The 142,894-nt window shown below is 36.5% G+C and overlaps 5 protein-coding genes and 1 non-coding gene across 7 annotated transcripts in view; 3 read left to right on the top strand and 3 right to left on the bottom strand.

Annotated features, from left to right (window-relative positions):
- Window positions 1-3,643, top strand: part of LOC140150165 (muscarinic acetylcholine receptor M2-like) — a 13,355-nt gene extending 9,712 nt beyond the window's left edge. The window contains exon 2 of the mRNA XM_072172168.1: window positions 3,461-3,643. Coding sequence (XP_072028269.1) covers window positions 3,461-3,643 — 183 coding nt within the window. The remainder of the gene's footprint in view (window positions 1-3,460) is intronic.
- Window positions 3,644-11,124: 7,481 nt separating this feature from the next.
- On the top strand, window positions 11,125-11,198 carry Trnat-ggu (transfer RNA threonine (anticodon GGU)). The gene has a single exon. It is a non-coding gene; the product is annotated as a tRNA-Thr (tRNA).
- Window positions 11,199-23,549: 12,351 nt separating this feature from the next.
- On the bottom strand, window positions 23,550-46,857 carry LOC140150837 (uncharacterized oxidoreductase YccK-like). Of its 2 annotated transcripts, none has more exons than XM_072172980.1 (10): window positions 46,779-46,857; window positions 43,313-43,436; window positions 40,781-40,909; window positions 40,170-40,232; window positions 36,434-36,571; window positions 34,516-34,569; window positions 27,590-27,748; window positions 26,225-26,455; window positions 24,931-25,092; window positions 23,550-24,161 (listed from the first exon to the last, which is right to left on the bottom strand). In XM_072172980.1, the coding sequence occupies exons 3-10, from the start codon at window positions 40,895-40,897 to the stop codon at window positions 24,066-24,068; spliced, it is 1,020 nt and encodes a 339-aa protein (XP_072029081.1). In that variant the 5' UTR covers window positions 40,898-40,909; window positions 43,313-43,436; window positions 46,779-46,857; the 3' UTR covers window positions 23,550-24,065. The 2 variants fall into 2 exon arrangements, with proteins under 2 accessions (XP_072029081.1, XP_072029080.1); XM_072172979.1 differs by lacking the exon at window positions 36,434-36,571 and adding an exon at window positions 36,624-36,761 and having other exon boundaries at window positions 23,560-24,161.
- Window positions 46,858-46,993: 136 nt separating this feature from the next.
- LOC140150836 (RNA-binding protein 45-like) lies at window positions 46,994-86,350 on the top strand. The gene is made up of 12 exons (XM_072172978.1): window positions 46,994-47,146; window positions 68,898-69,070; window positions 70,214-70,336; window positions 71,470-71,596; window positions 72,336-72,461; window positions 73,010-73,324; window positions 73,452-73,607; window positions 74,218-74,350; window positions 75,051-75,149; window positions 76,180-76,322; window positions 79,000-79,121; window positions 84,002-86,350. Exons 1-11 carry the CDS (start codon window positions 47,125-47,127, stop codon window positions 79,119-79,121), a joined length of 1,539 nt encoding a protein of 512 aa, XP_072029079.1. The 5' UTR covers window positions 46,994-47,124; the 3' UTR covers window positions 84,002-86,350.
- On the bottom strand, window positions 60,083-64,151 carry LOC140150835 (uncharacterized). The gene is made up of 3 exons (XM_072172977.1): window positions 63,860-64,151; window positions 62,426-62,616; window positions 60,083-61,987 (listed from the first exon to the last, which is right to left on the bottom strand). Exons 1-3 carry the CDS (start codon window positions 64,011-64,013, stop codon window positions 60,812-60,814), a joined length of 1,521 nt encoding a protein of 506 aa, XP_072029078.1. The 5' UTR covers window positions 64,014-64,151; the 3' UTR covers window positions 60,083-60,811.
- Window positions 86,351-100,144: 13,794 nt separating the features above from the next.
- LOC140150838 (histone deacetylase 4-like) overlaps window positions 100,145-142,894 on the bottom strand; it is a 130,898-nt gene continuing 88,148 nt past the window's right edge. Inside the window, 19 exon segments of the mRNA XM_072172981.1 lie at window positions 100,145-100,282; window positions 100,979-101,132; window positions 101,442-101,660; window positions 102,607-102,725; window positions 103,680-103,777; window positions 104,147-104,464; window positions 104,715-104,818; window positions 105,496-105,613; window positions 106,131-106,381; window positions 107,834-107,891; window positions 113,297-113,464; window positions 116,591-116,768; window positions 121,997-122,105; window positions 122,556-122,658; window positions 126,140-126,274; window positions 133,271-133,386; window positions 133,844-134,094; window positions 135,243-135,336; window positions 135,339-135,362. Of these exon segments, the coding sequence (XP_072029082.1) occupies window positions 100,237-100,282; window positions 100,979-101,132; window positions 101,442-101,660; window positions 102,607-102,725; window positions 103,680-103,777; window positions 104,147-104,464; window positions 104,715-104,818; window positions 105,496-105,613; window positions 106,131-106,381; window positions 107,834-107,891; window positions 113,297-113,464; window positions 116,591-116,768; window positions 121,997-122,105; window positions 122,556-122,658; window positions 126,140-126,274; window positions 133,271-133,386; window positions 133,844-134,094; window positions 135,243-135,336; window positions 135,339-135,362 (2,663 nt within the window). The 3' untranslated portion in view covers window positions 100,145-100,236.

Below are 142,894 nucleotides of genomic sequence, written 5' to 3'. Positions count from 1 at the left end.
CTGATGTAAAGCGCTGTGTAAAGATATTGCAGGAAAGCGATATCACATGCCACTGTGTAAATATGGAGAGAGTAAAATGGGTCGGAAGGGGGGGGGGGGGTTCCTAAATTTACAAAAACTCGGCGTCAATAAAATTGCGGCCCTCACTATTTCGGCATCAAAATGTTATGACCCCCGACTCCCACCACCGATACACCTTACCCCCTAGACAGGCTAAAATTGTATTGAAATCAGTCTTTTTGAATACAATAAACACACTATCTGTAGTCATCTTGTGACTCCCTACAGTTTGTCATTATCAATTTATGACCCCCTCCCCTTATTTTTCTTTCCAAAAAGTATGACCCCCTATATTTGGGATCCCCTTCCGAAGAAAATGATAGCCACCTAAATATAGAACAATCATCATTCTGTTCAGATATTACTTTAATAGCACCTATACCATTTTTTGCTGATATACTACAGATATTTTCATTTACAAAATTAACAACGTAATATTTTGTGAGAGAGGATGTTTACATCAGCTCCACGTGTTTAAAACCGCGAATCTGATTGGTTAATAAGCTGCACGTAACGAGAAAGAAGCTGCGCGTAGCTAGTCCCACGTTCTGAGCCGCTTAGCTTGCCATAGACGTGTGTACACATAAGCTGACATCCACGGGACATGTTAGCAAGCAGTCGATCGATAAACTCTGAATAAAACCGGGTCGACCCGGTTTTAATATAAAAAGTTAAATTTTACTGTTATTAAAGTACTTCAGGCTTTGTCTTTTACGTGGTATTTTAGTACACCACTGGGCATTATAATTATGCAAAAAGTAAAAATCCGAGTAAAATTGAAGGCGTCGCTGTGAAGCAAATCGCACATTATGGCTTTAAAATAACCGAACAAAGCTGCTTATCTAACATTACCTTAATATATAGGTTGCCACATGATGCAAAACTGGATAAACACAACAGTATGTTATAGCAAGATGATGAATTCACGAACTTTGTAACTCATTGGTGTTTTTCTTTGTCTCTCATTTGTTGTACGTGGCAGTGTCTTGAGATGCTGAGCCCTGAATTATGGTGTTTTTCTCCTATAAAGGCAAGTGGAAGGGTACAGGTAGAGCTTTTGCTGAAAGACCTTTCTGAAAATTGTTGGAAGAATAATTTCCTCGTTCACTGATTAGACTGGTATATATGGTGTTTATAAATACTATCCAATGTATTTGTGCCCCTTACCGAATCAATAATAATATAGATTGTTTCAATTCAAGAGAAATTTATATTATTGGTGTGCCTTTTGTCCCATCCAAATTGTCCAAACTGAATCAATATTATCTGATATGGGACATGCTCGTGCCTCATAGAGTGCAATGGTCACCAATATTAACATAATGATGTAATAATGGGTATTGTGATATGTTTCAGGTCTTCACAATAATTAAGTTTTCTCAAGTTTCCTAGATAGCGGATTATTGTGATACACAAAGCCCATTCATTTTGTCTCATTCATTTTGCTCATGTCTTTTCTTTTTGTTTTGCCTGCAGTTATACTTTGTTTCACTTTTAACAGCACTATCCCAGCAAAGATACACGTTTTACAGAAAACGTTTAAATGTCAGGCTATATAGGCTAAATGGTATCTTGCCGCAGCGTATTTCCGATGACAATTTTTTATGAGACATCTTTCGAATCAATGCCTCCACAGGTGGTTCGCCATTAAGACAAATACAAATTGTGGCAAGTACATTCGTACACTTATTGTTTTAAGCAATGATAACAACAATAGTGTCAAAATGGTCCACGAAATGGCTTCAAGTGGGCTTTTATTTCCAGATTTTTCAGGGGGCACACCTCAGACATCCCCTGTACTGCGTATGGATAAAGAAGTATCCGTTTTGGACATCCGTACACTTTTTGTTTTAAGCAATGATAACAACTATAGTGTCAAAATGGTCCACGAAATGTCTTCAGTTGGACCTTTATTTTAAAATTTTATCAAATACCTGAGGTGGCACATCCTCCTCAGACATCTTCCTGCGTATGGATAAAGAAGTGTCCGTTTTGGCTTCTGTTTTGGACATCCGTACACTTCTTGTTTTAAGCAATGATAACAACTATAGTGTCAAAATGGTCACACGAAATGGCTTCAGTTGGACTTTTATTTTGAAATTTTACCAAATATCCAGGGGGCACATCCCCCTCATACATCTCCCTGCGTATGGATAAAGAAGTGTCCCTTTTGGCTTCTGTTTTGGACATCCGTACACTTTTTGTTTTAAGCAATGATAACAAATAGTGTCAAAATGGTCACACGAAATGGCTTCAGTTGGACTTTTATTTTGAAATTTTACCAAATACCCAGGGGGCACATCCCCTCTCAGATATCTCCCTGTGTATGGATAAAGAAGTGTCCGTTTTAGCTTCTTCTTAGGCCATCCGTACACTTTTTGTTTAAGCAATGACAACAGCCATAGTGTCAAAATGGTCCACGAAATGGCTTCAGTTGGGACTTTATTTTGAAATTTTTCCAAATACTCAGGGTGGCACATTCCCTCTCAGATACCTCCGGATCCCTCCGTATGCATAAAGAAATGTCCGTTTTGGCTTATTCTTAGGACACTCGTAGACTTTTTGTTTAAAGCAATACTAAAAACAAGGCTCCCCGAAATGGCTTTAATTCAGTGGCGTAGCTGCCGGGGGCAGGGGGAGCAATTGCCCCCCCTGGCAAAATTGCCTATTTGGGCCCCTGCCCCTACCCCCCCTAGTGCAAGAAAAAAAAGAGGCAAAAGGAGGGAGAAAGAGGAAAAAAGAGAGGAGAGAGAGGGAGAGGAGGGGCAGAGAGATGGGGAATCCATACGATATGCAATACCATACGATTATTATCAATAAGCCTGGCAAAATTGTCTATTTGGGCCCCCGCCCTCTACCCCCCCCAAGTGCAGCAAAATTTGGTGGATTTGGGCCCCCGCCCCATACAGGCTTGCCCCCCCTGGAAAAAATCCCAGCTACGCCGCTGCTTTAATTACGTCTCTACCAGTTTTCTATTCGGAGGGGCACATCCCCCTCATATACTCCGTGACGCATACTGATACAATACAAAACAATGTCTAAAAGTTCCCACTCCTGCCTGCCCCCTTAACGAACAACCAAGAATCGCGTCTGTACCAAACGGAAAACGGAGTATTTGTCACAATATCTGGACCCATATCCGATACTATTGTTTTTCAAAAACTTATTGACCTGTGCCCCATCGGTAGTCGGTACATTCGCTATTCTGCCCCTCGACTTCAAATGTTGGTTACACGTGTAAGTTATGCTAAATTAATATTATAATTCAAGCCATATTTTGACCCTACGTCTACTCTTTTGCGCATAATAAATCGCTCATGCATGGCGCTTGAACTATAAACTAATGAAGATGGAATTTTATCTTAAGTTAACGTTCTGTTTGTTTTAAATTTTGTTACAGGCAAGCGTGTACCTGGCGCACGTCAACAGTACATTGGATCCGTTTTGCTATGCAGTAGCCAACCCTCTTTTCAAGGAGGCTTTCCTTCGTATCCTGCGCTGCGGACGCCGGAAGCCAAAAACCAACACGTTCAGCTCCAGAACCTCCAGTGCGGCACGTACGGGAACAATCAATACCAAATAATCAAATGAAGTCCAAACACCACCGATGTTATAATAAAAGTCGATCAATTACAAAGTACAAACTTGGGCAAAAATTACAAAAGTTACAAAATTGTGCAATGCAACATACTAAGGGAGTGTAAAAATAAATACTTTGGTGAGGGTTTGAGAAGTTGGAACCTCCTACATCAAAAATTTTTAGATCCCCTAAAAAAGCGTGTTTTTAGCCCTTTTTATGGTGTAGATTTTATGATCCCCTTCATGTCCTAAAAAGGAAACCAAAAATATATGTTATTGACTCCATTTGGAGTTAAAAATACTCTTTGGTGTTATAGTGAATTACATCCAAATTGTTAAGTGCGCTAATTTTGTTATTAGAAGCTCGAGAGTGCACAATATGTGCGTGCGCATTTTACCTCGTATTTTTACCCTCAATTTGTTTTAGCCCCCCCCCCCTATTTTCCAGTATTTATGTACACTCCCTAAGAGTTGTAGTTGACACTACTTTAAGCATAAAGTTTCTGCATTTTGATGCAAGTTTGTGTAACTTTGGTTATTTTAGCCGTGTATAACCACTTAGGACGTTTTGTTAAGTGACACGTGGCCTGCTTAGGCGCTCGGAGAAGGTCGTATTCATAGGTACCTCAAGTTGGTGCTATGTGTATCTCATTTTTGCCAGTACTACCAGTCAAACACCTTTTAAACCATTCATGTTAAACCTATTGTTGGAGAGGATAATATTAACTTCTACCTATGTATTCGACGTAGAAGTGATGTAATAATAGGATTAACTACCATAGCAATAGAGGAAAACAATTTTGAATAGATCGCCCTGCACTACAACGTTCACGCGGTACCTATGCATTTAACCATAGATGTCAAAGAAATGCTGATCACTCGCACCAGGGATTCTATTATGTAAGATAAGTATCTTTGAAAAGAGCGGTATTGTATTCAATCTATGATTACAGACATACACAGGTATTGAGTGCAACCTGCTTGTAGTGGAGGGCGATCTATTCAACATTGTTTTCCTCTATTGCTATGGTAGTTAATCCAATTATGTACGTCAATTCTACGGCGAATAGAATTCTTAAATACATGTAGCTCTAGTCTTTGTTTGCTTTGGTCAAATCCTGTGCAAGTGGTAGCTTACAAAGCATTGCATTTGTCTAAGTATGTAATAGCCAGCAATTAACAATGAGAGGACATTCCTGAATCTCGTTGACTTGAGGATGATTTGAAATGACCGTCAATTATGACTGTTTGATATTTATTACCAGCAATGTGGAAAAAGAGATATATGTAGCATCTTTTGCTGAAGGAGCAAATTTCAACAAACCATAACTCCGCTTCTGGATATCGTTTGAAGTCAAATATTCTTTGATATATCATTTTAAAACCTATGGTATCAATTTTCGAAACTTTACTTAAGCCTGAAATGTAGAATGTGTTGCTATTTAATGGGCCAATGCGCACAAGCGGGCAACATTTTGCGATTTTACCTTATTTGGGCCAAAAACGTGGTGTTTTTCCTGCTAAAAAGGAAGATGCAAAGGGCAATAATTGTTTTATTTCTTCTTCTATTACGATTTATGCGGGTTGTACCCCCGCCCAAATTTTTTAATTGCAAGTACGGGTGAAATAATGTAATAAATTAAAATCCATAAAAAAATGCAATTGCTACAAATCTGTATTTTCTTTGCTTGAATTTATTTTAAAAAAAACATCATTAGAGACCGTTCACAAACTTTTGTAGGGGGGGGCCTGATGCAAAAAGGGGGCCGTCAAAATTTTTGACCCTCCTAAGGGGGCCTGAAAAAAATGACCAGGGTTTATATGCTTTTCTATGGGTTGACCCATAATTTTCATGTCAAAAAGGGGGGCCCTGAAATTTTTGAGGTCTGTAAAGGGGGGGGGGGGCGAAAAATTTCCGCGATGAAATTTTTTTGCATCAGGCCCCCCTTACAAGTGTTTGTGAACGGTCCCTTACATACATATCAGAGAAACTCAATTCCTCAACTCCTCGAAAGAAACCATGTTTATAGTACACAATCGCATTACTGATACAGTTTATCTCAGCAGAGTAATCCATTGATTGATATTACGAGGAAATGAGTCAAGGAAGCCACAGGTCTCATTCATATTAAAAACTTCGGTCGAAGTTTTGCCACAAGTTAAAAAAAATAACGGTTAGTTCATGAAAAAGAAGAAGTGAAATTTAGCAAAACGCGACGAGGTTTATTTGCCCGTAAGAGAGCTCTATTGTTCCGCTATTGTATCCGCTATTGTATCCACTATTGTATTCTATTCATAAAAGCTACTGCAAGAATCGCGGCAATCCCTGATATTGCTGATGTCTACCGCCGGCGTTTCGCATTTATTAACAATCAAAATTATCCCATACTCTTACATTTATAGTCTTATTCTCACCTTTTATATAATATTCAGAAATTGCAATTCGGAAAACTACTAACTTTTCAAGTGAAAATATATATTCCATCGAAAATATATCAGACTTAATTGTATACATAGAAATCTATTATACCCAACCCATAAATGCCCAATGCACCCAAATATCCCCGCAAATATCTCATACACGATTTTATTCATTCATTTTGGGCTTTAAACACTCAGAAGTCGTCCAAAATGGCAACATCATCAGCATGATCAAACCCTCTATGACTTGTTCACAAGTTGATGCTTTACAAATTACCCTCACTTGACCAAACACGCATAATACATGATCGAAACACCCAGCAGAGTTTTACATAAGATTATGTGGCTTGTCTTAACGATTCAAAAGATGCCACTTTCTTACCCACTGACACTAGCTAATTTGCATGGCAGAAATCTATAGTGCGGACACTCTTCAGTCGCAAACCAACAAAATTCGTGCTATTTTGGCGTTCTTGCAAAAGAAATCTCGTGAATCGAGTGCCCTCTCAACAATATCCCTAGATGTTTGCCAATAATGACACACTCTAGAAACGCCAACATAAATCACCCAACAGCTTCATTTTAAGAATTATTTCAGTATCCAAATCAATAGGAACAGAAAGAGTATGGTCTACACATTCCAGGAAAATGTTTTATTTGTTTCTTCCGCCATTCTATATTTCCCTAAAATTATCACATTTTTCTCCAAAATCCTATGTAAATGATTCTCCACGCTACGCAGAAATTATGTGCGATAAATCATACAAATTTGCCACAATTTTACATCACTTTAGACAGTATTGCAATATCTTGATGATTTTTAGGCATTTTGAACGGCAACTTGAGTATTTTCAGAAATCAAATATCGCGCCAAGGGGATGACACTCTTATTCACGCATTCATTTACAAAGCAAACTTGTATCGAATCCCGGTGGTTTGCGACCAATGAAATGTCCGCACCCCTGGATTTATTAATCCCTGGTATGAATTATGTATTAGATTTGTCAAGGCAATAACCACGATCCGTTTTGTAATAATATAAAAGCACTTGCAATAGAACCCCGCTGAGTTCAATGAACTGCGCCCTGAAACCGATGGATAAGTGCCCCATAAAGAAGCTATCCCATTGACCTCTATTAACATGTCAGTGAGCTCTCCATACACAAATGAACAAGTACAATAGGACAAGGCCAGCACCTATTACCTGCTTAGTAACATGTTATTTTGAAGTCTTGAAGATTAGTAATCGTCTGTGCATATGAACTGCGCATTTATGATGCAAAATATTAGTTCTATATAATATAAAATTACAAATACTGGTATTATGATATACAAAACGACTAATAAAATCATGTCATCATGGCGTCATGTCAAAGGTTCATTATATCCCGTATGTTTGTCTAAATTCATATATATATTTGAAAACAATTTCTACACCAATTTAATATGTACTCAGGTGGAACCTTGCTTTTTTAATTTTCATTTCTTTTTTATGTAACAAATTCAGGTTTTTCCATTACGCGGGGCCGCCGGGCAATACAAATTTAATGCTAACATTGAATGAACGCAGAATCAAGAATGGGCGTTTCTAGTACATACAGCGTCTGACTCTACCTGAGGACCTAGCCAAGTCCCATGGGCTCCAAGAGTGGCTCTCCATACACACATGAACAAATACAATGACGGGTCGCCATTGCTCTCCATACACAAATGATCAAATACAATGGCGAGTCCGACTGCCACGCAAATGAGCCAAATGAGCAGACCCTCTCAAGGGTCTGCTCTGTGATACCACACTGATCATACTGATCTTTATGTTATTACAGCGAGGCCCACATACAATGTTCAACACAAAGTGAACGATGTTATAACTTCAGTCCAAGAGAACGCCAAATATGGATCAGGAGTATTACATAATAATACCCTGCTATGACAATAGCTGCACTAGGTTAATCGTATAATCTCCTTATGTGGTTAGCATAGCTGGGCCAGGAAATCCACAAGGTCAGCCAATGTATGTACATGTATTCGGTACATGTGCCATATCTTTTACAATGGGTGATAAATTTCTGATTTGTTTTATTTCAAAACGCAACAGTCGATATTCTAAAGCTTGGTCCAAATCCAAGAGAAGAACCAACTCTAGTAATTTATGTGGTTTCAAATTATATCGGCCGTTGCCTTTTGATAGAAATGGTGTTTGTTGATGTGCACAGTTTCCCATTAGATCATAACATGCTGTTGTACATCCAAGGTCAAAGGTCTTTTAATCCATATTTGGCGTTGTTCTGGGACTGAACTTGGGGGGCTAACAAACCAACACCGCCAAATTCGACTGACGTGTGTACAACGTGGGATGCTATGAGGAAATTGAATACTCGTTGTCTGATCATGCATGTGTGTTTATGGTTCGGATAGCGGTTACTTAGCAACTCTCGTTCCGCCTTGGGTTTATTGAATACACTCTATATAAAGTCATCAATATGTCGTTTCCAGTCCTTGGCTGAACTATTGGGTTCAGCTATTAATTTTTTTAATAATTCTGTTACCCCATAGCATTAAAAAACTAGTATTTTGATAATTAAAATAGCTGGATGCGGTATGCAGCTGACTGGGGTGGTTACGGGTCGTTAAAACCACTAGAACCACAAACCGCGAAATATGGATATCCAACTAGTTTGCCCCTGCAGGGTTACAAAGAACCGCTAACCGCGAAATATGGATATCCAACTAGTTTGCCCCGCAGGGTTACAAAGAACCGCTAACCGCGAAATATGGATATCCAACTAGTTTGCCCCTCGGAGCTTCAAAAAACCACTCACCGCGAAATATGGATATCCAACTAGTTTGCCCCGCAGGGCTACAAAGCACCATTAACCGCGAAATATGGATATCCAAATAGTTCACCTCGCATGGCTACAAAGAACCACTTAGCGCGCAATATTTTTTTACCTCAAAAAAAGATTTAATATCTACCAAAAAAACATTTCAAAACGTAAAAGCGGCCAAAGTTTAAAAATCTTTCCTGTGTGGCTTTTCACCCTTTTTTAAACTTGGTCCCATTTATGAAAGTTTTAAAGACCCATACGAAGTCATCTTTAGGCTACTTGTTGGTTTTCTTAGTTGTCAATGTTTATTTTGTAGAGCAAATGAATTAATGTTCGTGCGTAATTGAAGTTTTTTTCCGTATAGACGTTATAATGTATTTTGTAGCAAATACTCACTTTGTTAAATTCTTCATCGTCATGTGCGATTCTGCGCCTTATGTACAGATGTAGGGCCTATATGTAGCAGGTTGACACACAGTCAATTTGCTAAGTATATATAATACTCTACTACTCTTTATGATCACGCAATATAATAAAACATAAACCTTGAAATGTTTTGGATAATACATACGGTAGCCTACGTCATATTGCACCGCTTTCGAACAGTCTTAAACCTATAAGAGTACATTGTTGCATGTAAAAATTAGGACTCATTCTTCATGTTAATACTACTTTACTAAATGGGACCAAGTTTTAAAAAGGGTGAAAAGCCACACAGGAAAGATTTTTTAAACTTTGGCCGCTTTTTACGTTTTGAAACGTTTTTTGGTAGATTATATTTCCATATGTATTGCAGTTATTGAGTTAAGACAAATAATATGTCAAAACGAAAGTTTTTGCTATTTCTTCCTCCCAGTGAAAATCATGCACATAAACCCCATTACAATAAGCCTTGGTATCTCACATACCGTATCCATACCTCATCCTATATAGATTTTAGCACAAACACTGCTAGCTCAGGCACCGCTCTGACTTGCCGTAACAAGCTACAATTTGTTGAAAAGGCCATCACATGATGATTTCTGAGATATAAGGCTTTTAATGCTTTTCAAATAAAAAGTACAGAAATTGGAAACTTTTGGCTTTATCTCAGAAAACTATTTTACAGATGTCTGACTTTTTGATTGGTTGTGTCATAGATGGTCTCACATTTATGACAACTCGTAAGCTAATAAGTAAATCAGGTTAAGGTTAGCAACTATTTTAAACTGTTGCGATTTGGTAGTTCACAGCATCTTGCGAATGGTAGTGAGCTTTGGCAAAAATTCCATTGATCATTTCATAGCGAGTGTCTAAAAGAATTCAAATATCACAGATATGCTTAATTTTGTAAGTCCTGTGGTTCTTGGGTTATGTTGTAAAAGAGGGCTGAAACAACAACACTTTGGTAAAACGTACATAACCCATTAACAACAATAAATCAAGCAACTTTTCAAAGTATATGATTTGTAGAACGAACTTTTGCAAAGCATCAAAGTGTTATTTTGCAATAATATATTGTTTTAGATAATGAAAATCGATTTTTTTTTTGCTTCAACCAACAATACCGAGTCTACCCTTAAAGACCCATTCATTAATCCCAGCGCAAGTGTAAATTTTTTTTTTTTAATTAATTGCTTAAGTGAAGGATAAGTCATTCAAATTGTCATTTTGGTATTTTGGAAATAAAAAAATTGGTACAAAATGAAGAAAACAGCAGTATTGCCGAAATTGAAGCCCCATTCAAATTGATGTAGCTAATTTATATACCAGAGGATGATTTAAGAAAGCCCCATCATGCACTGCAAATGTGTTATCACCAGACGGAGAAATAAAGTTTAATCTATGTGGTAAATTAAATATGAGCAAAGTTTTTAAGTCAAGTCAACACATACATAAATGACAGCCAGTGAAAAATTTCACTGACTATATCAGTTGGTAGGATTTGAACCTGGGACCTTCGGATCAGGACCGATGCTCAAACTGAGCTAATAAGTCAGATGGAAATGATTTATTATCTATAGGCCTTCAGTTCAATACTGTCATTTATGTATCTTCTCATCTTGAAGAAGCTTTAAAAAAGGTTTGCTCAAATTTAATTATACCAGATAGAAATTAAAAGTTTATTTCTCCGTCTCGAATATAATTTCGAAGGATTTCCAAACCTCTTTCTTAAAGCTTCTTGGATGAGAAGATGATAGAGGGCGGGTATTGAACTGAAGGCCTATAGATAATAACATCACTGCTCTTCTCCATCTGACTTATTAGCTCAGTTGGTAGAGCATCGGTCCGGTGATCCGAAGGTCCCAGGTTCAAATCCTGGATAGTCAGTGAAATTTTTTCACTGGCTGTCATTTATGTATGTGTTGACTTGACTTAAAAACTTTGCTCATATGTTATCACCAGAGTTTCAACTGCCACTTTACTTTTCAAATCCCATTGAATTCTGTGCAAAAGATGTTGTTTAAGAATTGTGCGTGTGTCATTATTACTTGGTCGATTTCAGATCTAGAGTGATGTATGCATGAAGGATAATTCACACCTTCTGTAGGTAACATAAAATGTGAAATCGACCAGCATTGTGAATGCGTTTTTATTGTAAATATATCAGTCCAAATTCAAATTTAACCATGTCCGTCAATGCAATGTGCGAGCAGTGGTGTCATGTTCACTCACACAGCTGTGCTAACCGCAAGTCAACACAGTGGCGTGGTGGGAAGTGATGATTAAAAAATCATCCTCTGTTTATATACTGTCAGTATAAATAACAGATTCATGTAAAATGTCGTATTTTGTCTTAAATACGCGGCTTTCGGCTGAACCACTAGCAGGCGGCTATGTTAGCACATGACAATAACAAAGGTACCAAAATCTGAATTTGGATGATTTTTACGATCGTCCGGATGAGCAAATCACTGAATGGACCTTTCATTGGTACTATATCAAAGCAAGGTTATTCCATTTAACCTGTGGAATATTTTGAACATATCTTCCACAAGGAGAAAATTCAACATGAATTTTCCAGAGGGAGGGTGAGTGTTAACTATAACTGCCTAATGTGTTCATTAAAAAAAAGGAAGGTTTTATTTCAAACTCTAATGGTGACCCGCAGGTCAAATTGCTAGAATTGTACATTAAACACACCTAAACAGACACAATACAATTTTGCAGGCAGCAGCTTAATCAGCGCCAATATTGCAACATTGAAACAAACAACTATACAAACATCCAATCCAACCCAACCCCATCCCCCAGTAGGCAATGAGGATAAAGTGCCTTGCCCAAGGACACAACACGTTGGCACGAGCGGGGCTCGAACTCGCAACCTATGGATTACGAGTCGGGCGCCTTATCCACTCGGCCACACGTGTTGTCAATTACATTTGACATTTATGGATTTTTCATTTATGGATTTTAAATGGAATAGCCCAATATCCATATCATCAGGAAATCTGCTCATTTCGATTTTTTATACCAGTATCAATAATTCAAAAGAGGTTATAAGTTTTAACAAAAATATTTTTCAGTGATACAAATTCACTCAAGACACTTGTCTTTCTGCAAAAATATCAATTCCTATCCCTTACAATCATACTGCAAATTTTGGTAATAACTCACGACTTAGTGGAACCAATCAAATCGAACCAATCAAATCTTTATCATTTCAGGTTTAAAGATGCCAAAAAATATTGGTTCCAGTAAATGTAGGAATATAAAATCCCAAACCCATAGCACCATGTACTAAGTAGCCTTATTGTGATGTGGCGGGATTTATTTAAAGTCCGGGCCCTGAAGAATATATGATGCGCCGTGCGCGTGCATGAAGAATATATGATTCGCGTCGCTTTATCACAGTTGATAGTTGCCATCACCTTGTCCGATCACTGATTTTGTCACGTTCAGATTATGCTAATTTATCACTCTATGGCATCTCAGCGAAAGACATGAAGAAGTTGCAAACTTTTCAGATCCAACAGAAGGGAACCATCCGCGCCACTCCTCAGAGAGCTCCACTGGTTACCAGTAAATGCCCGGATTATATTCAAACTCGTGTTATTTGCTTTCAAAAGCTTCAACAAACATCTTCCAGCTTACTTGGACGACCTCTTACTCAGTACATCCAGCGCCTTGCGTAGTTTCCTGGTTTTCTCGTTATGTTTTTTTTAATAATGTATATAAACATCTCAAAAAAGTAACTAACCCCCTTAAATAATGGTCATTATTCATTATATTACAAATCTGTAAAATTCGTTAGAAGCATAATTTATTTCTGCGCATTTTGACACCTCATTTGATACGATAGCTCAGAAAACAATAAAACACCGGTCAATTTAATGTAGTGAGGTCCAGATTTGAAAGTTGCACTTGCATACAAATTTTTACAATACAAAAACACTCAGATATCATTACACAGATTTCCTTCCATTACACTGAATACAAAATCAATACAATTTACTGCAACTTTCAAATCTTGGGTTACATTGATTTAAATGTACGCTGTGACGTCAATATTTAGTCAATTGCTGCAAATGAGGTGTCAAAATGTGCAGCAATAAATTCTGCTTCCAACACATTTTACAGATTTGTAATACAATCACCCGTTTTTGAATAATGGTCATTATTTAAGGGGGGTTAGTTACTTTTTTTGAGATGTTTATATTTTGCTTCACTGTATGAGTGTTTTATGATTGTAATATAAGATGGTATCGTAAGAATTTAGAATAAGATTCATTTCTTGTAAAGAGCTTCAAAGGCTCCGGAAGATGTTAAATATTGGGGGGGGGGGCGGGCAATGGTGCCTGGCCAAAATTATTGGGGGGCAATGGTAATTTTCCACAGGCATCCAAATTATCGATGCTTCAATATTCAAAAACTAAATTTACATTAATGTGCAGTAATTTAGTGTTGTGCCCTCTTAGACATTTCTTGTTGCTTATTGCACCTCAAGTGATTAAATATTTTGTTGTGTTGCTTCACTGAGAACCTTTTCTTCTGCATGAGTCAATTCATGTCGCTTCTTGTGTACTAAATGAGTGAAATATTTGTTGCAGTAGCTGTATTTGTGAGGTTTTTCTCCTGTATGGATCAATTCATGTTGGTTCTTGTCTCCTAACTGAGTGAAATATTTGTTGCAGTAGCTGCATTTGTGAGGTTTTTCTCCTCTATGGATCAATTCATGTTGGTTCTTGTCTCCTAAACGAGTGAAAGTTTTGTTGCAGTAGTTGCATTTGTGAGGTTTTTCTCCTTTGTGGATCGATTCATGTTGATTCTTGTCTCCTAACTGAGTGAAATATTTGTTGCAGTAGCTGCATTTGTGAGGTTTTCTCCTGTATGGATCAATTCATGTTGCTTCTTGGTTCCTAACTGAGTGAAAGTTTTGTTGCAGTAGCTAGCTGCATTTAAGAGGTTTTTCTCCTGTATGGATCAATTCATGTCGCTTCTTGTCTCCTAACTGAGTGAAATACATGTTGCAGTAGGTGCATTTGTGAGGTTTTTCTCCTGTATGAATCAATTCATGCTGGTTCTTGTTTCCTAAATGAGTGAAAGTTTTGTTGCAATTGCTGCATTTGTGAGGTTTTTCTCCTGTATGGATCAATTCATGTTACTTCTGGCTTCTTATACCACTGAAAGTTTTGTTGCAGTAGCTGCATTTGTGAGGTTTTTCTCCTGTATGAGTCAATTCATGTCGATTCTTGTTTCCTAGTTGAGTGAAATGTATGTTGCAGTAGGTGCATTTGTGAGACTTTTCTCCCGTGTGAATCAATTCATGTTTCTTCTTGTTTCCTAAATCAGTAAAAGTTTTGTTACAGTAGCTACATTTGTGAGGTTTTTCTCCTGTATGGATCAAGTCATGTGGTTTCTTGTGTACTAAACGAGTGAAAGTTTTGTTGCAGTAGCTGCATTTGTGAGGTTTATCTCCTGTATGAATCAATTCATGTCGATTCTTGTTTCCTAGTGAGTGAAATGACTGTTGCAGTAGCTGCATTTGTGAGATTTTTCTTCTATATGGATCAATTCATGTCGTTTCTTGTGTCCTAAACGAGTGAAAGTTTTGTTGCAGTAGCTGCATTTGTGAGGTTTATCTCCTGTATGGATCAATTCATGTCGCTTCTTGTCTCCTGAGTGAACGTTTTTTTGGCTGCATTTGTGAGGTTTTTTTTCTTGTATGGACCAATTTATGTCGCTTCTTGTGTCCTAAACAAGTGAAAGGATTATTGCAGTGATTTAGTGTTGTGCCCTCTTAGACATTTCTTGTTGCTTATTGCACCTCTTTTGTTGTGTTGCTTCACTGAGAACCTTTTCTTCTGCATGAGTCAATTCATGTCGCTTCTTGTGTACTAAATGAGTGAACGTTTTGTTGCAGTAGCTGCATTTGTGAGCTTTTTCTCCTGTATGAATCAATTCATGTTGGTTATTGGCTCCTAAACGAGTGAAATATTTGTTGCAGTAGATGCATTTGTGAGGTTTTTCTCCTCTATGGATCAATTCATGTTGGTTCTTGTCTCCTAAACGAGTGAAAGTTTTGTTGCAGTAGTTGCATTTGTGAGGTTTTTCTCCTCTATCAGTAAACTTCGGTTGTATATATAAATGCGCATATATAAATGCGCACGTGACATCTACAAGTCGCCATACCGTATTAAACGATATAAGGTACCCGGATGTACATAAACTCCCCGTGCAAAAGTATATGGGAAAATGACAGGTCGCAAGGAAAATTGCTTTTGCAAAATAGTGGCATTGATTGCAAAGGCTAAAATAACTTGACCCGAAAGATAAACTCTTTATTAACGTTTTCCATCACGGAAAAAAAAATTAACGACGGAAAAGCTAGATATAGCTGATTTACAAACTTATATTTCATAATTTCCGTGCTAAATGGGCGTGCCAATTGGCCATATCTATGACGTAGTGCTGGTTTCATACTATCATGCTGCTTGCCGCCGAGCGGCGTGACACACGCGCATTGTAGACAAACAGACACAATCAAGACTTGTGAATGGCTGATAAGTCATGCCTCTTGTCGCAACGGCATGAAAGTATGAAAGGGGACATGATTGGCTTTAAGGTCAGAACTGTGCAGGCGGCGGATGACATGATCGAGCCGGCAACTTGTGAAACCGCCCGGCCGTATGGCATTTTCCAATATAGAGGGTATTCATTACTACGTCATTGGTGTGATTGCTCATGCATACAATTCCTCCACATAGGCTGTTTAGCTTATTCATGAAAGTGGCCTCTTGACATGATATAACAGTAACCTTTATGTCATTAGTGAGGGCCACTTACAATGTTCAACACAAAGTGAACAATGCTATAACTTGGAGGACAAACAAACGAACACCGCCAAATTCGATTGACGTGTGTACAACGTGGGAAGCTATGGGGAAATTGAAGACTCGCTCTCTGATCATGCATGTGTTTATGGTTCGGTTAGCGGTTACTTAGCAACTCTCGTTCCGCTTGGGTTTATTGCATACACTCTATAGTCGGTTAATTTTGTGGGGTTCATTATCGAACCCCAACGGTTTTAGCTTGTATTTATATTATTTATCAACATAGGCCTATTTGTTTGTGATATTTCAAGCGTTTTAAAATTTCAAAATAATCCCATTCAATTACACGGTTGACGATGAAAATTTACTGAACTTAGAGAATGCAATGCGGCCACCACCTGGAACTGTGGTCGCAATTTCAGTGATTGACAGTGAGGTAACACGAACATGGCACTGGCCATCTGGTCACGTGCGCATTTATATATGCGCATTTATATATACAACCGAAGTCCACTGTCTATGGATCAATTCATGTTGATTGTCTCCTGAGTGAAATATTTGTTGCAGTAGCTGCATTTGTGAGGTTTTTCTCCTGTATGGATCAATTCATGACGCTTCTTGTCATCTAACCTAGTGAAATATTTGTTGCAGTAGCTGCATTTATGAGGTTTTTCTCCTGTACGGATCAATTCATGTCGTTTCTTGTTCCTAACTGAGTGAAAGTTTTGTTGCAGTAGCTGCATTTGTGAGGTTTTTCTCCTGTATGAATCGATTCATGCTGCTTCTTGTTTCCTAACTGAGTGAAAGTTTTGTTGCAGTAGCTGCATTTATGAGGTTTTTCTCCTGTATGGAACAATTCATGTCGCTTCTTGTCTCCTAACTGAGTGAAATATTTGTTGCAGTAGCTGCATTTATGAGGTTTTTCTCCTGTACGGATCAATTCATGTCGTTTCTTGTTCCTAACTGAGTGAATGTTTTGTTGCAGTAGCTGCATTTGTGAGGTTTTTCTCCTGTATGAATCGATTCATGCTGCTTCTTGTTTCCTAACTGAGTGAAAGTTTTGTTGCAGTAGCTGCATTTGTGAGGTTTTTCTCCTGTATGGATCAATTCATGCTGGTTCTTGTTTCCTAAATAAGTGAAAGTTTTGTTGCAGTAGCTGCATTTGTGAGGTTTTTCTTCTGTATGGATCAATTCATGTTGCTTCTTGCTTCTTATACCAGTGAAAGTTTTGTTGCAGTAGCTGCATTTTTGAGGTTTTTCTCCTGTATGAGTCAATTCATGTCGATTCTGGTTTCCTAGTTGAGTGAAATGTATGTTGCAGTAGGTGCATTTGTGAGACTTTTCTCCCGTGTGAATCAATTCATGTTTCTTCTTGTTTCCTAAATCAGTAAAAGTTTTGTTGCAGTAGCTACATTTGTGAGGTTTTTCTCCTGTATGGATCAACTCATGTCGTTTCTTGTGTACTAAACGAGTGAAAGTTTTGTTGCAGTAGCTGCATTTGTGAGGTTTTTCTTCTGTATGAGTCAATTCATGTCGATTCTTGTTTCCTAGTTGAGTGAAATGTATGTTGCAGTAGCTGCATTTGTGGGATTTTTCTTCTATATGGATCAGTTCATGTCGTTTCTTGTGTCCTAAATGAGTGAAATATTTGTTGCAGTAGCTGCATTTATGAGGTTTTTCTCATGTATGGATCAATTCATGTTGCTTCTTGGTTCCTAACTGAGTGAACGTTTTGTTGCAGTAGCTGCATTTATGAGGTTTTTCTCCTGTATGGATCAATTTATGTCGCTTCTTGTGTCCTAAACAAGTGAAAGGATTAAATACATATTTTTATTTATTTTTATTTTTATTTATTATATTAAATTTAATTTAATTATATAAAATTGACTATGGCATAGTAGTCTAATGTGGCGGAGGGGGAATTAGAAAGTTGAGCTTTTGGTAAATCAAAGTAATAGGCTATTACATTTAAAATCCATACTGCCACTGTGGAAGATTTGGGAGATATCTTCCACAGGGGGAGTATGTATTTCAAATAGAATGAATACATCAGGCAGCCACACCCTCTGAGAAAGATTCAACCTGCATTTTCCAGAGACGGAGGGTGAGTTTTATATGTAGCTGCCTTATGTGTACATTCAATTTGAAATTCATACTCCCCCTGTCTCCACAGGGGTAGTGTGGATTTAAAACGGAATCACCCAACATATATATCATAAGGAGTAAATACACCAAACGTGGCACAAACCTGTAAATCTGTTATTCGTTCAGATTTTTTGAATCTATGGAAGTTTACAACTACAGCATTACCGTGGTTGATAATACAAAAGAAAGGATAAAGTTACATTTTGAGTACAACTGAGCTTGAAATTAGAAGTTTGAACCCTGTACAAAGTTCCATGAACTCTATCTACCCGAGTTGTTGCCAGGTTTACAAAACTAACTACTTGGTATGGTCTCATGACCTAATCAGTAACTGTGAAGAGTAATGAGGGGGCCAATCCATGCACACTGGATCTCCTTCTAGGAATGGGCTATGAGGGCTTCAGCAAATTTCATTTTTTGTCACATTAACTAATTTTAATCATGAATGCAAACAAACTCATATTATATGGATATAGCAATTTATTTCAACTTTAAAATGTTTTTTATCATTATATATGTAGTAAAATACTTTTTTTCTTTACATAAATAATTTTGGAAGTGAATGATTTGATTATTTATCTCAAAAGATGTTGACCTTGTTGTAAGTGAGCCATTGCACAATCCGACAGCCTCAACTGTCTTTTACAAAGTTGTGAAATAAAGATGTGAAATCTGCACTGATGAATTAGACTCTGAGAAGTCTGACTCTGCCATGTTTGAGTGTTAACTCATGGAGGAAAAAATAATAGGCTTCCATACACCCCCTATGAAAGACATGAGCTTAATCTCCTACAAAGGAAGTGTAGTCACCCATTCAGGTAACTCCATTTAAAATGTGTGGAAGATTAAGATCATGTCTTCCATAGGTGTATGAATTTCAAATGTAATAGTCCAATGCATCTCCCATAATTTCCATCCATGGCAGGGGCTATTTTAACGTGCCTCACCGTCACGTTCGTGCAATGAGATAAAAGTGTTGATGAAGTAGAGTGTGTTTCAAAAATAAAAAAATTGACATTTTTACCTGAATGTGACCGTAAGAAAGGCTCTACCATTGTCTACTATTAAAGCATATCTACACGGATGGTTAATTGTCACTGCACAAATATTTTATCTCGTCACGTACGTGACAGTGAGGCACATTAAAATAGCCCCTGATCCATGGGATTGGCAAATTTGTTTGCAATCTTCATGTACTTCCACATATATGTTCAATCCTTTGTAGCACTTAATGTTCTCAGAATCTTCCTTCTCATACTTCGTAAGAGTTTTAAGAGTCCAATTTTCAACACTTGGGCTCAAAATGCTTGTTATCTTATTTTTCGAAATCATTGTGTTCAAAAATATTTGTTTTCAAAACATTTTGGTTTTCAAACAAATTTTGTGCAAAAAAAAAATCAAAAACATTTTCAAACAATTGTGACTTTTTTTCAAAATTTTCAGTACATTTGAAAGTTTCAATTTCAATATAGAACATAATAATGATAAAATTGGATGGATTTTACTAGCCCTACTAGTATAGGGCCTTTTGAGTGTGGTGATCCAAAATCATGCTATATATCATAACACCTGGCTATATCCAGAGAACTGCTAAAACCCAGTGACTGTTAATTCCCCAGAAATTCGGGTGGAGCAGTTAGTGGGTTTTAGCAGTTCTCGGATATAGTTTGTTTAAAAGGCCCTATTAGTAGGGCTATATTTTACACCCATTACAAACATTTATTGGTCTCGCTATGAGTTTTTTAATCTTGGACTTGACTACATCTCGTTGAACATTCAAGTGCAATATTTTATCCTCGTTGCTCGACCAAAGAATATGTGTATTGATTCACACCATCCAATTTTATATCTAGATAGTGAAACACATTATCTTGATCACATGAATGTAAATCAAAATTGACAGACTTACATTATATTACATATATCTTTTAGTTATAATTATAAACAAGGAACAAAATTACATTGCAGTTTTACAGAACTGTTTCGAGGTCTTGTTTCAAGACCTCACTCTTCAGAAACCAAAATGTAGAGTGTCAAAAATGTTATTGCAAAGTAGTTTTGTTCCTTGTTTGTGATTATTATAACTAGCGGTCACCCGTCTTTCGCGGTCACTGTCTTTTGCGGTTACTGTCTTTTGCAGTACTGATATTTTATATTCTTTTTAATGTACTGGTCAGGTGCAAATACAGTGTTTGAGTTATTTTTTTACACCCCATTTTGAAAGTTATGGTGTACAAATGTAATTTCACCTGGTGCAGCGCAATTTAAAGTGCAGTCTCAGAATCAAAATAAATGTACAATTTTGTAGAACACTTACTTTCAACATGGGCCAAAGTATTTTGCACAGAGTCACAGACACTGGTAACCTGTGAGTTACGGTGAGCCTTACCAGATTTGTACCTGCATTGTTTAGAAGTCACCCATTTTTCTTAACCATCTGTCTCTATGGGAAAGGAAATTGTCAAGAGTTGCGGGGGAAAATCTTCAAAAGTCACCCATTTGGGCTACCAAATCGCAGTTTGGCAACCCTGATTAATTTGGGTGATTTGGAGACTTCAAAATAGTGAAATTGGATATTCTTTCAATGGTCCTTCAACACAAAAGCATCAAACACTTGACCTAATTCAATAAACAAACACTTTACTGTTGACAATAGGTTCTCCATAAAAAGCAGTCATCCTTTAAATTTGAACACTGACATGACAATGTTGACAAATTAGTTGAATAAATAATACATGTTAATTACTCAAGTGAGATTCTCCTGTGTAATGGTATCAGTCACCCAATATCAGACCAGACATAGGATTTGCGGGTGTTCATGTTAAACAGCATGACTGTATTGTAGTGTATTGTGACTGTTTACTCAGTGCTTAGCACGCAGGGAGCTTTCAGTGCTTTTGAAACTAATTAACTTAATTTGACCCCCTTAACATAAACAAAAACAAAATTTGACATTTTATTGATGTGCGTACAACCTTGTTCTTCGCATCGCAAAAGTCCGTTTTCCGAAATAATGTCAACCGTAAAAGTTTTTAGCCTCACCAATTTGCACGTTTCAGTAATTTATTATAGATGTTCCCAAATGGTTGAGCACTCTACCAATCATTGGTTTTACTATCGCTTGGAATTATTATATGTTTTGGTATACTTTATTTGTTAGAAATTTAACACATAATAGTACCTAATCCTATTATCATAGCTTCATTGTGGCTGGGTACTCTCAGAAACACATTTATTAAAAATGTTGTAACTTGTTAATTATTCATGCAATATAATATAAAAGTATACATTTTTGGAATGAAAATTAGTCAAGGAATCTAAAAAAAACCCAAAGATTTGGGGTAAAAATACCTGGAGAAAATCTCAAAAAAACACACTTTTTGCCTCACTTTTGGTAAACACACTGTACATGTAGAACAAGTAAAATACAAGTATACACTCCATTCCTGGAACAGTTTTAAATAATTTTGATACTGGCATTTTTAGCCAGAAATGGTACAAAGTCATATTTTTAGTAGTAGTTTTTGAAATTGATATACATGATTACTGAATCAATTTAAAATTGATATACACAGTTGTTAAAATCTTAAATCTGTGGAATGTTAACAAGATACTGCTTATTCATGTTTAGTATCCACATTTACTTAAAAATAGGATGAGTTGCATTTTACAATATATCTAATATCATCATGTTTTAATTATTATTTCTCTTTCATCGGCCTCCAACATGAAGGAGCTCATTTTATCTGGTATACATAGAAGTCATTGCTATACTCTTTTTCACCCTGATGTGACAGTGATGTCAACCCTTTGAAGCAGCTGTTTCGCTTGCACATCTATGCGGCATCTTTAAGCGCATGCGTGTGTGTACACCAGCACTTTGAACAAACGCTAGTGACTTGAAGTTATGCCTCATAAAATGTGCACTGATATCACTACTACATCAGGGTGAAAAAAGGTATAACAATGCTTTTATCTACCAATATTAATTGAGTGCTACACAATGGTAAACCCACATCACATTATAGCACACACTTAAGGGGGTACTACACCCCTGCCCAATTTTGTGCCTATTTTTGCATTTTTCTCAAAAATTATAGCACATTGGTGACAAGCACACCACTCCACGCCATACATAAATTCTCCCAGTCACATTTCCCCAATATGAAATTTTTAAAAAGTAAAATTTTAATTTTAATTCATTTAAAGTTTGGCAGAGGCGGGGTTCGAACTCACGGCTCACCGCTTTGGCTATTATCACGTATACCATACGTCCAGCGCCTTAGACCGCTCGACCACGAAGAACTTGATAGTGTCATCGTGAAAATTTATACATATAATATTAATAAATCGCAACTTCATTACTGCATCATATTTTGGAATTTTATCTGCTTAAAACATTAATGTGTATTATAAATAAAGCTACCATTATTTATATTGTTGAATTCTCAAGCGCATAGAGACAATTAATACGAGGGTCCTATGAATAGGCCTACATACACAATACGTAAAATCGATTTTGATATCGGCCATGTGCTCTGCTGTGCATGTGGTTTCCCGCAGTGGCGGAAGTTGTATTACGAAGTGCATCCGAACTCCATTTTGAAGCAAATGATTTTGACAAGGCATTGGATTGTTCCAGTTTGCATCCTAAATCCACATTAGACCCCTAATTTTATTTACAAAATCAAAAGATTAGATTATCATAACAACAAAATGGTAATCTTTTGTCGGGTCTAATGTGAAAATTACATTAAAAAAATACAGTTTTTACAGAATTAATTTTCACTTAATTCCAAAAAAAAAATGGCGTATATAAGATTGAAATAAATTATCTACCTTCTATACTAGATCAATTGTGACGCAAGTTGTTTCAAAAATTGTTGTGATAGATGTACAGTTAATATTCATATATTCCATTACCTATCTGATGGTACAGTTTTTACACAGAAAATATTTATTTGAAAAACCTGCCACTCGGCTTTTTCCGGAAAGGTCACAGGGTCGCCGTGACCTGTGCAATAATTACAATTAAAATTTTTCTTATTCTAACAGCAAGAGTTTCTAGAATATATTATGGCGAAATGTGGTGTAGGTGACAAGTAAGATATTTATATTATAGGGGCAAGGACTACAAATACTGCATTGAAAATTCAGCAACTCAAGGCAAGTAGTTATTGATTTATTGATCAAATATTGGTTTTCCTCATTTTTGACTGTAACTCCACAACTGTTGTCTGTGCTGAAATAAAATTTCCAGTGCAGTAGTTGTAGTCCTTGCCCCTTAAGGAGCATGGTCTCATTCCATTATATTTTGTTTGTACAAATGCCACAATTAAATGTTTTGAGATATAAAGTAGTTTTTCTGTCATTTTACCTCATCATTTTCAGTTTGAAATTAATAAAAACCTTCCTTACACTTATTACTAATATGTCACTCGATCTGGTCCATGGGGGCCAAAGGAGACATTTTTGAAAATTGAGTTACTGTAATTATTACATTATACATACAATAGACTATCATTTACTGAAAACACTAAAGGTCTAGCATGCTTGGTTCTTAAGTTATGAAGTTTTTTGATGTCTATTTTCTTATGTATTTTATTGTTTTTTAACTCCATATTTTTACCTTTATCTCAGTTTCAAATTTGCCGCCTTTGGCCCCATGGAACAGATCGTATCACATATATTATTTATCTTACTGTCAAAATGAAGGGACAAAATACAAATTTGATAAGAAATCCTATATTTATTATAGCTTTGATAGGATCAGTACTGTTTAATGCACTCTTGATGTTTCTGCCCACATGTCAGGGTTTGGTCCAAACATATTCTTCAGTTCTTCACTGCATTCACTGAGTTGCTTTTGGATATCCTAAATGACAACAAACAAGACAAAACATCATTACTTCATCAATGGCGGCATCCAGAGGTCAGATGTAAAAAAATGTTATATCCATTTTCCTCAATTTGAGATATTGGCAAATATAACTGGCCAAATATAAAGAAAATAAAAAAAAAACTACCTACAAAGTTTGGTCATATTTTCAACAATTAACTTTGGAACTTTTTTAAAGTAGGATTATGTTGGTTGGTGGCTTTATCTCAAAAAGTTTGAAAATGGCACAGCGTTTATCCTCCCTTTGGAACATCAGCTACAAAAATGTGAGTAACTAGATATATTTATGAACTTTCACTACTCAAACTCAATTGAACTTTCCCGATGAACCCCATACCACTTCCAGAATAATGTATTATAGTATAGTAGTTTGGCAAGACAGATGAATAAATTAATTAAAACACCTCAATTCTTGGCAATAAGTCAGGTTTTTGATAGAGAAACCAGGTTTTATCCAATCTCTCAATCAAAAACCCTGATTTATTGTCAAAAATCAACGATTTGCAATCAAAAAGTCTAGATTTTTTGGCACCAAAAAACATCTTTGTGTGATTGGAAAATCTGATTTCATTACCAAAAAATGGGTTAACCAAGATCAACAAACTTGGATTTTCAATGGAAAATCTTGGAATGACAAGGATACACCATCTTTTTTGATCCAATTACACATTTGGTTTGCCACAGTTCAGTGTTAAACATTATTGTATGAAGTTCAAGTTATTTCATTACAGGAATGATCACTTGCCTGAGAGAGCTGAATAAGTTTGCAGTTCTCTTGGAGTTGTTCTGGTGTCCGACATCCTACAATAACAGAAGCTACACCTTGCTGGGATAACACCCATGATAATGCTGCTGAAGACATAGGGATGTCAGCCTTGTTACATAGCTCACGGATAGCACTGATGGTCTGATGAAATATGGAAAAAGAAATGTATAATATGAGTATACTATGTGAACTCAGCCTGATCGAATGAGCGTTAATCGTATAGCGAATACCGAATACCTTATACTGTATACTTCGATGTGATCGCAGCCTTAGGAATGAATTTAATTTCAACTGGAAAAGCCCAATCTACATATACCGGGTGTCCCAAAAAAAAGGTTACATGTAGATTTTTGAAAATAATCTAAGTTAATGTTAACCAATATAAATATCCTTTTCATGGCATAATCTAAGTACCCTCTACTAGTACCACTGAGAATGTCAAGTTCACAACCTACGTACTTAGTCCGCATTCCACGCATTCCTGAGCAAGCTCTTTACGTGACATAATGCAACACGAGACTCAATATATGACCGTCATAGCCACCGTGCATTTGGCAGGGCACTTGAGTAGGCACAGTCATAGCATGACAGATGCAGTGTTTTAATCTGACATACAAAGAATAAAACTTGTTCAGTTTTATTTCAAGAGTTCAATCATAAATGTAAAAGCAAACAGCAGCGATTTCAAGTCAACAAAATCCAAGCAAGGCCTAAAGGCAAAAGATTGTTATTCATTGCACTGTGTTGATGACAGGAGATACAGCGTGTAGAACTGATTTCGCGAAAACGTGTTCTTCTCTAATGACCACCTTCCTGTATTTGTCACAACCAGTCCACCAAGAGTCAAAAAGCTCTAAAACTGATTTATTTTCAGTGTACAATATTAAATTTTTCAATGTGTTTCTTTTTTGCAATAAGTCCAATAATGAAAAATAAGAGAAATATAAAAAGTAATAAAGAAAAAATCTCAAAACAAAGATGTGCTTGTGTTCAACATGCGTTGTGCGTTATTGTCTTGTTTAGCTATTCTTGACACCCTGTCATCTTGCGCTCATAAGTTAAGTTGCTTTTAAGACACATAATTGAAACTTAGCAAACAGTTACAAGAAGGATTAAAAAATAATATCTGAAAAAATGACATTGTTTTGTTGTACCATCACAAAATGCTGTTCATTTTCTACATGTAACCTTTTTATGGGACACCTTGTATATGTGTAACTGAACTTCATTTTGTTCTCGTTCATAATAATTATTCAGAAAAATGTTGATTCACCTTAAATGTCTCTGTCTCTGCTCCAACTTGCCCATGCCTTGACATAGTTGTACTATCCTTGCTAAAATGCCTGGTGCGACGTCTTCCTTCAGGAACATCGGCTGCTTGGTGAAAGCGACCACTCAAGAGACCCTGCTGGAGTGGGGAGTATGCAAGTACTGAGATATTCCTTTCCTGACAAGCTGGCAGGATCTTAAACTCAATGGGCCTCCACAATAGGTTATATGGAAGCTAAAGTGATTATAAATAAGAAACAAGAACATTTATTGTTGTCTTCCCATGACTATAGAATGCATTGCAAACCACTGAGTACTAACATCATAAAAAGCATTTCGACATAATCAGCACATAGGTCTCCCCCCCCACTTCCAATGTTTTTTTATGATTTTCAAAACTATTCTTGTGACAGTTCTACATGAGATGAGTCTTTCAGGACCCACTTCACAATAATGACATTTTGCACATGAGATACCAAAATTAACTAAAATGTGATGTGATCGAGCAAAATCAGTCAGAAGTCAGATATATTGATTTTCAGATACAGCCAAACAAAGACAATAATTTCTTTTGTTGCATATTGTTTTGGAAACACTTCAACTGTTCATATCTTTGGAACTAAATGTTCAATTTCAATGGGGTTTTCTGCAAAATATAGCTTTGTAAATGCTTTATACAATCATGTAACAAAATGAAAATTGATCATACCACTGGCAGTTATGACTTTGTCAACAGACTATAAAAGAATAGCAGACCTTTCCAAAAATCTAAACTGAAAATTTGTTTCCAAACATAAAAATAAAGAGCAAGAAATACCCAATGCACCCTCTAAAGCTCTTGGAGCTACTAGTCTGAGCTACAGCGTCGTTTTGAACCACTAATCGGTGACTATTTCGTTAAATAATGTACAATAAAAAATACAGCAATAATTTTTTTAAGCCATTTGTTTACATGATTTCATCATCAGAAATATGTCCCAAAATATTGAACAACATTGTACATTGATATTGATGTTACCTCTCATGGACTGCATTATCTTTGTTCCATTGAGTTTCTAAGGGAACAAACCAAAAGATCGATGACGTCCTATAAACGTAATTAGTTTCGTTTCTCAGCCGACCTCCTCCCTCCCTGCCAGAAACGTAATAATGAAATGTTGAAAATTTTGACATAATAATAATAATGACACATTTTTCAGACCGATGTTTTTGTACAAACGTAATCGAGTATTTTACTCCCCCCAGCGAAACTAGTTTCGTTTATAGGACGTCATCGATCTTTTGGTTTGTTCCCTAAGGGTATCTCCTAGTATCAGTTCCCTAATTTCCATGCAGATGAGAAGCATTACGGACCTAAATTCTGGCATACCTGGTTAGAGCATGACACACCTCCTGCATCATAGAAGTCCTTGATGTCCTGTTCACCAAAGTTACAGAATCCATACTGCCTGATACGTCCTAGGGACTGTTGACGCTTCAATTCTGTGATGGTTTCTGTCACATCCTTCATGTTAACTGACCAGTGTACCTGTTCATAAATAAAAACAAATACATTTACAGTGGGAATTCCAATTGAATACCTCAGTGGAAGAAGGGCCCAACTCCAATTTTTTACAAAAATGAGTTAGACCCAGCAGACTGTTTTTCCTTGTGTGTGAAAGATGAGCCAAAATTCACTCTCTAAGTAGTCTTCCATGTACACTTAATCATGGTTTTCATGGAAGAAAGGCCCAACTCCATTGAGTTGGGCCCTTCTTCGACAAATATTGGGTTAAATAGGAATTTTGTTCATCCATGATATCTGCTTTTCACTACAATAAACTTTCTTTCTAACATATTACATGCTGAAACTTATGCAATTAATGGATAATTACCAAATTTCTGTAGCTATTTATAACACATCTGCTTACCGAACTGGCACTTGCAGTATATAAGTGGAAGAAGGGCCGAACTCCAGCTTGTATTAAGACCTGTACCGCTGCCATGGAAACATCATATATACTGCGTCAATAAAGTATCCTTACATTTGGAAAAATAATCACAATTTCCAAACTGGACAATATTGGGGTAAATTTGTTTTTTTGGGCGGGTGCGGCGTGCCGCACCCGCCCTATATTCTCTGACTATTGACCTACTTTTTCACATGCCGCAGTGTTGAGAAAATATTCGTGCGGTTATATCCCAAACACCCACAGAGGTGATAGTTTACTGGCGAGTTTTGTAATTATTACTTGATTTTGATATGTAAGTAATTCGGTAAAGTCGTCATAGGCAGTAATGTGTTCGTATTAAAAGAAATAACAAAAATAATTATTTAAGTAATAGAAATACTATTTGGAAATTGCAGCAAGATTTGCAGATGTTTTTATTTGAACAGTACCAGTTCACCAGTTTTGCTAGTTTTCCTAATCTTTGGGCTTAATTAATAGCATCGTGAAGGTCATATATATCATTTTATACTGTCAGCTTCGGTATGTACTTAAATACAGCTTGTATGTGCATTGTGTTCAGTGTGTACATAGGCTATTTACTTTCCAAATCTTGTGACAAATTGTGCTTGCTGATGCTTGTGTGAGGTATTATAGACAAATTATTAGAATGCATGTGCACCAGTAGAAATGGCCCAGGTTGAATAAAATAAATAAACATATGAATGAATAATTTATTCCCTGGATTATTTTTGTTGGGACAAAATAATGATATAGTTTGACGCTTTGAAATACAGTTATGTTAATCATAATAAAGTTACAAAGTTAAAAAATAATATCGAAATATTGTAAAATCAAACTTTTCCCCTCATAAGTTGTATCAAAACAACATATTGAGGAAATGTACATGACAGATTTTTAAACTTTGATATGGAAAGATACCCCAATGGGGGAATAACAAACAAATAAACGTATAAAGTTAAAAACTCTTTTAACTTTGTTTATACGTTTTGTGTTATTCCCCCATTGGAAATCGATGTTGTGTCATATTTTCCCTGTTTTTAATTGTGAAGACTTACTCATTCTTTCATTTCTCTTGACAATTTTTCATTTGCCCGCCCTATTCCTTTTAAAGGAATTTTTATTAATAGATGCAAGTGACAAACTGGCCTATTCAAAACTCCACAGACTAGACATCTGGTTTGAGAGTGTTGAATGGCTGATTTATGCGTTTGGTTTTAATTAAAAACAAAAGGAACAAAAGAAAACTGAAACAAAAGAACTGACAAATAAAATGAAAGTTATGAAAAGTACAGAGAAGTAAAAACTGAAACAAAAACTGCTTTAAATAACGCTTCATTGAAGAAACTGTGTTGTCTCTTTGTTGCGGCTTGTTGGAATCTTTTTGCGCCTTGTATAGGCCAGTTTGTCACTTTTAAAACTGGACCTTCATCTATTCAATTGCTTGTAACTTTACTTCTTGAGGTCACATTGGATTCAATGTGGTGTCGTAATGTGCAGGATTAGATAGTGCATCTATTAAAAAACAAATTTACCCCAATATTGTTTAGTTTTGAAATTGTGATTATTTTTCCCAGTGTAAGGATACTTTATTGGCGCAGTATATAATAATTTCGAATATATGTAATATTGTATGTTTGTGTATTAAAGGTCCCCTGGAGATGAAAACATTCTGTCTATAAAGCTTTTCCAAATATTAAGTTTTTTCTTAAAGGGAGTCTCCGGCAATCATAACATTATGCCTTATATTTTAGAAAAATAATTATCAAGCACGAATCACATGGTTTTATTTAAAACAAACTCATGTTGACCATAAAAACGAATAAAACCAGTCGGCTCTCAACACGCGATATTCAAAACTCCCGCACCGAAATTGTCTAAGTGCAATAACGTAATGGTTATTTTTGTTCAATTGTCGTCAGCCTTCATTGTATTACTGGGACGTCATTGCACTCGACAATTTCAGCGCCCCGGGAAATTTGAATATCGTGTGTTGAGAGACGGATGTTTTTATTCGTTTTATGGTCACTATGAGTTTATTTTAAATAAAACCATGTAATTCGTGCTTGATAATTGAAGTTGAAGTTGAAATGAAATACCTTTACTTGAAATTTAATAGCGTAAAAGAACTTTTGAATTATTGTATTATTGTAATAGAAGAGAATTAATTTAAGACAACAAAGGAAGCATGGGCTATTCAAATTGAAATCCATACGCCTCTGTAGAAGACATGACCTTATTCTCCCACACAGGGGTGTAGACTTCAAATGGGATTACCTGAATGGGTGCCTCGATTTGAATTTCACTCTCCATAGAGGGTGTATGGGCATCAATTGGAACTTGAGAAACTATCAATGAAATGTTCTTACTTCAAATAGCACAAAGAGTAGAACTTGCAAAGGATTGGGGATGGGGTAACCAAGATTTTGCAGATAACACATAATATTGGTTACTATTGTGCATTTTTTAAGTGTCTTGAAATTAAATAGATCAAACCTTCTAGCGTTGCTCACACTGTGTGTATAAATGATTGGTGCTATATCAATTTCCCTAGATGCATCAAGCATAGCTATTTGGACCAAGTGATTGATGTGGTTTTTGATGTGCCGGTACTCAGATGTAGCTAGGATGCACAATGTATATATATATAAGGACAGAACAAAGTACAATAATTGCAATCAAGAAACTTGAGATGTTTTTGAGAAATTTGAGAAATTGTTTTTTAAACCAAATCATGCCACATGTGTGTGTTAAAGATAGTTTATATAATTTTCAGCAAAATAGCATGACCTCAGTAGCATAGCTACCCAAAGATTGATTGAGTTTATTTAAATTAACAATATTGCACTTATTTTTATACATTGCGAAAATATGTTGCAAATATACATGGATCTTTAAAAAGAGTTTGCATAATAAATAATAATAATACTGTCAGTTCTAAATATAAATATTGTCAAGACAGGATCACCCATAAATATATAGGCCCTAATAACTGATTGAAAATGGGGTCCTTGACAAGGTGCAGAAATTGAAAAAGGGAAAGAGTGAACATAATTAAATGTAGTTCAGCTATGTTTATTACAATTTGCATTATAACTTGTATTGTAACAAACATCGTTGAACATTTAATTCTGTTCACACACTTTTATTCATTATTATGTGAGGCCAAAAAGAAAAGAAAGTATGTCTCAGACACATTTGGCAAAAAAGCTAATTGCTATGCGTTTTTTTATTTTTAAGAAAATGAGCTATGCGATATGCGATATATATATTTTTTTACAGTTAAGGCACAATATTTACGTACTTTTTGATATTCAAATACAGAAACATAGTAACATACATACACAATGAATAGTTTTGTTTGACTCTTACAATCATATCGAAATGTTTACAAAAAAACAACAACCAAACTGCCAAAAAAAGACAAAATTGGATCGCTATACGATACTGAAAAATATGTTTTTCAAAATGAACATTATGGGCAACAAAAAAAAGAGAGAGAAAAAAAGAATTTTACGACCAACGCGTAGCGCTAAATTGGAGTTCACATAGCAATGCGCGCGGGTGTCTGAGACATACTTTCTTTTTTTCTTGACCTGATGTGACATGGGATTCTTCACTTTTATCATCTGAAATTGAAGAAAAATAAAATATTAAATATCATAAAAACAAAATGAAATTATTCTACAACTGGTGAATTATGCATACTTATTATAGAAAATGACTGATGCAGTTTCCAAAAATCAATTTGTTTTTTAATTACATTTGGGAGTGAATTCCATTTATTGCACCGTAGTTATACAATTTATTCAAATTTAGTTCAAAACCAGGGTTAAAATACTTGTAAATGAAGCAATTAAAATGTTTCAACATTTGAACTGCTTCATTTATTTGCTGCACTGACAATAATTTTATTTAGGCATTTTGTACTGACAAAATTGATTCAGGCATTAAAATGCTAAAATAAATTTTTTTCAGTACAGCTGCAAAAGTGGAAACCTACTGGTATATTTTGTTACGGTCACTAACCCTAACACGGACCAGAAGGTAGAGAAGGAACAAAAAAAGAAAGAAGATGAACAGGGATTTGACCCTGGGACCACTCGGGTGCCATGCACACGATCACCAACCTCATGCCACCCTGGATTTGCTGGCCCGGCCAGCCATTCGTGTGTATACATGTAGCCTTTCAACAAGGCTTTGTTTGGAGCTCTGCAGTGGGAGCACCATCTATCTTTATATTGTACTAAATCATAATGTCTCAGCTAGCTGAGTAAATGTGGGCAATCACTAAAACAGGAAAAAATCACTGAACAGGTAACCTATTGTCTGTCCAATTAACTTAGACACCCAGTTTTTGATACTTATTTGAAAATATATCCACTTTCAAAGAAAGTCATGAAAGAAAAGTGTTAACATTCGCCGAGACCTAACGGGATTTTTGTGTTTCCAAAGCATTGAGTGAGAGTTTACCAGAAATTCTATTGAAATTGGAAGGTTTTTCTCAACACTTCAAAAATAATCCGGTAGAAGTTGGGTACCACTATTTTGGAAGGTGTCATTATACAGATTTGTAGGTAGGCCTATTGTGATTTTGGATAGTGAATGGATGAAAAGTAAATTAATTATACTCCTCACCAAAAACATTTTATAAAAATGAAAAATATAATTCAGCTCATAAAATGCAGACAGTGTTTCTAATTGGCATATTTATTCTTAGTGTATTAACTCAGTGATCGCAGCTGTCCCTCAACCAATTACAACAATTCGGCGCGGTATTTGAATCTTGTTCTGTGCATGCTTTTGGCTTGGCGCAATTCCAAGAAAATACAAATTGTATGCCCTATGAATGTTCTGATGTTATTGGTGAGGAGTACGAGGGGGTATCCAAAAGTTTTTGACATCATCCAGAAGTGAAAGAGCTATACCGATGAAACTTTGTCAGTGTAATCACCGGTCCTTATGTACATTATGGTCCAAAAATGGTCTCATAAGTATGTTTACTTTTTTTACAGGTGGCGCTAGATGGGCAGTAGGCGCATAACCTGCAAGATGGTGAAAATTGAGGCATGCAGCGTGATTAAGTTCCTGCATTTGAAGGGTTAGGCCTACAATGCTCATAAAATCTATGATGAAATGAAAGCAATCTACGGTGATGATTGCCCATCATATGGCACTATTGCTTTTTGAAAAAGGAATTTCCAAACTGGCCACATGTCCCTCACAGATGAACCAAGAAGTGGACGTCCATCACTTACGGATGATGCGGCCACAGTGAAAAAATTCAAGAAAGTGGAGGATCTTATCATGAAAAGGTTATGCGCCTACTTCCCATCTAGCGCTACCTGTGAAGAAAGTAAACATACTTATGAGACCATTTTTGGACCATAATGTACATAAGGACCAGTGATTACACTGTCAAAATTTCCTCGGTATAGCTCTTTCACTTCTGGGTGATGTCAAAAACTTTTGGATACCCCCTCGTATAATTCACAATACACTCCAGACGCATAGTAACTTGCCCTATCATTTGTTATAATGCACCAACTGAAATTATTGATTGGCTCCAAACAAAGGATTTGAACCAGTGTCCTTCACCAAAATCATGGCACAGCGCAGTCCATTCAATCAAATATTGTCATTAACCTATTTGATCGTAGTGTATTTGTTATGCGTGTGAGACGACCTCTCGCGGTAGATTGCAAACATGATTTTGTTGAATGCATTTGAGTAGACCGCCATTATTGTGAATTAGTAAAATGATCAAAGAAAAAAGGGTGGCATCACTGATCAATATGCATGATTACAATGTTCAAACACCCCTTACTGTACATAGATTATCCCATCAAAAGTTTCAAGTCATTAGGAATATTCGGCTGGACCCAGATATCTTGCTGTAAATCGGTCAAAATTGAATAAAAGTAGACAAGGAAGAATATTTTTTCATCGCTTTACTAATAATTTCTGTTAGGTCTGACCGTGTTTAGCAACTTTTCTTTCATGACTTTTTGCCAAAGTAAAAACTTTTCGAAATATATCTTAAAAACCGGGTGTCTAAGTTATTTGGACAGACAATAATACTCCCGGGCTAATACTATGGCGATTTATATTGTACAGTTTTTCCACTTCTTCCTCTTTTGTACCTGTGACCCGTCCATGTGTACCTTTTTGTCCTCCTTTCTCTTTTGGCTTGGCTCTGTGTCGAACACTCTCTATAATTAGTATTATGATATCTAAATTCTACTAGGACTAGGCAAACATTCAAGTGGTCCCCCATTTCAACAAACCAATATGGCAGATTGTGCCTTCTCCAATCTTATTTCTTTGGTCCCATTTCTTTACATACCTGGTATAGATCAATGTAGTCTGTTTGTAGTGCCTGCAGACTGTCAGTCAAAGCCTGTGATTGGTTAAAACACATGAGAAATAAAATTAACATGTTATTAACATAATAAATGTTACCGAAGTATAAGAGCATTTATAGTGTCATATACCAGACGGAGGAAGTCCTCATTTGGTCTATGCACTGGTGCTCGCCTTTTCACCACCAGGTCAATGATCGTGGGTTTGAGTCTCAGCAGGACTAAGTGACTGGATGTTAGTGCAGGATACTTGAATGAATTATGGCTGAGCAGGCTGTGAGTCCTGTGACAATAATTATGGCAGGGGTGGTCCCTGTGTTTAGCACCAGGTAGACTCACTCATTGAAAAGAGTTAATAAATAAAAATTCTCTTTAAAAGGGAAAGCCAGCCTCAATGTAGAAGAGGTCTTGTAATTAGTTTTGGTCAATGTGAAAGGCATTTTTAGGATCACGGCTTACATCCATGTTACATGACAGTCCACCAAACCATCAACGATGAGAACATGTACACTGAAACTGCAGAAAACATTAACTACTAATCTCCTGTCAACTCTTTACTTCATTATTGTTCATTATTATTAATTCATTAGTGTTCTCCAAATTGTTCTGTTCTGGGGTTTATGCCTTGTATCAAGGACCTGAAGGGGAGGAGGAGGGGGGAGCTTATTCACTGAGGTTTAAATGCATTAGTGTCATAGACCATATGGGAAAGTCCTCTTTTGGTCTATGCACTATAAGCACAGTCGCTTTTTACCACCAGGTTATCAATGATCGTAGGTTTGAGTCTCGGCAAGCCAGAATGACTGGCAGATTTTGAAGCTACATGTACTGGTAGGGAATTCCAAATGCTTGCAGAGTATGGGAGAAATGATCATCTGAGACCAAGTTGGACCTTTTACTTTTCACAGCAAGGTCATGTGATCTGATGGAGTCAATTGTGTGAAGCTCTGTGAGTAGCTGGCGCAAACTGCTAAAGTTTGTTCGGCTTATATAAGGCGGAACTTATTTGGCTTTTGTTACTGCGCTCATCAATAAAGTGCCAAATCACGCTCGCGTAAATTCACATAAGAGTGCGCCAGTCACGCATTGCGTGCACGCCATTCTATATCAATACACAATGTTATGAGTCTTATTTTTTCCGCCTTTTATAAGCTGAACAAACTTTAGCCCCCTTGATATGACAAAAATCCTTGCACCACTGCAAATGCCAAATTTTGGGGACTCAGTTTTTAAATTTGAAAAAATGCATGGTTTGAATATAATATGTCCCATACACATCCCAAAAAGTAATTATCCCCCTTCATTCAAACAAGGAATAACTCAAAATCTATGCTTCCAATTTAAAAACTGAAATACCAAAAAGAAGCCCAGTTTTATTTTGCAAACATTGATGCCTCCTTTGTCTTAAGTTGCCCCTAAACCCATTGAAAATGTTGCTTTTGTTGCATGAATGCCTGTTCGTCACTGGTCACAGTGGGTCACTGACTTATATCTTTTTAGCTATCCAGATAATGAGCTATCAAAATTCGCATACCTAAAATAGGATTCATTTTGCTATTTCAGTTTTAAAATTGGATGCATAGATTTTGAGTTATTGCCTCATAATAAGGGGGGGGGGGGGTAATAATTACTTTTTGGGATTTTGGTGTTTATATGATGAGAGTGCAACAAGCAGGAAATTATGTGAATTTGAACTCTCATACTGCGCATTTCTATACCATTTTAAATACATATCCTAAAACGGTGCGCCAATAATTATTTGCCCTTATAAATAATTGATTTAAACAGGAATAGAACTGAAGATAAGTCATGTAGATATAGAAACTATAGTGCAATGTGAAATAGATAGATTTGCTCATGATTTGCTCATGAATATTTATGAGGTGTAATCATACAACCTACAGTTTGTATATCCAGTGCATCATATGGGATGCTTCCACTTTTACTATTATACCCAAACTTGCTAGCAACCACAACATCTCTTCGTCTACCACTAAGACACTGCCCAAGAACTTGTTCAGATTTGTGACGTCCATAACCCTGTATAGAAGAACAGTAAACAAAGTCATCAATCGGGGTGTGTGATTCTTACTTTCTCAATATCTGTGGCTGAGTACTGTATTGCTTGTGCACCTTTATGTAGGCCATATTTGGATCCAATGATGACATCTTTACGTCGGCCTGCTAAACATCTGCTTAAAACTACTTCCGAACCATGGTTGCCATATGCCTGAATTGTCAGAAACAAAACACAACATTTATGAAATCACAGTTGAGCTGATAAACAACTGGATAACATAAATTACTACAGACAGATAGTTAGAAACACACATAATCAGGTTTGTAAGTAAAACAAATCATAGAATTTGCACAATAATTGCAAACTAAGTTCAAACCTAAGGGGTATGTTGTGCAGTAGATCACTAAAGTAACTGTGGCCTCAACAATAAATGTACCTATACCTCGTACATATTTCACTTACATATGCTGTCTTCCTGACCTGATGAGGGGGACACAGTGTTTTTCGGCAATTTTGCTATTGGATAATGGATATTCTATATTTTCAACCCCCAGCCTCTATGACGCTACTGGCATGACTCAGAAAAATTATTTTTCAGCAAAGTTTAAGGAAGAGTTTCAAACAGGCCTCAAAATTTTCGAAAACTATGCACTAAAGAATGCTTTGGAATTGAGCGGCATCAAGGCCAAGTCTAAGTAGAGTCCGAAGTTCTCCGTTTTGTAAATGTTAAATTCTGTGTTGTTTTCCGTTTTCTAAAGATAACCATTCATTCATTCATTCATTCATTCACATTAAATTTACCCACTTTAAGGAAATCCAATTTTTTTCATATTACAAACACTGAAGAAAAACGTAAACAGTATATTTCTATCTAGACACACTAATCCAAAATGGCCATTCACATGCAAAATCACCGGCATAGCCAAAGAAAAAGGTCATGAAACTGCAAATATATGAAGGCAAGTTATGATTAGTTTGAAGTAAATTTCAGTGAAATATTAAATATTTAATCAGTTTGTGTCTTTTGTTGAATGTACATTGGAAATTAGATCCGAATAAGCTGAAATTTTGCCTGTTGTTGCAAAATCCCATTTTCCGTTTTCTACTTCAAATTCCGTGAAATTTCTCTGTTTTCCATAAAATGGAAAACTTCGGGCTCTAGTCTAAGGGCATGGCCTTCATGGCCTCTGTGAATTTCAAGGCTTGATCTCTAAATTTAAGTTTCTAAGTGTCAAATACAAACAAAAAATGTCACTCTATCAAGCAACATGAGGAGAACTTGTCAAGCATCAATTGATATATCTTCCCTGACTTATTAACTTATATTTTTTGTCTGAAAATTATCAAAATATTTTATATCACTCATACATAAATTCTAGACAGTTCATTGGTTGATTACCATTTGCTACCATTTGCCATTTTTACTATCACCCACTCCGTGTGATAGTCTTTACCATCATGTGCTTTGCCGTAGTGCGCCTGCGTCAAGCCGTGCGCTGACTCTGGGCCTCGCCGATTTAGTTATGGGGTGGACCCCAAAATGTGAAGTATATCACCGCAAAACATGGTGTTATGTTGATGAATAAATGTATTTCCTACCTTAAATAGTATTTTAGTAATAGAATTTATGCATGAGTGATATAAAACAAATATTAACTGTCTTAAATTTGTGTAATGGTGAAATATAATCACTTTCGGTGAAAGATGCATTGTTCCATTCCACTCGCCGTTCGGCTCGTGGAATGGAACAATCCATCTTTCACCTCGTGATTATATTTTCTCACCATTACACTCATAGACAGTTAATATTTGTATAATATCAGATAGCAAAGATATACTCAAATATGCTGATGAGTGCTAAATGTATGACAAAACATTGAGGATTTTTATGAGTACATTTGTGACATGATCTGGTCCATTGGGGCCAAAGGAGGCATTTTTGACAATTGAGTTACTATAACAATTACCTTATACAAACATTAGGCTATCATATACTGAAAACACCAAAGGTCTAGCATACTTGGTTCTAAAGGTATGAAGTTTCATGATGCCTATTGTCTTATGTATTTTGTTGTTTTTTACTCCATATTTTTGCCTTAATCTCAGTTTCAAATTTGCCGCCTTTGGCCCCCATGGACCAGATTGTGTCACATATATACACACCCACCTGCAGCTTGCTAACTTCATACAAGTCCCCAATCCCAATGAAACACTTCCCAGTCTACTATTAGAGTCTCAGCAATTTTTAAGCAATAAGTAATATTAAGTAGGGGAGATTGGGGTTAGTTGGAACACTGGGTAAGTTGAAACATTGTATTTTTTTCTGACACAAAAATTAATTTGGTAAAATACTGGCACCTAGTAATAGGTATTAGTAAGGGTCATCCACCAAATTAGCAACAGCACTGATGCCCCACCAGTGTTGGCTTGGGAAAGGAATATCTGTTTTTGACTTGCTGACTAATTTTATACCCCTCAGAAAAGATCGTTATCTCCATGTTGTTTGAAGATTCAGGGATTATTTTTGAGTATCATAAGCACTAGTAGTAAGTCCCAGAATAATGTTAAATAAAAGTTTTATTGTATTTCTTATTTTGTGTAATGAACTTTGAAATGTAAAAATAGGCATCGGGGTTAGTTGAAACTTTTGAGGTGGGGTTAGTGAAAATCGCATAGAAAAATATGGTTAAAAATTTGACTTTTTAAAAATTTGTAACATGTTTACCATTTCTTCAATATTGCTTTAATATGGTTAAAAAGCAATAATACAAGCAAAAAGTGCACACAGAAAGTACCTTTTATAATATTTTAGGCTCTCATATTTTTGTCCATGGTGACACTCGTCACCTTGTGTCCAAAGTATTGACCCGCGCTCCCACATATTTATTTATTCATTTTTTCACACTGATTGTATGTTAAAGGGTGCCTTCAAGGGAAGTATAACCCTAACAACACAATAATAATTATTTTGAAATTTTTACAAGCCATGTTTCAACTAACTTACCCTATGTTTCAACTTACCCCAGGGGTGGGGTTAGTTAAACTACCCCTTTTCAAATTTTCAAATTGGATTATATGAATAATCATAAGCAGGTCCAATAAAATTTAAGGCTGTATTTGTAGCATGTATGTATATGTTTATACTGATATGGTTAGTGTTTCTTGAAAGTAATCGGTTTGCGTTAAAAAGACGATTTTGTGAAAAATGTTTCAACTAACCCCAATCTCCCCTACTCTGTTGACTCAACATTGAAATTTTGCAGAAAAAATATCATACCCATCATAATGGGCTATTCCATTTAAAATCCACACAACCCCTGTGGAATATTTTGGAAATATCTTCCGCAGGGGGAGTATGAATTCCAAATGGAATTAACACATTAGCAGCTCCATTTGAAAGTCACCCTCCCTCAGGGGAAGATTCAGATAGAATCTTTCTCAGAGAGTGTATGAAATTCAAATGAAGCTGCATGGAGCTGCCTAAATTGTGCTCATTCCATTTGAAATTCATACTCCCCCTGTGGCGGATATTTCCAAAATCTTACACAGGGGTAGTGTGGATTTTAAATGGAATAGCCCAATGTGCAGCTTAATATTATGATCACACTCTAAACTTACCTCAGCCGTGTCAAAGAAATTAACACCCAACTCGATAGCCTTGTCAACAATGGACTTGGATACCTAAAAATAAATTTAAGAAAAAATTTCACAGAACATGATACAAATATACTTATAATATTAAAATAATAATAGAATATTATCTGTTTGGACCACAATGTTGATTTTATTTTCAATTCAGGCTTGCAGGAGGAATTATTTTAAGCTTGTTTCACGAAAAAAACAAATTGGCCAACTAAAAATGGGCTATTCCACTTAAAGTCCACACTCCCTCGTGGAAGATTTTGGAAAAATCGCAATTCCATAGGGGGGTATGAATTTCAAACGGACCTAGCACATTATTAAACAAACTCCCTCTGAAATTCGATCACCATCCCTCTGTGGAAGATTCTCTTTGAAACTTTCTCAGAGGGTGTATGAAATTCAAATGGAGTTGCATAATGCATCAAATCCATTTTAAATACATACTCCCCGATATGGATTTGAATGGAATTGCCTAACAGGCTTATTGTTTGTGAATCAGAGAAATGCATCGTTTTCAGGAAACCTTTCTCTGCAGAATATCTATGTGAGCCTATCCTTTTAAAATTGAAAAAGAATTAACCTCGTACCTGTTCTTGTTGAGCTGGCCATGTCTCATCTGCTTTGCCACCATTAAACTGCCAACACCCAATGCAGATAGGAGACACTTGAAGGTCACTGCTACCAAGCTGAACTCTATTCATCATGCAATCAGTTTGCTGTGGGAAGATGATCAACATAAACTTATTATATTCCTAATATTCTGGATTCACTCTGATGGTCTTAAAAGAGCGCAGATTACTACGATACAGACCATGTATCAACAGTCATAGTCCCTGTGCATTGTATGCTGTGAATTCTTGCATATTCATGAGGGCCAATTGTTCCATTGTGCCGTGTCTAACAATCACGCCAGCGTTGCGTGCCTTCACATATGCAATAGAGCTTTGCGTGCCTTTGCGATCACACAATAGACCGTAAAAATATATGTGGTAAGTGCGTAGCAGTTTTGCCTCTCGCATTTCATGGAACAATCGGCCCTCATCTCAACAAAATGTAAGTTAAGATTTTGTTTTTATCTCCATTGGATTTTTTTTTCTTTTGATTGTATACAGTATAGGCCTACATCATCACTCAGTATGCCAGTGACCATCCTTTATTGTTATGCATAGTCGTGCTAAAAGTCGATCAATGCATGTTGAAATCAGCATAATTCAGATATACACCTTTTTGCTTTGAAATTAATTTTCTCGGTCAAATAAAAAACAATATTTTTTTTTTTTTTCAGTAATGTCAGATCAAAACATGCCACTTGGATATACCTTTTTTAAAACAAATCCTGGTGTTAAGGAGGCTGTGTACTCTCAGACATGCATGTAGTAAAAGTCAATAACTTTGTAATTATTCGCGCAAGACATATAAAAGTATACATTTTTATGAAGGCAATTGCAAGACATCAATAAATCTTAATATAAATACAGATTTGGGGTAAAAACAACAATATGAAGAAAATGACAAAAAAGCGAGTTTTTTGGCAATATTTGTTAGGTACATCATAACAAAAAACACTCTTTCCAAAATATTTTATTTTGTTTTTAGCTCAATCTTGAGGCTCCATTCCAAAAACGTTTTTTTAATTTTTTTGATATTGGCCTTATTTTTTGAGATATTGACCATATAAGGCATCAAAATGAACTTTTTAAAATTCACAAACGCCTATTTGTACAAAATGATGCCTAAAGTCGGAAATAGACCAAAATATAAAAAAATGAGAAAACCGTTTCTTGAGTTGATCATGCTTTTTATGATGATCATATTTGCTTACCTATAGATGCTGTATTTATTGAGTTATCGTGTACCTAAATCGTCATTTTACCAAGAAAATGAACATTGAAATAATGGCCGTTGAAGTTTAAAGTGGTCACATTTTGCACTTCCATCGAATCTTGCAGGAGAATGCGGCAGTTTTTATTTTTCTACCTTACATTACATAAACATCGGGTAAATCCACATCCCCTTAAGAAGTTTGAGCGAAATCCATTCATAACTTGATATTTAAATCGGGAGAAAGAACTTGAAAAACCCACATTTTATCAGCTAAAACGGAGCCATTTGACCACTAGGTTTTTGTGCTTCCGTGGTGTTTCCATAAGATGCACCGCGCATGCAGATAAGCGTCGGCGTATCGTAAGCGTAAGTGTCGTTAACAAATTGCGCGCGATCATAGCGCGATGCGTTGTTCTTGTGCGTGTACCCTGCTGGTACAACAAAGATTTTCTTTCCTTTTCAATTTCAAACACGAGTGGAATAGTGAAATAAGATCCTTAAAATATTGCAGTTGGAGTTTACAAATCTGGATTTTCATTCCTTGTATTGATAAAAAACATAACAAAGTACAAACATATCAAAAAAACTCAATTTTGCAAAAGAAACAATGTCTAGAGTACACAGCTGCCTTAAATGTAAGATCTTTGATTTTTATAGGCCTCAACTTTGCATGTGAGATTTTTTTGGAATTAACTTTTAAGCATTTCAAACTAATATGGTTCGTTATAAGAGTTTTCCCACCTATAAAAGGCACATTCTGTGGGTCTATATATTATAGTTATGTCAGAATATCCATTTTGATTTCACCTTTTTTCACTTGTGACTGCCAAAATGTCCAACTCTGTACTTCATTTCTAATATAACCAGCAGAAATAATTGATATTTCTATTGTGGTTTGCAAAATCATCCATCCATTGGTACATTTGCGAGATATCTCTTTCGGTCAATGCCACATGTAATAAATTTATATAGCGCCAAGTAAAATAAATAACATGTATTGTCCCCGCCCTCACCCATTTTTGGATATATTTTCAAATATTTTTGTTATTTTTCTTGTTTTCTCCCATTACTTTGTTTCTGAAATTGTTGTAATGAAAACTGTTTTCAGAAAACACATAAGAAGTTTTTGGTTATCAGTTATAAACACATTGCAAACACTTTCTTCAAGCTAGGGGTAGGGCTTTGATGGGCCTATATTATATTTATAATATATAACACCATACTTCTACCCACTAGGGTATTATCAGCAACACTTCAAAAATCAGCTATGAATGACATATTAAAACTTTACTTACCAATACCAGGGATACCAATACTCGATCTTCATTCACCTGTGGTTACAGTCTATGCAGTAACAATTCAGGCACAAAAGGTGGTTGGGCTCCAATATCTGTGTGCAGAGTTGATATAAGGCCGCATCTGGAATAAAGCGCATGTATACACACAATATACTATTATTAGTCTATTTACAGGACCTACTAATAAATAATTATTATCTCCAATCAATCTGACTATGAATGTATATAAACTAGGCTACTGCTTAACCCGGGGGGGGCACTCATATAAAAAGTTGTAAGCATGCGTGTGAACAAAAACGCGGAATAAGCTTTTTCTACTGCAACGCGGGCCCGTGTTAAGGGTCTCAAAATCATTGATTACAGCAAATAAAGGTGTCTTTTTGACACCATGTGTCCGTGCTAAGGGTAGTTAAATCCAATCACATTCTTACCCCCGTTCAAGTGAATAATGATAACTGAGCACCAAATCCAGTTAGGAAGTATCCAGTTGGAGTAATCTCAATAATAAAGGAAATAAGAAACCTTGAAAGTTGATATCTGTTACTTTTTTCTTCAAAATTGATCATGCATCATTGCTGGGTTGTATTTTAATCCACTTATAACTTTGTCCTTGTTAAGGGTATGGTTAGCAAACCATTATCCTTGTTAAGGGTCATTTTGAAGACACAATGGTTGTCCTTGTTTAAGGGTGCTTTTCTGAAAGTGCATTCACACACATGCTTACAACTTTTATATTTGAGTGCCCCCGGCTGCTTAAGTTTTAATTAGCACTCATTTATAACAAAACAAAGGCCTATGATTGACTTGGTGATAGTAATTTTTTTACAACAAGTTACTTACTCACCAATGTCTTTTATTGCTAAACTTGATAAGGAGAAGTCCTTCTGTAAGAATATCCCTTTAAAATAACAATTTGGTTGAAATTTGTTGCCAAAAATGATGTATAAATGTTTTAATTCCACCACATAAATTCTTCTGATCAAACTTGCCACCATTTTCATTTGGCAAACTGCAGCATGTAGGCCTTTATGTACAGCATGATTGTAGCCTAATAATCTGTATCAAGGCTTTATTTAAAAAACAATTTATGATGCACTTCACCGACCATGTGCTTTTCAATACACTGGTAACAGAGATTTCTATACTCACTGAAAGAGCTTGGCTTAGGTCTACCATGCAGGGGTACTGGGGTAACATTAACCCCCGATCAGGGGTGAATGACCCCCTAAATTTAAAAAATATTAATTTTCACCCTCCATATTGGGAATATGTGCAAGCTTCAGGGGTGAACTCTGACCCTCTACTTTTGGACCTTACTCCTACACCTGACTACACTGCAAAATATTTTTCACCCCCCAAGATTTAATTTTCACCCCATGTATTTGGATTTTCTGCATGCCATATGGAAACCTTTTTAGTGAAAAGGGCCCTATCAAAATTGGCCTGAACGCACAGGTCACGCATAGTGAACACAGATCGATACTGTCAACGAAGCACTGAAATCAATGATACTATCGGTCGAATTTTTTATTTTGACATACGACTCGTTTATCGCTATTTTAACCACTTTATATTGTGTTTTATTGCAAACAAATACACACCTTTATTCTGTATTACTTATTTTACAATACTGTGGTTACAGAATAATAAAAAAATTAAAAATTTATTTACAATTTGGCCACAAATACGATAGAATCTACACGAACTTTGCGACGAAGCTTGTCCATGTTATGCACAATATAGCTCACTTAACCTCTTCAGCGGGTTGTTTGTTTACTTTCTGATCGATTGGCTTTGCGCATTCAGTGCGTCGAAATGTTTAGGTCTGTGCAAAAGACTAGGATATGACGGCCTGATGACTAGATTTCAGTCGGACTTCGAATTCACGATGTTTTCTTTCTTGAACACACGCGAGTCTTAATCTGAAGCCACCAAAATTAATGTTACATCAATGGAAAGCGGTCACTTTGAAGAAATTTCCTCAAGAGATCCAAGTGATTAGATGGCGCTGTTTATTTTTCTGGTGAATAGAAGCTGACAAGAAGCTCCCGATTTGTCAAGAAACGCTTGAAACTCACACTGAAATTTTCATGATTTTTGACTAAAATAAAAAGTTTACCGGTACCCCTAGATACGCGAGTCTAAACAAGTTTCGTGCATGTTTTTTTTTTTTAAATCAAAAGATCACAGTATTAGCTCCATGTAACTAGCAGATCCAGGTTATATCACTACAAATTATGTTTCGGTGGCAAGAGATGTAAAAAAAGACCCGATTTTAGCCCGTGTTTCTATAGGAGTTCAAGCGTGGAATAGCTCGGAAAATCTTAGTTCCCCAAAGGTTTCGATATGTCGGGAGTGAAAAACACGGAAAAACAACCCCCGACTTCGGGCCTTAATGCTACCCCTGCTACTACATGTATGTGTATAAATGTTTGGTGTTGGCCAATCAAATTATGACATGCTGTCATCTAGACTCAAGGATATGGAAAAATGTTGCCTGGTCATGCAACACATAAACACATTATGGATGGGGAAGAACAGCCTAATCTATTATGTGTTTGGTCAAATTGACTTCTTGTAATATTATTTGCTCCACATGAGGGGTTTAGCACTGACACTTGGGTGCAATATATGGAAACATTTATCAGTCTACAAAATATAAACATTCTGAGACATGAATTTGACAAACTGGGAATTGGTTTTTGCTTGACAAAGTAAGTAAAACATTTGGGATCATATTTTTCAAAAATGGAATAAGGGGTTTCAATGTATTTTGAAAATGATGGTTTTGTGTGAATTTTCATAATGGGTGCAGTTATCTTTGTTTTGAAAGATGTGTATTTTTGACAGCTCCTCCAGGTTATCTGTGTACACTGTCTTTGTATAGATTAGCTGGACACATCACACATGAAGTGTGATGTGTCCAGACTGGATATAGACTAGTGCCGTACTATTACACTGACTTTCGTATTCGGCGAGGAGGACGATTTCGACCTCCTGGTTTGTTTACAAACAGAGAGGTAGACAAAAGACCGTTCTGCTTGTCCAAACACTCAAGTATCAGAAGGATGGTCCACAATTAGCGTGATTCACGTAACATGAATAGATTAAAAAGCTGTCACATAGAACCATGTGCTTCTATTGTCCAATTTGCCATCAAGATTTCATATGGAAACAGTTCAGACCCAGAACAGGATCATGTCAGACCGGGATGTCAGAAATGAATATTTTGTTCTCTGGTTCTGATTATTCGGACTAGATAGACAATGACTTTGGATTCATGGATTTGAGTTTAAACTCCCCCGGTTTGAAGTGTTATATATTTCTCTTTTCGTGAATCCGAGGAAGAGAAAACTGTACCTATATTTCCATATACATTAAGTGTCATATCCGACAGCAATTTAGGAACGTTAAAGACTAAAAAGAGACACAAAGATTAAAAAATATCCCGGAAAATACTCACCAAATAAATCTAGCAGCTGACACCCAAAGGTAAACACAGCTCTGCCCACAATGACACCGCAGCCTGTGTGTAGACTCTGTTACTAACACTCTAGCGTCTCAACCCTATATCCAATGCACAACAACGTTGAATTCGGAATGTGTTGTAGAGGTGGAAAACAAAGGACAAGTTCGAGGGTCAACGCACTTTTGGCGTCCATCTTCATTTCTTGCGAAAATTTTGCAGATTGACCTGTAGAACGCCGGCTCATCTTGCAACGATTTATCTTCTTCTCTAAGGTTATTTTAACTCATCTAGCAAGCTGAAGCGAGACGAAATTTCCCGCTCGTGTTCTAGCACGTTTAGAATGTCAAGGGATTACGGAGAATGTAAGTAAAATGATCATTTAGTACATCACTGACACTGTACAAATAAATAGATCTGTTTAGACTGCGGAACTCAGTCTTCATGATAGTCGTCATTTATCATTTGGTCGTTATATGACTATCAGGGAGAGACTGAGTGGTTATGCAATGTACACGGAGGTGCATCCTTTATTGTTGGTTACCGGTTTTTAATTCATCTTCGTTAGCAATTACGCACACTTACTATTGTACTGAAAATTGTCTCTAGTCGTATATGAGGTGATTACGGTTTCTTCTTGTTGATTCCATATTGTAGGTAACCTAGGCAAACCTTAGTTAACACATTTACTAGTCAGCGAATTACATGAGACCGGGCCCCAACACAATGCATATTTACATAGAAATTTGAATTTTTTTCGAGAATAGGTGGGTGAAGGAAACCTACATAAATATGTTTTCTATACTTCACTTGACCCAAATATATGATTTTTATGGTGATAATCAAGTCGCACATGGAATTTTAGAGGATTTTGATAGCAGTTCCATTAAAAAAGCTGCCATCGCCATGAGACTAAGATCTAGAAACACCCCGAAATGCCGTTTTGGGGAATTTTGCTAGCTGAATCTTTTTGATGAAAGTCAATCTTTGACAAGATGTAACTTTGCTACGGAAAGTGCTATGAAAAAAAAGGTTTTCAGTTTTGGCTTAGTTTACTCAAGGCCAAGGGCTTTAATTTGATATATAAAACGATGCAATTTGATGGCAAATTTGAATTCACCTAGGATACCTACATATTGAAATCAGATGATTATTTCTTACACATTTACCTGAAATCGGTGAGCACACCGAATTTTTCACTCGCAGCAGTCGTCCATGTTTATCGCAAGAATGCAATATGGGAAGGAGGGGAAGTTAGGACTAATTCCACTCGGCTATAGGGGAGGTAATTGACTTGATTGACAAATCACCCAGACGGTGAGGGTGATCCCGGGCGATCCCATCACCTCATTCATTTCAAAGTTTAGCATACCTATTAAGAAGTGGTAGAGTCCACAGAGACCCGGATTGAACATGACCCCTCAGTGTTGAATTATTTGGCAGCTTCGCCGAACACTGCGATCACGGCAAAAATATGAAACTACAAATTTGTGTTTGAACAGAAAGGATTCCGCAGATAAGGCCAAGTAAAAAAATATGTTAGTTTCTCGTCCTCGCGCGCATGCGTTTTGGCTGCCGCATCCAAAAAAGTTTTATTTTTTTTATTTTAATTTTTGTTAAAAAAACCAAAAAAACATCTTTTTTAAAGAGTATTCTTGTTTCATTTCACTTGTCTCCCGATCGCGATCTTTACCGACTTTCAAAGCGTAGTTTGCACGACACTACTTGTTACCAGTGTTGGAATTAGTATGTATCGCATCGCATTTTGCGACTCATTTCTGTAGTATTGCTATTCAATTTGTATACTGTATCGCTAAAAATGCTACACAAAAAAAACGGCATGTCATGATGTTGTAATTTTCTAGGTTCAAATTGCATTATAATGCACATCATTTTCAAAGCAACTGAACCCCTAAAATGCCAAATTATGGCCTAATTTACTTCAATATTTAATATAATGCAGTAATACTGCTTTGTGAAGTAAAATTTTAACAAGAAACAAGGCCGTGAGATCGGGAAATCCCGGCGGTGGCCACACCGCTGTTTGAGGGCGGCAGACAGGTTACGCGAAAACGCTGCACAGCGGTCGTTTTGTCGCAAAACATAAACCGCGTTTGAGCACAATTTTATCCTGTACCGGCTTACTAAAAATGCTCTGTCTCAAAATTGACGGGAATCAGAACATTAAAAATTGCACAATATGACTGATAAGCAATTATTTTAGCAGATAATCGAGAAATTTTAAGTAATTAAAAGTTAATTAAGACTTATTTGCGTGGTTCGTTTTGCCCCAATTTTCGTGATATTGCTCTGAAAACACAATGTTTTAAAGTACTTTTTGAAAATTTTTGAGATTTTCTGTGTTGAAGTGAAATATTGCAGTTTGATATTCACAGATGTCCTTTTCTAAAACCACAAACCGGATGTTGTTACTAGGTGTTTCCTTTTTGTTATACATTTTCTAAAAACACCCTTTTTTGTTTTTAAACTTTACGCTGCTTTTCAGCCCGATACGCGCGAGCCTATAATCGAATAGCACAAGTCAATGCGAGTATAATAGGCCTATGCTTATTTTTAATGGAAAACGCACAGGCCTAGGTTTTATTTTGTTATTAGAATAAATAGCTTTAATTAGTTCTACATTTATTGTTTGTTTGATGTGATAATAAATTAACACCAACATACTTTTGAACATCAATAGGCCTAGTACTAGGTGTTAGTTTTGTGTAATAAATCGTCTAAAAACGTTTTTTTGTTTTTGTTTTGTTTTTTGCACGAAAGCGCTTAGATGCCCGCCATGGGGATAGGGCTACAACACAGGAATCAAAGTAAATTTTAAGATTCTTTTATGTCTCTTTATACATACGTATACATGGTATAATAATAAACATGCATCACATTGGTTTTTTGTTTTTGTTTTTGACGTTATTTTATTTTAATATTAGCCTAAATTTGTATTTTTAATTATTTACTATCAAACAAGTGCAAAATGTTTAAGAAAAATTACTTAATTGAGTCATAATTATAAGGTCACAATAAAAAATACTTTGCAGGCATAGCCTATGAAAGTAACAGTTATTTCTTATTATTATTTCAATTTGAGACTTTTTGCATAAGTTCAACAATACTTCATGAGTTCTGGAAAGATGAAGAAAGTTTAAATCTCCAAAAGAGTACATTAATATTAAAAGATCATTTAAGGCCTATCAAGGCGCTGGGCCGCGCCGTACAGTCCCGGTAATTAATGCAGAATGTTAATTTGTCCCTGCTTAATATTTATAGCAGCTTTTTGGTTAGTTGTTTGTTTGTTGATGTTGGGTTACTTTTTAGCTGTAGGGCTATATAGGCCTAGGGGCCTACAGTTGTTTTCTTCCTCAGCATACCTATATTATTAATTAGGCCTACTTTCTCTTCTTTTCTTTTCTTTTTTATCATTTTCCTGTCTTTCTCTGCATTGCACCTTTATTTTACTTTATTTTTAATGCACCTTGCTTTTATATACTTTATTATAATGCTAAAATCCTGCCAGTCGTCTTGTATGATTTATTTTCATATTTCTTTTATCCTTCCATATAGGCCTATCTGCAGTGGCGTAGCCAGGATTTTAGAACCGAGGGGGCACAACTTGTAAATGTACCGACGGAAATATTTTTTTGCCAACGGAAGTTGTGATTTGTTGACCCAATTTTTTTTTCATGGTTTGAAAAAGTGAAGAGCAAAAAAAAAAAAAAAAAAAAGAAAAAGAATATTAGGCGGTATAACAGCATAAAAACCACGCAATTTTTATGTATAATTAACAATTTTTCTTAATTTTTTTTACAATTCTCCCCTTTTTCCGGTCACCCTGGGTAAAAAATTTGTGATATTTTACAGGCATCGGAGAATGATAATCCATGAAAAAACCTGAAATGTTTGAAGAAAAAGCGCGGGAAATTAAGCTAAAAGGCGAAAAACTGGTTGAAATTAAATGCGGTAAAACGGGGCAAAAAAACCTCCTAAATTCTGGTTTAAATTTGAAAATTTGAACATGGCTTAAGTTCCTATTTCTTTTTCATATAAAATATGATATAAAATAAAAAATTTATTTTTACTTCCGCTTTCCTGCATGCCATCTTAATTTCATCTTTCTCCTTTAACATGTTTAAAGACTAATAATTCATAAATCCAATGAAATTTTCTATTAATGTATAGGCCTACTCCCAAATATAGCACACGCTGGTTGGAATGAGATTCTTTTTGAGATTCTTTTTAGTGAATAGCCTATTATTGGTCGGCACAACATTGAAAAATCAATTTTTCGACTAAATATTCAATTGCAAAATTTAAAACACTTAGGCCTAGGCCTATACATGTTTTTAATCTTTCCCATTTTCATTTTCTTATTTTTTTTATCGGTACACATTTAAATTTTGTTGACAGAATTGCACAACGAGTTCATTTTAAAATGAACAGGTTGTTACAATGCAAGTAGGCCTACATGTATATTATTTTCTCCCGACATGGGGGCCAAAGTGTTTTGTTTGTAGGGCTAGCTAGAAGGAAATGGCAACTAAAATATGAATTTAAGACATTTCATGATCATATATACAGTAGGCCTACATCATGCTACAAAGAGCGTTTCAAACATTCACACGAAAGGAAAATGTTATAAATGTAAAACATCTATATTGCCCTATAGGTTAGCCAAACAATAATAATAATTTTAAAAAAACACAATCGTTCAAAACATTCACCGTGCGAAAAACCGTAAAAGCTAACCATACATCATGTATGGTAATAATTATCGGAAAAAGTTATCCAAACATGAAATAAAAGGCACGAATGTGCGTTTTAGACTAAATTTCCTGAATAAAATGTCTTGCATCAAAAGCATTCGCTATATAGGCCTACCTAAACCCGAAAATCGACATTTTTTACATCCGGTTTAGGCCTATATGGTCGATCAGAGAGATTGACATTTTTGACTTCGAGGTATTGGTATATACATTTGAAATTCGAAAACGTTTAAATCGTATTTAAAAAAAATAAAGTAAATGCTTTACATGTTCATGCTGTTAAAACATGTATGAGTATTTCGTGATTCTATTGCATAAAAATAGGGCCTATAGGCCTACTTTACATGTTTACTTATAAAACAAACAAAGGTTAAATTTGATGTTTTTTAAAGGATATGCATGCATGTGGGTCTAAGTATCCTCCAATCAGGGAGTTAAAAGGGGTCAGGCCCGTAACCATGATTCATTTGGGGGGCGGTTTTGAAAAAAGTGGATTTTTTTCTAATTTGGACCTTTCTGGACTAGGGGCAGATTTTGAAAAGGTGGACTTTTTTGCCCAAAAATTTGGACCTTTTTTGACCATGAAAGGCATAACCCCCCAATTTTGGGACTTTTGGGGCATTTCTGGATGGGGGCGTCCGCCTCCAGCTCCTCAGGTGCCTAGCTGAATAAAAAGAATTCAAGTCTATATTTACAACAAAGCTTAAAGACCTGAAAGTGTTTTCTTTTCTTGTAAACTAGAGCCTAAATTTAAATATTTCCCAAGCTCCTCGGATTCGGAAAAGTTTGAAAATAAGGGTTTAATTGATGCCCAATTTTGTACTTTTGGTCAACTTTTGGAAATAATAAGACCGAAGATTAGGCGTATACGCCTACGTATTATACCATAGAATAAACAAGGCCTAACATTTTGGCGTTCAAAAACAAATTTAAAATGAGGGCCTAAAAAGTATAGTATTTGTCATTCTGGGGGAGCCCGTTCCTCCTTTGATTCGGAAAAGTTTGAAAATAGACCTAAGGGGTTAAATGACGCCCATTTCAATGTTACTAAAACGAAATCTATAGGATATTAATATTATATTTTGAGCAATGGACTCGAAGTCGTTATTTTTTTGTGAATGAGGGCATAAACTCCTGATGATTATCTTAGTTGAAATACGCTGGGTAAATTTTGACTTTCATAGTTGGGTACAGGGCCGAGATGTAGTTGTAAAATCAGCCTATATTGTAAAATCAGGCCTATATTGCAAGTTTTTAAAGTTTTGTGTTTGTAGCTGGTAGCCTATATGCAATCAACTGAGTTGAAAATAACGTAGGTTACCGGTATTTTGTCAAAGGTGTGTATTTTTGTGCATTTTATAATGTAACATTTTTGATTAATAATCACGGTATATCAATCATTTATATGGCCTATTAGGCCTAGGCCTATAAATTCATAAGCCTAATAATAAAACCAAATGCATGCATGCATCATTGGCCGTTGCAGATCTTTTTAACAGGTATGTCGACAGGCCCGGTGAATTTAAAATGAGAAAACCTTTATTTTAGTCAGTGTAAGTGTAAATTACTTGAGAAATCAAATAAATAATGGATCAACTGTGTAGAGGGCAACTTTAGTACAATCTGAATGGATGTAAAGATTGGAATGTAAATGGGTCAATCGTTGAACATTTCGTCAATTCTCAAATGTTATTCAAAAGTAGGCTATGTTGGTGTTAATTTATTATCATATCCAACATAAAATAAATTCAGAAACTAATTAAAACAACAAAAATACAACCTATGCGTTTTCCATTAAAAAAAAAAGGACATGCCTAGTAGGCATACTTCGAATTTACTAGGCTCGCGCGTATCGGGCTTAAAAGCAGCGTAAAGTTTAAAAACAAAAAAGGGCGTTTTTTTTTTTTTTTTAACAAAAAGAAAACACCTAGTTTTAATATCCGGTTTGTGGTTTTAGAAAAGGACATCTATGAATATCAAACTGCAATATTTCACTTCAACACAGAAAATCTCAAAAATTTTCAAAATTACTTTGAAACATTGTGTTTTTAGGTCAAAATCACGTAAATTGATCCAAATTTAAATAGACAATAATTTCACCTGATTATTCTTATTTAATTAAAAACACAATTACCTCATAAAATGAACCCTTATCATTGTTATTACATGTTATTTTTAATTTCCTGATGCCGCACATTTTAAAATGTACCTTTTAATGAGCCGATATGGGGCAAAATTTTGCTCGATCGCAGTTTCAAAATTCGCGGCTAAACGGCCGTTGTCAAGCTCTTGCGCGTAACCTCGCTGCCGTTGGTGGCGGAAATGAACACCGGTGGCCATGTTTGTTTTGTCTGACAATAGAGGGCAGTATGTTATTATCATTGGCCAGCGGGGGCAGGTGGTAAATACCAGGCAATTTGATTGAAAAAAATTGTTAAAAATTAAAAAAAGAAAAAAAGAGAAAAAGAAAAGAAAAAAAACAGAAAAGAAAAAGAAAAGAAAAAAAAAAGAGAAAAGAAAAAGAAAGAGAAGAGGAGAGGAGAGGGAGGGAGGGAGAGGATAGGAGAAAAATGAAATAAACCAGCCCCCCACCCAAAAAATAAAATTTTATGGTCGCACACAAATAGATTGAATTTGCTCGACAATTATGAATAGTTGGGACCCACAAGAATTCTTTGGGACCCCCCCTATTTTTGCATTTTTGACCTAGCGTTAACCCCTGATTTTGCTTAAATCTAGGAGACGCATCTTTTTTCTTGGTTTGTTTTTATATCTGAATGAGTACCCTACCCTATTCAGGTTATTAGCTAGATTTAAAACAAGTGATGACCACTTTGTAGCAAAAAGTGTCCCCATGTTAAAATGAATCTCACGAACGCGATGGTAATTTTGAGTAAAAATGTCATCCGCCATTTTGGATCGGCCATTTTGTGAAAAAAAAAAAAAAAAAGTGCCCTCATCCTCCTTTTTTCAAAAAGTTAGGACGAGAAACTAATTTTTTTTTTTACTTGGCCTAATGGTAAATTTAGAATCATTGTAGACTATGAAGTCACTAGATAGTCGATCTTTATGTTTTGGTGTGTTACATGTTGTTACAAAATAGGAATTTCCTCAACAAAACTCACAAGCAATGTCAAGAACTTCCACATGGAGTAATTCGTGTTTGTTTATCAGGGTCATAGGTCATACGACACCAATTTGGTGTCTTTCCGCGCCTCGGAAAATGGCTTCTATAGTTTATGACTAAGATCTGTTGTGCATGTGCTGACATTGGCTGAGCAAGGCCCAATCATGGCGATCTTTTCCTTTAGACCACCCTCGCTATATCATGTATATAGGGACTAAATTGTTACTTTTGCATCAAGGTTTACTTTTGCATCAAGGTTAAACAGTTGCCGAACACTTTGAAGTCAAGGTTTATTGTATTGGAAGGAGGGCAGGGCTTTGATAAATGAGGGAAATTATGTGGTAAAAAACAAGGTTAAAACAACTTTTTGAAAACAAGTGAAAACGGCTATTCTGCTGAGAAGTTTTAGTCTCAAAAAACAATTAAAAAATTATCGGAAAAGCAAGAAACATACCTTTATAAAATCAGCATCACTTCCGACACATAAAAAGATGATCAGATGAGTGGAAAGTGGTCAAAGAATTTGTGAAATGGTTGAATTTTTTAAAGAAAAATACTTCGTGTTTTTCGAGAAATCCGCCATCTTGAATAAATGCAGAATTGCGTCAGGCAGTAAAAAACTGTCAAACGCGCTTGAAAATGCTTGATACGCGAGCGTAAATCACCGTCAAAACGAGCGCTCGTGCTACGCGAAAGTTTTGAAGTTTGCATCACTGGTTTTGCATTCAGCTCTTTACGTCAAAAATTGTGATAAAAACATGGATTTTGGAACAAAATGAAGCTTGTTCGACGAAGTAAAAGGTATGTTTGTTAGCTAAGAACATGTTTAACCTTGATGCGAAAGTTTAATTTGATAAATTCGTAATTTTAACCATATATAGTTCGGGTGGTCTAAAAGAAAAGATCACCCCAATCATGCAATAGTCCGTACTTGTGCTGACAGCCAGTTGTAGTATAGTAGTAACTACAAATTTCGAACGTTTGAGGACTTTTTCTCAAGTTGTAGAAGGTGCCATAGGGTGGCTAGAGTGTTAATTATTTTCATTAGGCCGTATAAAATTAATGTTTTGGTTCTCGTCCAGAGGATTTTCATGAATTGATGAGGGAGGGAGGTTTTTGGTTTTTTTTCCAATGTAAAATTAGCATTGTCAGTAGTTTTCGGTCTTTTCCAACAGTGCTCGAGGAAACGATGAGGCCCTTTTTTTTTTTCAAATGTGAGATTCTGAGGATAAACCCCTAGAGTACCACAAAAAGACTTGGAAGTGATGCTTGTTCTCTAATAAACTTATTTATATGTATGAAGATTTCATAAATCATTCCAAAGTCTAAAAAATTGAAAAATCTAAAAAAAAAAAAATCTGACAAATCCCAGAAATTGAGGAGGGAGGGGACGAGAACCAAAATATTAATTTTACACGGCCTTATAAATGTCGCAAAATATTAATATTGACAATAATTAATAACCTGTTTCACCTCTCCATATTCAGACATTCATTGTCATTGCTCACCTGTGTTTTCATATATCATATTTTGTGGTGAAAAATGATTACAAATGTGTAATTTGCAATCATTTTTGGAGCAACGATTTCTTCGAAAAGACGGCTAAGTGTGTATGTGAATGCACATTTAACACATACAAACACATACACAGCACCTGTTGGAACTCCCGGTCAGAGCCGGGAGTTTTGATTATTGGAACTGGCTGACAGCCGAGTTGGTCACTTCTAGCTCACTGTTCAAAATGTGACATGTACACCAATTACAGTCCCCGAAATGGTCTACTTTTTAGCTGACCTCAATTCCAAAACATTTAGTGATAGTTAAAAATGCGATCCCCAACCCTTTGGTTACCTTCGGACGAATTTGTAGAAGTCTCGGAGTCCTTGTTAGGCATGATCACAAAATTTTCAAGTAGGTTTTTTCACATGTAAATTATTTTGTTTAAAAAGGTTATTATTTAACTTAAAAAATGAGGGGTCAACCATGTCTGTAGCTCAAATATCAGCAAAGTTATGGGCAAATGTCTGTTTTTAAAATTATGCAATTTTCTGCAGCCATCATTGACAATGCCTTATTACAATACAATGACTTACTGTACAAAAAAGCAAGTAATGCATCATTTTTCTCCACGGCAATCCGTTTTACACAAAGGCGAATTTATTTAATGAAATCTAACTGTCACTGCATGATGACTTCTGTATCAAGGATAAAGTAGGCCCTACCGGTACCAGAACTTTTTAGACTACGCATTGTACGTTGCCAAGTTTCTGGTGTCCAAATTTCACAATTTTGTATTTTCCTATGGGGATTACACAGTTAAGCCATTTACTTTTTGAGCTTTTTGAGTTGAACATCGCCCTCTATAATAAGTAATGTGGACATACCTATCCTTTTCTGAAAATACCCGGTCCTGGTACAAACATCGAAAATGTCACATTTTTCAGTCCCGGTGATGAATACTATATCCGCATCGCTGTTTAGCCAGCAGCCATTCAAACATGATATGCATGTCTCTGACCCTGTAAGGTCAAGCACGTCGCGTTAATTCCAACCACTCCGATCCACCGATTGTGACCATGTGATCGGGTTCATGAATATTTAATGAGCAGCTTGGTACTGACGTCATTACGCATGCGTGATATGAATCTGAGGTGACCAGAAGCTACCATTTTGGTCAACTGAACTCGACTCATGCGTTCTGCTTGCTAGATACAGACATCATACAGTGGTTTAAAAATTAAAGTGGTTTCAATAAGGTCGCATGTCACAAATAGGTCACCCAAAAATGGAGCAGCCGTAACATGAAAACGCTTTTGTCACACTTCAAGTTAGGTTTGTATTCTAAAAGTATAATACCTATTGTAGAAAGTGTGGTGTCATTTTGTAGATAATTATGTTCTTTTTCAAATACAAAAACTTCTAAGTCAATTGGACAACAACTTTGAGATTTATACCTCAATATAGATGTGTCAATGGAGCAGCCGGGTCGGGGGAGCCCCATAGGGTTATACACAAAATTGTGAAAATATGACAAACTTCAAACCTTTGTATCTTAAAAAGTACAACTAGCATGGACCTCAAATTGCACATATATCATCCTGGATTGTAGATCTACTTCATAGTAGATCAACTGTAACAAAAGATGTAACTAATAAATTACCTAATTAAATGCTAATTAAGACAGTTTTCTCTATATGTTACTGTGCAAAGTGTGCATATTATGCTCTGACATTTCTAAATGGTCTATCTCTTGCCCAAGTCACCCTGCTTATTCAAAAGTACACCTATTTTATATGAAATTTGATGAGGAATTCAATTATGCTATTAGTTTTAGTACCAGAAATTGAGGAAAAAAGTTTTGATTGATAAATGTCATAAAAATTGTAAAATTATTTTACAATTTTTAACCACCCTGTATGTTTAACGCAAGAGATACCAAACTTTTTCTTCCTAATTTGTTTGAAGGACCCATGCAATGACTTTCTGAATCCATATTTATTTTGAGCTACATAGCTTTCAGAAAAGGAAATTTTGGAGTTTGCCATGACAAGAAAAATGTTGATTTTGTTGTTGTTCCACCCTGTATATTTCTTCCCCACCCTGTATTATGATGTTATACTTTGTTGATTTGGCATCCTTGTAATATAAGCTTTCCAGAAATATATATTTATAATGGTCTAAAATGTATTCATTAAAAGTTGTGTTGAATTGAATCAAAATTGGTGATATTTTCCTCATTTTACATCATGTTACACAAAGGATGACCTATTCATGACATGCGACCATAACAGGTATTATATTACTCGAGAACTCTAGCTTCGAATTTGCACAGATATAGTTACGCATTCGATGCTAGAGTGCTTTACTACATTGTTTTTCAGTCAGACAGCGGTGCAATTTTTTACACCGGAGGTCAGGGTCTTAGCTAGAAATTGAGGGGTGCCCGTCATTTGAATAAAATTGCCTGTCCTAATTTGACCTTTAAAAACATTTACCAGACATCTATAATAGCCCATTGGGGGTTCAAAGAGTTCAAATATGTGCTGATATGGCCTTGTTCTACAAATTGGGTCTACTAAAAAGGTCAATTAGCTTCTCAAAACATACAATTTATAATATAGCATCTGTCAAAGGCATTAATTTTGCCCATCCCAGAAGCAAACTGGCCGAAGACCCTGCCGGAGTTTATTTATTCTGTTAATGTTGAAATTTCGTTTATTTCAATGAGTCTTATCTTCTTGTCAAAATATGTCAATGTTCTCTGTTGCGGACGTACAATTTTTGCGTTGCGGACGTACTTCTGTGAAATATTTCAATATGTACATCCGCAACAATTTTTATGACATCATTTCTTAATATTTAGCAGGGGTTGAAAATAGAGACACCTCGTACAGAATAAGCTAGTTATCAACTTTCAAAACATAGCAACTTTATTTAAAACAAGACGACGACTGCAAGCAAGGTGGTTAAATGCCGCACAGTACTGTGCACTCGGCATAATAGAAAACGGAATTTCCGCATATCAATACACTGTCGAGCACAGTGAATATCGCAATAATTTATCTCCAATTGGGAAGAATAGATGGCGACGCCCCTGGTCAAACTTTAATTTTGTTATTCTTTGCCAAAAATATTACATTATAAACAACTCTCAGGGAGGTTTTTTGATCATCAGCAAATTGCAAAAATATTCTGCACATAACTCAAAAGCCTGTATGTGCTTTTAATGCAAGTAACATTAAAAGTCAAACAGGAATAAACTGTGAAAAGCATTCTGCTTTTGATTAAGATCTCTGATCCTGTAGGATCAAAAGCTCAGGCCATTAAGGGCTGGGGTATGAACGTTTGGACAGTATTTATTTTGGGACATTAGAGCACATCAGACATATCGAATTGCATTCTGAATACGAAGAATGTCATTCTGATATCAAATAATTTTGATTTTTTGAAATTCGCAATTTGATACACATTTTATGGCAAATCATTAAAAATTGATATTTTTGATATAACAGTACTTGAAGTAAACTTTATAAATCTGATGATTTATACTTAAAGTGTATGTAGGTGGGATGAAAAGCCGACGATCAATTGAAAATTTTGACCTTTCAGATTGAAGATATGGATTTTTTCCCCAAAACACCAAAAAAATTAGGTCTTTTGGGAAAAAATCCATATCTTCAATATGAAAGGTCAAAATTGTCAATTGACCGTCGGCTTTTCCTCCCTGCTACATACACTTTAAGAATATATCATTAGATTTATATAATTTACTTCGAGGACTGATATATCAAAAATTTGAAAAATATCAAATTTTTATCATTTGTCATAAAATTTGTATTATATTGTGATTTTAAAAAATGAAAATTATTTGATATCAGAAAGACATGCTTCAGATTCAGAATGCAATTCGATAGGTCTGAGGTGCTCTCATGTCCCACAAAAAATACTGTCGAAACGCAATAAACGCTCATTGTGGATCCCTTAACCAAATTTAAATAAAAACCTAGCCAAAATGTGCCACTATACAGTAGAATGAATGTCACAGCCAATGCAACTCATAACCCAGGTATGATTGATTAAAAGCCCATTCAGTGATTTGCTTATCCGTACGATCAAAATTCATCAAGATTAAGATTTTGGTGCCTTTGTCATTGTCATAGATGTGCTAACATAGCCTGCTAGTGGTTCAGCCGAAAGCCATGTATTGTCTTTTAGACAAAAATAAGGCATTTACATATGATCTGTAATTTATGTACTCCCGCGTTGAAATGTCTTTCATCACCCCCTATAACCGCAGAAAATGTTAAATTGTAATGATACTACAAATGGAAATCATATCAAACTTAACTGTCACTAAAACATAAACCCTTTAATCAATAATAGTCATAATTGCAGCCTTGCAGGAATGAACTTGTGCAGAACATCAAAGCGTTATTTTACAATACAATAATATATTGATTTAGATAATGAAAATAATTTTTTTTGCTGCCTCGACCAACAATACCTTGTCTACCCTTAAACTTGCATGGTTTACTGAAATGGTAGTGCACTCAATGATGTTTAAAAAGGCACATGTATATGTTTTAAAAGGCATTTAATAAAAAGTTTGAAGGAAAACCATGACACTCTCATTTCATATGCCAGCAGTCGGCTGTACAATGGTGTTGTGAAGCCGAATGACACACTGCAAGTGAAGAAGCCATACATCTGGAACTAGATGTGCTTGATGAAGATTGGGTCACCCTTAGAGGACTCTCTTCTGATGTGTGCTCATGCTGAGCTGCATACAATAATTCCTGGATCTTCATCTTCACCGTGTGTCTTGCTCTGTGTCCTTTAATCTTCCTCCATTCCAATGCGACAAGTTGTCCAAATACAGCAGATTCATTGTTCTCCAGATTTACAGGTTGATCAATCATCAACCTGTCAAGGCTTGCGGGATATGGTGAACTATTACGTGGTACGGTTGGAAAGTGTGTATTATTTTGAGCACTGATGGGCCTGCATGGACCTGGCATCATATCTCCCTGTGACCGAGGCCTTCTAGGGAATGTGTTTGAACTTTTATGTGGTGGTAATTTGCGCGAGTTAAGACTGTTTGGTTGAGTGGCATTGCTGAGTGTATGTACGTGCGGTGAAAATGGCGGCTTGGTTGTGATCAGGCGATAAGAGGTGTGTTCAATTTCATCTGTGATCATACGAATGTGTTGGAGATGATCATGATCAGCTGCTGGTGGGATAATTGAAAGGTCAATTGGAATTTCAGGACTCAAGTTTGGAGGATACTGCCTATTTTCTGTTTTTGAGGATGTAACAGGCTGCAGCAGAGCGTGGGAAGTCTGGACATTACTCATTAATTCATTCGTATGTGCCATATGAGTTAGAGCAGTGGCTGCATTTTGATTTGGACTGGATTGACCTGGTTCTAATTCATTTACTTTGGGCTGAAATCTGGCCTGAGTGGGAAGTTGAGTTGTTTCAGTAAATTTATCAGTTTCATTTTGATGTTCTTCTTTGATTTGAGATGCTACCTTGTTCATGTATTCTGCATCCATTTTGTCTAATTGGTCATGAACTTCACATTCGGAGTCGGACTGCGAACTTTGCTCAGCCTCATCTTCCCCGGCCCCATGAGCATCTAGCTGTGGACAGGTTTCCATGCATACTTCTGGGTTGGTGTCAGCCTCATCTTCATCATTACTGTAACCATGGTTACCACTGTCTATGCTGCAATTATCTGATTGGTTGGAGCACTCGCCAAAGCCTACTGGCTCTGCGCAGTTGTCGCCAGTTTTGGTTGATTTCTGCAATGATGCAAAATTAGTATGCAGTAAAATCAACAAGGTTAAAGTTTACATTTGGAGGCTTGTATGTGATTCTACAGATCGTACATTTACAAGTGTGTGTGCAATGTCATGATTTAAGTTATTTGATTGATGTGAGTGAGTGACTCGTAGTTGGAAGGTCTAGGACTTGCTGTTGGAAGGTCCTTGGGAACATGTACATATGATTATATTCATTTTGAAGCCTTTGGTTGTTCCATCTTGGTCTGAAGGGGATTCTTACTGTTGCATTGGTTTTTGTTTTGTCCCCCGCCCCCGTGTTCTTTTTCCGTCAACATTAATTAAAGTGTGCTGGCCACTCTGGGTAAAGGTTAAAATGTGTTCAGTCTTGCCGTTTGTTTCCAAAATAACAACCTTATTAAAATTTGGTGCCACAAATTGAAGTACTTTAAGACTTACCACATTTTTCTTAAGCTTCATCTTGTTCCTTGCATTGACATGGTCAGCCAGAAACTCATCAAGATGATCAAACAGGTAGTAAGTTGACTTGATTTGTTCTAGGGGAGTTGCTTGCTGTAAGGCAGCGAGGGCACTTTTTTGTCGGCTGTAGGTGGTGCGAAAACTGTGGATTTTCTTCTTGATGTCTTGGACTGGAAGTAAAAAGTATAAAAGTGATGACTTAAATAGTTGTTGTAATTAGAAAAGAATAATGAAGAACTTGAGGGGCGTTCTTTATAAGAGATATGTGTGGTTGGGAGTGGAAATCTGAAAATTGGCCCCCAAATTATAAAAAAATTGGAAGGCGAATGGGATGGCAGGTTTTCTAGTTTTAGCAAATTTAATTTAAAAACTAAATGTGTTCTTCTTAATATTAATCCTTTTATACCACAAAAAATCTTTCAAGGAAAACCACTGTGCATGCCATGATGCAATCACTCTAAGTCATACGAATGGAATTGCTGGCCAGGCCATCGAAAGTCCAGTTACTACATTGTGTAGAAGTCGCTGATCTTGTGCGTAGCATGTGAAGGATCTAAAAAAGCTCGTAAGGTTCGATATCTGGGGGGTACCAAGTGACTTGTTTGTTCATCTTCAGGGTCAGAATTTTAGCGAGAATCCAAGAATCAATCCTAGCAACAACAAAACAGATCTGTAAACTTTTGAAGTTTACACAGAAGTTGATTAGCAACCCGCAAATTTATTCTGCAAGAATCAAGACTACAGTGTGAAACAAAATTCTGATCCTGATCTTCTCTCCTTTTTCGTTCATTTTTTCCCTTCCAATATTAACGAAAAAACACAGACATGTTGGGGTTAATTTTAAAATACATTGATATTTTACAGTCTAGGAAACCAAATTTTGCATTTGTATAGGCCTAACCATTCTGTCAAATAAACTGATTTTCCACCTGCCTGCTTCCTTCTTGTTTTTTTATGGGGTCAAGTTGGGTTGTATTAGTGTCCTTTTTTGTCCTTTATGTGTACTGTATAATGAGAAAAATTTGTGAGGTTTTTATTTCACAGGTAATTTCAGAACCGTGAATATACTGCCAAAATATTTTTGGCAGTATTAGCTGTAGAAGTGACATAGGCTACCATTGCAACTGTTAACTGCCCTGCACCACGCCTGCCCTGCACTACAATGTTCACGCGGTATATGCATTAAACCATATGCTGATCACTCGCACCTGTAAGATTAGTATCTATGAAAAGAGCGGTATTGTATTCAATCTATGATTGCAGACATATACACAAGTGATGAGTGCAACCTGCTTGTAGTGCGGTGCAATGTATTAATCTATACATAGGCCTATAGCTATGGTAGTTAATCCGATTATGACGTCACTTCTACAGCGAATAAGTGCCCAAAGTGGTCAATGCCACATCACTCACCACTAAGTCCCATAGCTTCGCTAATATAGCATAACGCTTGGTGGCGCTTCTGCCGATTGAAGTAATCAGGGTTGGTGGTGTCCCACAAGAGAGATGACTCTTTATACAGTTCCACCAGAGTCTGAGTGTGCGCTTTCACCCTCACAGTTGTCATAGTTCAGTTTACAAAACACCACCTTAGTAGAAAACTGTGTGTAACTCTAAAGAAGAAGATTTTGTGAACTGAAAATACACCAGTAGAAACTACCAGTACCTACTACCAGTACTCTAGGAACTGAGACAAGGTGAAGGTGTTCATGCAAGTGCCAGTGTGGTGGATTGCGTGTCAGAGTTGCCACAATTCATCAGTGTGGCAACCACCATACCCCAGGATGCAGCAGGTGCCGCTTATTAGCCCAATATGCAGTCCAAAGTATGAAAAGGCAACCCAAAACTACATAGTACTTGCAAACGGGGCTAGTTCTACTACCCAAACCAAATAGTTTTATATTTGGTGCTTTAATTGAACACAGCAAAGAAATCACACAATGGAAGATAATTTGATTTTAATTGTAATTGCTTCAAAGTCCAGGCTCTATGAAGTAAATATAGTCAAAAAATAATAGAAACATGATGCAACAGCAGTATAGCACTTTGGAGACTTAAAAAATGTCCTTTAGAAGTTGCCAAATTGTGGGCCTATTTTTAGAGATGCCAGGTTTCTGGTCTAATTTGGATTTCAAAATAAGCAAGAAAGAAATTCAACATTATTGCAATTGAACAAAAAAGTGTGATTTTTTTACCCAAAACAAAAAAAAAACATGATTAAAAATCTCAAAACTGTTGGTCTTTCACCGCCTTTGGGTCTGCCAAGGTACTGTCCTGGATCCTGCTTTCTTTATAGGGACAAGGAGTAGGCTAAGGCATGAACCGTCATTGTCAGAATTTGTTTAGAAGACATACTGGTATATGTGCATGTTGAAAGTAGCCCAATTGCACAGTCCAGGTACCTTGTGTGGCAACCATGGTTGCTTATAAGGAAAATGGGTTCTGTGAAAACTACTGGCAAGTTTACTGCACAATCCTTGTCCTTTATAGTCAGGGAAAATAACCTATCCCATAGTGCTTTGTGGTACTCCTATCAGGGGGTCTCTGTACAGAGTGGGAGAGCAGTCACCAGTGGTGGCTAGTGATCATTTTTGCAGTAGGTGTTAATCAGCGTTTTTCGTGCCACACTGAGCACTTGAGCGATGTACATGTAGGGGTGTGGCTGAGGGGGGCCCTCTGAGAAATAGAGAAAAATTAAATCAAAATGGCCCGATTTTGATGGTACTTTTTAGGCAAATTTTCAATAAAAATCTGCATTCAGAATATGACAATACACCATCATAGAAATGATAGAATCTATAACTTAATAAATAGTTGGCCTATTTAAAATATATATACGGTAATTTTTTTACCCAATTGTTTGTTCGAATTGTTTGCTTGATAGGCCTATCTTTATATTTTTATTTTAGGCTATTGAAACTTGATGTTGAGTTTAGCGTCCCATTTTTTTCAGCTCATAATGAGGCAACTATTTCATTATTCATTATTCATTATTTTCAAAGTTTCATTATCAGCGGCCTTTTACCAATGCTTATGCGCTTTTATTCATTCTAATTGGGTACAAACACACATAAACATTTATAAAAGTATAATTATCTTGCTTTTTGTTTTTCAAGTTTTAAAACAAACTAAATGTATTCCGAAGTATACCATGCCAGTCTTCTTCACTCCAATTTGTACTAACTTCTCCGTATACATTTGAGGATAAGGGGGTAATGGTGGGTGGATTAACTCATTAAATACAAAAATAACAATCATGCAGAACATTATGAAATACATTTTTGGCACCAATTTGTCAAAACTAGGTCTTTCCTAGTTAAATTATTTACAACATCAACAATCTGGTAAAAACATTTTGGCTAGGGTGATTTCTCTTCTAGTATACCCTGGTATCCCAAAGGTATAATTGAAATAATTGGATAGAGCAAGGGTCAAAAACCTGTATATTTTTAATGCTAAAATATTTAGATGGATTCATCTAGTTCTCAAGGCTTTCTATAGTTTTTGAAGGGTTCAAATACAAAAAAAGGGGTTTAAAAATTTTGCAGAACAAATTTTCTTTCTGGTTAAGTAGTAATTTGCAAAATAATGAATTATTTTCAGATTTTACATCTCAAACGCGGCACAAAATTCATAACGCGGGCGGTGGACGCTAAACTCAGAATCAAGTTTCAAGTGCCTTAGGTCTATTAATGTTCATTCACCTGGGAAAATGGTGAATAGGCCAATTGAAAATGAAAAAGAACCATGATGGTTCATTTTGCAGGTCGATCTTCTTATAAAGGACCGGTAGAACTATTATACCAGGCATGTATTTATTTCTTTAATATGCTTGACTGCATTTGTAAAGAAGACAAGAATTTAGAATGTGAACAGCTGAGTACTGTGGGAAGAGGTGAAAGTCAACTTGTGTAGGTGAAGGTCTGTATTGGAACTAGTCAAGTGGGAATATGAGCATTGCCATAGGTGAAACTAACTTGCTTGCAGGTCACACAGTATAGTATATTGGCCTAGCCTTACTCTAAGTCCTGGTGAGCTGATATGTTACAAAACAACACCATTTATCCAACTCCCGGGATCCAACAGGAACGGGGCTTATCAGGCCTGTCGGAACCGCTACGGCCGGTACGGCCATGGTCGTACCACTTTTCAGCCTAAACAATAACAATAAAAAATTGAATGGAACAGTCCATATTTCACCTCATGAAAATATTTTTACCATTGTACTCATGAACATTCAATATTTGTATAATCAGGGATATGAGACATGATAACTTTATAACTTAGTGATTTTTTGATTTTGCATTTTATTTTATTTTTTTGAGGTGTGACTTACGAATTTAGTGTCATGTGTACTGCAATCGAGTCTTATCATGAATTGGTAAAAATGTTTTATAATTTTATTTTGAATGTTCTAGTTTTGAAGTTTAGTACTATTAACTTACCGTTGAAATTGTACTTTTCATTTTTAAAAGTGCTTTGGGTTCCAGGGGGTGGAAGCCCCTTGAATCCCCATGAGGGGCTCTGCCCCTTCAAACCCCGCTGGGGGGTTTGACCCCCAGACCCCCAAAGTGGGCCATACCACTTTTAATTTGCTTCTGATGGGCCTGGGGCTTATGCTGCATTTTAATGATTGACAATTCAGATATTGTATAGGCCAGGGGTTGTCTATAGCAGCCTGTACAACTTTGTCCCATATACTGCAAATTAGGTAGTCCTATATCTAGGGTCGTAGCAAGGTTGCAAAATGTGGGGCGACCGAAATGCAAATATATGCCCAAATTGAAATAAAGATATTTAAAGAAAAACATATAACAAATTTCTCAACAAGTGGGGCGGCCATGGCCTCCCTGCCGCCTTGCTACATATCAACAACCTTCCCATTTCAATGAAACATGGTTAATCTTACTTGCATAGCAATATGAATTATGAAGACTTGATCAAGTATATCGCTCAGCTGCATGCAACTGCAAAGTGGCAATTGCATGCACCACCAGTCCCTGGGTGGGGTGGCTCAACAGGCAAAATAATTTTGTGCCACTAATAATTTCACCATTTCCTTCATTTTAGCACAGAGTTTATAAGAATTGAAATTTTGCTTAGATAAAATATTTAAACAACAACATAAATGTAATTTGGGTGTAATAATAAATCAAGCAAATGGTGACCTAGATTTTATACAAATATGTTTCTATGAATCTGAATGTTAAATTAAAACTTCTGAAATGTTCAAAACAGATTGAGAGAAAAGGTCATGCAATTTGCAGCAAATTAAAAGGACAATAATAGAAAGGATTGACTGTAAAGGACACATGCACTTGGTTGTGGTACTATGGACCACAATGGCCTCATCCCAATGGCATAGTTCAACAACCTCAATTAAACAATCATAGTGCAAAATTTGACCTCAAGTTTCAGAGTATGAGTTTCTGTACCTAAATTTTCAAAGGTCATTCAATGAATGTGCAAATGTATTGGGGCTAAAGAACTGTGCCTTGATAGATGAGCATGTTGTAGATCCTAGTGATGGTGCATAATCTGTTTCACTTGCCAAGTCATCAAACTGGAAATTCCTGCTATCAAGCCTCAAAATAAGCAGGCACCCAGGAGCCATTTACCCAATGGTCATAACATTTTGGTTCCTGGTCCACACCAAAATCATGTGAACCTGAGGCTCTACATTTTTTTCCACTATAGAGCCTGGTAGTTGAAGTGGTTTTTGTATTTAACATGTACAATTAAAATTTAAATGACTCCTAGCTCTTTAAAAATGGCTTCTGATCCACTAGGAGTAGCACTTGTTCAGTGTCTATATGGGACCATGACAACCCCTCTCTGACATTAATCCACCAGTCCTATACTGTGCGCCTCGCTCCCTGCCAAGGAACTAGAACTAGTTCTAACTAGGAGCAGCTTTTTCCAAATGTGTGGCTCCTGGTCCAGATCTGCTTATTTCGAGGCTTGCCTGCTATAGGCCTATAAAAAGGGCAGACTTACAGTAATAAATATAGGCCTATATGTAAAGATACCAGGATCATGAGCTAGTAGTGCTCACATGAAAACCATGTAAAAGGTAAGGGTAAAAGATGGTTGAGAGAGAGAGAGCTACATGTATCAGTCCTGCAAAGAATTGTGTAGGTTCTCAAAAGCTTCATTTAAAGGCACATATAAAAAATATTTTAGCATATGATGGTTATTTTGACTTCATGATGTGATACATACATTAATTATTTTTAAACCTGAAATGGCAAATAAAAGGTATACAGAACATCATCTTATAGTGAAAATCCGATAATTTTCCTCAGCTTTTACACATTGAAAAATCAATGCATTTGGGGTATATTTCAGTTGCTCAGTTTAAAGGTTTCTGAGAATGTCCCTGTTTTGTGTTGATTTTATCAACAGCTTTTGTTAATGACAAGTTTTACTTGTGTTTGTATTTATTATCTAGACTCTGGTGATGGGAGTGGTAAAAGACGGCGAGATGGCGGGAGAAGCAACATGGATAACCCACCTAACAGTCGACTCTTCATCGTCTGTGCCAAAACACACACAGAGGAAGAGATGCGGGAACACTTTGAGAAGTTTGGTCCCATTGAAGACATCTGGTGTGTCAAAGACAAGGTATGGAGTCAGGTCTCACTGAGCTAGGCAAAATGCTCTCAGTCTCATTCCCAGTGGCATAATACAATCATCTCTTGCTTAATAGGTAACAGAGCACCTGGTATGAGGTTTTTTTGTTTGCGTGTGCTGTTTTTTGTGTCAATGCATATCAAGGCATGAAACAGCTGTTATCATTATGGTCAAGCTAACAGGTTGGCGCCTAGTAGATCGGATAATCTCCTATTTTGAAGCTGGCCCATTTCACCATTCCTGGGATATGAGGCGGGAGTGCATTCTATTTCTATGTGTGAACCAGTGGCGTAGCCAGTCGGGGGGCCAGGGTTTTTAAAAAAATTTTAAACCATGCAAAAAAAATTTTGGGTCAACAAATCACCACTTCCGTCGGCAAAAATATTTCAGTCGGTACATTTTCAAGTTGTGCCCCCACGTTTCCAAAATCCTGGCTACGCCACTGGTGTGGACTCTACATGTAGATGGAATGAACATGATGAAGGACCTTCATGACTAGTATTAGGTTCGATCTTGTAATATGAACTGTGTATCATTGATTGAATACTTATTTATTCCAATTTATACAGTATATTAAAAACTGATTCTCAATGATTGAAACGGGGGTCATTAGGTAACAACAACAGAGTGAAAGTCACTGGGTGAGAGGGATTTTAAAAGGGTGCCATGATACTTATCCATTCATTCTAATTTGTGTACACCCTTCCAACTTGAGTAACAATTTCTTCTGAGTATAATAATGATATTATTAATAGTTGATAGTGCGTATTATGCACAAACCTCAAAGCGATAAGTCAGTATGTAGAGAATAATAAAATAAATCGAGCATTGTCTTTATCTTGAGTCTGTATTCTCTCTTGGGCCTGCATTGACCAAGTAAAAGTCACTGATGTAGGAGACATTTATTTGATAACAAAGTGAGCGAAATTATTAAACCTGAACTGATTCACAGGCTGATGATATCCTTGACATAAAGAAATTCATCAGATCAAGACCAATCAAACTTAGGTTTTCTGATGATATCCTGTCTAGAATAAAACAATGCATTGATGTATTTATTGTTTTGATCACTCCTTCCATGGATAAATGGTACATCGTATGTAATTTGATTGATATCAATGTGTTTTGTTTCAGGTGACCAATAAGAGTAAAGGAGTCTGTTATGTCAAGTATACCAAGTTTTCGGATGCAGCTAAAGCCATGGAGGAATCGGACGGCAGACCTCTTCCTGGCCAATCAAACAACAGAACCATTAAGGTTAGTACAGGCCAGGGAAGCTCAAAAAATTGGTTTGGACAAGAGTAGGCTATCAGGTGTAGAATTTTTGTTGCATGGTGCAAGAACCAAACTTGGATTCTTGCAATAGTTGCTGTCAATAACCATTTGATTCTCATCCAGTCTGATCAAGTTAGATTCACACAAATTTAAGATAATCTTTGCATGAATCATGGAAATAGTAGATCATCGAGTCATATATTCTTGTTGAAATTTTAATTCTAGCCATGGTGTATGAAGTTTTAATCAGTCACAATTTTTAATTGCAATCCACCTTGAATAGCAAAGCTGTCAATACACTTTAAAAAATATGATTGAAAAATAAATGATTTCAGGCAACTTTGTGTCAGACCTGAAAGATAGAAAAAACCTGATACAAAATTTTAAATTTTGTCTCATAATGGCATAAAACAATTCTTTAGTTCGTTTTGCAGGGATGTTTTTCTTTTCGGCCAAATAGTAATACAGACTGAAGTTTGCTTGCCACTGAATAGTGATGAGCCATTCCACCCTGATATATTAGCCACCGTCTCTGGCCCTTACGGACTTACGGACCACGCAAGGCCAAAAGGGCTGGACTGAGCACCATGGGTTGCTGTGACAACCTCTTTAGATAGTATACTATAGCAACAGAGCATGAAAGTAGTGGCACCTAGATCTTAATCTGCCAATCACCGATCATTTAGCTTGCTAAATAGGCCAATCTGATCCCGTTTCCGATCAGTAAATGATACCTAAAATAACATGTCCTACACTCTTTGAGAAAATAATTACGGTTTGTCTTGATAATCAATGATTTTCAACCTTGACTTAGCGTTAGGCCTTGTGCTCTGGGAGCACTATGCACTGACAAAATCTCAATTTAGCAGTTTCAAGCACCTACCTCTGATAACAATTTTGATTGATGGAAGATAGTTGAAACAAGGAATCTTGAAGCCTAAATAGTGATTTTGCATGAAAATAATTAATCGATTCATTAGATCAGCAAATGAAGGGGTTTTGGAAATGATTTGGAAATGACCAATCTGATTGGTTCAACGCTGCCACTGAACAGCTGGGCAGGAAGAAATAGTAGTCAGGGATTTGCTAATGGAATTTTGACTTTTTTTTTGCAGGTCATGATAGCCAATGCCCGGTATTCCAACACAGACAGAGATATAGATGAGCAGGAGGAACTGATGAGAGTATTCATTATGATTCCAAAAACATTCACAGAGGAAGATGTCAGGGAAAGATTCAAAGGTAATACTATGTGAATCCATACCTGCATACAAACTGGATCAAAACATTTGGTATCAAATTAGCAAAAGTGACTTGATTTTAAACACTTGGTGTACTCCTAAATCCAAATACAAATAGGTAATGTAGCAGTTACTGTTCATTTGCTTGGGAGGCAAGTGGTTGTATGTATGTTTGTTTGTGGTTCTTTTTAGGCGGCACAATAAAAGCACTGTTCTACTGGACCGACTGACCCAGGATTTGCTTTTTGGGGATTTGTTTAGCTGTGTGCAAGTAAGAGCTGTTTTTTGGCCAAAGTGGATTGATTTTGACGGATATTTTGGGGGGAAAAATTTAACTTTTTAATGATCAGTTTTTCTAGCGTTACGTTATTTTTTACTGTTATTTTTTATGGTCATTTATCCTCTTCCAGAAAAAAATCCATGATGACCAACCCTACTTGGAAAGTCCGCCCAGTCGTCTAGAACATGTGTTTTTTTTGTTGCCGTGGTAACAATTGTACTCCAAAATGAAATGTGGTAGCTGCAAGTAAATAACATACCAGTTACTGTCTTTTTACTTGGTAGACATTTTGAATGTACAATCTGTCTGCTCATAAAGCAAAATACAGTGTATGCTGGTAGTTACCAACGGAGGTACTGCACTTTTAACCCAGGGAGACAGAACTCAGAACTTACTTGCTGTGAAAATATTGTGCTCTACCTCATGAATGACTCAAAATTTCTATTTTTGTATGTTATAGAATTCGGGGACATTGGTGGAGTGAACATAGTAAGAGACAAAGGAAGCCGAGAAAACAAAGGATTTGCATTTGTACGCTATCGCAAAGTGTCATCAGCAGCACTGGCCATAGAAAACTGTGATAAGGGTAAGTGTTATGTTTACTCTGTATGTAACTGTTAATCAGGTGTTAACCTGCCAACATAAGGGCCCTTTACGCTATTATTAGAGAGTTACACAACAATAGTGTTATGTGGCCCTTTTGTTATGGCATAAATGATTTCCTGGTCATTTGGCTGTCTGACTTTACAGGCGGAGGTAAAATCATAATCCACTCTACTTCAGGCAACATCTTATGAACCAAAACAGCTAGGGTGATATATATATGATGACCTGTGTTGCTGTATACTTGGATATGATGTGACATAATATGATTTTATTAGCACAAAGTCACGGCCGGCCTGAAAGCTGAATTACATTGTTCAAAAGTCAAACAAGTGGTTTAGTTTTATATTATCTGCATATTTATGAATATTAATGAGATTATTTGCATATTTTGACTTCAACTTTTGCACCTAAACGCAGTGATTGATTTTTTTACAAAAGTCCAGTAGGGAATATTATAAGTAAAATTAAGAAATCAAAAAAATTAACATACAAGCAATTTTTGATGCTCCACATTTCTGTTTTCTTCAGGTTTTAAAGCCATCCTAGCAAAACCAAGAACACACGGCAAGGAGAGAGATTCAAGAGCTAGTACACGGGACAGAGATGACTACCATGACTACGATTACGACCCATACAGAGGTAGCCGCGGCGCCCGTGACTACGAGAGAGATTACGATGCTGTTTACGGTGGCGGATACGGAGGGAGTGGGTACGGAGGAAGTGGATATGGTGGCAGCGGGTATGGTGGTTATATCGATAGCCTAAGTCCAAGATCTGGAGGACCAGGGGGATACCGACCCCCTGCATTGGCTGGTCCATCAACTCCTTTAGGCGGGTTAGAGGGTCAGTATTTTAATATCATTGTTATTTCCACACTCAACAAATTAAGAATAATATGTAAGAAGACTGGTTTGTGCAATCTTTTAATCCCTTCTGTAATTAAAATCATAGTGTATGATTTCCCTTGCAGTACCTGACTCGGCAGATACCAGTGGCATCTCACCCAAATTGAAGGTGACGGTGAGAGGAGAAGTGAAGGAGCATCAGCTCAGCAAGTTATTTGATATCATTCCAGGATTAGAATACTGTGATCTCAGAATGGAACAGGGGGAATGGGGACCAAAAGGTGAGAATTTATATAAGCCAGACCAGATGCGATATGCGCATGTAGACCATGCGCTGCCCTGTGTTAGTTGTATCAATATTGTTATTGCTAGGTTATCACAAATATTTTTGTGTACATTTGTCTTTTTGAATGGACATCAGCTTTCAATGCAGTGTATATATAGTGGCAAGCTACTTTTGTCTTCGGACATGCTATTCTCCTAATCGGCCCATCTGACAGACCCCTGAAATGTTACCAATATAGTGGCGTACCACCCATCGAAATACCGGGACAAAATTGACAAAGTTGTGATGTTTAGGCCACAATTGTCATTATTTCGCCCAATTTCGGCATTAAAATTCAACAATTCATGTGTATATTAAAAGAAGACCTTTGAAACTTATTTCCAAAATATTAAACTGTTGTACTTCTCACATAACATATCTAATTGATTGCTATTGAAGTAATCCCTATATATGTGATAACCATTTTTCGTAAAATCTCAACTTTGGATGCCCCCAACTTAATATTCAACTGTGCATGATACAACTGACAAATCAGTTGACCATTATATACTTTGAATACATTGTTAATTAAGAATTGTCATAAAACACCCTACTTTCTTTTATAGGCGTGGCACATGTGCGCTACAAGTCGGCATCATCAGCCATCTTTGCCAAACAGAAACTGAATGGATTTGAATACCCACCTAATTACCCACTGGAAATCAGATTACAGGACGAGGAAGATGCTATCAAGATTGGGTATGTAGGTTTCTCACTAAGATGTAGATTTATACAAATGGCGCATTCAGCAGTGTATGCTGCTTCATGCAGAAAAACTGGGCAGCAGTAAATAGATGCTGGGATTTTTTTTTTTTTTTTTTTTTTTTTTGCTTTCCTGGAGTGAAAGTCTGGGACTGTGCTTTTTGAACTATTGAATATAGTTGTGAAGTTCAATCTGAGTCAATTGTCTTAATATCCATGCAGAAGAGGGCATGTAATTATAGCTGGATGTCTTGTAAAACTAAGTGTTCCCAGTCTACACTACACCACCCTTAATGTGAGGCTGATTGTACTATATAAAGGTCCCCCCATATTTTGATTGGGGATGATCCATACAATCACCTCCCCCCCCCCCATGTTGACATCTGTATGTGGGTTTCTGATCAAGTTAATTTTATAATTGGTCATTTTAACCAAAAAGTGCACTCTTGGCACACATTTGTTCCACTTTTGCACCATTTGTCACCATTTTAGCTTCAATATGGCAAAATGTTTTGTGCACTTCACGCATTTGTACCATAAACTTGTTTTTTTTGCCGAAAGGTGCTGGATTCACTATACTTCCAAGAAATTTTTGCAACCCCATCCCACAATGTCAAAAAGAAATCTACGCCACTGGATGAAACCTCTTATCAAACAAATATATAACACAAATATCTTACTGTAATATCCCCTACAGTTACAGCGATGGCAAGAGTGTGTTTAGTCCTGCAGCCGTGATGAGGTTTCCCTGTTCTGTAGATTTGCCGCCTCTGCAACCAATGGCTCCTGAAGGAAGGTAGGCTGCCTGCAATGTTTTTTTTGTTTTTTTTGTTTTATTGATCTAAGCAATTTTATCTTTACTGTATAATTTACCTGACCTACTCTTAAAAGGGTATTTCTTCCTAGCAATCGCATCATGTGCTTCAAAAGCTGCCAGTCGTCAAACGCTGGTAGCGTCTGCACAATCGCTATGAGCAGCGTTCAAATTTTGTTGTCCGCTTGCCCGGGACAACTAAAAAAATCGCCGGACAACCAAAAATATTGATGCGGTTGTCCGCCGGACAACCATAAATCTGTAGCCAAGTCACCTTTGTAGGCCTACAGACAACCAAAAACTTAGACGGACAACCAGAAATTTTAATCTGGTTGTCCGTGGGACAACCATTTATTTTTCCTTAATTCGAACACTGGCTATCAGCATCCAGTATTGGCTAGCGATGTAGCAATAAAGTTGCCTTCAAGTCAACTGGTTACGATTTGACGCTAGGGCATACTAGCGACTTATCGATCAGATATTGGCCAAAAAAAACCACTACGCACCTTGAGATTGCTAAGTATGATACAGGAATAAGAGGTAACATCTCAATAAGAACAGAGGTCCATTTCACTTTGTAAGTCTCAAAATCATTCATAACTTACAACTAGTCGTAAGTTCCATTTCACTAAACTTACTTACGATTGGCACCCTTCGAAAAAAATAGAGATTTGCTACAAGTTGTGTCTAGTATTGAGTATTCGTAACTTTACGAACAGTTACTTTGAGTTACGAAGAGTTTAAAGTTGAGTGAAATGGACCCCATATGGCTGTAGATTAGAACTGAATCTGAGTAATGCCAAGTACAATCAATTATGTTGCTCCTCACTGACCACTAACTTTTTCTACACCACGTTTTCTTTCAAAATATTGTTAACAAAAGGTCAAAGATATTAAAAACGATTTGAAAACGCCTAGAAATGTAGTCTTTATCCTCATGGGGATTAATTTAGGATTTATCAGTGAAATACTGTTTAAATGAAATTTTTTCTATTTATTTTATTTCCCTTAGTGAGTGTGCAGAGCGTCTGTTCATAGTGTGTGTTCCACGTGCCCCGGCACCAGCTGTGTTGAAAGAAGCGTTCTCCTGTTTCGGCAATCTCATTGAAGTGTTCATGTTGAATAATAGAAACCATGGATTTGCCAAGTATGCAGGTAAGTAAACCGTTGAAAGTAGTGCGGAACACCCAGGGGGTACTCAAGTTTGTTTTGGTGCCGGAAGTGCCACCAAAAGTCAAAGCTTGACCCATTGCTATACCAATTTGCAAAGAAAATAGGACCCAAGGTTATACCTAAGGCGATGGTAAAAAAACTTTTTTTTACAGGCGGACAGACTTTTCAGATAGGGTCGGTTGATTTTTTAAACTATTAATTTATTTGTTTTCTTTGAAGTCTTTTTTTAGACTTATCAGAACACCTTTCAAAATAATTTGCAAACATATTTTGAAGACTTCCCAGTCAAAATCAATCAGTTTTGGCCAAAAAAATAGCAGATTTCACATGATTTTAGCAACATTTAAAAAGAATCTCCCAAAATGCAAAATCGAGATCGGCCGGGTCCATAAAACAAGGTGTGTTTTTTTTTGTTGCCTGAAGCCTAAATTTTCTGTCAAATTAAAAAACAAAATTGCACCTTTTTAGTAAATTTTCAAAGTTATGTTTGGCAAATTTTCAAAAATTACCAATCCGTACACCAAAATAGACCTTCAAATCAAATGTCAACTGAAATGTGAGACATGTTTGTTTCACATCCCTTTATGGTCAGTGACCATTGGTCATCCCCCCCCCCTGGTCAATGACCATTGGTCATTCCCCCCACTTCCATCAGCAAATAATTGGGTGTTTTTCTTGTGTTTGGCAGCCCCAGCACACATTGACATCGTGATGACTATGTGACACCATGGAATCTATATTCTTGTTTTTATACCGGTTTCACATATCCGCCCACTTCAGGCATTTTAGCGTTATTCGGGTTTTTGGAATCTCCTGCGACTTCTTTGCAGTGTCAAGTTGTCTGGGGGATTAATTTAGATAAGAAAGAACTCCATTGCCTATGGGTCAGGCAATGTTTGACACGTATAGGGGTAGTATCTTTTTGAAAGAACTTGCTTTTAAAACGAGTAAATGTGTAAAAATAGCCCACCAAGTCACGCTTGCAGTAACATTGAGGTCATGCATTGCATTGATTTCGATGAGGATTACTGTAGAAAAGAGTCCCTGTTGTCACACTTGAGTGAAGTGCAGACACCTATATACCTCCTACACAATCTTGTACACAACAGGGACCCTGGATAACTCCTGGAAATGCCATTTGGAATAATCAAGCAATGCATGATATATTTTGACCTGGATTGATATAATAAGGTCAGAAAGGTCTTGCAATTGTATAGGATCTATTCACATGTGACCTACATAAGGGTAGTTTCATTATTTTTTCTGCCAAGTGCGATCGGAACGAGGCCCATAAGGGCCCACACCACAAATACATTACCATGTATGTTGTTGTGTAAAATAGCAGCTGTTGAAATACAATTTTCTTGGCTATAAAGGCGACTAGTTGCTTCAAATGTATTTTTTTCTTTAAAGATCAAGATCTAGGCAGTCATAAAAGATGGAAAAAAAGTTTATGGTCAAGGCTAAAATTTTGACATACGAATCATCGAAGGCATCGATATTTTGTAATTGTCCAGCCCTATATCCACATTACTAGATTGTTAAGGGGGTACTACACCCTTGACCAATTTTGTGCCTATTTTTGCCATTTTCTCAAAAATTATAGCGCATTGATGACAAGTAAAATATGAATATTATAGGGGCAAGGACTACAACTACTGCACTGAATATTTTATTTCAGCACAGACAACAGTTGTGGAGTTGCAGTCAAAAATGAGGGAAAACCAATATTTGATCAATAAATCAAAGTTCTCTTGAGTTGCTGAATTTCCAGTGCAGTAGTTGTTAGTCCTTGCCCCTATAATATACATATCTTACTTGTCACTAATGCACTATAATTTTGAGAAAAATGCAAAAATATGATAAATTGGCCAGGGGTGTAGTACCCCTTAAGTAAATTTGAAATGTGTATCTCTAAAGAGCCTCAAAAGTTTGCCTAAAATGACACAAAGAAGATCATTTCAACTCAAATAATCCTGGAATTGGCCATTATTTATGATTTGATAACAAATTTGCACCAAAACACTAATTTTAATAGAATTTCATTTCTCTCAATTTGACCAAGGCAACTATTGCCAGTTTCAACAGGCGTGGTTGCTCTCATACAGGGTCTTAGCTAGCCACCCGTCTGGCCGTCATTTTAGACGGCCAGTTTGCTCCTGGGACGGGCAAAATTAATGCCTTTGACAGATGCTATATCATAAATTGTATGTTTTGAAAAGCTAATTGCCCTTTTTAGTAGACCCAAATTGTAGAACAAGGCCATATCAGCACATATTTGAACTCTTTGAACCCCCAATGGGCTAAAGATGTCTGGTAAATATTTTAAAGGTCAAATTAGGACAGGCAAATTTATTCAAATGACGGGCAACCCTCAATTTCTAGCTAAGACCCTGCTCTCATATCATCTACTATGTTACTTGAATTTAATGGTATAAATGCATAAAGTAACTCCATATTTCATGTACATTTTTTGATGGATTTAAATGGGACTTGGACACAAGAACCCTTGGGAACAGTGATAATAGTGATGTCAACAGATGGGAGTTCATAGGTCATCTAGGGGTTATATTACAAATGTGAAATTTAACAGGGACATATATTATACAGTGTAATTTACTAATCAGCAAGACAATTTTGTATGTTCTTACCGCCTCAGATAAGAAGAGTGCAGACAAGGCCATGGAAGTATTACACGGTGCTGAATTGGCGGGTATTAGACTGAAAGTGTTACCGGCTGAGCCAATGGATGACAGCAGAAAGCGCCCTCGTACTACATAGGTAAGTTACGACAGTCTTTGTAATTGTTGGAAGGTAAGTGATATTCAGTGTACTCACACAGTAGAGTTATTCCCTAACTGAATTAAATAATTAATATCTAAATTGGAGCAAAGGAGCAATGCAAGTCCCCCTAGCGCAGGATAGCAGTGCCTTGCACTGAAGGGGCAACCCTGTGTAATGAAAGCTCAAAAAATGAGCGAGTGAGCGAGCAAGAGTAAGATTGAGAGTGAGAGATATACTGATATATTTTACATTCGCATATATGTAAATCAGGCAGTAATTTTGAATCTTGCCGAATGACTTTGTGCTTTTGTGTGGAGGTGTAAGGGCACATCTCAAGTTGTGTTGAATCTTACAGGATGACTTCGTGCGTTTGCGTGGTGTGTGCAGCTCGTGTGCAATCCCGTGCATCTAAGTAGTTTTGAATCTTGTAGGATGACTTTGTGTATTTGTGTGGGGGTGTGCGTGTGCATCTCAGTTATTATGCCTCCACCGCGAGGCATACTGTTTTTGCAATGTCCATGCTTCCATCCATCTGTCCTTCCGTCCGGAGGCTATATCTCGGGCATGGATGGGCGGATTAACTTCAGATTTTCAGGATAGGTGGGTCATGGTCAAAAACTCTGGCTACTTTTTTTTTGTTGAGGTTCAAAGTCATCTACTGAGGTCATTTGAGGTCAAGGGGGTTGCCCATTTTCCTTATTTACCTCTTTTCTCGGAGACTAGGGGTCGCACGCTCTCAAACTTGGTGGGTGGGTGCATCTTGACCCCAGACAGAACAAGTTTGTATTGGTTAGTGGGTCAAGGTCTCCTGAGGTCATGCAGGGGTCATTTGAGGTCAAATTAGCAAAAATAGTCATATGGCCATGAAATGTGGTAGGTACAGTCAACATTTAGAGCCAAATTTTGGAAGGGCATTTTGGGGTCATCTGGGGTCACCCAGGGGTCATCTGAGGTCAAATTAGTAAAAACTGTTGTATGGGCATGAAAGTTGGTGGGTACAGTCAACATTTAGAACCTAATTTTTTGAAGGTCATTTTGGGGTCATCCAGGGTCACCCAGGGGTCATCTGAGGTCAAATTAGTAACAATTGTCATATGGCCATGAAATTTGATGGGTACAGTCAATATTCAGAGCCAAATTTTTGAAAGGTCATTTCAGGGTCATCTGAGGTCATCCAGGGGTCATCTGAGGTCAAATTAGTAAAAACTGTCATATGGGCATGAAACTTGGTGGGTACAGTCAACATTTAGAGCCAAATTTTTGGAAGGTCATTTTGGGGTCACCAGGGGTCATTTGAGGTCAAATTAGTAAAAACTATCCTATGGGCATGAAACTTGGTTGGTACAGTCAACATTTAGAGCCAGATTTTTGGAAGGTCATTTTGGGGTCACCAGGGGTCATCTGAGGTCAAATTAGTAAAAACTACTATATGGGCATGAAACTTGGTGGGCACAGTCAACATTTAGAGCCAAATTTTTGGGCGGTCATTTTGGGGTCATCCGGGGTCACCCAGGAGTCATTGGAAGGTTGTTTTGGGGTCATCCAGGTGTTGTCTAAGGTCAAATTCAGTCTCCTCTTTTAGGCCACATCACGGTCGATGCTGTGCGTCGAAAACCGCGACATCCGAGAACCGCTGTCCATCTACTTTTGAATCTTGCAGAATGACTTCAATGTGCTTTCGTATGGGGGTGTGCGTGTGCATTCAAGTTATTTTGAGTTATGCAGAATGACTTTGTGCTTTTGTGTGGGGTGTGCACATGCATCCAAGTTATTTTGTATCTTGCAGAATGACTTTGTGTGTTTATGTGGGGTGTGTGGCACATGTGCATCTTAAGTTATTTCGAATCTTGCAGAATGACTTTGTGCTTTTATGTGGAGATGTGCGTGTGCATCTCAGTTGTTTTAAATCTTGCAGAACGACTTTGTGCGCTTGTGTGAGGTGTGTGGCGCGCATGCATCCAAGTTGTTTTGAATCTCACAGGATGTGTTTGTGTGGGGTGTGCGTGTGCATCTGTAAGAGCCTCCTTTTTGAGGACATTTGATATTTTAATTCACAGCCAGGGTCACCCAGCAAAACAAAGACATCCATCTGATAATGTAAAAGCGCTATTTAGAGCCAAGGGGTAGGCTATATTATAAGACATGCCAAGATTAATACTATAATATAATATCATGTGTGAAGTTTGACTTTGAGAATGTATGTGTACATGTAAAGGCAATATTTAGAGCCATTACCCCATTTAGGGGTATATGCCATGTATTTAGTATAATATCAGGTGTGAAGTTTGGGAATGTGTGTTAACATTTAAGTAGGCACACACTATGTAGTTATATTTGATATCCTCATGTGTAAGGGCTAACATGTGTGTGGAAGGGGTATATTATGGGGAAGGTGCAGTATGTAGTGGTGACCACTCAATACATATCCAAGATTATGTTGTATAATATCATGTGTGTGGGGTGTGTCCGCGACCGCGCCTTGTTCAAGGTATGGCATGTGGATAATATTTGAGTAGGCACACTATGTTGTTCTATTGTATGCCCTTATTTGGAAATGCTGATATGTGTGTGTTAAGGGGTGGTGCAGTAGCAGTGTATAGTGGTAACCAATCAATACATATCCAAAATGTGTGTGAAATGTGTTTATGCCTGGTCCAAGGTATGGCATGTGGATTGATGAATGTGTTAACATTTTAGTAGGCTCCACAGAGTTAAAACCAGAGAACCAGGACTCGGCCGCCATGTTGATGGTATGGTGCAGTATGTAGTGGTGACCAATCGATACATATCCAAGATTGCATTGTATATTGTATAATATTATGTGTATGAAGTGTGTCCACGCCTTGTCCAAGGTATGGGAAGTGGATTGGGGAATGTGTTAACATTTGAGTAGGCACACTGTGTGGTTATATTTGATATCCTAAGAGCTGACATGTGTGTGTTATGTAGTGGTGACCAACCAATGAATTGCATATCCAAGATGATGTTGTATAATATCGTATGTGGAGTGTGTCCGCGCCTTGTTCAAGGTATGGCAAGTGGATAATATTTGAGTAGGCACACTATGTGGTTATATTGTATGCCCTTATTTGGAAATGCTGATATGTGTGTGTTAAGGGGTGGTGCAGTAGCAGTGTATAGTGGTGACCTATCAATACATTTTATTGCCTGGTCCAAGGTATGGCTTGTGGATTGGGGAATGAGTTAACATTTGAGTAGGCACCACAGAGTTAAAACCAGAGAACCAGGACTCGACCATAATCTTGGTACATGCATGGGGCAAAATGTTGGTGGGTTTTGGGTTGAGCTCGGAATGCGCGTGAGGCAGTCATTGTCATGTGATCATGATATCGCATGAGACGCAATTGGGAGATGCACTTGGTGCGACTTGCACGCGCCATACCTAAACGCTTCAAATGAGATACATTGTTTTCACTCCTTTCCGCGTACCATCTGCAACGACCCGAATGCCCCCAATTTTTTCCCCCATAGCTGACAGCGCCAATCAATGTATGTGATGGTATAGGGAGTCCGGGTTTTCTGGTTTTAATTCTGTGGTAGGCACACACGCTATGTGGTTATATTTGATATCCTTATTTGGAAGAGGTGATGTGTGTGTTAAGGGGGTGGTGTGGTAGTTGGTAGTTTCAAGACCACCTGATTTGTGAATTTGGGTTCTTTATTTGATGCGTACCTATACAAGACAGTTGTAGGTCTTTGTGACTTGACATTCTGCAAGCCAGTAGTATGTCCTTTGTGAATGGGGCTCAGCGGAGCATTCATAAAGGACATACTATATATTGGCTCATACAGGTGCATGTCAAACAAAAAACATCAACTCAGGTCTGAAAACTACCAAATCGCGACTTTGCGCTCATTTTGTGGGAACATTTTCCCTTCATTCAATGCTTAAACTTGACCACATTTGGGAAGCTTTTGTTTATTTCAAACTTATTGTGGAATTGTTTCATCCAGATGATTGGTGACACTGAAGTAAGTGACATCTGTTTGTTGTAGAATTGGTTTGGTTTTAGAGCTGTAATTTGAATGCTTTGAAATCCTAATTATGCAAGAATTTGAATTTGAAATTTTAAGCTCAAGTGCAATAGTATACCAGACAAAATTTCCAAGCGGAGCAAAATTACAAGTCATCCAAGCCCCAAAAGTACTTCACTGGCACAATTGTACAATGTATACATTTTTTAAACGCTAATTTGGACACAATCAATGTGAATTTGGGTCTAAAACATGCCGGTACACACCATAAAATTTGAGATCAATTTTGTACCATTGGTATTCGAGTCCCATGTGCAAGTCCTCCCTATCCCACAGTTAGTACACCATTTGCTGATGTAGCAAAGGAAACTTTAAACTGTATTACTCAAAAACTGATGCCCTTTTCTGTCTTGGCTACTTTATTAAATAAATTAAGTAAATTGATCACTCTTTACCGCACCAGTTCTACAATAAAATAGATATTTAATATTTTTCATGTGTAAATCTTCTTGATAGTCAAGAATTCGTTGTTATGCAGGAAAAACCTCATATGTATTTGTGACCCTTGAACATGTTTAAAACAAAACTGCCTAGAGGTTTCATAGGAGGTTTTGATTCGAACATGTTCAGGGGCCAATGACACATAGGCATTTTTTCCTGTCCAACGACAAAATTCCAATATGCAAAAGATTATATTTTTCATGTGTGTGAAGATTTGTTTGTCTGATACGATGTTATAAGGAGAGCAGCTTTACTTCTGTCGTAACAAAATAAATAAGTTTTCATCATTTCTCCCACAGCAGCAGCTGCAGAAGTACATCAATAACTAATTGACTTGTTTTACTTGCATTTATTAACGCTTCTTACCATTCTTCTGACAGGCTTGACAAGACAGACGACACAAGACAGATGATTGTACGTGTACATAAACCCGCAAAGAATGACAGACACCATCGCTCTAGACGCCACACTTCTGTCTGACACAAATTATAAGTACTGTACATAATACCATCCCAGCTGAGATGACCTAGCTCCCAACCTTTGCAGATGACATTGCAGCAGAAAATATGACTGGCCTTCGCCTTACCTACGAGATGACAAGATTTAAGGTTTATGTACATATGACGGCACCAGATGACAGTGGATTTGTGTTACTGATGACGTTTCGCCTCATTACCAGGAGTACAAACATAATACCATCCCAGCTGAGATGACCTAGCTCCCAACCTTTGCAGATGACATTGCAGCAGAAAATATGACTGGCCTTCGCCTTACCTACGAGATGACAAGATTTAAGGTTTATGTACATATGACGGCACCAGATGACAGTGGATTTGTGTTACTGTTGACGTTTCGCCTCATTACCAGGAGTACAAACATAATACCATCCCAGCTGAGATGACCTAGCTCCCAACCTTTGCAGATGACATTGCAGCAGAAAATATGACTGGCCTTCGCCTTACCTACGAGATGACAAGATTTAAGGTTTATGTACATATGACGGCACCAGATGACAGTGGATTTACGTTACCGATGACGTTTCGCCTCATTACCAGCAGTCCAAGTACAAATTTACATGTAATACCATCCCGGCTGTGATGACCTAGCTCCCAACCTTTGCAGATGACATTGCAGCAGAAAATATGACTGGGCGTCGCCTTACCTACGAGATGACAAGATTTAAGGTTTATGTACATATGACGGCACCAGATGACAGTGGATTTGTGTTACTGTTGACGTTTCGCCTCATTACCAGGAGTACAAACATAATACTATCCCAGCTGAGATGACCTAGCTCCCATCCTTTGCAGACGACATCGCAGCAGAAAATATGACTGGCCTTCGGCTTACCTACAAGATGACAAGATTTAAGGTATATGTACATATGACGGCACCAGATGACAGTGGATTTACGTTACCGATGACGTTTCGCCTCATTACCAGCAGTCCAAGTACAAATTTACATGTAATACCATCCCGGCTGTGATGACCTAGCGTTCAACCTTTGGAGACGACATTGTAGCAGAAAACAAATGACTTGTCTTCACCTTACCTACCAGGTGACAAAATTTACATTACCAATGACAATTTGCTCATTACCAGGAGTCAACGTACACTGACATGAATGAGACTTGCGGATGTTGCCAGCTTTAATACCTACTTTAAGTACTGTGTGATGACCATTTTTACGAGTAACCAGAGTCACTAAGTTTATAAAAAATTGCCAAACAGACTGACCCTTAAACGTAACTTGAAACTTTAGGTCAATGATATGACATGAAATTGTGAGTCTACATGACCTTTCAAATAATTTAGGCCCTGTGCAAAAGATAGAATCATAAAACTATACTACATAGAAAAAGAATGTATAATCTGTCAAGTCCATTTGTATTTTATGTAGATGAGATTCCTTTATTTTAAAAATAACCTCTTACCAAGGAAAAGCGCTTAAAAGGGACCTTGCAAAACATAGTAATGACAGTTACAGTGTTTCTTGAACCTAAATTTTATAGTCTGATTTGCCTAGAATCTTTAGAAATGGAAAAAAAAAAACATGGAATTTGGCATTAAGAAAACAGAAAACTTGCCACTCTGACTTACAACAAGCAAACATGTTTGACGTAAACAGGTAGAATTTGTACCATGGTGTGTATCAAAGGGGGAGTGGTAGGTCTGTCATCTACTAGGTTTATTACAGTTAACAGTGTAGTACTCAAGACCTGTGTATTTATTATCACATAATGTGGAGACTATTCACCAAAATATTGTGTAGGTGAAATAGTGTTAAGACCGGCATTATTACAAAACTAGCAGAGGACATAGTTAATGACAAGACATGGGAATGCTTTCAGGAGAACTCGGACATTGCAGAAGACAAACTTTGTCATAGACCTTCGAACATTGCAGAATACAAACTTTGCCACAGACCTACGAACATCACAGAAGACAAACTTTGTCACAGACCTTCAAACATCGCAGAAGACATACTTTGTCACAGACCTTCAAACTTTGCAGAAGACAAACGTTGTCATAGACAGAACTGGAATGACAACTCGCAATTACAGAATGGTAGCATTGCCCAGTTTTGTATGTGGTGATACGTAAGTATGGTTTTGACAAGAACAGTGACAGAGGCGTGCACTAAAGGAGGCCGACAAGACAGCAGCAAACCTATGACATGTTGGAAGCTTTAACTCTGCTTACGCATTGCACAGTTAACACTGAACTTGGACAAAGTTGAAAATACGACAGAACTAACTGAAATCATCAGAAGCAGAGACTAGACATGAGTGAATTTGTTTGAAAATAGTGGTTTTGCTTGTTTTTACTGATTTGTTGAAACGTTTTGGCATATGTCTACCTTGAAATTTCCAATGACTTATGACAATATAATTGATATTTGCCTTTCAGAATTTGAATGGATAAATGAAAACATCCGGGGGTTGCATGCATATGTTGTTATAAGTTCTTACAGAGACAAAAAAATCATGTGTCCTTTGACCAAATCCATTTACATACTATCATGACTTTTGCATAGAGATGAATAACTATATGGGGTGTTCCAGTTGAAATCCATACTTCCATGATCTTAATCTCCCACACAGGGGTCTTAATCTCCCACACAGGGGTGTAGATTTGAAATGGAGTCACCCATTCAGGTAGCCCCATTTAAAATTCGCACTCCCTGTGTAGTAGATTAAGATCATGTCTTCGGGGTGTATGGATTTCAACTGGAATAGCTCTTTTATTCCTTGTTTAATTACTTGAAAGTTATTAATTAAAAGTCACAGCGAAAGTAAATTTGGTCTCAAGTCAGGGGTACCCAAACTTTTTGGAACACAACCATATTTGGATCACTCACTATCTTTTAATCTAAATTATGCCACATGCCTGCCTTACTATGAAGGAGTCTGACAAACTCCAGTTTTGAAGCTTGCGACTTGATCTCATGGCTAAGGAACCAATGTAATCTCTTCATGGTGCTTGCAACCATATAGCAATATTTGTCCATTCAATTTCTTGATCATTGTTTACTGATGGCAGGCAGAACCAGGAGTTGATTGCACTTTTTGACATAATCATGTGACCTGTAAGTTGGACTTGAAATATCTGATAATTATTATTATTATTTTGTTGTTACTGACTAAACTGAATAACGGTGAAGAATTTTACATGCGATTTGATGATGAATTGTATACAGCAATTATGTCGTAAGTGAATTGAGATCATTTTGGCAAGTCCTGGAAGTCTTTGCGAAGTATAAGCTGGAATACGACATGACCTTAAACTCCCCCATAGGGAGTGTAAATTTCAAATGGGGATACCTGAACAGGTGTCTCCATTTGAAATCTACACCCCCTGTGTGGAATATTAAAGTCATGTCTTCCATAGGGGAAGTGTGGATTTGAAATGGAATAGCCCAGTCAGGCTTTTGGTGCATCTTACAGATGTAAAATCAGTGTAACTCAATATTGTGTGACTGTTTTGTTGTTTTCAAGAGGCCTATAATAGGCCATCATTTTGTTTAAAAATAATGTAAGAAATGAGTAAAAGGCAACTGGCCTAGTCCCATATATATTTATAAAAAACAAATTAGAAAATCTTGTACTTTGGGTTATTCCAGTTGAAATCCATACACCCCCTATTGAAGAATGAAGACATGACCTTATAATTAATCTCCCATACAATGGGTATAGATTTCAAATATGGAGTTACCCATTCAGGTAACTCCATTTGAAATTGAAACTCCCTGTGTAGATGATTAAGGTTATGTCTTCCATACGGATTGCATCTGGGTTATAGCCCATTCACAAATGTGAACTGTGGAATGAATGCCTAGAGAACTAAACCATGTCAGCCACAAAAACATTGAAGATAACAAAGATGTGACTCATTTCTTGGAACAGGTTCATCAGGTTTGGTAATTAACAAATGAAAAGGTTTTTTTTGTTTGTCAAAACCAGTTGAAGAAACTTACATTTCTTGCTGACAGTTTCGTCAGTGAACCACTGACTTCCTCGAAGCTTGGTGTTGTTGTGATGATCCAACAGCTGATGACTGGCGGGAAGTTATATAACTTCCGGTAGCGATGTTAGTCTTGCTACAAGTCTCCAACAGTGGAGACTGTTGCGGTAGCTGCAACCTAACTTATGTTGGTGAAACAAAAAGAACTTTTGGCACGCGCATGGATGAACACAGAAGGGAGGCAGAGAAAGCGAGTCAACAAAAATACACAAGATCAAAAAGAAAGGAATCCGAGAGCCATTTCAAGAACTCCGCTATTAGTGACCACGTAGCCAGGGCTAATCATATTATCAATTGGGGGGAGGCAAAAATCTTAGACAAGAGAAAGTGATAGGAAAGCAAGATGGATCAAAGAATCAATTCAGATCAGGAGAAGGGGACGAGGAGTTATGAACAGAGACGAGGGGGGCTACAATCTGAGTCACATGTTTGATCCACTGTTGGAGACTTGTAGCAAGACTAACATCGCTACGGAAGTGATATAACTTCCGCCAGTCATCAGCTGTTGGATCATCACAACAACACCAAGCTTCGAGGAAGTCAGTGGTTCACTGACGAAACTGTCAGCAAGAAATGTAAGTTACTTCAACTGGTTTTGACAAACAAAAAAAAACTTTTCAAGATGTGACTCAATTTAACAAAATAGGGATACTAATAGTCCATTTTCAAGATTCTGCATTGTGATAAACAACTTTCAATCGGTTGTTATTTGATGAAATGCCATACGACATAAGAGCACCAAATTCAAGTTGTCACTATTTGGCCGTTAAACAATAATGAACATGAGGATTGGAATAATAGGCTCGTAATTAAAAAAAACCACTGGTGGCACCCTCCTCATTGGGCTTGATAATTCACACATCACATGCATAGTTACGGTAATTTCAGGAAATAACTTTCAAAATGCAAAGAATTGCCAAAAACACATGACAATTGCAAGTTAATTTAGAATTTTGTATTTTTTTTAACTATAGCCCATTCACAATTATAACTTGAATTATTTTTTTTAATGAAAACCAACAACTTTAAAGTATGAATTTGAAGTTTTATTAGTTGAAAGTTATCAGTATTGGAGGTATGAAAGAATTTAGATGGTTGGGAAAAGTTTTTGAAACAGCTGCTGGCAGCATTATTGTTTAGTAGATAGTCTAGATCTGGCGAAAGTCAAATAAATAGTCAGGTTTTAGTTCCAAATGATTTTATTAAACTTGGACAGGGCATTTGTCCAGTATACCATATGTGAAGAAACCCCTCTTTGAACATAAGTTGACCACAAAGGTCATGACCTCTGAATGAAATTGATATGTGTGCATTTAAAAATTGTGAATGGGCCCTTTGAAAATGTTTACTTGTTATTCTTTATGCTATATACAGGACTGTCAAAAAGTGTTTAATGTTGTGAATTGATGTCTTTGTAGCTTTATAGTATGGCAAGAGTTGTTAGTATGTAGGATATTGTGAGTTTTGTGTGCAGGGGTGTGCTTGTTGTATCTAAATAGATGAAAAACTAGTGATCATTAAGGGCTGGGGTATGAACGTTTGGACAGTATTTATTTTGGGATATTAGAGCACATCAGACATATCAAATCGCATTCTGAATACGAAGAATGGCCTTCTGATATCAAATAATTTTGATTTTTTGGAATTCGCAATTTAATACACATTTTATGGCAAATCATTAAAAATTGATATTTTTGATATTTAACAGTACTCGAAGTAAACATTATAAATCTGATGATTTATACTTAAAGTGTATGTATGTGGGATGAAAAGGCGACGATCAATTGAAAATTTTGACCTTTTCGATTGAAGATATGGATTTTTTCCCAAAACACCCAAAAAAATTAGGTCTTTTTGGGAAAAAATCCATATCTTCAATATGAAAGGTCAAAATTTTCAATTGACCGTCGGCTTTTCCTCCCAGCTACATACACTTTAAGAATATATCATTAGATTTATATAATTTACTTCGAGGACTGTTATATATCAAAATTAGAAAAATATCAAATTTTTATAATTTGTCATAAAATTTGTATTATATCGTGAATTTCAAAAAATGATAATTATTTGATATCAGAAAGACATGCTTCGTATTCAGAATGCAATTCGATAGGTCTGAGGTGCTCTCATGTCCTACAAAAAATACTGTCGAAACGCAATAAACGCTCATTTTAGATCCCTTAAACTTGTTTAAGATAGATTTTTTGCATTTGGGAAAGACAGGTGGTTTCTTGGTGAGAAGATACGTCAAGCTTGTTGGTACTTGTAGTTCATTCCTAAGGGCTGACCAATGATACGGATTATACTTCCTGGTTTCAGATGACACAGCATAGTTCATTGGTCAATTTATTACATTTGCTCATCGCTTGCGACTAAGCTAGCAGCGAATCTACAGTCAACAAAATAAGTCTGCCTCGAGAGATTTTGGTATAATCCAAAACATCACAGCACCCTTTCTGTTGTTTTTAAATTGTCTGGTAAAAATATATTTTTTGAATGGAGTAGAAAAGTGCGCTCTTTCAATGCTAAACTTTGCAAAAATACATGCCAAAAGTGGTCCAGTGGTTCTTGGATTATCCCAAAATATCTTAAGGCTTTATTGGTTGTATTAGCATGTGAATTGGGTGTAAAGATGAGCACATTGTGCATGATTCTTGCAGCATCACTTAAAGGCCCTTTCAGTGATTTCACAGGAACATTAAAAAAAATGGAAATTTGTCAGAGTTGCTTAGAAATAAAGAATAAGTCTACAGAATTTCATTAAACCACTTTTCCCCTGAATACATCGACAAATTAGTCAAAAAAACAGAAGTTTTAGAAAGGTTTTCTACTTCAACTCTGAGAAAATCGAGATTTTCGTACAGTGCGCCAATTAATCGACTGGAAAAACTTCCTAGTCCAGTGTTTCTAACACGGGGAAGTAGAGTCTAAATTGATTTAAAACAGACGCTTTTAAGCTACAATTTTGTAGTAGAAAACAAAATAAGCAATTAAAGGTCACCGAGGCAAACTAACGGTCAATTCAAATATGAAAAACAGTTAAAATTGTGTATTTTGTTTAAAATAGTAGCTACTGATGTAATAAGTAGTAGAAACAATACGCAACGCGTGTTGGTACGTGGAGAGTGAGCTTCTTTCGATCTCGAGTCGGACTTTTTGTACTGTCAGTATCAAAAGTCCAGAATCATGCAAATGCTTTATTTTGTCTAAAATACACGGCTTTCGACCGAACCACTAGCAGGCTATGTTAGCACATCTATGCCAATTACAAAGGTACCAAAATCTGAATTTTGATGATTTTTACGATCGTCCGGATGAGCAAATCACTGAATGGGCCTTTAATATTTCTTGACTAAATGACCTCAACAGACAAATTTGACCTAATTATTACCCTGTGAATTACGGCAAAACCATAGTTTATTTTAATGGTATTGTTTCTATTTTCTTGAACGACAACATTATTTTGCAGGAAGAATATCCAGTCTGACTTTCAAATGGTCATCATTAAGCGACCCCTTTAAAATGACTTACAAGTGCCCAGGCCCTAATTAGGCTGAATACGGTGACGTACAAGTGTGTAGATAAGAATGCATTGAATGAGAGTTTAAATGGTTTTAACGGGTATGACGAATACAGCATTAAACTTATACTATGATGTTTTTTAATAATTAAGTGTGAGGATTGTCTGTTAGGCCAAAGAAGTTCAAAGAGGAGAGTCTGGACTCTGCCATGTTTGCATGCCGCTCAAAGTAGGGTGCTTCTGGATCATTTTATCCTAGGTGCGTGCATGTATCAGATATTGCTTGCTGTCATGCTGCTGCGTAACACGTGCCATAAAATGCCAGAGGTACACAATTTTGGTGCCCATTTTGACAATCCAATATGGCCGATTTCCCATGCTATGCACAATCTCCTTGTCTAACTTCTTTGACAACACTATCTCTATTCCTGGATTGGATTTCAGGTTGGTTGTTAACAATGGGCTCTTCCAGGTGAATTCCATACAACCCCAGGGCATACACCCCTTTGGAAGACATCTTAATCTTCCCCACAGGGAGTGGGAATTTCAAATGGGGTTACGGACATGTTATGGACATGTCTTCCCTAGGGGGTGTATGGATTTCAACTGGAATTGCCCAATATTTAATGCATCATAAGAGCAGTACGAGTAATGAAACTATATTGTATGTTGCTTTCATAAATAAAAGTTGAATATCTTATGGTGAAACTAGAAACGTTATTCATGTGTCTTTATTTTTATGTATATAGATTGTCATCCCTTTTCGCCAAATGCATAGTATAAAGGTAATATGAGTGCCCTTTAACATAAACCATAGAAGTGGCAGCAATGCATACATACTAGGCACAAAAAGTATCCGAACATGTAAAAGAAACGCCATTAAAGACACTGAAACAAAAATTTTGATATCATTTGCAGGGAGCAGTGGGGGGTCACTCCCATTGTGGCCTGTACACTATCTGCGAGAATCAACTTTTGGAAAGTTTTGACACCCTAAATACGATACGCGCATATCATGCCTACCCACAAAAAACTAATTGTAGTGTACCCTGCAAAAATCACGGTGCTGTAGTTTTGTTGAAATCCAAGATTTTGAATAAAGCGCAGGAACCATCGTTCTTACGATGGAAATATACAACATATACGCGATGTTCTTAACACAGTACAAATATGGCGTGGGGTCGGTCATATCAAAAGGACCGTGCCATAGCACGACCGATGGAGCAACGTGCACTGCGACATCTCCGCTGGGAGCAAATTCCGAATTTCTTTATTGTTCGTCTCAAAATTAAAGGGGACATGTCTGACATTAATTAAAAGCTAACATTTTGGGGAAAAGAAATACTAAAGTATTTTTTATGGAAAGTTACAATATGGCTTTAAGTGTTGCTCTCACAACATGCTTTACTAGTTGCATGGATGGTGGTCTTAAGTCCTCCCCTCTAACCAGTTCCCAAGATCACTTGGAATTTAGTCCCCCCCCTACCAGTCTCATCCTTTTTAGGACCTGAAATCAGTTGGTAAAATCACACATCACACCTAAAGAATCAACTCTGACACATGTTTTTTCTTACATTATATTTTGTATTTTTACACTTTCAGCCACATTTGTGGTTTTACAAAATACAACTTTACACAACATGCATTGTACATGATACACCATGTACACAACACAGCAGTGACCACTACAAATTGGATGCATTACCCCTAAAAGAAAGTGGAAGTTTCCTAATCATCAGCATGAAAACTGATTTTCTGTGGATAGTCTATTATCCCCTTCAGGGTGACTACAAAAATGGGATTGTTTAATAATTTCCAAGTTTCCAAGTCATAATTTTGATTGTTTCAACACCAGCAGGCATTCTTGTGGCATGCAGACAAAAGGCGGAAAAAGTAGTTGAAATTATTCATATATTATCTGAAAATTCAGAATACAGTCTGCTAATTTGGTAATACCCTCATAAACAAACGATCCTTCATTCATTATTTGAAGGACCAATGTGATGTGATCAAGCAAAATGAGTTGAGCAAAATGAAAATTCAGTTCTCAATTTCTTTGTATGTGCCATTTTCAGTGTGCTGAAAACTCCCATTAGAATTGGCATTCAGAGATGTGGTATTTAAGAACAATAAAATACAGTTGAATACTATTATTGGCTATAACTCAAAATTGACAAACGACTCAATTAGCTTAATCACATCACATATGCTCGATAAAGTCATTAAAGTCATAGTAAAAATGTTTATATTTTTACAAGAAATATTTTTCTCTCCTTTCAGTAATCTAGTCAAAATCATATTCATATATGCCTCTTAAGTAGGTAAAAAAGCTATAATTTATTATACCTTGGAAGTAACAATGACAATGTTGAAGTTATCAAAAATCTTTCCACTTCTGCATTTACATATTTCACAAAATTAGCATGCATGATGGGCCATGATGCAAGATAAAATTGACTTGACTGCCATCATTTTGCACCCAACTGTGGAGTCACCTTACAAAAAAAATACAAACTCTTCAGAACACTGCCCTCTTGCGAGAGTGCCTTGTTCCTAACACTGGTTCCTAGTGTATTGTTCTTGGCTGGGCACTTAAGACTGGACTCTCACCAGTACTCATGCCTACAAATTCACTTGATATGGGCATAGCAATAAGCGAGCAATTTACCAGTGTAAACACTGAACTATTACTGCATAGTAAATTACTAGTAAGTAGATAAGCTTTCTTGACAGCAATTCATAAGAAGTTGTAATATTTCAACAAATATGTCGTCCGATATCATGGTACCAGTGCAGCCGGTCCCTGTGTGTGTCATTGTGCTTTCATCAGACGTGTCTCCAAAGTCAGAGACACCTCTGATGAAAGTTGACATGCTGTGCCCAGTACTGTGATATTTGACGGCGTAATCGCTGAAATACTTTAACTTAGTAAATTACTACTTTGAATGTTCAAAGTTGGAGGTGAGAGACCTACTAAACCAACATGTCAGTTCCTTGGAGTCCTATTCATCTCCAATAGGGCAGTGCTTTTACTCTTGAAGAGATATACAAATGACATAGTTTTTGTTTATCATGTGCCTGCACGAGTAGTTTTATATACATGGGTGGCCTGCCACCTACTCAGTACATGTACACAACTCATCTCCACAATACACAGTTCAATATCTAATAAATATTCATTCTCAATTGTTCTTAAACTTGTAAGTTTGTTGCTTGGGCTGAAAATTATTTAAGATGCTGTTCACACCAACAAATATCAATTCTATCATACCAACGCCCCAACAAATGAAAACCAACAACCACAGCTCAAGTCAAGTGGGTTGAGAAGTTATGTAATGAACTGTGCACTCTGAGAATGAGACTCCTTGCAAAATAACAACAAGTAACATTAAATCTTATTCTACTGCAATAGCATTAATATGGCTCACTGAAAACCCTGGAAATTTCTAGATTTTTTTTGTCTATTTTTGAATGGCGGTTTATCAGTTCATATGCCAAAATTCTTGTTGTATTTTCATAAAAACACTATCTTTTTTGCTTTTTCTTAGTTATGTAATCTACTTCTGTTAGTAAATACCAAAGATAATCACACAATATTAGTTTACTGTTGATATCTTTCTTTCATTTTTAACAAATCATAATTTGCAGTCCATTTTTTTTTTCATTTCTTGGTTCTGATATCCTGAATGTAGGAAGCATTGATGAAATCGAAAAAGAGGTCAAAGTTCAAGAACATGGGGAGGTCAAATCAAACTCAAGTATTTGCCATTTCACAATGCGCAATGTTTGTATGGGGTGGCACAATGTTTGTAGGGGGTGGAAGGGGCAATGGTATAAAATTGACAACATGATAAGATAAAAATCCACTGGAATTTACAAATTCTTTGGAATCAATGGCAATTTTGGTGTTTGCACAGTTCGTTCACTAATTTTAAAAACTAGTCTCTTTCACAACTCTAGTATACATGTACGCATCAACATCGACTGCCTGTATGTTAAGCGTGTAGTGTCATCAGTGTATGTGCACTAGATTTGTGATATCACATGTGCTGTTCTGATGATAGCAGAAACACCAAAAACAATAGGAAACTACAATGTTAATTACAAACACAACACCACCTGCAAGCAAATTAAGCTTCACTGGTAAGTCACATCATCACTCTGGTATCGGTTAATTAACTAATTAGCGCTAACGAGTTTTAAGTCGTTAAGCGGCAGGCATATGAAGACACATGCTCAAAATGAAGTAGCCACATGAACACTGCTGTTTATGTATACATTATATTGGCATAGTATGCCTCACAATTACTCAAGACTATGTACAATACAATACAGCTAAAATATGCACACACGCAGGCGTACGCAATTTAGGCTTTTTTTTACTATTTACTATTTTTTGTGTTTTTTTCATATTTGTACAATTAGGCACATGTTCTGGGATAAAAGAATGTGCCGTGTCGTTTTGTCGTTGCTATTCTTGACAATTTTGCACCTTTTCATGGAAAAATAAAATATGTGCAAGTATTGTCCTCACCAAAACATTTATATTTCTTTGTACATTTTCAGTGTGAGTACTTGCTTTTCCCTATTATTTACCTTTTGAAAATCGTTTCCACTATAAATACCCTGTTTTTTGTCACAAACAAAATTGTTTTTTCATTTTCAACGTCCATCCAGTTTGCCAAAAATAACAACACACGTAAACTCTCACGGCACAAACAAGTCCCTGGTTCTCCATCAAAAACAGGAAACATCTACTTTTCAACCATATAGCAGACGTATAATAGAAAGGATTATGTGTGAACTCTCTGTACAAAAACAATGATATAACATACTTTTCAAATTTCAATGCACAAAAATACATCTACAATCTCGTAACTGTAATGCAAACATCATCCAATGCGCGCACAAACAAAAGCTATCAATTTTTTTCTTTATACATAATAATATAATATACTTATCGATACCCTTGTTATATTAACAGCTATAATAATGGGTGGGATACAAACGTCATCCACTGCCAATTTCCCAAAATGGCAGCTTTTCATATACAGCAATATATTCCAGTACCAACACACACAGTACTGTCCTAAAAAATAAAGAAAAACAAAAAAAATAATAATAATACCTGGCATGACTGCCATAATGCACAAATATTACAGTGCTTTCCACTCAACACCCAAAGAGGCAGTTAGGAGCGTTTCTACACACCACAGTTTCTCAAATAAGAATTGTGGTTACAAGGTTTCTAATATTACCCAAGAGTTGCAGAAACAGAGGCAGTCTCAGCCTGTCGGTATCAAATTTGAAAATTGGATGAATTTCATTTTGAAACATTTTATTTTTATGAATTGGTCTCTGAGCTACTTTGGATTGGATTACTTGAAGCTAAACAATGAGCAGCGTCGTAGGAATGTCTTATGCTGTATCTGCTCTCAAAAGACCAATTACATGTCAGCTAAAAAATTCATGTCACAACAAAGATATTTCATCAAAATACTTCTGTGTTTTATAAAATAATCGTTTTTGTTTTTTGATGTTTTTTTGGTTGTTTCATTTTCACTGCGGTCATTCAGCGAAAAAGATGTTCTTCCATTATGACTTCCCACTGCACTTGTGAATGGTTACCACATGGATACCAGTTATTCCAAGTGCCCCTTCCTCCCTGACAAAAATAAAAGTGGATTTATCATGCTCTTGTCGGCCAGCAATCAAATTATATTCAATAATATTATAGTAATCTATCCCAACAAAATATATTATGGATAAAATATAAAGCAAATTTTCTAGGTCTGTTCCTACAATATGTCCAAGACCCTATGAAAAAAAAGTATCTTAATTTACTTGAAAAACCACAGCAGCAAGAAAACACCTTTTTTATCTAGTGTGAGTAATTGCACCTTAATGATAAGAACCTACAATGATCAACTCTGGTTTCATTATAAAAGAATCTACATGTCACAACAAACAAATAAAATGTTCATTTAATCTGAATTTCTGAATAAAACCATGAAACAGTGTTTTGATGTGAGCACTACACACTTAAATGTGTGGCCATCTACCATGAATGGCTTGTAACATAGACAGAGCTTGTTTTGAGATATAGACCATTACAAAGGATTTCCAAACATTTCTACTACTGCAAACAAGCATCAGGGACGTGTAATATATCAGTGTAAAGCTTATTTTGAGTAGAATTTGCCTGTCCAATATCATAAAAAGTGACAATGCCAACATTACAGTGCATTTGCGTTGGATGGTCGCATATTTTAAAAGTGCATTTGTATTAGGCTCATCGCAAGAATACTTTCGAGCACTTTACACATAACATGATTAGTTTTATTATCAATTTGCCATCAAAGTGTTACATCATATATAGTAAGCAGATTATCATTATGGATCACGCTGGATCACCATGATCAAAAGTCTACGGCATGTAGCATCATTCCAATAGTGTGTGTGATCCAGGTACCAAGGATTTATGTAACCACTTCACTGGCAAATTGGAGACAACTTGATTTTTTTTAAATAAATATCCAAGATTTCACAAAGAATGAATGAATGAGAAAAAGAAACAATAAATAAGTATAGCAGCTGCTTCAGTATAATTTTACTTGGATGCCAGGGATGGTGGGTGAACTGTGCAGCTTGCAAAACTAATACTCATAATGTTGATATTACACGATCAAGTTCAACCGATGTAAAGAGAAAATACAGACGTGTAAACTATGAAACTCTTCTTTGAGCAAGATACAATGTAAGAGCTGTTCTGAAGTCAGGTTTGTTCCTTTAAAAAAAAAGTTTGTACATGCCCTTTTCTCCTCTCTCCTACTATGAAATGTACACAATGTTTCAAAGTGCTGCTACGAACAATGCTATATTTACAGGAATTGAGTTTTAAATGGCACAGGCAACATCATGGTAAACTTTTTGATTACAATATACAGCATACCTTACATTACAGGTTATATCAAAATGATTGGTACCCATCAGGTTCTAGTGATTATGGCCAAGACTGCCTCATCAAAATGCAACATTAGATCCATCTCATTTGTACATAATCATTACCAAGAATCCTAAATCAGTAATTTGTGGTCATATCAAGAGCATCCAATAAGGCACGCCTTTCAATCAATATCAAAACTGACATTTTGATACAGCTTGAATGATCGGTGTAGGAGTGTGAATTTGAATCTCTACTACAGCTAGCTGCCAACCTACTATAACATATGTGTTCCCATATCTTATAAATCTGAATTTTCCATACAAACTCTGTATTTTCATACATTCATGTACCATTTTTCCATAGTAAATTGAAAATAGTATACCAGTTGATGGCTAAATGCTTTGCTGGCAGCACTCGCAAACATGTTTCCACAGAAATTCTGATGTGCCTACAAGTGTTAAAACTCAATCCCTGTATATTCACTGTCTTCCCATATAAAGCTTTAGGTTACACTCGGTTATTGATTCACTCATTTGCAAAACGGGAGGAAAAAATGAAATCACACAAGTTTCTAAGAATTAATGATTTGTACTCTACCCACAAAGCCCAATAATATTATAAAAAACCACCCAACACAATATTCAACAACTACAAAGAGGTATTCAATGATTTTTGTTCACATGGACAAGAAAAAAAGTAACTTAACCACCACAGAATACTGGCAACAACTTGTTTTTGATTGGTTAATTTTTCACAGGTTGCAAAAATACAAAGGCAGGACAAGGGTTTGAATTGCCACAATTCTACATGATTCAAATAGGTACACAAAAGCACTACTTTGATTCCTTGTCCAACTCCAGTTTGTTAAGTACAGCACCGCACAACCCATCTATGATTGTCATAATCTTACTGGACCACTAATGGATCCTTGTGGAACACCTCTTGTTTTAAGTTAAATTTTTGGCCAAATTTACCTTGACCTCGTACTCAACCTGCTCAGAGCTGCTTAAAGATATAAATACTGCACTTGGTACCAGTCTTGTACAAAAAATCTACATGATTAATAGTTTCATACAATAAAAAATGTGTCCGGTTGACATCTGTGAAACGTTTCATGTCTACAAGAATCACCAAACTCACAACATGACTTGAAAAAATCAGTGTATACAAGTTGCTACACTACTCTTGTTGTAGGAGCACCCCCCTGGTATGAAGGTCTCCATTGTAACAAACAGACTGACCAATCACAGAGCTGCACATCAATTTACAGGTAGCCTTTGTACAATAAGCTCTTGCACAAGCACCTGATAAAAGTAGTCCAACACCTCAACACATGTACAAACCGCTGGTGTGTCTAAAGCACAATGGTAAAGCAGACTTAAACATAGCACTTGGTTGTACAGTCACATCATGTTGGCGTACCAATGCCGACATAACTCTTCTTTCCATGGCGACGCCTCTTCTCTGCACTTAGCTCCAAGCATGCTTGGGTAAACACTAACATTACACCCTGTGCAAGCTTCTGTCCGCTTCAGTTTTTTATGGCAAGAATTTTCTACATGCAGCTACGTAAGCAATACATATTTAGATTTGGTTAACCATCCGAATGGCTGACAACACTGTTACTATGACGACGAGGGTGCAGCTTCCTCCTCCATGGGTTCTGATGATCTGTGAAGATAAAGGGTCAAATACTCCATTAATAATCAGCACAATTATCAACTACACTTTTAAACTAATTCTTTGAATTGTTTTATGCCAAATATTAAAAAATCTTGATTAAATTCAGCTTTTCTCAGTTTTGTGTCTGTGGTTCTTTATTTTGGCACTTTGCAGAAATATCAAGATCAGTTTTTGGTTTTTTTTACATAAGTAAACCATATGCAACATGATCAAGGGGAATGAGTCAGATGTCGCTAATATTGTTTTTGAGATATTGGCAAAAACAGTGTTCAAATTCTTTTGTTTTATATTGTTTTCACCCATTGATAAATTGCACAGTAACCAGATGTGTCCCATTTTGATGGGGTTTGCATCAAGATGTAGCATTCGTACACTCCCAGAAAATGATGTAAAAAACTTCTAATTGAAAATTGCTGACATATGCGCCTAATCCCCCTGATCATGTCACATATATGAATTATCAAATTTTGCTGGGGAGCCTTGAAGACTCAGAGCAGTGAGTCACTTTTTGCAATCAAATTAAACTGCACACACATGATTTTGCTCTTTGCAATAGTAAAATGAATACATCAATAGTGTAAAAGCCATAATATGTACATGTATAGCACCACTATAAGGCGATTCAATTTCTTATAAGGTTCTGCTGGTGCAAATGTCAAATGAATTGAAACCAATAAGACTTACTCTGCTTGTTCCTCCCCTGGTAGCTCTACATGCCTCATAGACAATGATGCAAGAGCAGTGACTGTGTCTGCCTCTTCCTTCTCACGCTTCAATGCCTCCTCCGCCGAACACGACACAAGTTGGGTCATTGTTCTCACACTGGTCCAGTACTCAGCTGAAAGCCACAAGAAAAATGGGAACACTATAAATACCATGTACCATAGTAAATTGAACATTAAACAATGATGATTGCTAGTATTATTCTTTGTTTCACCTCAAGTTCGGTAAAGACATATGTGCATATTTCGACGGTCACAATTTCGTGGAACATTTATTTTCACCCTTTTTGCACTTGACACAGCTACCACTTTGAAAACTCAAATTTGAGAATTTAAAAGTAGTTAAAAATCAGCGAAGCGGGAAAAATTACACATGCGAAAATTAACATTCTACAGTAACGTAAATTAAACGTTAGTCCACTTACATTGGATGCGTATCGTTTGTTGTAAGCACTCAATCGCGTTCTCGTTTGGTGTGTCAGTCAGAGCTTTCTTTGTTATCGGTGGTCCCTCATCTCCAAGAAGTACCTGGGCACATACTTCGGCTCCATCACAGATAGCCGGTAAATCGTAACCGCCTTCTAAGGCTAGTACAACACGGCCGCCTGCCAAACCCATCAACTTTTTGGTCATGTACCCAAAGCCTGTTGAAATAAAAGGAAAACAAATTTTGAATTAAATACAAACCAAAATGAGGTGAGAGAACTCATATAATACAATTTTCAATCTATATTTGCTTGACATAGACCAGATCTAAGACCACCTTTATTTGGAACTAGAGTGAAATTGACACCTTAAAAACAAAAGCCACAGAGTTATTTACACTTATATCGGATCATTGTGCTTCAGAGAGTCACTGAACACTTTAGCCCAAGACACACCTTATATATCACTTTTAGCATCATGCAGGGACGCAGCTATATACAGGAGTGAACCCTTGTCAACCTACATAACCATCACAGCCAGGATCAGCTCACTGAGGTTTGAGACCGGGACAACTGGCAGTAAGTTCTTTGTCATGGTGAATTTCAAGCTAGCTCAATTTGTCCACATGCAAATATATTCTTTTATGCATAGGTCTGGTAGGTTGCACTATGGACCACAATGGCCTCATCCCAATGCCATAGTTCAATAACCTCAATCAAAACAATCATAGTGCAAAATTTGACCTTAACCATAACAGGACTGTATACTACAAAATACTACTTGATAATCTAAATATGCGCTGTTTGTGCATGCATCCCACGTGGTGTGATGACACAATCGCCATAAGTGATATATAGGCACAGTTTCACTGGCCAGCGAAGCTCAAGACCTGTGGCAAAGTGCCGCCGACCGAGTGGTTGGCATGCGAGAGGTTTCAGGTTCGAATCCCACCCAGAACAAACAACTTCTTTCTTTGTTTTCTCTCTTTATTCCTTCCTTCTTTCCCTTCCCGTTGCCAAAAAGCCCTTAGGCAGTTAGGGTTAAGTTGCAGAGTATGAGTTTTTGTACCCAAATTGTCAAGGTCATTCAATGAATGTAGAAATGTATTGGGGTTAAAGAACTGTGCCTTGATAGATGTTGTGGATGCTAGTGTTGTTAACTTACATGCAGGTGTAACCTTGTAGCCTCCGAGTGGATTAGCATGTCCATCAGCTGCATCAAACCCTGCTGATACTAGAACTACATCGGGTGAAAACTCCCTTGCTATCGGTAGAATTACAGACCTGCACAAAAACAACATAGCAAATTAGTCAATTAAATCCTCAAAGCAGGTCAAGTTCATGCAAGTATCTAACAAACAATGAATGTCAATTATTTTACAAATCAAAGCCTGGCTTACTCAAAGAGCTTATTAGGGGCTGATGGAACCATGAATTGATTAAATACATGCCCAATAAACAAAATGAGTTGGACAGTCTACCCACTTGCCTCTATGACTGAAATCCCCTTCACACTCCCATGCAGCTTGTTTTTTCTATTTGGGAAATGAGTAAATTACTTAAAGCCATATTATAACATTTGCTGAGGAGGACGCCTCACTGATTTTTAAAATTAATTTTTTTACATTTATATTGTACTTTATTAAACCAATATACCCTGAAAAAATCAAGACTCTAGGTGCTGTAGTTTTGTCAAAATCCGAGATTTTGAATAAAACGCCTGAATCAGCGTTTTATTATTATGATAGAATTATTAGTCGAACGCATGCACGATGTTCATAACACACAGTACGTACACAGCGTGCGCGACGGTGATCTACACAACAAAGGGCCGTACCATAACATAACCGAAGGAGTGGTACGTATTGGCGACATATGCGCTGGTAGTAAATTCCAATTTTCTTTGCTCTGCCGTAGTTGTTCGGCTCAAAAATAAAAGGGGATATATCTGACAGTAAAAACTAACATTTTATGGCAAAGAAATGCTAATCTATTTTGTATGAAAATGTTATAATATGGCTTTAACTCCTAACATGATACAATTAATAAGATTTAATTTCTTCCTACTATCATTGTAACTTGGCAGTAATAACAATACCTGTTGCAGCTAATTAGTAATAAAAACAAATTAGTCTTTTCCTGAACTTGTTCAAGTAAGACAAAAAAAAAGGAGTTGTTCAGCCAAAATGGGTCAGTTGGTTGGCCTCCAGTCATCTGAAGAGGGAATTGAATTCTTACCTGAATGCTGCGAGGTATTCTGTGTCTCCCATTGGAGGCTCAAGAGCACCATGCCATGCTACGTTTACATTGTAACCCAGTCCAGTACCACAACCACACTGAAATACCAATCAACACACTCATTAATAACACTCGGATACCAACATTGTCCAAATTTTCACCCTTGTGTTTTTTCTCACTTAATTATAACTGTATTCATTCTCAGCAGGTTTGAATTAATTATAACAAAATAAACACTGTACATTACAAAGTTGTCTGCTGCTTTCTCATCACTGAAGTATAAAAAAATCAAACAATATTCCATTTCTATGAAGCTGAAATACTATTCCTTGCAAAATCATGAAATCATAAAACAAAAACTCATGATTTTGGGCATGACACAAACCACAAGGTTGACTGCAAAAAGGTGCCACTTGACACATTTTGTGTCCTAAGCTATGTCAATGAAACTCAAAAGAAACCCTTACCTCATCTGGTGCTCCCGTCCCTGGGAAGAAGTTACCGTTGTCATGACGATGCATGGACATATAAAGCACATGAGGATCTTCATAGAAGATCTTCTGTGTAGAGTTGCCGTGGTGCACATCCCAGTCAATAATCAAGATTTTGTTCAGTTTCAACTTGAGTCTCAGCTGTTTGGCCGCAATTGCCACTGAGTTGAAGAAGCAGAACCCCATCGCTTGCGAGCTCTCCGCATGGTGACCGGGAGGGCGCACTATCGCTAAACCATTTTTCAGTTCTCCAGCTGCCACTTTAAAAGCTAGTTCTATAACGGACCCTGTTGCCTGGACACACAAAATGAAATACACAAGACATGATCACACTAATGAAAATTATGTTCTTCAAATTATTTACACAAAATTATCATAAAGGAGAATAAATTTATAAGATAAACCCCCCCTCATTTATTGTAATTGTAAATGATTAAAATCCTTTCTTTTAAAAAATTCAATTACATGGAAAAAATTTATGATGTGCATAATAATCACATTAGAAATTGAAAGCATAGTCTCTTGCGAAGATTTTAATACATACCATGCGAGCTGCACTTGGTGAGTGAAGATCATTCCAGATAGTGTCTGTGTCAACTCCTAACCCGCCACAATGTAACCAAGTAAAATTTAACTTCGGAATGCATGCTGGGGAGGGAAAAAATTTTGCATGAGTGAACAATGTTCATAGAGCAGCAGTAAATTTGTCTTTGAAAACAAAATATCTTTGACCTGTTTTAACTTGGTGACCATTATATTGCTATATATGTGATGACTTAAAAACCATCAAAACTTACTGCTTTTACAGCCAGTGTGTAAAATACTGCAAAATAGCAGCAAGTCCACAGGATAGACTGCCCCTAAATGTAACCCATCTTTCCTGAAAATAACCTGTGTATATATTTGGTTTTGATGTATCGCACACTGTCTTACTGTCTAGTTTTCAGTGGTGTACCAGACAAAAACTTCAAAGGTGGGCAAAATTGCAAAACGGTCCAGCTGACTAAAATGACTAAATGTATGTGTGCAATGCAGTTATAATGCTGATATGGACCAAGATGAGGATATTTGTGGCCTAAAATAGGCCAAATGACTGATGATCGAGGTGGACATTGCAAATTTGGTCAATTTTGGCCCGGTCGGTATGTCACTACCATTTATAGTGGGAACATTTCAGGGTGTCTGTTTGACAGGCTGGCTAGGAAAATTGCATGTCCGATGACTAAGTAGTCATTCTCGGACATGCAATTTTACACAATACTAAATACTGCAAGGTTGTTAATTTTGAATTCCTACAAGTTATTTTGATAATTTCAGTGACTTACCTAATTTTCTGGTGTCTATTTTGGATCTATTTGGCTGACTTGTTCCATAGAAAAGCACATAACCTTCACTATGACATGACTGTAATTCTTCTAATGTAGCTTTCCTTGTTCTTACTCGCTGTAACAAAGAAAATATCAACAAAAACCCATCAATAAACTTGTCCATTCAAATCACAATTTCCATCATTTTTCTGTTCCTGTCTGTGTGTTTATGTCTGTCCATCCATCCATCTGTCTGTCTCTCTCTCCCTCTCACACCACACACACACACACCCCTACATGCATTCGTCGGTAAATAGGGGCTCTGTACTGGACTGCTGAGAGAGGACATGTTTTTTCTAATATTCTGCACCTAACCGGGGACGTTGTCCTGTTTTACACAATTATTTATACTCAATTGTTTTTTTGGATTTTCACCTATCAACAGATCTAATTTTTATATCAACAATAGGGGACACACTCTCAAATGCATTTTTCAGCTGTTTGCAGTCAATTGTACATGTCAGCTAAACGGGAAAGTCCCCGGTTGCAGTAACTTCCACACTTGAAATGCTGCGTTTCATATTAACATCCACCTTTGCCGGCAAACACGTACACACATAGGTTGTATTACAAACAAAATAGCAGTCACTTACCTCACATCTATTGACAATTTGTGTTTCTTGGAGGCGTGCCCAGATACTCTGCAGACGACCCGGATGTTCCGGATGGTTAGCGTTGTCCCCACACGTACACTGATGTTTAAGCATGACCGTGTCGTAGGCTAGCCCCGTTGTGAAGCGGTGTTTGGTAGGTAGGTGTTCAGCAGGTGGAATGCCTAGGGGTAATGTGGAGGAGGCTGGCGAACTTTGTGTTCTCGTTAACGACCTGTGACCTGCTTGCACCTCTGTGAGTAAAAAAAGGGGGAAAATGAATATATATTCAAATGAGGGACTCCCAAATTAGAATATATTGATGTTCTTTGCATTACGTAACAGTCTGACTATATGGGTTTGAGACTGTGTGAGTAGATCACTTCAGGTTCAGTTTCTATCTCAGCAACACATTCTGTTCTGTTGCGCAGTTATCATTTTTTATTCTCATTTTAAAGTGTGTGTCAAGTTTGCTTCTTTAGAAGCATGAATGTTTCAGAAAGATTAATAAATATTTATTTTTCAAGTTGTGGCTGTTTCAGTCTAGGGTGGTATTTTGGTCGATTAAGTTTATTTATAGGATGGTACAGTGTGTGCTTGTCAATTAGCAGCAATATCTGTTATTGTGTGTATGTAGTCTGATGTAAGGATAGTCATAACAAAGGGGTTTAGCAAAGAATAGTAAATTATACATGAATTTTGTGATACGTGTACAATCTTTTCAAATTGGTCTATAGTAATATAATGATTCCAGTGATTTGAGCCATTGGATATGTTGCATTTTATCCCATCAATTTTCAAAATGATTTCAACTTTTTACATTTCCCTTAGTCTACCACAAGTAACAAAGCTTCTTCTGATAGAATCTGCTTATTCTTATCATTATGTCTTCAGAATCTGGGCTCCTATACTTTGTACATAACCTGGCTGTCTGATCAATTTGTGTATCGGTCACCTGGAGCTACAGGGTTTTTTCATATCTGTAGCCTCTTCATAGAGTGCATAGTTCATATACTTTATGTGTAAAAGTCTCTTTTGGTGTGATTTTTTTGTAAATGTGACAAGCCATGACCAAAAAAATCATTTTTGACTAAAAAATCACATTTTTGACCAAAAATCAAATTTTCACCAAAAAATACATTTTTGACCAAAAATCACATTTTGACCAAAAATCAAATTTTCACCAAAAATACATTTTTGACCAAAAACACATTTTGACCAAAAATCATATTTTTGACAAAAATCACATTTTGTCCAAAAATCACATTTTCACCAAAAATCATGTTTTTTTACTAAAAATCATGTTTATAAACAAAAAAGATTCTGAAGACATAATAATGATAAAATTGGATGGATAATTTCAAGCATGATACCTGAATTTATCAGTCTCGCTAGAGTTTTCAAATATCACGGTCGACTTCGTCTCGCATGATATTTGACAACTCTAGCTCGACCGATAAATTCAGGTATCACACTCAATCCGTCCAATTTTATATCAACCTTGCCCTTGATAATTGGGTTTGATTCTTGCACTGCTTGATGATATTTATATCATCAATGGCTACCCCCTAAGGCATGGGTAGTTATCCACTGCACAATGGCTACCCCAATGGAAGGCAGGGGGCAAATCAATGGCTACCCCTAGGGAAAGGCACAGCCCTGCTGAATGGCTACCCAAGGGAAGGGCAGGGGACGGCTTAACCTACCTTGCTCTGTCAGACGTAACCTGCCAAGTGACTGTTGTCTCAAGAGTTCTTCTTGTTCCTATGGTAACAACAAACACAATACAATCAATTTAACACAAAGTGCAAATGGCAACAGTCTGAATTCAATCATTTGTTTAAATTGTCCTTTGTATTGTCCCAAACATTTTGTTTGTTTCTCAGGCTACTATGATGACATTAGCAACTGTATCTTTCCTAGGAATCTTGCAAACAAATAACATGATCGTTTAGCATGTATCGCATTTCATTACAAATATATCGCACATTAAATTACACAGATTATTCATGCCTTATAGTAACAGTATAGCAAATATCTGTCAAGGTCACACATTTAATACCCTCTTGGGGTTTCTTTACAATATAATACAACAGCCAAAAATAAATGGGGCTTGCTTGAAGCTAGTCCAAACAGGAAGTGTAACCCGTACCAAGATTGTTACGTGATTAATGCCTTCTTGTAACAAAGCCAACACTACGCTGCCAAAATAGCTGTTTACAGGGCGGCCACTTGTCTCACTAAACACGGTATCTAGGAAGTGATGGATTCATTCATGGATTTCAACATATTTCCAAAATAGAAGACTCTAAGTCACGTTTTGATACAAACTATTTGGTAGAATAATACAAGCGAGTGAGAATAATGGCCACATACAAAAAGGTTTCAATGGTTCACCATTGATTACTATCCTTCCACACTGTCATGTTAATGATGAAGTGCACTGGCTTAGCCAGAATGTTTTTAGAGGGGGGAAGAGGGCAAAGGGTGCAGGGGGAAAGGGTGCAAGGCAACTTTCAAGGCGGGCAAAATTGGATGAAAATGGTCAAAAATTGACTTTAAAAGTACAAAAAGTTAAAAATCAGGGCATCCAGCATCCCACAGAGTCCCCTTTGCCCCCACCCCTCAAGTGGGGTCATGATAGGCTAAGGTAATCAAAATATGCACCTCATTCACCGATTAATGTTGCATGCATCATTTGACCCTGACATGACCCACTTCTTTTCATGCAGTAATCAGGATGCTTACATCGGTAAGAGCAACAAAAGGACACTGCTCAGGATCCTGCACATTTTGTATACAGTATATGGCCTAAATTCCTAAAGACCTGTTATGTCTGGCAAAGTCCCCATAACTACATTCTATGTACATTACATTCCAAAGTACAGTGGGCACATATGACACTTTTCAAGTCAAAATAAAGTACAAACATTTTAGTATGAATAAAAACATTGACTCATAATCAGCGGGCCTTATAACATTGCAGATTAATACCGATATATTTTATTTTGAGAATTGTCTGGTGATATCTCGCCAGATGCATCACGAATTCTAAATTGAAGTCCTATACTTTGTCTATTTTTTTAACAAGCAAAATATAGACCAAACAGGTCAACTATATCACTGTTAACTTCGGTCTACTTTTGCACATAGTGGTAAAAGTCTATCAATTCATGCTGATTACAAGCTGAACTATGGCTTCATATATTATTCACACTAGCTTCAATTTGTTTTGTTGCCATAGCAACCTCATCTCTCTCTTCAAACAAGTTCTATATTTATATGTCTTGTGACTCACTTGATTCCATAACTTGCTATTTTCTCCCTCATTACTACACAGGAATTTAATTACTAGCTATATATTTTGCACACCAGTGAAAGTCACCAAACACGCCACCTTGCTTTCTCTTTATAATTGCTGATTCATGTTCAAGCTTGCCAAGCAGCCGTCAATCATCGAAATCAACTGATCAAATTAAATCTATTCCAATACAACACCACATTAACTCATGTATCAGTTCATAATCCTATTACAGAGAGTATCAATAAACCTTTTCATTCATTTAATTTATTATTATTAAGCTATAATTCGGATTGAGTGTGTCTTTATGCAAATTAAATGCAAGTATCTATAATTAAATAACATAACAGATTTTTTATGCTCTTTATATTTACTTATAACATTCGGTTAAAGCCAGGCAAAACCCAATAGTGCTCAGAGGCAACTAAATTAAAGGGATGCCAACCAAATATGACTGGAAAGGGATACGGAAAGAGGTTGATTTTAGACACAGGACGAAAACCGGAGCACCCGGAGAAAAACCAGGGAGTATGAGCACGGATCGCCAACCAAACTCAAATGTGGCAATGCGGGGAATTGAACCTGGGTCGCAGTGGTGAGAAGCGAGTGAGAAGACCACTACACTAACACCATTTGACAAAAGATACTTGAGACAGGTGTTTTTATTACCAGTTTACTCCCCAAGTCAAAATGCTGTATATAAGTAAACAACATAGCTGGATACTGTGTTTTTGGGGAGGCAAATATTTCGAATGAATGTTTTGAATCAGAATGCTATCAAAGTAAAACAAAGCATTTGCTAGTAATTCGCAAAACAAATAACATCTACTCAGGCCAAATTTTGACAATGAGTTACTACCATTACTAACTTGCTCAGTACATACACTTGCTAATATTGAATCCCCAGGTCTCTTGAATACTTGGTGGCAAAGTTATGAACCTTTTATATGTCCATTTGTTTCTCATCACTTTTTGCCTGTATCAGTTTCATTATTGCAGAGTTTAGCCTGATTGGACCAGATCCGGCCACATATTGTTACTTTGTACAGCCCTGTTAGCATGTCTTTGGAATGCACATGTTCACAATTGACCTTCTTGAATGAGTTATGAGTCAGGGATTATATAATTCAATGCTTGGCATGTAACCGTCAATTGTTCATACATTACAGCAATGCATCGTACATATTTAGTCCTAAACATTTATGTTCTTAATATTTTAATAAGCATGAGCTTGCTTTTGCATTCCCAACATTAACATAGCAAATATAACTTTCATTCATAGGTTACTTCATGGAGAGTTTTACAAGTGTTCTGAAATCAAACATGGCCTTGTTTAACTCCTGTACTGTATTAAATCATTATTGTTCTGAGCAACTACCTCCTTCAACAACCTGTATGAGCCTGAAACCAGAAGTATGAATCGAAAAGAGATAATAAATAAAGTTTCCAGTGCTATATAAGTATATGAACTCTATGAAAACTGCACTTTATCAGAAAAGATTATCTTCAACAGCTATGCAAACCATATATCCATTCACATCACCCACTCAAAACCAATTTTAGCCATATAATATGGATGATTCTGCCTTGCCAGGTAAAACCGCAATATCTGCTTTTATAATTACTTCAAGATACTGCCTTTTACTGGACTTATATATCTCCAATACACAGATAGGCCTACAGTATCTGCAATGCCCATTAGTCTGAAGGGTCATTGAAGGGGTAAAGTTAAGGTTTAGGGCATTTAGGTTAGGATGGATTAGGAATCAGTCTAGGGTTAGCATTAGGGTTAGTTTTAGGGATAGGGTTCGGGTAAATGGTAGGATTAGAATTATGATTAGGATTATTGCTTAGGTTAGGTTTAGGGAGAATTTTACGGTTAGCGCAAGGGTTAGGGTTTATAACTAAGTTATTGGGTTTCAGAGTAATGACCCTTTGGACTATCGACCTGTCACTAATTTACTTACAAATATTGCCTTTATGAACAGACTGATTCTAAAAAGCAATTGTCTCCCACGTAAATATGGAGTGTCTTGTTTTGTAACTTGTTCACTGATTGGTCTTGTTGGGGCTAGAACAAGAAACTAGCGATTGGAGAAGACTTTCTCAAAATTGTATTCTTAATTATTTTGTCTATAATTAAATGTGGTCTGTCCTATATGTAATCAGCCTTGCAATTAGCTTTTCTCATCATCATTCATTATTTCTACGTAGATAACGAAAATCTTGGCAAAAGAGGAAGGTCACCAATAATTAAATCGTCTCTGTGCCAAATAATTATCTTTAATATTTGAACAGGTTACATGTCAAAATAGAAGCGCATTTCTACATTATAATTAGGAAGCTGTAACACAATTAATTTGAATAATTAGACCTTGCTGACATCGCCAAACATACCTCATGAAGCCTTTTTGAGTGGTCATTAACTGTAAGACGTCACAAAGATATTTTTATCACAAGAGATACACAAGACCTTTGAGAAGAAACATCAACCTGTTTTCTGTGTGCTGATGGTAAGCACCTGAATACAGTAAACATTTCCAACATGGCCGATAGACCCAATATACAGGGCGGTATTGACCGGATTATCTAATTTTGTACGCACTGATGGCTTACCACAGTGTTGATTGCTCTAATTTGTATGTTAATATATGTTCTGAATTAGACAACCACATGGGACACAGTGACATCGCCCCGATATCTTCATGGTAGAAATCGCCATGGTAGGTTGAATCCACAGCCACCCATGGCCATTTTATTCGGACCTTATGAGATGCATAATTAGCGAAGTGACCTGACTAAGGCTACTGACAATAGCCGGGTAATTGATTTCTCGCTGTGTGAGTAAGCTTGTATACGACATTGCGGTCAATGGTTATACTGCCTCCACTGAGTAGTGAGTGCAGCTATAGCCTGCTGCGCGCTGTAGTCCATACAGGACCAACGCAATATAACATTAGAGTTTTGGTCAGATTTTGAGTTCAAAGCGCCACGGCCAATTTTCAAAGCGCACCCTATGGACTATCATATCTGTTCAACACGTATTTTCAAGTGTATGAGACCACATCTGGTTTCTTGAGAAAAAATCATTTGCGGGAGATATTCATCATTTTCTAACCCAGTATCCGAAGATTTGCGTCTGATCTCATAATCGGGCATAGCAATTCACGTGTATCGATCCCGTGTATTCATTTTAGTGTCTCTGCTGCACCAAATAATTATTAGCCAGGCGATGTCGGTGTGTGGGAGTGATAAAGGTACATACTTTCATCCTACCTTCATGTTAATGTCAGATTTTGTCTTTATTAGACTGGGCTAATCCAATTAAAGCCCACACTCCCTGTGGAAATATCTTCCACAGTGGGAGTATGAATTTCAAATGGAATGAACACATTTAGGCCGCTCCATTTGAATTTCATACACAGTCTGAGAAAGATTCAAGCTAAATATTCCATAGAGGGAAGGTAAGTTTCAAATAGAGTTAGCTAATGTGCTAATTCCATTTGAAATTCATACTCCCCTGTGGAATATATTTCAAAAACCTTCTACAGGGGAAGTATGGACTCCAAATGGATTAGCCTAACTGGCTTTCATGTTTGCCATTTGCACAGTTTACTAGCACATTGATGCTTGTTTTTAAAAGAGGATATCAGACAAGTTGATGCGGATTAGGTCCATATCTTTCCAAATTTGTTCTGAACCAATATCATCCACACTCTCGCTGTGGAAGACTTTGGAAATATCTTCCACAGAGGGAGTATGAATTTTAAATGGAAATAGCACATAAACCGGCGAGCTTATTTGAAACCCTGCCTGTTCTATTCATTTCTGTTTGACACCCATCAGTACGAGTCATCTTAACACTCACCTGCAGAAGTGTTTGTCTCTCTGCCTCCTCTTCATCCTCTTCTTCAATTTCAATTGGTTCCTGTTTGATCTCTGTAATATCCCTGAGATGGGGTGAGCTGCTCTTACTGCGTGGAGACAGGTTCTCTGGCTCCACAGGGCTCGTCTCCCCTACTCCGCTTTCTTGTATCTGTACATTGAAAAGAAACGATGGATACAATTATTAACTTAACCCTAACCGTCCCGTATACTACAAACTACTACTGGATATATGCGCTGTTCGTGCATGCATCCCACGTGGTGTGATGACGCAATCGCCCTAAGTGATATATAGGCACGCAGTTTAAGCTGGCCAGCGAAGCCCAAGACCTGTGGCAAGGTGTCGCCGACCGTGTGCCTGGCATGCGAGGGGTCTCGGGTTCGAATCCCACCCAGAGCAAACAACTTCTTTCCTTCTTTTCTCTCTTTATTCCTTCCTTCTTTCCCTTCCCGTCGCCGAAAAGCCCCTAGGCGGTTAGGGTTAGGAGCTACAAAAAGCACTCCTGATGCCATAAGGAGAGCTTTTGTCAATTTGACAAGATATTTTACAAGATGGGTCTTTGTGGCACGTGACATACATTCTCACACACAATAGTATAACAAGCTATGCAGAACAGCAGCACATATAAGTTTAAAATGTTAAATTTCAACCTTAAAGGACTACATTTTAACTAGTTTTTTTACCATCATAATTGGACTTTTTGACCTCCTCCACCCTATCAAAAGGGCTTTTGTTTGGACATCATCAAACTTTTGGTTTGTTCCCTAATAATGAGATGTATGAATTTACCTAATAAAATGTTATTGTCATTAAACAACTAATTAATTAATAAAGCCATATCTAATTATTAATGAAACCATAATTAATTAATAAAAACCATATCTAATTATTAATGAAACCATATCTCTGTAATATAATTGAATGAATGATGCTGTAATGGTTGGTGTGGTTGGTCCTGCCTGTTGCCCTATATATCCACAAACTCCTGATTTACACTGTAAGCCAAAATAGGCTAATATCCAATGTCAAAGGTCATTAAACCCCACTGAACACTCATTGCTCAAAATCTGACCTAAATTAGTGTTTTTGTATCCAAGACAATCAAAGGTCATTTTATCAATGTACAAAGCATATTGGGGGTCAAAGACCTGTGCCATGAGAGATGAGCATATTATTATGAGGTCCTGATGAAATCAAATTGGTTTGTTTTTCCTGGAAATATAATCAACATCCTATGAATAATTCACTCTCTCTCTCTCTCTCTCAAAATAGATTTGACCTAGTCAGTCTACTCCATGTTTGTGTGTCACTCATGAAGGGCACTATATTGATAATTTGATAAGTTATAGTATTTCTTTGAATATGCCATCGGGTATCACAGGAACTGTGCAGTAGGTCCCTGGGCAAGTGGTCGAGCTTTTATCAAATGTGTCTTGAACTTCAGCGGTACTGTGATAACCGACTGCTTATTCGTGGAAATACTTATTATGAATTCCCATGGAGAAAGCCTATCTACTTATTTGAAATTAATTTGACCTAGTACACTGTATAGGCTGCCCCTGTCAAGGCAAAACTTTGCCCCCGATGAGATATTCTTAAAGTTGTGGTGCTTAGGCAATTGGGTATTAAAACACTGTTCTTCACATCTGCCTCGCAGCTTTACAAATCACTGTGCTCCGTATAGATTTGGATGTTTTGTTTTAATTGATTTGATTTGATTTGATTTGATTTGATTGGGCTTGACAACCCTAAATAACCCAAAAAAGCTCCTTACAAAGTTTATTTTCACTGGGGTCCATGAACACCGGGACGGGTTGAGAACAGTTGGGATTAACATCCTACTCATCTCGAAACTGACTGTGAGCTACATGTACAGTTATGGCTCTCCTGTACACTCGACCAACAGCTTAACATTCCTTCCAAAGGACGGAAAACTCTCATGGTTCATATATCCAATTCTACATGCACCACAGGGAGAGCAGAAGTCTGAATTCAATCTAAACTGAGCTCAAAAAGAAACTTATAATTTTTTACAACTTTTTTTTTTACAAGGTCATATCTTAAAATACTGTCAATCAAAATGAACCAAAATTACACACAGGATTACCTTAATACTCTACTCAAAACACATGTCAGTAACCAAGCAGTTGTCCAACTGACACAACAGCAAAATGCACTGTCATGGGACAGCTTCCTGGACTTCCGTCACTTTCACAGCCCAACATTTGGCACCCAGGACAAAAAATCTGTGAGAATGCACACAAGATCCTTGCACAGATGATAAAACGGTGCTGCTTTCTGCTTTTCATACACTTTTTTTTTTTTTTTGGGCTGGGCTGTGAATGTGGTCCAGAAAGCTGTCCCATGTCAGTGCATTTTGCTGTTGTGTCAGTTGGATAACTGCTTGGTTACTGACATGTGTTAAGAGTAGAGTATTGAAGTAAATCTGTGTGTAATTTTGGTTCAATTTGATGGACAGGATTTCAAGATATGACCTTGTGAAAAATTATAAGTTTCTTTTTGAGCTCAGTTTATAAATATTGCCAATTAAATTTAGCAAGTTTTCCATCACCATGAATTGAACCAGGACCCTCATGCACCAGAGGCAAGAATTCTAAAAACACTGAGCCACACTCTCCCTGCTCTATCATTGATTATCTTTATTAAATACACAGAATGCTACTGCTAGATAAACTTAAAGAATTAAAGTCGCTGTCCTTTCTAATCTGAACTTTAGGCAAAAGGTCTGCAAAATGCTTTTTATAGGTACACATGAGGAGATAACCTCAATATCACCCCACGATTTGAGCTGCACGATTGATCAGGTAGTGATACTTAGTTTGTCTCCTGGTTACCATAAAACCTGGGACAAATATATCAAAGAGGATTGGACACTTCCTATGCAGCGTGTGTTAAAGCAGTATATCCATTTTTGGCTCGCTTTAATCTATTTTTATAATTAGAACTCGCATTCTTTGTTGTATTGCGCAGCATAATACCTTCAATTTACTGATGGATATTACTAATTAATTTGCAATGCTGTTTCCCCATTTTCTTATCATATTAGCTATTTATAAAACTTATCAAGTATGAAGTGTTCTCTACAATGAACAATTGCTGAGTGAATTGGATCACTGTATCAATAACAAAACTTTTGCTATGTAGCTATGTATAATTCATAATAACATTTGTTGCAAGAAAGGACTTTGCATTGGACATTGTCGAGACTCGCATGTGGCCCGCAGGTTAACAGCCCATTTTAAAGTTACCACTCACCTGTCTTTGTTGTTGCAGTGCAATCATCTGCTGTTGATGTTGCTGATGCTGCATGAACTGCTGATGCTGCTGCTGTAACAATAACTGCTGCGGATGCATGGAGGAGGGGGGTTGACCTCGTTGACTGTTGGGTAGAGGCGCTGATTGTGTCCTTGCCAGGGGCCTGTGAAGAGGTCTTCTATGTAAGCCATTGTGCAACGTACGTACGTACCAACAAACATAATGTTTGTCAAGGATGAGGTAGGGTGGATGAAATATATGCGGCATAGGAAGGAAAAGCAGACAAAAACACAACAACATCAACACAAAATGTACGACTTCTAACACTTTGTCACCAAGGAGATCAGGGTCTATCAAATCTGCCGGCTAGGATGGAACTGACTTTTAGTGTGGTGGGGAGCATGAAGACCAATTCATACCAAGCACACATTAGCTAGCAATTGACTCAACCAGCTAGATTTACACACTTTAACTTCAACATGCTGTTTGACTTATCAAAACAAACTAATTCTGTTATTCAGGGATATGAGAATTTGTAGCCTAAAATATCTTGTTTTTTCTCGTTTCTATTTCCTACATTGCCTTAATCTTTAACTTTATCAAAACTGAGCATGCATTAAATGGTTTAAAATCAGTTATTCTCAAAATCATCTCTCCCACACTATTACATACATGCAAGCCTGTTAACTCCCAAAATTCAAATTGCTAATGAAGAATTTGTGATTAAAAAGTTAAAACAGGGTGTTAAGATTGTATAAATAACTTAAATCCATGCAACATGCACTCATTTGAAATAGATTGATCAATAATTAAATATCTATTAAGTTGACTGATCTTTGATATTGTTTTATAATTAACAAAAATTATACAATGTTATTGGTAGGTTGGTAACATGCATTTAACAGAGGGGGGAAGTATCAAGCAAAACTCATTGCAATTAATGCAGGTGTAGCTTTTGGGCTATTCCAGTTGAAATCCCGACACCCCCTATGTACGACATGACCTTAATCTCCCACGCAGGGGGTGTAGACTTCAAATGGAGTCACCCATTCAGGTAACCCATTTGAAAGTCACACTCCCTGTGTGGTGAAAGATATTAAGGTCATGTCTTCCATAGGGGGTATATGGATTTGAACTGGATCCTAAGCTCCATTTTCAATTATCTTAGCCTGTCTTAATATTGGTTTATGTGTACAATGTGTGTGTTCTCTGACACACTTTGTTCAATAGTTGGACACATAGATAAGATTCCATGCAGAGCCAAAACACAAATCCTCAAAGTTGGCCAAGTGGTTAGCAAGTCATACACACACATACAGGACAATGCAACATGCACAATTACATTCAACAAATTAGGAAAGAGCTGCTACAAAAGTGGCATTTTTACACTAAGCATTTATGGAAACTTACAAGCAACCGTCATTCAATTATCATCTTTATTTGGGTTACAAAATGATGAAGAAATTAAAGACTAACGTTTGAAGACAACAAAAGATCTTGTTCTTAGTCCAAACATTTTCATTAAGGAGTGAATATCTAGAAACAAGTCTTATGTGCCAGGAAGATGATTATAATTAGTCCAAACATTAAAGATTGTACCGAAATGATAAAAATAGCACAGAACAAACTGTGTCTACATAACAGTCCACATTTCTTTCAAAGAATACCACTTGATCAGAGCCAGCTTGTACTCCTAGGATTACTGGTATATCAAACTATAGAGATCAACTGTACTAAAAATATATAAAGCCATGCCAAAAAATCTGGGTTTGCAAGCCAAGTGCTAATCTCTGTTGAGCCTTGGCAAAATGATACTTTTCCTGAGTAATTTAGGATTGGCAGAACATATCAGATTGAAAAAGGTCTAGGCATACTTCTTCAGGTGGTTTTTAGAGGCCACTTGTTATTGATGATGGTATGAATCACACAAATTATTATTTTCCCAAATTGCAATGCCAGTACACAACTTGGCTAATAAATCAAAATCATTATGACCCACAAAATGGACTGGTTGCTTGTTTGTTTTTCTTTTGCATATTTTTATGTAACAATGTTTATGTAATCAGAAAGTGCTGTTATCTACTGTTCATTCTCACTAAAACTGGCAAAACAACTTTTATAAAGATGAGCGACCTCTTCCACAGACTGCAAACATCATGCAAGACACCCACATTGCTGTTCTGTCAAATCCTTGTATATATGATTTTGACTACCTCACAGATAATGATTTAATGATCACAAATAATGTTTGATTGCATATGGCCATCTACTGTGCAATCAAAATAATATAATCATTTTAAAATCTTTAGAATCTTTAGAATTTTTAGAATAATCAGATGCGGCAGCTTTCCATGAGGTAGTCAAAAATCACATAAAAGGTTTGGACAGAACAGCGTCAATATGAAATCTGTGAAAGAGGTGGCATTAGATGACATAGAAGCAACAAATAACATGCAACATAACATCAAAGGGAATGGTGCAATGGACATGTGGACATGGGGCGGGTGGAGTATCAAACACAACATACATATCGTCATGGTTTTATTATACTGATGAAATCCAGAAGACTATAGTGTGTCTCATCTCAAGTTGAGAATAATACCTTGTTTTATTTTGCAGTGATGGATTTGAATTACTCGTGCTATCCTAATCCCACGGGACGTATACACATGCGTTTAAGGGTGATTTGTCCATACGGGGGCAACGTAACGGCGTAAAAGGCGCCTATTCCAATCTGCCATTGCAAAATCCAACATGGCGTTACTCTCAACTTGAGACAAGACACACTATATAAACTGTTGTATTATACCAACGGTAAAAGGCAATGTTATCAATTTTGTTCAGTGCAAAGCCACTTGCGTATGTACGCTACCTACACTGGTCACTTATTGGGTTAAGGACAGTTCATTGTACTCTGGTTTTCATCAGAATAAGGAAATCACTACAATATCATAAAATATGCAGTAGCGTAGCCAATGGGGGGAAATGTCCCCTTATGAAAATCTTGCCCACCTGTAGGATGCAGGCGGGCAAAATTGAAAGATTTTAGGGCTTTTTTGACCATTTTGGACAGTCTGTGATCATTTTCATCAAAATTTGCCCCTCTAAAAGTCAACCCCTCCCCCCTTTGAAAAAAACCCCTGGCTACGCTACTGAATACACGGTACATGTATAGTGCCAAAATGTCTCATGTGTTTTTTGTACTTTTAGAAATGAACACATCACTAAAATAATTGAGTAATTTGCTATGCAGTGTTCGAAATAATATTTTTTGGGGGAATTTTGTTCAGATCAAAAACAATTTCTCCATGAAAACAGGCACTATACGTCATAATCTGGTAGTGAATCCTCTGAACATTAGTTACGTTCAAAATTTGCAGTACTCAGAAGCCATGAGTGCATCAAGTAAATGTTTGGTTTCACATGGTTGTGGATATCCACAAAGGATTCACTACCATCAAGTCATTCACAAGTCATGTTAAGGGCTGGGGTATGAACGTTTGGACAGTATTTATTTTGGGACATTAGAGCACATCAGACATGTCGAATTGCATTCTGAATATGAAGAATGTCATTCTGATATCAAATAATTTTGATTTTTGAAATTCGCAATTTAATACACATTTTATGGCAAATCATTAAAATTGATATTTTTGATATTTAACAGTACTTGAAGTAAACTTTATAAATCTGATGATTTATACTTAAAGTGTATGTAGGTGGGATGAAAAGCCGACGATCAATTGAAAATTTTGACCTTTCAGATTGAAGATATGGATTTTTTTCCCAAAACACCAAAAAAATTAGGTCTTTTGGGAAAAAATCCATATCTTCAATATGAAAGGTCAAAATTTTCAATTGACCGTCGGCTTTTCCTCCCTGCTACATACACTTTAAGAATATATCATTAGATTTATATAATTTACTTCGAGGACTGTTATATATCAAAAATTTGAAAAATATCAAATTTTTATAATTTGTCATAAAATTTGTATTATATTGTGATTTTTAAAAATGAAAATTATTTGATATCAGAAAGACATGCTTCAGATTCAGAATGCAATTCGATAGGTCTGAGGTGCTCTCATGTCCCACAAAAATACTGTCGATATGCAATAAACGCTCATTTTGGATCCCTTAAATCATTGTATCTTATTAATAAGCAGATATTAAAGAAGCATTTTGGCAAAATTTGAACTGATACGGTTAAAACAAGAAGTGTTAACTCCCTTCCATAAAAGATGAGAAATGGACTATTCCAGTTGAAATCCATCCACCCCCTATGGAAGATATAACCTTAATCTCCAACACAGGGAGTGGAAATCTACACCCTTGTGTGGAAGATTAAGGTCATGTCTTCCATAGCGGGTGTATGGACTTTAACTTTAATGGCTCAATTCAACACAATCTGATCCATGGCCAAAGAGGTAATTGTGTCATTGAGATGAAAAGACAACAGAAAATGTACATTGTAAATGCTTATTGCAACAAGTATGCTTGAGGTGATCTGATTTCAGCAATAATAGCACACTTATTTACTTCGCAAGTCGAGGATGATAATAAATCATATTTTCATGTGGCTTAGTTAGATCAGATATAGTGTCACAAATATAATATAAGTGCAATTGAGGAGGATAGTTCTAAAAGGGATGAGTTTAAGTCACAAAATCATGAAAATGTAGTTAGTGTCAGTTTCTGCAACAGGGGTTACAACTACACCCTCTGTACAGAGCATTGAAACTGCATGGCTATAACCACCACCTTGCACTGAAACTACATGGACATACCAATCTTCTTTACCATTTTTCTCAAAATGCACTCTGATGTCTGATTTCTCAAAGCTTGGCTAGTACTCAGGCTTCCTAAGCCAGCAGGCTAGCCCTACCAAGTGGATCCATTTTATTGATTTATAGTTTTAGGTGATGTACGATATGAAATTGAATGCACTGGTACATAGGACTAATTGGGCTTAAAGGGCCGTATTGGCCACCCCTACTACATACACCAGGGAGGTGTTCATAATTGGATAATGGCATTTTTTACGATCTAATGTAAAGAATTTGACAACTTGTAAACAGGTTTGAATCTTGGAAATAGAAAAAAGGTCAATAAGATCAAATTTTATGGGTGCTATTGGTGACAGATATGGTGCTTGGCTGGCCTGGTCACCAATTACGGCCCTTTAAGGCTGATGACTTAGGAAGCCTGACCACTAGCCATGCTTCGAGAAACTGGCCCAATGTGACTTAAACCCCATATAGAACTATCATCCTCAACTTATGAAGCAATCATACCGGTACTGAATCATCTGGACCAGAATGGTAAGAATTCCAATTTCCTCATGCCAAGAAAAGAACCTCATGCCAAAATAAGGTAGAACACCCCTGAAACATTTGGTCAACTTACCGTATAAGTCTCTGTGCTATTGGTGTGTTGGCTAAGGTTGGAGGACTACCATCATGCAGGGGGACGCCACCCATCATACCTGACGGGATACCAGCGGCTCCTATTGCACCTGTTCAATTGGTTAATAACATACAAAAAGTTGTTTTATCTTCTTGTTCTTCTAAAGTAGTAGTATGCTGTGACTTCTAATGGGGTGGCAAGTTCAAAATGGAACTTCTTGGATTCCTTCATTGCCAGTAATGAACATCATAATTAATTTATACAATAATTGATCAATTCAAGATAATTCTTTGTACAAAAAATTTAAATCATCAAGTAAATGCTTGACACTTTTCCACAAAACTGCATGGGGGTATTTTATCAAAACATATTTAGCCATTACTATAAAAGCCAGTAAATAGTTGTACATTTTGCATGTATTTTTCCACTACTGATGTAAAATGCACACTACCTTCTACTAGGCTGTACCATGCAGAATGATGGATGCGCGCCAAACATCCAACAATACACTAACCTTAACGCAATACAAGATTTATTTGTGAGTTTTCTTTGCACTTACCAGCGGGGACTGCAGGAATGAATGCAGGTGTAATGACTGCACCAGGAGGTAGGGGATTACTCAGACGCAGAGCCTCTCCTCCTAACCCTGTCTTAGATCCAGCCTGAAAAATATCAAGCAAACAATGCTATCATTTAGACTTTACAAATCCATCTTACTGTGACAATTTTGAACCAAAACAGTGTTTCTACTTATACTTACAATACAGCAAAACATGAGGTTTGGCCATACCGTTATTACCAACTTGGGTTTGGCAATACCGTTTCCAGCATGGGTATGGCCACACCATTACCAACTTGCCTGCCTATTACTTGTATTACTATTACTTTTTGCACCCATAGCACTTAACTGTTACATAGTGTAACACTGTAAAAATCTACTCGCAGAAAGTTGAATTTTGGCATACCATGTTGTACCTAACAAAAGGAGGGTATGTTGTGGCTGCCATTTTGGATGTAACAGGTCAAACATGTTCTTCATACAAACACGCTGTAAGTTTGTTTTTCCTAGGTGAAAGCTAACTTTCAGGGATGAAAGTGGCCTGAAGTGACTTGGCAGGAAAAGCCTGAAAAAGAGCGTAAATTTGGGCTATAAAGCCTCAAAACGGGCTGAAAATAAATAAAAGTGCGGAAATTTGGAGTAGCAAAAGGCCTGAAATCAGGCAATTGCCTGAAAAATGACATCCCTGTAACTTTAAATAGATGACTAGTTTGTTTTCTTTTTGTTTCTTAGCGGGTTTTCTGGATTCACTATTACCAAATGGCACACATAAACAGAGCAGAAAATGTTATCACTTTCCTAATCAAATCCAATATCCGAACATTACTTCCTTTACTCAACGACATCCTGTAGGAACCTTTTAATTTCGTATCATCAATCCATGCTATTTCTACCTAATAAAAGGCTTTTGACCTTTTAGTGGAAAGGTTTCAAGGATATTGCTACCAAAAAGAAAACTTAACATTGAATTATTTGAATACATTGTAAACCTGAAATAGCCTCTTTCCCGGTCCTTCTGTCCCCCCGGACTGATGCCCATGGTCTGTACACACTTATATCATTTATGTAACTTTCTACTTATCTAACCTCATGAGTACTACCTGCTCATTGGTTCCAATAAAAGGACTATTTTGATTTGAGCCAACCAGCAACATGGTAAGAATGGTGGTAGGGCTGACTGCGGATTGAGCTTAAATATTTAGAAGCTGTATTTTACTTGGTCACTCAGCTGAGTATATCGTGTGATCAACCAATCAGATATGTTGTAAGAAATGCAGTAGTTCTCAGGAGGTTAGCAGTCTTATGAAATGTTTTTGACCTGAAGTAAGATTTCTTGGTCATATTTTAAACACACACACAACAGAAGAAAAGTTTACATTGAACAGACCAAACTACATGTAGGCCCTATGTTAAATTTGATTGTGTGGTATACCTCAAATAGAAAGCTATATAATATATTTATCCTTTAGTTGACAAGAATTCTGTAATCTCATTGGTCAAACACCACTTGGATAAAAATCTGTATTACCTCGTACTCCTCATTAATATACAGGCAGGTAATATTTCCCATATTACCTGTGTAGTGCGTAGTCCTAACAAGCGTGCGTCTGCGTAATATGGCTTGCGCAATATCCTAAGACTCGCATGGCATGGCTGCACTGTTAACAAGCATGGAAAAACTAGCCTACTTTTCAGCAAGATTATCAAACTAAATATCTTCAGCAATGTTTGCGAACAAGTCTGAAGATAATAAAATTCATGTTCACTAAAGGATAAAATCGTTACCCCCTGTTTGTTCTCACGAAATACGGGAAAATATCTATTGTCTGGTGTATGGCACCAGACCGTAGATATTTTCCTGTATTTCATGAACAAACAGGGGGTAACTAATAATATATGTACTAATACTGTCTCTGTGGTATTTTGATTGTCATTTCAATACCTTGGATTGAAATCATGTGTCTTCTTTACATTATGAACAATATGTTAAACAGAGCTCATATAGTATATCACCAATCTTACAATCAACTTGTAATCTTTAGAGTTGCTTGAGCTCCAGAAAAGATCATATGTGTCAAATGTTAACAAAAAATTTCACACAAAAGTGGTCAACATCCTCTTGTTTCAGTCACCCACCAATTGCACTATCCCATAACATTACACATAGTATAAACATCAAGGTCACAAAGATTCCATATGCAATATCATGCAAACTACACTTTATCATAATACCAAAATATTCTCATCTATTACCGGGCAAGTCACTACACCTCTGTGTGTGTTTAATCATTAATTAACAAATTAATTATTTAATTGTTGTCTTCCCTTTTCAGTTAGAATTGACCAACCAAATTGTCAACAACATTCCAAAGTAAACATTTTTGGTAGGACAGCCTGAAAAGGAGAAACACTTTGATGAAATGGCTATAGTTGAGCACAAATATGCAAAATGCACCTTACCCACTAAAGCTCACTAAATGCAATTCCTCAAAACCATATGTAAAACCTTACAGATGAGAATATTTGGGTTCAACAACATATCAGAAAAAACAGGCAAGATGCAAGCACAATGCTGACAAAGATTTAGAAAGGATGGTTGGATGGGATCTAGAAGAAAGAGGGATCAGGTATATGATGATGATTAGAAAGAAATAGAAAGAATGTATACCAACCAATATATAATAACAACTTTATATATATTTATCATTTTAATGCCTAACATATGAAAGGCCGAGAAACCATGTTGTTTTCTGATTCAGTATACTCCCATATTTGCCATTTCATTATTAAAGTTTAAATATCTATACTATAATTTTACTGATAGATACATAATGCCCATTGTAAAACTGATTTCTTTGGATTCAATAACAATCCTTTCCATGTATCTCTTCAAGTTCAAGAACACACAATAAAACCATCATACATAACAACACAAACAGATAAACAATGAAAGTATAAAAATAAAATAAACATTTAACATTAACTAATGTAGGTATTCCACAAGGATTCGTTCAGGGTCCCAAATAAACAGATAAACAATGAAAGTATAAAAATAAAATAATCATTTTACATTAACTAATGTAGGTATTCCACAAGGATTCATTCAGGGTCCCAAAGTTTTCAACCTACCACGTGAGACAGTCTACAGATTGTTACTTCTATGAATATATTCAAAAACACTGAACAACTTGTTGTGAGAATCCTGTTACGTTTCAAAAATGCCTCCCATTATACAATTAATTGGTTATCTCTCAAAATGTATGATCTACTTTTATATACAATCTATGGATTTGCCTATAGGAAAGTAAATGCCATTTTGACAAATCTTACCATTTATAGACGATTGAATTCTATACAGTACAGAACAGCACAGATTTACATAACACCAATTGCTGTACAAAGTGCTGTACAAAAGTACGAGAAAAACGCTGATGAGTTCCCCAAGGCTCAATCATTGGTCCCATAATGCATACCTTTTCTAATATTGTGTTGAGTGTATCTGTGTGTGCCTTTGTGTCTACAACTTAAAAAAATAATTGAGAGTGCCTCAAGGTTCATACCTTGGTCCCAAAGTGCATACGTACCATTTGTGGCGAGTGTTGGCCTGAAGAAGGTAGCCCCAGTGAGATGTTGGGCAGTGAGGGTGGCGTGTACAAGTTGAGATCACTGGTGCTTTGGCTATACATGCGATTCATCAACATTGGGTAGCCTCCGTATTCCTAAAGATATGACAGGCATGCAGTGAGGAGCAGATATATATAGAGAGACAATACTATACACTAAAACAATATACAAAGTGCTTAAATCCCTCTTGCTTTTTTCACCTATCATGATCAATATTGTGATTTCTTTAATAGCTATGTCCACATCCTAATCAACAATGTATCCATACAACAAAGTGATTGGTATAATGTTATGAGCTCTTATTGTCAAATCAATAGAAATATTAACTGTTAAAACTGATGATCCTACTTCAAATTCACTCCTACATTACATCGTTAGTATAGTGGTTCAGAAACATCGCATGACATACACAGTTATACAGTCAAAAATCACGACCATGATTATGATTGAATACTGGTGAAGTTACATAATGATATGCATGGACTTGTCACCCACTGCTAGTCATATTATTAGACACATATTTTGATTATTGAAAACATGATTGTAGATCCCATCTATCACCTTGCATACAGGGGTGCAAGTGCAGTGCTATGAATATTGAATATGGCTGGCTCTCGTTCAAGAGAAAGATAATGTGGTAATATTGAGATCATTAAAAGGGACCCAATATTTACCCTAATAAGTAATATACCACTCCAATAATTGTGTTGAAAATGAAATCAACTGAACAGCAAAACCTGACACCAATGCCTGCTTCATTTGAAACAAGGTCATAGAACCATGCCCTCTGGGTATGACAATGTTTACAATACGCATTAACTTATCCGCGTCAAATGATACATAAAAATACACTGGTTATATCAGCCTTCAAATCTGATTGCATCTAAATCTAAGCACACTCTGCTATGTTTAGCAACCCTCTGGGCCAGTGTGATATGCTATTCCAATTAAAACCCATACACCCCTGTGGAAGAAATGACCTTAATCTTCCACACAGGGAGTGTGAATTTCAAATGGGGTTACCTGAATGGGTGACTCCATTTGAAATCTACACCCCTGTGTGGGATATTAATAAAGTCACATCTCCAGTAGGTGTGGGGATTTCAATTGGAATTGCCATTACTGCTCTGTATGTAGGATGGCAGATTATACATTGGATGCTACTGTGTGTTTCAAACACAAGAGTATCATGGAGGCAGATGTATGGAAGAAATCACTGTGAACTAGGTGAATGGTGATCAAAACTTGGGACTAACCAACCATTTTAATAGTTCTTTGCAAGTGGTTTATAGTATTAAAAGCCCAACTATGCCTTACATCCTTACAAATGCATGATTTGATCAAATAGGGACATGCCATTCTGGGATTTGATAAAAGCCTTCATGAAATGTTTTGGATAATAATCATAATCATGCTAATACTAACGAATATGACAAAATAGCATATATTTTTATCCAGGACACAATGTAAACTTCATTTTTTTTTTGGTGTAGGTTTACTAATCAACTTATCAAGTCGACTGCACCTAAAGAACACTATAATCCCGGCTGAAATTAAATTATGATGCCATAAATAGCATCGTCCCGCTCCCTCACATACATCGTATCAACGCATCTCTAATACGCCACTTATGCAATGTTATTCATTGAGTCAGCTAGCTGGATACAAATTTTGTTATCTTTTTGGTTTTGATACTAACTAATAATTACATCCATCGTTTGAATAGCCTTGTCAAATATTTGATTAAAAGCAATAATATACTGCGAGTAAATTGTCAAATTCTGTGCATGTTTCTATAGAATGTTATTATGAAAAAGAACAAAAAAGTTGGATTCAACTCAAAATGAGAAAAAGTCGGCTTGAAAAGAAATCAACAGAAACAACATCAGGAAGATTTCACCTTGCGTAAGAAAAACAACCAGCTATTAATAGCCATAGATAAATACATATTATCAAAATACAAAAGATAATAATTGCTTGTTGAGTAATCTGAGAGTTTAATGTCGTTGTAATTGAAAACAAGGATGACCAAATAGCAATGGAAAGTGTATTGATAACGCGATAACATAGCGCAATGCTATTTTCAGCCTAACCTTGATTCGGAGTGCTCAGGATGTTCGATAGCATCTTTGTATCGACTTAAGATGTTTATTTTTCATATGTCAAAGACTATATTTCAGTATTACTTACTGTTTTGATCGAATAGCAAAATAATTAACTTACTATGATAGCACTTTTTTATACAATGGAAAATCTTCAAGTTCAATTCATTAAAAAAAAATGGGGTGGGGGAAATATGTTCCTTATATGCAATATATAGCAAGGTGAAATAAAGAGCGCAGCAGAGGAGCCTGAAAAATATGTTGCAAATAGTCAATGAATTGAAAACAAATCTCAGGAACTCTTCTTGATCTCTTAGGAATGCCTCTTCAGTTCAACAGTTGTTGACAACCCAAATGGCTTGACACAGTTTTGCCGCCCAAAACATTTGCTATACACATCAGTTGCAACAAACCAATCACCAGTTCCAAGTTACTTGTCAACTGGGTCTAAGCTCCTAAGCTAGAACTGAGCTAGTTGGAGTTTATATATATCATAGGGTATCAGACATTACTGAGCTACCAATACCATACACATTTTAAAAGAGCCCAACCCTACCCAAAGAGAGATAGAGCCTTGGACTTTCCAAAAATATAGGACTCTCTACTAGAAACACCATCCAAAATACCAAAATATCATAAAAGGACTTTGTCAATATTCAAAAAAATTACACTTGCTGGCAGAAAAGAACAGCACTTGTTTACATTTTGAGAGCGTAGCATAAACACGAAAGTAGGGTTCTGATTGGCTAATTCAATACTCTTACAATCGTAATAACAGACCAGTAATCTGATTGGACAACTTTGTGTCAAAGCGTTGGTAACACCAATCCGATCAAGTGAGTGTCGTTCATTTCTGACAGCCCGTGTAAAGAATTAGTCAATCAACAGCAGTATGCCGAGATTTGCTTCTCTCAAATTCTTACAAATTCTTAAAAATGTTTGAATGTTGTTGAACATTGTTACATTCTTTACTTTTAAATTGTCTTCAAAACTGAACACCAATTAAAAGTGACCAAAAATTTATTGAGCATATTTTGTTAATTCACTTTTTCAAAATCGAAAAACACTATCAGAAATTGAACACAAAATGTGCATTATTAACAATTTCTATATTCATCTTTCTATAAACACTTATTTAAAAACATTCTCCCCACAATTTGATAACGCTATATTCGTCTTCAGCCTCAGGGGAACCACCATATCTTTTCAGCCTTCCATTCCACTCAGACAATGATGATTCACACATGAAACTGAATCTAGATTGGTTCAGATCATTGTAGATTCACATCATTTAGAAAGAATCCACATCAGTGCCATCCAAAGCAAATAAAAAAACAATCACATCATTGAATATGTATGAGCTGCCAATCCAGTGAAAATATAATGTAATACCCTTCTGCATACCCAATTCAAACATATTGAGTTTTTAAAAGCACTGAATTTAAAACCATTATCAGTTCCATTAGCTATGCACATACGGTAATCTTTGTGCATTTTTTACATCTTTCGCAAAAGTCACTTTGGTAATAGAACCTATAATATAACAACTATCCACTCTAATTAAGATAGGCTTACACTTCCCTCAGTGCTATAATTTATTCAATTTTAGTTCGGATTTTATTACAATTGTAACAATCAAAATGAAAAATAAAATTCTGAATACATATGGGACATATCAAGACATATTCTGATATCATTAATGCTTAACATTTTGTTAGTTGAAATTGTATAAGTAGCCTATGTCCTATGTTTTACACTTAATATGAGTTGCGGGCATTACTGTTCAACTGTCATAATTAATCTGTGAAGACTGTTAACAACAATGCATCATGGATACAGTCTCCTTAAAATATCTTCTTATGATCAATGCATGCAGGCAAAATATTAACTTAAATTCAAGGAATGCGGGCAATTCATTAATCTTGATATTCTTTACTGAGAAGTTGAGCCGAGGGATGACATATTTTACAGCTGGAAATTTATACGGTTTTCAATTTACAGTTGCAGAAGGTTTAGCAGTTTGTTTTATTATTCACAGATTTTTAAATTACAATTTAAATTTAAAAGCATTAATATAAAACATATAATTTGTTATACAATAAATTTGCTATCTGTAATCCACCTATGACATTATCACAGAATTAACTGATTTTTGCTTTATTTTCCAGTTACATCTTTTGTAAGCACCCCTACGGGATGTTTAAGTGTTTGACCAAAAGATATAATTATCTTTTGAGACTTACAGCATTCAACTAATTAGGGTACTGTATAACCTTTACCATAAAAACCCGAGTAGTCTATAAATAAAGTTTATACCGTCTTCTGGGAGATATGTGAGGATATATATGGTGTGAGTTGCATAAGGATAAAGAACTTATTGCTGTCTTTATTCCTAAATGGATTAATTAGTGAGTGCACACAAGCATGCAATATGATAATGCTATGAACGTGATCAACACTAAAAAAGCACACAAATACACACACAGGCCAACAATGCGGGCAATGTTTACAAGTATGAAACAATTAAAACATGCACTGCACATGAACACAAGATGCACTGAGACCCATTTCCCACCACACACAAATGCAATCATTTAATGATTCACTACTCTAGAATATAGAAGTTACTTGTTGAATATTGATTTCAAGATTGTGAAAACTCTGCAACCTGTTTATCAGACTCTTTATGAACGAATGCTCCCCACAAAGTATTTATCCCTGTGAGATTTGAAGCAAAGTAGGCCTTTGCTGAAAAAGTTCTCCACCTGCCTACCTTCCCGGTCGGTTTTATCCATTCGTTTGTTTGCATAAGTATATTTTTGGCTCCCCGGATAGACCACTCTACTTTGTTTATATAAACAGAATTACATCTATTTCTAGACCTGTCGAGGGACTCCAGTGAAAACTTGTGGATTTCATCAGAGAAATATTCCCACTTAGATTGCTGAGCTAATGTTATTGGCAGCTTCAACAGGGCTTTGTTTTTGTGCCACTTGATGTGAACATGCAATAATAAAACTTTGCGGTGACGCTCGCAAATGAAGTCATTTTCTATCTATGGTCATTTTCCAAACCAAAACCATTTCAAAAATATCTTTCTTTTGTTTTAATTATCGTAAGTTTTATTGTTAAAATCATTACAAAATTATATTTAAAATTATATTTTCAATTAAATTTGGATCTAAAGCATTGAACGTCTTACCCACACATATATGCGCACAGGTGCACATTCACAAGCACACCCCTACATACACCCCCACACAAACCCCACCCCCACCCCAATTAAGTTTTTGTGTGGCATATTATATCGCTTGCTCATTTCTGCCAGTTTATTTAAGTGTGCATACAAGTACATGTGTACATAATTAAGTGAACACCTACTACATATACTAAACATGCAAAAGTCTGAAAATGTATGAAGTAAAAAAGTAAGTTAAGTAAGCCTTTGTTACAGGCCACAGAAGGAGCATGCAGTTAGTAGGTGAAGTGAAGTGGCTAATACTCAGCTCATCAGTTTTATTGACAGAACAAGTAATATTCTACATCTAGTTTTCCTGCGCAAGTTGTGAACAAAAATGCTGCAGTTTTTATACGCTAAGAAGTGTGTGGGTGTGAAAAGGCCAATATGTAGTTTGACTATTTTGTGTGCATCTTGCCATCGGTGAGTGTCAAATGCATACTAAACACATCAAAAGAAATAAGTCCCCCTCTGAACATGTCATCATAACATTGTAAGGTTTCGTTTTGTACCAATAAAACTAACTTTGAAATAATTATATGACTGTTTACTAAGTGCTGTGTGAAAATGAGAGATTTCCATGACTTCAGGACTGAATGAGCCTAAATTGAAGGCAAAAACTGCCCTTTTCAAAAGTCACAAAGTAGGCCTATGCTTGTCACAAAAGTTGATTCATGGCTTGTTACTAATGGAAAACCCCATGTGTTTGAGTGCAGTTTAAAATCCTCACCAAGTGAACATTTACTAATGTGTATCGATCCCCTTGGTGCAGAGTTCAGCACAGTGATCTGTATGATGGCCAGTTCCATTCCTTGTCCCAATACGCCTTGCAGTTAACAAGCATAGGCCTACTTTGTGACTTTTGGAAAGGGCAGTTTTTGTCTTCAATTTGGGTTCATTCAGCCATGAAGTCATGGACATCTTTCATTTTCACAAAACACTTAGTAAACAATCATATAATTATTTCTAAGTAAGTTTTATTGGTACAAAGTTTTACTTTACGATGTTATGACGAAATTTTCAGAGGGGGACTTATTTCTTTTGATGTGTTTACATGCTACTGGACTACACCATTTGGATGCATTTTACATGCACCTGTTGCAAAAAGCAGGCAAAACATCAAACTATATACTAGCTAGCACTAAATAGTGATTTGACATGGAATTCAGGCAATAATTCTCTGGGTACTAGAGAGTGCTATTGATAGGCTAATGCAACTAGTGAGATTTTTTTTCAAAGAAATCTTAGTCCTAATTTTTATAGTTCTTCCACTTCATTACCTATGCCTTTGCATATAATCACTTGCAATGCTGTTTATGTACTACCTTTTCTTCCTAAACTTCTTCCTAACTCAACAATAATCCATTAATATTGTTGATTTCTGTGTGCTAACAAACAGAACCGTCCTCCCTTGATATGATAACTACATTGCAATTGTATGGAGTATCAATCCTACATTTATTTATTAATATAGGAGTTCCACAAGGCTCAATTATGGGTCCACATAGAATTAGGCTCATAACAACTGCTACTTGCACATAATTAACAAAACAAAATATTGTCTACATTTGTATCTTAGGACATGACATGTGCTACCTACCTAGGTTGAATTTGTATGCACATACTTGGAAAAGAATATTCAACTTCTCACACAAGATGCAAGTATCATAGCACAGTCCCACTTGCCAAAGTTCAACCTTATATGGATGTTACATTCTTTTTAATCAATCAATGTGAACTGTGCAACCTACCTCTGGAACAGCAGCTGCAGCAGCCAGGCCATTGCTACCATCAGGGCATGGTGCATTTCCACTCAGGGGGGAGCTAGGCCCTGAGCCAGGTGTACTGCTTGATGGGGACGTATCCACTGTTGAAAATAAACACAACTACATAATGTATTATAAGGTTTTGGATCACTGTTAAAATCTCTGCAGGACAAAAAAAAATTCCCCACAACTCCCCTGGAAATAGCGAGGCAGATGACCTATGATATAGACCTTGTTACCATAGGTTCTGATCCGGGTGAAACACCCAATTGTCAGCTACACTTGCCCGTCCTGAAAAAATGCCCCAACCTGTTATCTACTGCGAACCCCTTCACCAGGTCACTTGGCCTAATTGAAGTTACATCAGCGTTATCTCCCTGATTTCAGCTGCTAAATGCCTAGATATATGCTTGACATTATAACTGTGGTTTGAACAGTTCTTACTCATTGATTTCATAAGCTGCTAACACCAACAATGTGGTATTGTTCTAAAAACTGTCAAATTTGACAAAAGAAAAGCAACCACTGCCCTATTGCACAACAATATCTGCTACGTACACTGACCATTGAGTGGTTTCCTCTTCTGAAGGCCTGCCATCACGTCTCTTCTTCTTGGCAACAAAGGACTTCCGTGACTCCGCCTCTCGGCCACTTTTTCCTTTAATCGTGACCGTACTTTGAGATTGGAATCCGAGGCAGTTTTTCTGAGGGGATGTAAGTTGCTACTGTCGTATAGGCCAAACTGTGGCTGATGGTACTGAGGCGACATGTGAGGTGGCGAGTGGTGATCTAATGACCCCGGTGGTGTCCTGTGGAAGACAAAGAGTACACTTCAGAATAGGTGCACACAATGTATCATCAAATATCATGGGGGAAATTGCGAGTCATCTCATCATCAAGGGCTTATTTACACTTGTTTGCCAAAGTACCTTGTATGTGCATAAACGTGGCGGCATGATCCTCATTAGACAACTGAAACCTGATTTATCAGGTCTGGTAAATAATGTGTGATGTTATTTCTAACTGGCTGTGTACCAATCTGTTTCTTTAACATTTTCTATAAGTACTACAAGAAGACGTCCCATCTCTGTAGCATACCGGGTTGTGAAGTTATGATATTTTGACATACATATGCTTCTTATTCTACACTCCTATTGTGTTCATGCTCCTTATTTCTGCCTATAATTTATATTCAATATATCCAACATTGGCCTGAGTAGATCAGATGGTATCACAAATTGGGCTATTCCATTTAAAATCCACACTTCAGATTTTGGAAATATCTTCCACAGGGGGAGTATGAATTTCAAATGGAATGAACACATTAGGAAGCTCCATTTGTATTTCATACACCCACTGAGAAAGATTCAACCTGAATCTTCCACTGATGAAGAGCATGTATCAAATGGAGCTGCTTCTGTGTTCATTGACTTCATTCCATTTGAAATTCATACTTCCCGTACAGAAGGTATTTTCAAAATCATCCACAGGGGGAGCGTGGATTAAATAGAATAGCCCATTATAAGCCAATGGTGCAATTGACCTTTTTGGTAAATCCCATAAGCCTTTGAGGGTAGACCTGTGATGCAGTCACGCCAATACGCACATGTTCGCTAAACGATGTGAACATCGGCGTGATGTCAAATGACGACATCTCAGGTTTACCTGCAAAGGCTGGGGGGATTTACCAAAATTGTCAATTCATCACTGATAGTTCAAATATTTGTCCTTCATTAGTTTTTGTACCCATCTCTTCCAAAGGTTATTCTACGAGTATAGAAGCTTATTAAGGTTAAGGAACCGTGTCCTCAAAGATTGTCATGTTTGTGCTGTACAAAAAATAACTGCCACTTGAATGCAGTAAGGTTGTAAGTGCTTTGTTGTCACTATGCACTTATGACCTTCTTGTATTCAACTGACACTGAGGCTGCCCCCTCACCATCACCAAGTCACCTACCAGTGTCTGAATGTCTGTGGAGGGGAATGGTTGAGGCCACTGGCCTGCATTTCAGCTCTCTGCTTCTTATTCAATAAGAACTTCTGTAGTTTTCTTTCACTTCTTCTGATGGAGTTGCACCTGGTAAACAACAACAAAAAATAAACTTTCCACATTTAGAAGGCTGTTGATATGAATTTTCAAATGAAGGTGAAATTATAAGATCATAAAATAAAAACCGTATTGTTTGTAATAAACGCCCCCGGTGCGTAGCATTTTCCAAAAACGTGTGTATTAGAAGTGAATTTACAGTGAAAAAACCTACAAAAGTGGTGGCAAACTTCAGAAGATTCCCTCACTTTCGGCTTCAAATTCAAGATGGCGGTGCCCGTGAGAACCGTGTGGAACATGATATTTTTTGCGACAAATACAACAAAATTACATCCGTCTATGCATCATCAAACAAGAATCTGATGAAATTAGTTAAATTCTACCATGAACTGGTGAATGGAAGTATGAGTCATAATAGGTTTTGTCCATGCAATTTAGCGATCGTCACCGACATGACTGATGCAAGTTTGAAGCTTGATATGGCATGGAAATGTTTGCATTTTTGTCCATGTTTCATTGAAAAATTGGGAGGGGGCATTTTTTATAGGGTGTATATGGAGTGTGAAAATTTCAATATCATTAACCTGGCGTTCATTGAGTAAACACACAGTCTAGTCTGCATTTTACTTGTTTCCCCATCAAGTTGGTGTACCTTGCTCTTTTTCTTTCCAGTTGTTTGTATATAGGTACCCTCTTTTGATCGTTTATTGATCCTTGATGTGTTTTATGTCCTTGGATTCACCATTACCCACTTGTACCAGTGTCCATTTAAAAAAAAAGTATCCTGCTTTCAAAGAAGATGCACAATAAACTGAGATGAAATGTATATCTAATAAAAATAAAATATACATAAAATAGATTTTTTTCTTAAAACATCAATCCTGTTTTCAAAGAAGAGACAATACCTCAAAATAATACTTTGATGTCTTTTCTTTTATTTCATGCCATTAGTGGTTCAATGGGCCGATATATCTTGTTATTTATATCCTTGTAACGGAAATCATAACACATATTCAAATTGTTTTATTCCATTTTTAGATCAGCAAATGACAAGATACAAACTAATGATTAATTGTATTTGTTGAACCAAAATAACACTCCAAATTAATACAAATTGTTTTTCTATTCTTAGGAATATTCTCTATTCTTAGGACTATTCTCTGGTTTCAGAGAAGAATGGCAGTCCCTTGATCAGATTGACGCGAGCGCCCTGTTAATTTACGCGGAGCTTTGTTTGCGCTGACCAATGTTTCGATGCATAATCGGCCAATCAGATTAGCGCATCGGTTGTTATCATTGTCAGACGCTTGAATCAGCCAATCAGAACCCCAGTTCTGTGTTGATGCTGTGCACGCACTCAAAATATAAACAATTGCCATTCTTCTTTGACAGAAACTGTAAATAGTACCTCAACACCCTGTTACAGTAAACAATAATATATCATTTATATAAAGACAGGATCTATAGCTCATTATTCTAAACATATTTACAATCAAGAAAGCTATCTCAAAAGGGTCCCATTAGAAAAAAAGTTTCATGCTATCCGTTGTCTCCTCTAAAATCACATCCTCCACAACTGATTCATTAAAAACACAGCAACAAAGATTACAAAAAGATAAAAATATCTGGGTAAGTATATAGCATTATCCAACTAGCCCATTATCCCACACACCCCTGTTTATATACATATAGTAACAACTTGACGTTGTAGCTTGTGGGCGCACCCACCCACTACGCATTTACACTGATCGCTAGCAAACCGTATGCATCTACCAACACAAAAATTTCAATCTTTTCAGCTAACACTACGGGATCCATAAAAGTGACAGATATTTTGTTGACAGTCACAATAACAGTATGAAAAGTAATAACTTTGATTGAATTGAACTTAAATTATACAAGTATTGCGGTTCTACAATTGTTGCTTGTTGCTTGATGAATGGATAAAATAAAATTGATTGATTGATTGATTGATGTTTAGCTCGAATTGTCCAGCAGGGGGACTTTATTTTGATAGTTGTTTTTGATATTACAAAACTTGGTATGCCGTTTTGCTTTAACTGCACATGCTGCAAGATTAATGGAATAATAACACCACAATATTTACGCAATCAAATGTAATTTACCATTTGTTCCTCCTTTCTAATTCTTTAAAATACAACTATTTTGAACGTGCATATAAAATGCTTGTAATTGGCAAAAGTGACAACTCACCTTATACAAAGATTTGTACGGAATGGTACCATCAATTTAAGAGCAGGCTTCACTTAGTGTATACATGCATAAATTCAGCGCAATCTGCGGGGGCCGAACCAAAAGTAATTCAAAATTTCCTTGAATTCAGAATAGGAAAAACTGAAAATGCATTTTATGTGTGGGATGTGCACTTGCGACTTGAAAGGAATCTCTAGTACTCCCAACTCCAGGCCATAATTTAGTGTAGGCAATTTGTGCAGCAAAAATTTGTATAGCAATTGTGTATTTTACATGCAAAATACCATAACATTGTGTATTTAATTTTCTTAAAATGTGGAGCATTTTGCTATGCGATATCAGCTATAATATGCCCTGCCCAACTCATGACTTGGTTTATAATTTATAATAACAAACTTATACCCAGCAAACACAAAATGTCTTACAGAACATGTTTAGTACCTGTCGCATATGAAGGGTATAACAAAGGGTATAAAATATTTTAATAACATTGAAAAACATTTTTGAAAACTTGCTGCAAATCATTCTAAATATAATGTTATTACAGTGGTGACATAATATTTTGAAAACACAATTGCTCAAAAATATTTGAAATATCATTTTGACAACAGTATTAAAATGATGTTGTTGCATTTTTCCATATAAAACAACTTTAAAACTTTCTAAGGACCTTTAAATAACCCGACATTTAAATGTTAGTAAAATGTTTTGTCCAATGCCGCACTTTTATAACATGTTTGTAACATTTTTGTGCTGGCTGGGTAGTACACCCCGAAACTCATTTAGTTATTAGTTATATTATTATTCTAGAATTCAACCACTTTTATTGTTTTATTTTTATGGAAAACACTTTAAGTATAGAATCTTGGACAATCGTATCCATGCATTTTACGAATAAAAATACCATCTTCAATATCCTGTATAACAAGAAAAGAAGCCTTAAAAAAACTTCAACAACTTGAACATTATTAGCAGAAAAAAAGTACAAGACATATGGCAACTGTCTATGCACCTGTACACATGCACTCTGTTGAATGTCAAAGTAACAAAATTACTAGCTTAAATTCTGGCTTAAATTATGATGATTTTTACTTTGTGCCTATTTTTGCAATTTTCTCAAAAATTATAGCACATTGGTGACAAGATATGTATATTATAGGGGCAAGGACTACAACTACTGCACTGAAATTTCAGCAACTCAAGACAAGTAGTTATTGATTTATTGATCAAATATTGGCTTTCCCTCATTTTTGACTAACTCCACAACTGTTGTCTGTGCTGAAATAAAATTTCCAGTGCAGTAGTTGTAGTCCTGCCTATAATATACATATTTTACTTGTCACCAATGTGCTATAATTTTGAGAAAATGCAAAAAAGGCACAAAATTGGGCAGGGTGTAGTACCCCCTTTGATTATGTATGTAAATTAGATCTACCTAACCACAGGTTTTTTACCAAGAATTTATGGCTATTTATGGGGATGACATCAAAGAAGACAAAGTCAGGACAGAAAGAGAAGAAATTGTTATGTTAAGTTATTCCCGGTAATGCTATAAATCAATATTATAACAATATTTTCTAACAAATGAAAATGAAATGGAATATTTTCATCTGGAATATTATCAATGTATATTATTTATTAGGTAATGTGTGAAAATATTAGAGGGTTCCTCAAATGATTATGGATGTTAACAAAACTAAAAACTTGAAAAACATTAAGTGAACAAAAAAAAAGCCCCTGCCCTGCTCATCCCTGGTTTTACCAGAACTCACAATATAATATTTGTGCTCTGACACAAAAATAATCACTACAATGGCCTATTAAAAATGTCAAAAGAATATGTTTTGAATATTTGCTCAAACCTATGGTATGGCAACGCATGATATCACTCGTATTGTTTATGACTTGTTTCCAACCATACACAATCCATTACATTCTTGCAGATCTATATTTAACTCATGTTTGCACATGTTTTGACATAAACCTATATTTAGCACACAATGTACGCTGAAGTATGGCTAATTTTAGCCTGAAAGCATTAGCGTGTCTTCATTTCTATTTGTACAATGCTCTGATAAAACAACCTTGATGTGATAGTGGATGATTTTATTGGGTTCGTTAAATTTGTTAAAAGGATAAAGCCAATGAAATAAACATTAAATAAATGATCTCAATGAAACTACATTTGGACTGAATGGGATCAAAAGTATCCATATATCATGGTGTTACCAATCAATGAAATCAATCAAACTAGAGAAATATTTCAAACAAATGAAGTAAACTTTCAATTTTCTTCTAGATCCATCACTTTTTTATATTTCGACAAATAAGTTGTTATTTAGTTGGCAAAAAATAACCATAATATAACATTGACAACATGCACAGTATTCATCTTTTATTTCTGATCTTTTCTGGCTTAGCATATTCCTACTGTAAAGACCCAATAAGACTATAGTCAATATACCTCAACAATTCTCTACAAAATTCTTTGAACCATTTCCTGAGTTTGGATTCTTTTCCTCACACTATACAGGCAAACACAGGCAAAGTTGATGTAACTAAATTAACCGACTTCACTTCTCTTATACTAAAAAAACACGGGGGACTATTTTAATAACACCCCAGGCCCAAGTTAAAATTACAAACAAAGCCTTACAGGTAATCTTGCTCAGAAAAGTGTTAATATTAAACTTCCTTAGGTATCTCAGGCGCCGAGTTATTAACACTACAACCAATCCTTTCGCCAATTTTGTTCAGCAGACCATCAAACTTGGAATCGGAATGAAACATTGTCATTGCACGTTTTGTACATTAAAAGATCAACTTCTTATGTATTACTTTATAACATCATATCAATTTGGGCGCAAAAACCTGATTTTGGCTGCCCCAATGTGTTGATGGCCACCCCAATATTTTCGACTTACAATATGGTCCTGGGCAGTATTGCTAAAAATTTCAGCCCACCGCTAAGGGTTTTAACCATTAGCGGTGGGCTGAAGAAATGGTGCTAAAAATGTGTTAAACAGTGTGTTAAAAAGTGTTAAAAATCACCAATTTTTCTCTTCATCATGTTAGTTTCTCTATGCAAATTAAGCAACCAAAGGACATGGTATTATAAAGTGGAAAAGTCAGCCAATACTTCTCTGAACTACTGTTTTAAAAGTTAGTGCAAAACTTCAACAACAAAAAAACACCTAACCAATTGGTGGGTTTGCTAACCCTATAACCATGTGGCTAGCATTATAAGACTAGAGATATCCACCTCACCTGACTGACACTTTCACTCCACCTAAATATAACTACACATCCTGTTTACATGTCACACGTTGCTTGGGATGGACGCAAAAATAAATGGATGAATTGATGGCTGGATTTAGGGCATCATTGGCACAAGATGGAAGAGGCAACAATGATATTCTCACTATACTTTTGCAATATTATGGAGCTTCCCATCCTCTGCATTGTTCTCAAATTTAGTTGGACTATAAAGAGAGAGATTCTATTTTTATTTTTAATCTTGCAATAAATAGTACTCTGTTCTTGTTTTTCCCCGGAAACTCAACAAAGAAAGCAATGCATCGACCGTGTCTTGGGCTCGAGCCAAGTAAGCCCGGCAAGTGAGTTTACATGGTTGCTATGGGCATGGAATTTGACTTTTTTTAGCATATCATATAGCTATTAATATTCCACTTGGAGTGCAGCATACTTGTGGCTTGGTATAGACCCTATCCATGTGTGTACACAAAAATGTTGATGCAATTGATTCAAGGCCTATTCAGCGATTTGCTCATTTGGAAAATCGTAAAAAATCAGTTTTTTTGCAACTTTGTTATTAGAATAGACATGCTAAAATAGCCTGCTATGCTGTGTATTAAAAACAAAATTGGACATTTTGAATAAAGAGAAATTGGCTCCATGTATTTGAATGAGATTTAACTTGAGACTGCACTCCCCCCCTCTGGTCACTATGCCACTGTGAAATGGAACTTAACGTTCCCAAAATATAATTTTCAAGTTGATGGGATAAAAAACCTGAAAATAAATGATACTGAATACATCTTTTTACCATAATATCAAAATAAGTTTACTAAGGGATATGTAAAAAAAAATAGAAATTGGTTCTTCTTTTTATTTTCATGAGAGAACAATATTTTGAAAGGGTTCTACAAACATGTATTTCAAAGTTAAAACATGCAATTTGAACTGTTCTTGCAAAAGAAATCTGCTTGCTTTTCTTACGTAAACTAGAAAATCCATTTCCCCCCTTTGATATTTTCACCTGGAATAAATCTCATTTGCTGTTGAAATATCAGGCTAAACATAACAATGATGTAAATCTTTTAAATCAGAATAAAAATGAACATAGAGTTTACAAACAGTACAAAGCTTCTACCTCTTTCCAGGTTGTTAACTCGGAGACATTTTATTGATGAAAATAGTAAAAAATATATAACCCTGACACTAACTGGCGCAAAATCTATTTTTATAACTAAAGCGTATCTATATTGGTTTTTTCTCTAACCATCTTACATCAGTCTCTTATACTGAAACTCAATCCATGTAATTTAATAGCATAGGATATAGTGTGAGTGGGTGGGCAGAATGTTAAGTCTGTCAAAGAGTTCAGTTAGTTTGTAAAATCCGCTTTCATTTGAATTGCGAGTATAGAAGAAGAAAACACACACACACACCCCCACACACAAAATCAGTATATCTTTGGGTTTTTTTACATTTCTGTGCTTTAACAATATTAAATTGAAAATGAAGTCAAATATGACTTGGTTTATTAAAGAAAGACACAAAGGAAGACTGAATAAACTAAAGAACAGATTAATATGACTGACTGACTGACTGATTGACTGAATGAATGAATGACTGACTGACTGACTGAATGACTGAATGAATGAATGAATGACTGACTGACTGAATGACTGAATTCAGATGAATTAAATGAATGATGACCAGGTTAATATATATGGACAAACAAACAAACTGAACTGAAACTGGCTTATAATACAAGTCGTCAATTCCATATCTACTGAAAATTCAAGCTTATCCACACAACTTTATACTTAAGAACCCTCTTGCCCTAGATATAACTTGAGCACTGGGTCATGGCTTCACTTACATACTTTTACCTACAACTAACCCTAGCAACAAGTCGTTATCCAGAATTACAGCTAATTACAGTTAACCGGAAGTTGTTGTCTGTGTACAACTAACCACAGAATCAGCTAAACCAAGGAAGAACCTAATTTATGTGAACGTCACACGCTCAAGTTATTTCTGACGTGATGCACAGAGCTATCATCACAAGGTTTGCCAACTAATTATCATTCAACAACTAC

Source organism: Amphiura filiformis, chromosome 4 (assembly GCF_039555335.1).
Source record: "Amphiura filiformis chromosome 4, Afil_fr2py, whole genome shotgun sequence".
Classification (NCBI taxonomy): domain Eukaryota; kingdom Metazoa; phylum Echinodermata; class Ophiuroidea; order Amphilepidida; family Amphiuridae; genus Amphiura; species Amphiura filiformis.
This window is presented reverse-complemented; position numbering and strand designations above follow the sequence as displayed.

Coding starts and splice junctions, on each gene's coding strand:
- LOC140150835 (XM_072172977.1), bottom strand. CDS start 64,013: ATGACAACTGTGAGGGTGAAAGCGCACACTCAGACTCTGGTGGAACTG. Junction 62,617..63,859: donor CGAAGCTATGGGACTTAGTG/GTGAGTGATGTG, acceptor TTTTACTTCCAG/TCCAAGACATCAAGAAGAAA. Junction 61,988..62,425: donor TGAAGCTTAAGAAAAATGTG/GTAAGTCTTAAA, acceptor GCATCATTGCAG/AAATCAACCAAAACTGGCGA.
- LOC140150836 (XM_072172978.1), top strand. CDS start 47,125: ATGTCAAGGGATTACGGAGAAT. Junction 72,462..73,009: donor CATAGAAAACTGTGATAAGG/GTAAGTGTTATG, acceptor TGTTTTCTTCAG/GTTTTAAAGCCATCCTAGCA. Junction 75,150..76,179: donor CCAATGGCTCCTGAAGGAAG/GTAGGCTGCCTG, acceptor TATTTCCCTTAG/TGAGTGTGCAGAGCGTCTGT.
- LOC140150837 (XM_072172980.1), bottom strand. CDS start 40,897: ATGATGAATAGAGTTCAGCTTGGTAGCAGTGACCTTCAAGTGTCTCCT. Junction 26,456..27,589: donor GTGTGTCATGCTCTAACCAG/GTATGCCAGAAT, acceptor TAATCACTTTAG/CTTCCATATAACCTATTGTG. Junction 24,162..24,930: donor AACTTATTCAGCTCTCTCAG/GCAAGTGATCAT, acceptor GTTGTCATTTAG/GATATCCAAAAGCAACTCAG.